Source organism: Dendrobates tinctorius, unplaced genomic scaffold (assembly GCF_039654945.1).
Source record: "Dendrobates tinctorius isolate UK_male_01 unplaced genomic scaffold, ASM3965494v1 ptg000269l, whole genome shotgun sequence".
NCBI classification, from domain to species: domain Eukaryota; kingdom Metazoa; phylum Chordata; class Amphibia; order Anura; family Dendrobatidae; genus Dendrobates; species Dendrobates tinctorius.
Genome location: NW_027361936.1, coordinates 1,670,607 through 1,814,785, shown reverse-complemented (window position 1 = coordinate 1,814,785; position 144,179 = coordinate 1,670,607).

The following is a 144,179-nucleotide window of genomic DNA, read 5'->3' as shown; positions in this document are numbered from 1 at the left end:
CAGGAAAAAGTTTTGTCTTACATTGCTGTCTCAGCCTCCAGCTCTATCGCCTCCTCTTCTTCAGTTGTAAAAAGTAAAAGCACTGAGTCGTCATTGGAGGCTCATGTTCATGAACCACACCTTTCCTTGTGTCCTTCACCCCAACCAAGATTGAAGGATGACGCCATACTACTGATTACTCCATGGAGCTGTTTTCACATACCATGCCTGGATTATCAAGTGAAATGGTGAATTACCCAGGCCAAGATGAATCTGACATGGAGTGCACTGATGCACAGCCGCTGATGGATGATTCTGCTGGTACATTCACTCAGAGCACTACATTGTCCTCGCAGTGTACAGAGCCAGATTCTGACCCTGATGAGACTCAGGTGCCCCTTCCCGCACACTATACCACCATACACGGTGACACAGAGGAAGGTGCACATGACATAGAAGAGGAGGTGATGGATGACCCAGTTGTTGACCCAGATTGGCATCCATTGGGGGAAGAGGGTGCTGCTTCCAATAGCTCAGATGAGGAGCATCCACAGCAGACATCGACATCGCAACAGCTGTTATCTGGCAGGCCCGGAGCACTCCAAAGACAGGTTCCAAACATCAAAAGAGTAGCTGGACAGCTTGTCCAGAGGGTCAAAAGATCACAGCGTGCTAGACCGCAAAATGTCTGCCCAAGTAGGAAGAGTGCAGTGTGGCTCTTTTTTGAACAAAATCCTCATGATCAGGCCAAGGTTATCTGTAAGAAGTGCGCAAAGACCTTTAGCCGAGGGAAAAATCTGAAAAATTTGAATACCAGTTGCATGCTTAGACATTTAACCAGCATGCACTTGCAAGCGTGGACACAGCACCAAACCTCAAGTGCCACATGTGCAACTGATCACAACGAAGGTAGTCAGCAACGCTACATTGTTTCCCCCACTGTAAGCCCACCGGTTAGCATAGCAGCAAATGTTGAGGTGTCGTTGCAAGACCACAGCAGTCAGGGAATCCCACTGTTATATCAACGAAAGACTGATTCTAGGCCATCAGAAAGAACACCAACTCCATCACCATCATCAACCCTCTCTCAGTCCGCCCTGTCCACCGCTACTTCCACCATATGCAGCTCTCAAGTCCAGCTCACCCTCCCAGACACTATGAGTAGGTCAAGAAAGTACTCAGTCTCTCATCCGCGTACACTGGGTTTGAACGCCCACATTGCCAAACTAATCTCGTTTGAGATGATGCCCTTTCGGTTGGTGGAAAGCACAGCTTTCCGCGAACTCATGGCCTATGCAGTACCACGCTATGACCTACCCAGTCGCCACTTCTTCTCTCGCAAAGCCATCCCAGCCCTCCACCATCATGTGAAAGACCGCATTGTCCATGCACTCAAGCAGTCAGTGAGCGGAAAGGTGCACCTCACAACTGATGCATGGTCCAGTCGGCATGGCCAGGGCCGTTACGTGTCCATCACTGCGCACTGGGTTAATGTGGTGGATGCAGGGTCCACAGGGGACAGCGGTGGTGGGACAGTGCTGCCTAGCCCACGGTATAGGAAACAGTTGGCTGTAGGCGTTCGACCCTCCTCCTCCTCCTCCTCCAGAAGCGAAAGCTCGTTTACAGAGCGCAGTCGTACAAGCACTCCATCTGCAGCTGCCACTGTTGCACATGATGTGTCCCCCTATCGAGCAGCTAGTGGAAAGCGTCAGCAGGCTGTGTTGCAGATGATGTGTTTGGGCGACAGACACACCGCCGAGGTGCTGGCCGAGTACTTGAAGCGACAAACTGAGTCATGGCTGGGCAGTGTACATCTTGAGGCAGGCAAGGTAGTTAGTGATAACGGCGGTAATTTTGTGGCAGCCATAGCCCTTTCAAAACTCAGCCACATACCTTGCTTGGCTCACACCTTGAACCTGTTGGTGCAGTGCTTACTCAAAAATTATCCGGAGTTAACAGCCCTGCTCCATAAGGTGCGAAGACTGTGCGCGCACATCCGCCGGTCGCCTGTACACTCCGTTCGTATGCAGAAGCTGCAGCGATTGCTCCACCTTCCCAACCACCGCCTCATTATCGACATTGCAACAAGGTGCAACTCCACCCTGCACATGGTGGAGCGGCTGTGCGAGCAGAGGCAGGCCATAATGCATTTGTGGGAGGATACACGGCCAGGCACTTTGAGAGCAGACATGGAGTTGACAGGTGTGCAGTGGTCGAAGCTGAAAGACCTTTGTAAAGTCCTTCAGTCTTTTGAGGAATGCACACGGCTGGTAAGCGCAGACGACGCCATCCTAAGCATGAGCATCCCACTTATGCGTCTGCTCATGCAAACTTTGACGCACCTTAAGGAGCAGGCGTCTGCAGCCAATGTTGATGAGGAGGAAGAGGAGGAGGGAATCCTTGATGACATTCAGCCATTGTCTGCTCAGGGACCTCTCCTGGACGAGGTGGAGGAAGAAGAGGAGGAGGAGGATGATGATGGGGATGATTACTTAGGGGAGGAGGATGCATCTCGTGGGGCAAGTGAAAATGTTGGCGTGGCAAGGTCTGGTACAGGGTTTGTGCGTGACTGGAGGGATGTGGATTTGCCAGAAAGTGCTCCTCCACCCAGCACTCGCAGTGCATCATTGACACCGGGAACATTGGCCCACATGTCAGATTATGCCTTGCGGATCCTAAAAAGGGACCCCCGCATTGCCAAAATGATGAACGATGACGACTACTGGTTGGCCAGCATCCTGGATCCACGCTATAAAGGCAAATTACAAAACATCATGCCACAGGAGAACCTTGACCTAATATTGGCTAATAAACAAGCAACTCTGGTAAATCGGTTGCTTGAGGCATTCCCAGCACACAGCAGCGGTGATGGTTCTCACACGAGCCGTACGGGCCGGGGGCAGCTTGGCAGAGGTGTTCGTGGTGCACACAGCAGAAGTGGCGTTGGAGACAGGGGTTTCATGACAATGTTGTGGACTGATTTTTCAAATACCGCTCACACAACTGGTAATACTGCATCGATGGAAAGTGACAGGAGACAGCAGTTGTCAACTATGGTTACAAACTACTTTTCCTCCCATATCGATGTTCTCCCACACAGGTCATTCCCCTTTGACTATTGGGCCGCTAAACTGGACACCTGGCCTGAATTGGCCCAATATGCCTTACAGGAGCTCGCTTGCCCAGCTGCAAGTGTGCTATCGGAAAGAGTCTTCAGTGCAGCTGGATCAATCCTGACAGAAAAAAGGACCCGTCTGTCAACCCAAAATATGGATGATCTAACCTTCATTAAAATGAACCACGCATGGGTTTCCAAGGATTTTGTCCCACCTTCCCCTGATGACACATAGGGTGACAGAAAAATGGCTTGCTTTGGTCCACCTCTTCCTGGTACTTCACCTATTTCGCCTTTTGCATCAGCTGAATGTCCAACATCAACATATGCCACTTTCTAAAACTCCCTAATTGTGCTGCCTCCCCCCCCATGGCCGGGGTCACCACCTAGCGCACGACACCTTGCGAGTGCCGTTGCCCTGGACATGTGGGTAGGCCGACTCTTGGGCGTGGGCACTGGCACAGGGTCCCTCATAGTGCAATCAAGTGTCTCTGACGGTGGTGGTGCACACCCGCCGTCAGACACACCGCTGTACTATGAGGGGCCCAGTGCCAGTACCGACGCCCACGAGTGTGCCCCCCTTGCTTGGGCAGGGTCCCAGCATTTGCAATCTTTACCTCTCCCTGCTCCTCCGCTGTGTAATCTGGGCCGTCAAATCCATACTGTGCCTGACACCGTCTGAGCCTGCCTCCTGATGTATAGACATATTTTGAATGTGTACGCTATCCATACATGTTATCCGGGGATACGGTACCCTTTCTAACCTTTGTGCAATCACGTGCAATCCATACTGGGCCTAACACCGTCTGAGCCTGCCTCATGTTGTATAGACATATATTTTGAATGTGTACGCTATCCATACATGTTATCCGGGGATACGGTACCCTTTCTAACCTTTGTGCAATCACGTGCAATCCATACTGGGCCTAACACCGTCTGAGCCTGCCTCCTGAGACATATATTTTGAATGTGTACGCTATCCATACATGTTATCTGGGGATACGGTACCCTTTCTCACCTTTGTGCAATCACGTGTAATCCATACTGGGCGTGAGAACGGCTGGCGAGCTGTTAAGCAAGCTACAGCACCTGTCCAGACAAGTACAGGGATTCCCTAGCGAGGAGACTTATTTGATTGTTTTCAATGTTGGGACAGCAATTTTTGGGGAGCACTATACTCTGGAGAATGATAGATGGGGCCCACCATACACTGGAACATTCCAAAGGTGGACATCAGACACTGGAGCAGCATTTACAGGGCCCATTATACACTAGAGCATTAGAAATGGGGCCCATTATGTTTGGAGCATTATTTGGGCCCATAAGACAGTGGAGCTTCATCCATGGGGACCAACATATACTGTAGCATTATGTGGAGCTCATCATATACTGTTTCAAACATTATATGGGACCAATGATTCTGTATGGAGAAATAGATGGGCCTCGTCATGAGATGTAAAAAGTGAGGTATTTTTCATTGGACTATACCGCTATTTCTCTGCCGTATCGGAGCATGATGAGTTGTGGTATGTGTTAAAGGGGCGCTCTTTCGCCCAGGGCACATGAAAACCTGGAGCCAGCCCTCCCCCCCCACAGTTTGTAGCCAAATAACCCCCATTTTTCAGTGCGTAACTTGTATTATGAAGTTAATTAAGGTTGACAAGCTTAAGAAAGAAGAATTGATGCTTTTGGCATTCAAATGGGCACTGTAGGTGTGTTTCCTGTCCTCCTCTCACTGCCGACTTTTATTCCCCATTGACTTACATTGGGTTTCGTGTTTCATGACGACCCCGACTTTTCCCTATAATCGGACGATCTTGCTCGACCCGACTTTTGGAAAAGTCGGGTTTCACAAAACGAAACGCGACCCTAAAATGCCAAAAGTCGCTCAACTCTAGTCACAAGCGTTCATGTTAATTGGAAAATAATGTGAGGACGGGACTAGTATTAGTGGTTATTAACTGTCCTTTCATGGTATGAAAAATGGTTAGGCATAAACAGGTAAAGTTGGGGATAAGTTTTGCAATGTGCTAGATTTATCATTTCAAATTGAAATTTTCTAGTCAACTAGGGCATGTACATTACAATGTTAATTACAAGAAAACAAGTTACTTACATCTCTGACAGGGGAGTCCAGCTGGATCACAGGGTCTGGTGCCAACATAGAAGTCATTTTTCTGGGTACTTCTTGGCCCCTTGTGAACACCAGAGCATAGAAGTACCACAATTTGGGGACATACACGTCTTCCGTTCCGGCACCAGACTTGCCCGATTTCTCCACCTTGTTGAGTTCTTTCTTATATATAGTGCGGAGGCCCTGAATCCTTTTTTTGACCACTGCCTCATCCACCGCCTCATTGGGATAGTGCTTTTTGGAAAGCTCAACCAGTTTTTGATACGCCTTCTTTTTCATTTTGTTGCTGTAATCTGTCGACTTGATTTTCCACAAGCAAGGCAGGGAGCGGTACAATTCAATGAAGTCACACAAAAATTCTTGCTTATCGGCCATCTGAAAAAAAAAAGGAATCAGTGAGAACGGCCTTATACATGTAACATTTGTTTTATTTAAAGCTACGATTAAATATAATACATAGATGGCCTACAAATGTTAACACAGCTAGGATCCTAAAATGGTGGTGGTGGGTGCGGCAGGAAAAAAAAATGGCTGCCCATCCCAAAGCGGCCCTACAATAGCTTGTTGTTTTAGCATAACCTCAATGGAGAACAGTTATGGTGGGGGTGGGCGCATCAGGAAAATTGAAATGGCCAAACATGGCTATTTAACAGCAGTACAAAAAAGTATAATCGAATTACGATTAAATACAATACATAGATGACCTACAAATGTTAACACAGCTAGGATCCCAAAGTAGCTGTGGTGGGTGCGGTAGGAAAACTAAAATGGCTACTCATGCCAAAGCGGCCCTTAGCTTTTGGTGGCATAACATAAATGGACAATACAGTTATGGCTGGGGTGGGCGCGGCAGGAAATTTGAAATGGCTAAACATGGCTATCTAACAGCATTACAAAAAAGTCTAATCGAATTATGATTAAATACAATACATAGATGACCTACAAATGTTAACGCAGCTAGGATCCCAAAATGGTGGTGTTGGCTGCGGTAGCAAAACTAAAATGGCTACCCATGCCAAAGCGACCCTTAGCTTGTGGTGGCATAACATAAATGGACAATACAGTTATCGCCGGGGTGGGCACGGCAGGAAATTTGAAATGGCCAAACATGGCTATTTAACAGCATTACAAAAAAGTATAATCGAATTACCATTAAATACAATACATAGATGACCTACAAATGTTAACGCAGCTAAGATCCTAAAATGGCGGTGGTGGGCGCGGTAGGAAAACAAAAACAGCTACCCATGCCAAAGCGGCCCTCCATTAGCTTGTGGTAGCATAACCTAAATGGACAATACAGTAATGGCGGGGGTGGGCGCAACAGTAAAAATTAAATGGCTAAACATGCCCTTGTAAAAGCATAAAATGCCTATGCGAAAGCATAAAATAATTGTACAACATAGTTAAAATTACATAGAAATGATAGCTGTCTGATGAATGGAAATGAAATACAGAGCGTGTGATGGCGGCGGGCGCTTCTGGAAAAGTACAATGGCTGCTGTATGTAAAAGCATATCTAAATGTTGAATAAAGTTATGAAAAGTGAAATGCCACAAAGATCATTAAACAACACAAACAATGCCTACCTTGCAAGACAGAGTATAAAAATCCTGAAGGAATAAATCCAAGAAAAACGCAATAGTGGCTCCGACTGGATCGCAGGGGCAGGAAAGCAGAAGGCTCGTAGGACGCAATATGGACTTGTACTGGAACACTGCAGGAATGTCGTATGATATAACCACAGCGCTCGAGAACAATGGATGGGAGCGCTAATACGTCGTCTTTTATGACGCGGTCGCCCAATCACAAAGCGAGAGCTTACCAGTGACCATCAAACTGTGCAGAGGGGTGTGGAAAAGGTAACGCTCAATCACACCTATCGAGGTCTGAATCGTTAACACTACATGCTGTGTGACAAGGTCCCAACGACCGCCGAGGTCGTTATACAGATCGCTGATCGCTGATGCGTCATTTAGGAGATCTGCCTGTTTGGCAGCTAACTAGCAACCATGTAGCGACGCACAAACGATCTTTGCCAGGTCGTGTCATTGTCGTGATCGCTGGTGCGTCGCTTAGTGTGACGGGGCCTTATGAGAGAAAAAAGCTCACAGATGTAACAGACCTTTCTCTCCTGTTCTTTGCGAGGGGATGGCCCCAGAACACAATCCGAAGCGTCAACTTCCACGATGAAAAGATGTGCTGGATTAGGATGAATCAACACAGGTGCAGAAGTGAAATGGGACTTAAGACAATCAAAAGCTTATTGAGCCTGTGTAGACCACAAGAAAGTATTTTCCTTCTTGGTTAGTTGCATAATAGAATGAACAATCTCAGAGAAATTACGAATAAATCATCTATAAAACTTAGCAAGCCTGAAAAAACATTGTACCTCCTTGACATTCTTAGGTGAGTGCCAAACAATAATAGCCTGGATCTTACTTGCCTCCATGTTAAGCCCCTGTGGCAAGATGATATAGGCCAGACATTATATCCCTGTGCGATGGAACTCACATCTCTCAGGCTTAATGTAGAGATGATTATCTTTCAGGCATCTTAAAACAGTCATAACATGCTCTGATGTTCCTGCAATGAATCAGAAAAAATCAAAATATCTTCCAGATAGATTACGACAAAATGATCTAACAGATTTCTAAAAATGTCAGTAGCCAAGTGTTGCAAGGTTTCCGGAGCGTTGCAGAGAACAAAAGGCATCACAAGGTACTTGAAGTGCCAACAACAACATCTAAATGCCGTCTTCCATTCATCGTCAGAGCGGTTCCAAATTAGGTTATAAGCTCCTTGAAGACCCAACTTAGAGAAGATTTTTGTGTGTCGTACTCTTTCCAGCAGTTCAGGAATTAATGGCAAAGTATAATGGTTCCGAATAGTTACCTTGTTGAGCTCCCAATAATCAATACAGGGTCTAAGAGTTCCAGCCTTCTTTTTTTTTAAAAAGATGGGTGCTCCTGCCGGTGATGAGGAAGGGCAAATTAAACTCTTAGCCAGATTCTCATTAATGTATTCCTTTAAAGCCTGCAGCTCCGGAGTTGCTAGTGGGTAGACATTCTTGAATAGAAGTAGTTCAATAGGACAATCATAATGTCTGAGAGGAGGAAGCTGATCTGCCATTATCTTATTACAAATATCAGAAAATTCATTATAAATGGATGGCAACATAGATACCTTAGTGGTACATTCCGTATCCTGAGAACTTGCCTTACTTGTTACTGGTGTGTCCCTTGATGGAAAAGTGGTCTCCAGTTGATGACTGAATTCTGCAACTGCAGCCAGGGAATTCCTAGAATTAAAGGGAAATGAGGTGAAGAAATTAACATAAAGGACCTCACTTCCTGATGATTGGGTTCTATGAAAATGTCCAGAGGTACTGTCTCCTGATCCACCAGTCCTGAATCTAGAGGGGAACCATCCACTGTTTCCATGGTTACTGGGGTGGCTCTCTGTTAAAACTGTATGCCATGTTCTTTGGCAAAGGTTAGATCCATAAAGTTACCTCCCACCCCAGAATCTACCATGGCTGCACAGGAAATCCATTGTCCTGACAACAAGATCTTAATGGGAAGGGAGCAATATGCATCTTTATCTTTCCGCATTTTAGGAGAGACAGTCACTGACAGAGATTGAAAGACAACATTCAAAAAAGAACTGGACCCGAAAACAACAGATTCAGCATCCTGATCCTCATACTCCCCTACGGTGGATAGTACCTTGCGAGGTTGTTTGGGACAGTTAAGAAAATGGTCTAATTGACCACAGTAGAAGCCCAAACTCTCATGACAATGGTGCTTCCTGTGGTGATTACTCTTACACTGCTGTAAAGCATCCACTTGCATGGGAACTGGTTCCATTTCCCATGAGGATTTGCTTGCAGGTTCTTTAGGAGAAAGGGGAGAGTTACTGATACGATTAGAAGTTACAAATTTCTCCTGTCTACGTTCAGTAATACATATGTCAATATGCTTGCAATGTTGTATGAACGCCTCTAACTCTTGAGGAGCATTTGCATGGGCTAACTCATCTTCAACCATACTAGGAAGTCCCCTCCTAAAAATGGGTATTTGAACATAACAGTCCCAAACCGTATCCACCGCTAGTTGTCTAAATTCAGTAGCATATTCAATAACAGTGCGCTTACCCTGCGTAACAATAAGAATGCAGTTTCAGCAATAGTGCGATGATTAGGATCATCAAAGATCATAGACATTGCAGCTAGAAAATCGTCTAAATTATTCAAATGGGGTCACGAGTCTCGATAAGTGGATTTGCCCAGGCGAGAGCTCGTGAGGTAAGTAGCATGATTATACATAGGACTTTGGACCGATCTGTACGAAAGTGGGCAGCATGCACATCAAAATACAAAATACAATGATTAATAAACCCATGAATTTTGTAGCAGTCTCCATTAAATCTAAATGGCGGTAACTTGAGTGTGCTAATTGGCAATGGCTGCATCGGAGGTATAAGCGCCTGTGCTGTTGTTTGATTACTTAAGTCCTGTAGAACCTGTACAAAACAAACCTCATTAGAGTCAATGGGAGTAGAAATTTCCGAATATGTTTGGAACTGATCCTAAGACATACTTTCAGCATGAAGAGTGTTCGAATATAGCTCAAATATGTCAATATCAGATTTGGGCACATAAACTGAACAAATTCGCTCATCTCTAGTCATCAGTTCCCAGTGTGTAGATAGTGAAAGGGGCCCTGCCCTGTCCCTAGAGCAGGGACCCTAGCTATCACTGCTCCCAAAGGTACCTCTAAAGGAGAGGAGGTTTGGACCACCAGACTTATTGTTCTCCTGTTATACCCTAAACTGTCCCCTTCCCCTACCTGGGACAGAAATGCTAGTGTATAAACACGCTAAACAAACAGGGATAACAAAAAGCAACCAACATACAAAATCTCACCAAAAGTAAAGAGGTATATAAGAAATAGCAGGAAAGTACAAACTAAATGGGAATAGGACAATGAGGAAAGCATATACCCAAAAGCAGCATTTAAAAATCTCCAGCAGTAACAATGATTTCCAACTCAGCACTGCAACTCCAAGGAAATAAGAAGTAAAACTTTCACTGGTGAGGAAGAAGAAGTTTTATAGGGAGAGGAAAAGACCAGGTCAGGAACAGCTGTAAAATGAAGCTGAAGGTTTCTAACCTGCATATAAAGGATTTTTAACCTCTTCAGCACCAAAGGAACCAAAATCCATTTAATATGAAACACAAACATACAGGCTAAATGGAAGATCTGCAAATCACAATGCACAGTGATTTACTAACCCCAGATGTCTCAGAAGGACATAACCCACTTGTGACAGTCACTGGGTAAATCTCAGTAGAGTGTAAACTTTTGTGGTCCACAGGGTCCTCTCTCTCCTCTCTTGCCAGCAAATTGTAAACCTTTGCAGTCAGCAAGTTACTCTCAACCTCTCTTTCTGCTATACAGTGTCAGCTCTTATGATCAGCTAGGTCCACTCATTTTCTCATCTGCAGAGTAGAGTGTAATAATGCCTGGTCAACAGAGTTCTCTTTCTTCTGTAGAGCGTAAGATGTTATGGTTAGTGGCATTCTCGCTCTCTCTTTCCTGTAGAGTGTATGTTTTTATGGTCAATAGGGATCCCTCTCTTCTCTCCCCTACTTGTAGTTTTTGACCAATTCCAGTATTGAAATTTTGGGCAAATATATTCGCCACAAATCTAATTTTTGGACAAAATTTGGTGAAATCAGGGAATATAAATTTCAAATGATCTGCTCATCTCTAGTCATAACGTTTATTCACGGGACTAACCCTTTAAATATTTTTTATGTACAGTTGAGAATGCATTATTTTATAAGCAGTCATCACTATATTATTAATTATACTATGTTACCAAGGTTTTGTCCCTCAGACAATTTTGAGTGGTCCTGATAGATTTTTTCATGCAGATTTCAGAAATGACTTCAGATTTTTCCTATCATGTAAGGTTTTTGAGAAATGATACGAAACTTTATAATATTCTGTTATAATTCTAAAAACTCATATATGAACTTTTTCTGAAACAGTATATTCTGAATTTTCCACTGAAATAATATAAATTGCTGACCTACACATATGCAAGCACTTATTATGCGAATTCCGCACAGGCGCAGTGAATCATTCGGCTGACTGTGTATGGAGCATACCACATCTCATGGGCAGGGGAGGAATCAAAAGACAATACTGACATACTTAGAGCATGGCTGAATGGATCATGACCTTCAATGCCATTCGCTGTCCCAATAATATGCAGAGAGTGTAGAGATCATGTAACAGATTGTTACTTCTGCCTTAGATATGTAACAGGATATTCAGCAAAGAACAAGAAATCAATAGAATATTCCAATCTTCCTTCAGCGATAAGTCCAGTGCCACACAATGAAAGTCTTCATGTTCCAAAGCCGTCCAAAGTATGGACAATGGAGGATGACGAAGATGAACTAACAATGTCAGTGGAGAAGGAAACTGCTGCAGACCCAGACTTTGAGCCTTCTACATCTAATCCACATCAGTTTAGTCAAGCTGATCTGAGTAACTTGGTAAGAGATTTGAAATTGTCAAAGAGGCAGCAGAATTATTGGGATCAAGGCTACAAGAACGAAATCTCTTATTACCAGGAACAAGAGATTCTGTTTTTCACAGTCATCTAGAAGATCTTAATCAATTTTTCAACCATGTCGACAGTTTAACCTTTTGCAATGACATCTTGGGGTTGTTTGGTGCTCTTGGATGCGAACATGACTTGAAGGAATGGTGGCTGTTCATTGATTCGTCAGTTTTAAGTCTGAAGGCTGTTTTACTACACAACGGAAATATCTATCCTTCTATACCTATTGGAGATGCCATACATGTGAAAGAAACATATGAGAATATGGAGTTAGTGTTGACCCACATTAATTATAGAAATTATAACTGGAACATATGTGGTGATCTAAAAGTTGTTGCACTTCTTCTTGGACTGCAGCTTGGATATACCAAGTGATGTTTCATTTGTGAGTGGGACAGTCATGCACAAGAAATGCACTATTTCAGAAAGGACTGGCCACTCTGTGAAAACCTGGACAGAAGAATGTTAAACATAATCCTTTCGTTGATCCAACAAAGATATTTCTCCCTCCTTTGCATATTAAACTTGGGCTTATGAATAATTTTGTCAAAGCAATGAACAAAGAATCGGAAGCCTTTTCTTACTTGCGACAGAAATTTCCAAGAATAGGTGGTGCAAATATTAAATAAGGTATTTTTATTGGTCCACAGATAAGAGATATAATGAATGACGGTAGTTTTGATGTTCTTTTTCAAGGTGCTGAACAAGTGGCATGGAGAGCCTTTAAAGATGTGTGTGACGACTCCTGGAGTGGACCCTCTTGGTCGTGGCACCAACCCTCCAAGGACGAGCTGGCCTAGTGAGGACCACCCACTATACAGGGAATGTCAGGAGCAAGCCCCAGGGGATAAGGTACCACGACTGCTGGCACCAGGCGGCTGGCTCACAGGAGACACATGTGAGTGAGTCTGCAGGTAGGTGCAGGGTGCACTCAGGAACAAAGGGTGTGTACACGGGAGTGCGCTGGATACAGGATAGTGCAAGACGGGTACACGAGAGCACGTATGGTGTGCAGCGACTAGTATGTCCGGGGGTGAGCAAAACAGGACGCGTGCAAGGAGCACGTCAGAGTACTAAGTGGGGCAGCAGGTGTGCCAGGAGGTGTAACAGAGTACAGGGACAGTGTGTGCCAGGAGGCACAACTGAGTACAAAGCAGAGAGTGGATTCAGAGCGTGTGCCAAGAGGCACAATAAAGTCCAAGACAGAGTGCAGGTTCAGAGCGAGTACAGAGAGGCACGGCTGAGTATAGGACAGGGCCTGAATACAGTGCACAGCCAGGCAGGGACACACCAGACCATGCCAGGAAGCACAACAGTAATCAGGCACCTCCCATAGGGGAGGTAGCCTGATATAGCACATGACCACTAAAGCTTCTGGGTCATGTCCTCCATTACCATAGAGAGAATGGACCTGGAGACTGAACTGACAAGAGCGTGCAAGCGCATACCCAACATGGAGGAGGTGGGAGCCTGGGTACGAGAAGTGCACGTGCGCACCCGACGGGACCCCTGGAGTGACCGCGGCTCCGGAATAGATGATGTCGGGACCAAAGTCCCGCCTTCAGATGAGCGCGGAGTGACAGTGTGACCTTCAATTTTCTTGACAACAGCAGGGCACTGAACTTTGAACAACTTGTGGACAACATGCTCACAGCATAACATTTGACGAAATGAAATATGTCACTAAAAATGCATTTTCTACATTCTCACTTGGACTTTTTTCCAGCCAATCTTGGTGCCGTTAGCAACGAACATGGTGAAAGATTTCACCAAGACACTGTGCTGATGTAGAAAAGGTACCAGGGAAAGCAGAGTACGTCAATGCTGGCTGATTATTGCTGGAATCTTATTCAAGAAGCATCAGACACAGATTATAAATGAAAGTCATCTGCAAAACACTGTGGTCGGCGCTCATAGCAAGCCTGTAATTCTGCTGCATAGAGGTGATCTGAGCATCATCTCTATGTAGCAGAGGCGATCGCACTATGGCAGCTTCTAGCCGCCTATGGAGGCTATTGAAGCATGGCAAAAGTAAAAAAAAGTGTTTAAAAATATAAAAAAATTTAAAAAACATAAAAGTTCATTCACCCCAATCAAAATAAAACAATAAAAAAATCAAACCTACACATATTTGGTATTTCCTCATTCAGAATTGCCCGATCTCTCAATAAAAAAAGAATTAACCTGATTGCTAAATGGGGTAGCGATAAAAAAATCAAAACACTAGAATTACGTTTTTTTGTCGCCGCGACAATGCATTAATATGCAATAATGGGCAATCAAAAGAATATATTTGCACAAAAGTGGTATCATTAAAAATGTCAGCTCGGCACACAAATAATAAGCCCGCACCCAACTCGAGATCACGAAAAATGGAAACGCTGTGAGTCTCGGAAAATTGCGCAATTTTTTTCTAACAAACTTTTTTTTTCACCACTTAGATAAAAGAGAACCTAGAAATGTTTGGTATCTATGAACTCTTAATAGCCTGGAGAATCATAATGAGAGGTCAGTTTTAATATTTAGTGAACCTAGCAAAAGATGCCAAACAAAAGACAAGTGTGGGATTGCACTTTTTTTGCAATTTCACCGCACTTGGAATTTTTTTCCCGTTTGCAAGTACATGACATGGTAAAACCAATAGTGTTGTTCAAACGTACAACTCGTCCCATAAAAAATAAGCCCTCACACGGCCGTCGTATTGACGGAAAAATAAAAAAGTTATGGCTCTGTAAAGAAGGGGTGCGGAAAACGAAAACTGGAAAAAAAAAGCTCCGGTCATAAAGGGGTTAAAAACCTTACGTGATAGACATTTGGAGCACATGTTCATGTTCAGCATATCAAAATCTAGAAGATACAATAACATTTTCTCAGGAGACAAGAACTTCCCTGAAATTTGTTGCGCAGTGCTATATGAAGTTATCTAGTCCACATAGCATTTTTTTCCTTTTTCTATGTGATTTCCAAATCACATAAGTATTGTTAAAATATAGAATAAAAGAAATCCTACATTGTCCCCCCAAAAAAAAATAAATCATGTGCATGATTACACGGTAACGGGAATCGCTTGGCTAGAACAATTTAAGCTATACAGAAATCTATAAAAATGGGCATATTGTAGATGGCTAGGCAAAATAATACAGTACATTTGCAAGAAAAAAGAAAAAAGGAAAAAAAAACGGAACACAGAAGTCAATATGTCTTGCTGTGAGAAGTGAAAAAAAACCCTGAATCTGGTTTTCTGATTAGTGAAATTAATAAAAAGAAGCATAAAAGTACACAGTATAGAAAGCATACATAATGCAAACTTTTACATTTTATAAAACAATATGCGCACTATGTACAGTTCTTCAGCAAGGCACACGTTGTTCACAGTGAGATGAATCTACTAACCCCTTGTCCTATTCTTTTGGAATGAAATAAATTGCTTATCGTGGTGAGCTCTTTTATGCTCTGTAAAATTAAGAAGGCTGAATAGAATATAAAAAGAGTTATTTTCAAATAGGGAAAGAGAAGCTTATCTAACAATTGATTCTATCTAAATAAGCTATTTTAGAATTGGTATTTGGCCTAGATTTATCAAGGGAAGAAATGAAAAGCCTTCAGTGGAATGGGGAAAAATGGTCCATACTGTAATTCTATAGTCTGTTTAGAAAGATATAACAATGCTATAGTGTTGCTAAGTTATAGAGCTGCCAATCATTAGTAAGTAACTTTTCTGTTAAAGATTGGATTGGGAAGGGTCCGTCTAATCAATGAAAAATCCACCGATCGCCAGAACTATGGTTTTGTCCCCCCCCCAACTTAAATGGAGAGTTATCAAAACATGAGCTTTTTGGGTCCACTCATTGCAGTGCTTTGCCATCTGCCATCTAATAGAAACTAAATATGGCACCATTGTGCATGTGCAACTTCCACTCTATGTAAACTGATAGACAGGACACATGATTTGGTAATTGGTTTGGGACTCAGTGGTCAGATCTGTCCCAAACTATCGGTTATCATCTATCCAGCAGATGGCTGATAATTTCTTATTACCAGAATCCTCCTTTTTAATAAAGTTATACCGAATGAGTGAAAATTACAGGTAAATGAACCAAAATTAAGATTCAATTTGCATAAAAAATTCTAGAATGCATGATTTGCCCCATGTTTACTGATTTAAACACTTTTGCTTAGCTCACTAAAGTAACTGGTGTGAAGGAAAAATTAAGAAGTTTGGTTTGTTTTGCAAAACAATACACCAAAATTTCACCAATTTTTTTTTTTACTAACGATTGTCAAAAAGTAGATCTTAGGCTACTTTCACACTTGTATTAGGAGGCGCAGCACACGACCGCCGTGCAGCTCTGCCCTCTGCCATGCCCCCTCTGGTCAGCTCCTCCTATGGGCGCATGACGCTGCATGTGACCTGCGTACCCTATCATTAGCATTGGGTACGCAGACCATGCGCTGGTATGCTTTCGTCGGTGCATGCGCCCTTTTGACTGTGCACTGAGCGCACCAAAATGCAACACGGTGCGTTTGGCTCATGTCGATGCACCGTCAAAAGGGCGCATGCGCAGGCAAAAGCATACCAGCGCACAGCCTGCGTACCCAGTGCTAACGATAGGGTACACAGGTCGCATGCAGTATCATGCGCCCATAGGAGGATCCGAACGGAGGGGGCGTGGCAGGGGGCGGAGCTGCACGGTGGCCGTGTGCTGCGCCTCCTAACGCAAGTGTGAAAGTAGCCTTACAATTGCAGAAAATTTTGAGCATCTTATAATTGCTCAGAGGTCTAGTGACTTTAGGGATTTTTACACTACCTCCTGCCTGCTCTTCCAACATTTGAAAAGTGGGCAAAGCTATGAATTGGGGCACATCTTATTCAGAGCATCTTTCATTAAGACAGGTATGCAATGTGCCAGTCTTGATTAATCTGTGCCTAAAGCTAGCCATACACATTAGATGGCTGTCTTCTGAATGTTGATTCTGCTGATTGCTTGACTAGCAGCCATTGTTGCCAACCATCCAGAAATTCATGTACAGTCCATAAAAATAGGACACTTTTTTCCATTTCTGTAAATAAAATGTAAGGCGTCCTGATTTTTTGAATCTGAAAAAACTTACAGGGATTATTTTGATTGTAATTATCAGCATTTTACAGTTTCCAGTGAATTAAACAAATGTTAGTGGCAATGGACCTGTTTCCCTTATAATCATAGTGCTTTATCATGGTTAGAAAAAAAATCAAGTTGATCAGCCTGCTGACAGCCATTTAAGCCAACTCTACTAGTGATGAGCGAGTATACTCATTGCTCGGGCTTCCCTGAGCATGCTTCACTGGCCTCCGAGTATTTTAGCGTGCTTGGAGATTTAGTTTCTGTCACCTCAGCTGCATGATTTACAGCTGCTAGCCAGCCTGAATACATGTGAGGATTGCCTGTTTGTTATGGAATTCCCACATGTATTCAGGCTGGCCAGCAGCCATAAATCATGCAGTTGAGGTGACAGAAACTAAATCTCCAAGCACACCAAAATACTCGGAGGACACCCGAGCATGCTCGGGGAAACCTGAGCAACAAGTATACTTGCTCATCACTAAACTACCATACACAGGAGTGTTCATTTGGCCGAGCCATTCCTGTGTTCTCTATGAGAAAGCCATCAATTTATGTGTCAGCCGATGTCTTATCTCAGGGAGAACAATGCGATTGGCAGTCTAACTCGGACATGCTCAATTGACATCTCCCATTAGTGAGCTGGTGCCTTCATTCACATTAGACCATTGGCTGAACCTGTCTATATTGATGGCTTGGTTGACATTAGTCGAATATGTATGAAAGCCTTTAGTCTTTAGAAAGTTTAAAGATGGACCAAGCTTATCAATCAGCATGATAAATTCAGTGTATTTTTACTTTAACTGTCTTGTCCATATGCACCCATACACACGCAATTGCTGTTGGCTTTACAAGATATTTCTTCAGACTACATGATAAACATGACCGTTTAGCTGAGTTTTTATTTGTTTTCAAATGGCAAAGTGGAGAAACCTCCTGCCAGATACCTCCAACAGCAAATGATGTGCCACGAGAATGAAAGATCAGGCATCTAAATTCAAGCTAATTCTCTAACATCATCCATGAGGGAGAATCTGGAGGCCTCCATGCGCATGAATGGGATAGTGCTGACAAAATTGTGAGTTTCTTAAAACAACACATACTACATATATTTTTCGTATTGCATACAATCTTATAGAGCAGTGGTCCCCAACCTTTCTGACCTTGAGAGCCATATTCAGCTTAGAGAGAGGATCATGAGCCACATTCAGCACTCAGAGAGGGTCACGAGCCACATTCAGCTCCCACTCCTTCAAAGTAGTGTCAACCAAAGCCCCCATTACAGGTATAATGATAACCAAAGCTTTTCCACAGAAATCACTCCAAAGCAGTACACTGAGATCCAGGGGTTCCCACAAATCCCCATTCAGTATTCTCCCATCAAGGACTCCCAACACACTGTAACATCCAGATTTGAGCACCTCCTCTAACAGGGAGAACCATCCTCCAGCATACTATACCTAAAGCATCTCTAAACTTCTAAGACCAGTAAATGTGCAACCACATCTGCAATTCTGTGCAGGGCAGTTCACAAAATTCACTATTTTGAGATGTGCTCTTAATACCTGTTTGCTAGACCTGGAGCTAATGTACCAAGCTGGCAGACAGTCGCGAGCCACAATTCATGGGACTGCGAGCCACATGTGACTCCCGAGCTACCGGTTGGGGACTCCTGATATAGAGAATAAAATCAACATAGAAAATGTCCAGCGTATGTCTCTAAGTTCCTAATTTTGTCATATTTATTAAAATGTAATGTCGTTTGCACAGGCACAAGAATAAAAATTCACCAGAGTACCTCTGTGTCTGTTCAAGAACTTGGCAAAGCAGTTGATCCAGACAATTTCCATATGTAGCTTTTCCTATTTGGAAAATTAATGGTGTTTCTTGATTTCAGATCACAGCATGCAGAGAACTGCTGGCAATGAAATCCTTGGCTAGTGTCAGCATCACAAAACACATTAGAAAATTAACCCTATGAACGAAAAGAGCAATTGCACAAATGCGCGAGGACCACAAGCTCTGACAAAGGATCAGCACTCAGGTGTCTTCTACATATGCTTCCTCTATAAAAATAACAACCACCCTTACCCTTCTGTTTCCATGAAGCCTGTAGGTATTTGGATACTGTGGAGAGGGCATGGCCATTCCACTTGGCAGCTAACGGGACCCATATGCTATCATTTTTCTTGCAGTAAAGAGAATTGTTTATAAATCCAAGGCACTTGTCATGTTTTAGCGCGGCTGCTGTTCCTCTGTTCCATCATCTTAAACCCTACAATAAAAAGGAAAACAAGACACTTCATGATAAAAAACTATAATTAAAGCTCTTGTTAATACATTTTAGATTCATGTTTACAAGTAGAAATAAGAGTTTCATTTGTTTTGATAAGGTATACTAGCAGATGTTTATACATGCCTGTTTAAAGAAGACTCATTTTTTTCGCATCCAAACTACTCTCATTATTGAAAATGAACAAGCTCTCCTCTCCAACCAAATTTCATGTGCAAACATGCTTCATCCCATTGTGAAATATTTCATATGCTTTCTTATTATCGTCGCAGGAGAGGCTTAACAACTTTACTAGCTCAGTGATTTAATTCCCATGTACTGTGTGGCATCAAACTAAAGGAACTTGGAAAAAAAAAAGACTTGACAAAACTATCAATAAAGTGCATAGCAATAAAACAACTCTGTTTGGTGGAGTTATTTAATTAAATCTACCATAAATGTAAATTGAGAACTGCTGTTCGTAACTTTGTGTGATATGAATTTCTACCTTAATTTCACTCTTTCGTTTACTCTGTAACTTTATATTTCCTACACATAATTTCATGCATAGAATTGGTGTTTTTTAATAATAGAAAACATATAAAATGAGACTATTTTAAGCAGTATCAAAATGAAAAACTTAAGCAATTTACCTATCCCATCCTATATATCTAGAGTTGAGCGACTTTTGTTTTTTTAGGGTCGAGTTTCGTTTCGTGAAACCCGACTTTTCCAAAAGTCGGGTCGAGCAAGATCGTCCGATTATAGGGAAAAGTCGGGGTCGTCCCGAAACACGAAACCCAATGTAAGTCAATGGGGAATAAAAGTCGGCAGTTAGAGGAGGACAGGAAACACACCTACAGTGCCCATTTGAATGCCAAAAGCATCAATTCTTCTTACTTAAGCTTGTCAACCTTAATTAACTTCATAATACAAGTTACGCACTGAAAAATGGGGGTTATTTGGCTAAAGTTGTGGGGGGGAGGGCTGGCTCCAGGTTTTCATGTGCCCTGAGCGAAAGAGCGCCCCTTTAACACATACCACAACTCATCATGATCCGATACAGCAGACAAATAGCGGTATAGTACAATGAAAAATACCTCACTTTTTACATCTCATGACGAGGCCCATCTATTTCTCTATACAGAATCATTGGTCCCATATAATGTTTGAAACAGTATATGATGAGCTCCACATAATGCTACAGTATATGTTGGTCCCCATGGATGAAGCTCTACTGTCTTATGGGCCCAAATAATGCTCCAAACATAATGGGCCCCATTTCTAATGCTCTAGTGTATAATGGGCCCAGTAAATGCTGCTCCAGTGTCTGATGTCCATCTTTGGAATGTTCCAGTGTATGGTGGGCCCCATCTATCATTCTCCAGAGTATAGTGCTCCCCAAAAATTGCTGTCCCAACATTGAAAACAATCAAATAAGTCTCCTCGCTAGGGAATCCCTGTACTAGTCTAGACTCCTCGTCGTCCCCATCTTCCATCTCACTGCACAGTGTTTCAACTTTGCAAGTGCTGTGATCCTGGGCAAGCAGGGGGGGCCCACTCGTTGGCGACGGCACTGGCACAGGGCCCCTGATAGTACGGTGGTGTGTCTGATGGCGGGTGGGCCGAACCTGCACTTTCATCTGCAGCTTCCTCTTTGTGACCGTGTAAGATGGAACTGTATATGGGAAGGGTAACCTGAGTTTCATCAGGGTCAGATTCAGGCCGGGTAGCGTGCGAGGGGAATGTAGTGGTCTGGGTCAATGTACCAGCAGATTCATCGAGCAGTGGCTGGGCATCAGTGCACTTGTGTCGCCCCCAGGAGTACGGTCGCCACAGTGGCATTACCTACTTCCTAGGGAGTGTGATGTCATGCTTGGGAGCAAAGAAGGATCTCTCTAGCAGGTTAGCTGATTGGGCGGCGTTATTCCCACGAGTCATGACCCTCCAAACAGCGTTCATGAAGGCAAAGTGTTTGTTTTACGTGGGCAGTATGGTTGCAAAGCTGAACCTTAAAGGAATGTCCAGAAGGGCACCACCAGGAGTGGAGCCTACGGTTAAATTCGACTCCACCTTGGCAACCTCAACCATGCCAGCTACAGAACAGATGCACACATTGCAAGCTTAATTCCGTTAACGAACGAGACTCCGTCATGCCCCGCAGTCCGAGTCCGGCTTACTAGAGGGACACGTGAGGCTCTGGCACATGAGATTGGCCAATAACTGGTGTGTCATGCCCTTACATGTCCGTGGCTGCATGTGCGCTACACTGAAAAGGCCAGCGTTTGTCGCTTACAGGTGCAGATAACCCGCTGAACAACGTTAGTGATGGGGATCACTGATTACAATTATTACCCGCGAACAATGATTTCCCAGTAAGTGCAGGTCAACTGCAGTTCTGGAATTAGGCCTAACCGTCATTCCTGAAAAAATGAAAAACTTACGTGTGCAAACCACAGGTGCTGTAGCTTGCTTAACAGCTCGCCAGCCGTTCTCACGCCCAGTATGGATTACACGTGATTGCACAAAGGTGAGAAAGGGTACCGTATCCCCAGATAACATGTATGGATAGCGTACACATTCAAAATATATGTCTATACATCAGGAGGCAGGCTCAGACGGTGTCAGGCCCAGTATGGATTGCACGTGATTGCACAAAGGTTAGAAAGGGTACCGTATCCCCGGATAACATGTATGGATAGCGTACACATTCAAAATATATGTCTATACATCAGGAGGCAGGCTCAGACGGTGTCAGGCCCAGTATGGATTGCACGTGATTGCACAAAGGTTAGAAAGGGTACCGTATCCCTGGATAACATGTATGGATAGCGTACACATTCAAAATATATGTCTCAGGAGGCAAGCTCAGATGGTGTTAGGCCCAGTATGGATTGCACGTGATTGCACAAAGGTTAGAAAGGGTACCGTATTCCCAGATAACATGTATGGATAGCGTACACATTCAAAATATATGTCTATACATCAGGAGACAGGCTCAGACGGTGTTAGGCCCAGTATGGATTGCACGTGATTGCACAAAGGTTAGAAAGGGTACCGTATCCCTGGATAACATGTATGGATAGCGTACACATTCAAAATATATGTCTCAGGAGGCAGGCTCAGACGGTGTCAGGTCCAGTATGGATTGCACGTGATTGCACAAAGGTTAGAAAGGGTACCGTATCCCCGGATAACATGTATGGATAGCGTACACATTCAAAATATATGTCTATACATCAGGAGGCAGGCTCAGACGGTGTCAAGCCCAGTATGGATTGCACGTGATTGCACAAAGGTTAGAAAGGGTACCGTATCCCCAGATAACATGTATTGATAGCGTACACATTCAAAATATATGTCTATACATCAGGAGGCAGGCTCAGATGGTGTCAGGCACAGTATGGATTGCACATGATTGCACAAAGGTTAGAAAGGGTACCGTATCCCTGGATAACATGTATGGATAGCGTACACATTCAAAATATATGTCTCAGGAGGCAGGCTCAGACCGTGTCAGGCACAGTATGGATTGCACGTGATTGCACAAAGGTTAGAAAGGGTACCGTATCCCTGGATAACATGTATGGAGAGCGTACACATTCAAAATATATGTCTCAGGAGGCAGGCTCAGACGGTGTTAGGCCCAGTATGGATTGCACGTGATTGCACAAAGGTTAGAAAGGGTACCATATCCCTGGATAACATGTATGGATAGCGTACACATTCAAAATATATGTCTCAGGAGGCAGGCTCAGACGGTGTTAGGCCCAGTATGGATTGCACGTGATTGCACAAAGGTTAGAAAGGGTACCGTGTCCCTGGATAACATGTATGGATAGCGTACACATTCAAAATATATGTCTCAGGAGGCAGGCTCAGACGGTGTCAGGCCCAGTATGGATTGCACGTGATTGCACAAAGGTTAGAAAGGGTACCGTATCCCCGGATAACATGTATGGATAGCGTACACATTCAAAATATATGTCTATACATCAGGAGGCAGGCTCAGACGGTGTCAGGCCCAGTATGGATTGCACGTGATTGCACAAAGGTTAGAAAGGGTACCGTATCCCTGGATAACATGTATGGATAGCGTACACATTCAAAATATATGTTTCAGGAGGCAGGCTCAGACGGTGTCAGGCCCAGTATGGATTGCACGTGATTGCACAAAGGTTAGAAAGGGTACCGTATCCCCAGATAACATGTATGGATAGCGTACACATTCAAATTATATGTCTATACATCAGGAGGCAGGCTCAGACGGTGTCAGGCACAGTATGGATTGCACATGATTGCACAAAGGTTAGAAAGGGTACCGTATCCCTGGATAACATGTATGGATAGCGTACACATTCAAAATATATGTCTCAGGAGGTAGGCTCAGACGGTGTTAGGCCCAGTATGGATTGCACGTGATTGCACAAAGGTTAGAAAGGGTACCGTATCCCTGGATAACATGTATGGATAGCGTACACATTCAAAATATATGTCTCAGGAGGCAGGCTCAGACGGTGTCAGGCACAGTATGGATTGCACGTGATTGCACAAAGGTTAGAAAGGGTACCGTATCCCTGGATAACATGTATGGATAGCGTACACATTCAAAATATATGTCTCAGGAGGCAGGCTCAGACGGTGTCAGGCCCAGTATGGATTGCACGTGATTGCACAAAGGTTAGAAAGGGTACCGTATCCCCGGATAACATGTATGGATAGCGTACACATTCAAAATATATGTGTATACATCAGGAGGCAGGCTCAGACGGTGTCAGGCCCAGTATGGATTGCACGTGATTGCACAAAGGTTAGAAAGGGTACCGTATCCCCAGATAACATGTATGGATAGCGTACACATTCAAATTATATGTCTATACATCAGGAGGCAGGCTCAGACGGTGTCAGGCACAGTATGGATTGCACATGATTGCACAAAGGTTAGAAAGGGTACCGTATCCCTGGATAACATGTATGGATAGCGTACACATTCAAAATATATGTCTCAGGAGGTAGGCTCAGACGGTGTTAGGCCCAGTATGGATTGCACGTGATTGCACAAAGGTTAGAAAGGGTACCGTATCCCTGGATAACATGTATGGATAGCGTACACATTCAAAATATATGTCTCAGGAGGCAGGCTCAGATGGTGTCAGGCACAGTATGGAGTGCACGTGATTGCACAAAGGTTAGAAAGGGTACCGTATCCCTGGATAACATGTATGGATAGCGTACACATTCAAAATATATGTCTCAGGAGGCAGGCTCAGACGGTGTTAGGCCCAGTATGGATTGCACGTGATTGCACAAAGGTTAGAAAGGGTACCGTATCCCTGGATAACATGTATGGATAGCGTACACATTCAAAATATATGTATCAGGAGGCAGGCTCAGACGGTGTCAGGCCCAGTATGGATTGCACGTGATTGCACAAAGGTTAGAAAGGGTACCGTATCCCCGGATAACATGTATGGATAGCGTACACATTCAAAATATATGTCTATACATCAGGAGGCAGGCTCAGACGGTGTTAGGCCCAGTATGGATTGCACGTGATTGCACAAAGGTTAGAAAGGGTACCGTATCCCTGGATAACATGTATGGATAGCGTACACATTCAAAATATATGTCTCAGGAGGCAAGCTCAGATGGTGTCAGGCCCAGTATGGATTGCACGTGATTGCACAAAGGTTAGAAAGGGTACCGTTTCCCCGGATAACATGTATGGATAGCGTACACATTCAAAATATATGTCTATACATCAGGAGGCAGGCTCAGACGGTGTCAGGCACAGTATGGATTTGACGGCCCAGATTACACAGCGGAGGAGCAGGGAGAGGTAAAGATTGCAAATGCTGGGGCCCTGCCCAAGCAAGGGGGGCCCACTCGTGGGCGTCGGTACTGGCACTGGGCCCCCCATAGTACAGCGGTGTGTCTGACAGCAGGTGTGCACCACCACCGTCAGAGACACTTGATTGCACTATGAGGGACCCTGTGCCAGTGCCCGCGCCCAAGAGTCGGCCTACCCACCTGTCCAGGGCAACGGCACTCGCACGGTGTCGTGCGCTAGGTGGTGTCCCAGGCCATGGGGGGGGAGGCAGCACAGTTAGGGAGTTTTAGAAAGTGGCATATGTTGATGTTGGACATTCAGCTGATGCAAAAGGCGAAATAGGTGAAGTCCCAGGAAGAGGTGGACCAAAGCAAGCCATTTTTCTGTCACCCTATGTGTCATCAGGGGAAGGTGGGACAAAATTCTTGGAAACCCATGCATGGTTCATTTTAATGAAGGTTAGATCATCCACATTTTGGGTTGACAGACGGGTCCTTTTTTCTGTCAGGATTGATCCAGCTGCACTGAAGACTCTTTCCGATAGCACACTTGCAGCTGGGCAAGTGAGCTCCTGTAAGGCATATTGGGCCAATTCAGGCCAGGTGTCCAGTTTAGCGGCCCAATAGTCAAAGGGGAATGACCTGTGTGGGAGAACATCGATATGGGAGGAAAAGTAGTTTGTAACCATAGTTGACAACTGCTGTCTCCTGTCACTTTCCATCGATGCAGTATTACCAGTTGTGTGAGCGGTATTTGAAAAATCAGTCCACAACATTGTCATGAAACCCCTGTCTCCAACGCCACTTCTGCTGTGTGCACCACGAACACCTCTGCCAAGCTGCCCCCGGCCCGTACGGCTCGTGTGAGAACCATCACCACTGCTGTGTGCTGGGAATGCCTCAAGCAACCGATTTACCAGAGTTGCTTGTTTATTAGCCAATATTAGGTCAAGGTTCTCCTGTGGCATGATGTTTTGTAATTTGCCTTTATAGCGTGGATCCAGGATGCTGGCCAACCAGTAGTCGTCATCGTTCATCATTTTGGCAATGCGGGGGTCCCTTTTTAGGATCTGCAAGGCATAATCTGACATGTGGGCCAATGTTCCCGGTGTCAATGATGCACTGCGAGTGCTGGGTGGAGGAGCACTTTCTGGCAAATCCACATCCCTCCAGTCATGCACAAACCCTGTACCAGACCTTGCCACGCCAACATTTTCACTTGCCACGAGATGCATCCTCCTCCCCTAAGTAATCATCCCCATCCTCCTCCTCCTCTTCTTCCTCCACCTCGTCCAGGAGAGGTCCCTGAGCAGACAATTGCTGAATGTCATCAAGGATTCCCTCCTCCTCTACCTCCTCATCAACATTGGCTGCAGACGCCTGCTCCTTAAGGTGCGTCAAAGTTTGCATGAGCAGATGCATAAGTGGGATGCTCATGCTTAGGATGGCGTCGTCTGCGCTTACCAGCCGTGTGCATTCCTCAAAACACTGAAGGACTTTACAGAGGTCTTTCAGCTTCAACCATTGCACACCTGTCAACTCCATGTCTGCTCTCAAAGTGCCTGGCCGTGTATCCTCCCACAAATGCATTATGGCCTGCCTCTTCTCGCTCAGCCGCTCCACCATGGGCAGGGTGGAGTTCCACCTTGTTGCAATGTCGATAATGAGGCGGTGGTTGGGAAGGTGGAGCAATCGCTGCAGCTTCTGCATACGAACGGAGTGTACAGGCGACCGGCGGATGTGCGCGCACAGTCTTCGCACCTTCTGGAGCAGGGCTGTTAACTCCGGATAATTTTTGAGGAAGCACTGCACCACCAGGTTCAAGGTGTGAGCCAAGCAAGGTATGTGGCTGAGTTTTGAAAGGGCTATGGCTGCCACAAAATTACGGCCATTATCACTAACTACCTTGCCTGCCTCAAGATGTACACTGCCCAGCCATGACTCAGTTTGTCGCTTCAAGTACTCTGCCAGCACCTCGGCGGTGTGTCTGTCGCCCAAACACATCATCTGCAACACAGCCTGCTGACGCTTTCCACTAGCTGCTCGATAGGGGGACACATCGTGTGCAACAGTGGCAGCTGCAGATGGAGTGCTCGTACGACTGCGCTCTGTGGACGAGCTTTCGCTTCTGGAGGAGGAGGAGGGTCGAACGCCTACAGCCAACTGTTTCCTATACCGTGGGCTAGGCAGCACTGTCCCACCTCCACTGTCCCCTGTGGACCCTGCATCCACCACATTAACCCAGTGCGCAGTGATGGACACGTAACGGCCCTGGCCATGCCGACTGGACCATGCATCAGTTGTGAGGTGCACCTTTCCGCTCACTGACTGCTTGAGTGCATGGACAATGCGGTCTTTCACATGATGGTGGAGGGCTGGGATGGCTTTGCGAGAGAAGAAGTGGCGACTGGGTAGGTCATAGCGTGGTACTGCATAGGCCATGAGTTCACGGAAAGCTGTGCTTTCCACCAACCGAAAGGGCATCATCTCAAACGAGATTAGTTTGGCAATGTGTGCGTTCAAACCCAGTGTGCGCGGATGAGAGACTGAGTACTTTCTTGACCTACTCATAGTGTCTGGGAGGGTGAGCTGGACTTGAGAGCTGCATATGGTGGAAGTAGCGGTGGACAGGGCGGACTGAGAGAGGGTTGATGATGGTGAAGGAGTTGGTGTTCTTTCTGATGGCCTAGAATCAGTCTTTCGTTGATATAACAGTGGGATTCCCTGACTGCTGTGGCCTTGCAACGACACCTCAACATTTGCTGCTGTGCTAACCGGTGGGCTTACAGTGGGGGAAACAATGTAGCGTTGCTGACTACCTTCGTTGTGATCAGTTGCACATGTGGCACTTGAGGTTTGGTGTTGTGTCCACGCTTGCAAGTGCATGCTGGTTAAATGTCTAAGCATGCAACTGGTATTCAAATTTTTCAGATTTTTCCCTCGGCTAAAGGTCTTTGCGCACTTCTTACAGATAACCTTGGCCTGATCATGAGGATTTTGTTCAAAAAAGTGCCACACTGCACTCTTCCTACTTTGGCAGACATTTTGCGGCCTAGCACGCTGTGATGTTTTGACCCTCTGGACAAGCTGTCCAGCAACTATTTTGATGTTTGGAACCTGTCTTTGGAGTGCTCCGGGCCTGCCAGATAACAGCTGTTGCGATGTCGTTGTCTGCTGTGGATGCTCCTCATCTGAGCTATTGGAAGCAGCACCCTCTTCCCCCAATGGATGCCAATCTGGGTCAACAACTGGGTCATAGAATCATAGAATCATAGAATCGTAGAGTTGGAAGGGACCTCCTGGGCCATCTGGTCCAACCCCCTGCTCAAAGCAGGATTCGCTAAATCATCCCAGTCAGATGTCTGTCCAGCCTCTGTTTGAAGACTTCCATTGAAGGAGAACTCACCACTTCTCGTGGCAGCCTGTTCCACTCATTGATCACTCTAACTGTCAAAAAGTTTTTTCTAATATCTAATCTGTGTCTCTTCCCATTCAGTTTCATCCCATTGCTTCTAGTCTTTCCTTGTGCAAATGAGAATAAAGTTGATCCTTCTACAATGTGACAGCCCTTTAGATATTTGTAGACAGCTATTAAGTCTCCTCTCAGTCTTCTCTTTTGCAAACTAAACATTCCCAAATCCTGCAACCTTTCCTCATAAGACAGGGTTTGCAGACCGGTCACCATTCTGGTCGCTCTTTTCTGAACTTGCTCCAGTTTGTTGATGTCTTTTTTAAAATGTGGTGCCCAAAACTGGACACAATATTCCAGATGAGGTCTGACCAAAGAGGAGTAGAGGGAAATAATGACTTCACGTGATCTAGACTGTATGCTTCTGTTAATACATCCTAGAATTGCATTTGCCTTTTTTGCTGCTGCATCACACTGTTGACTCATATTCAGTCTGTGATCTATTAGTATACCCAAGTCTTTTTCACATGTGCTGTCACTTAGCCCTATTCCTCCCATTCTATATATGCTTTTTTCATTTTTATTGCCCAGATGTAGTACTTTGCATTTCTCCCTGTTAAAAACCATTCTGTTAGTTGCTGCCCACTTCTCCAGTTTATTTAAATCTTTTTGAATCCTCTCTCTCTCTTCTCTAGTATTAGCTATCCCTCCTAGCTTTGTGTCATCAGCAAATTTAATCAGTTTACCCTCAATTCCTTCATCTAAATCGTTGATAAAGATGTTGAACAATACAGGGCCCAGGACAGAGCCCTGTGGTACCCCACTTGAGACATTCTTCCAACTGGATGTGCAGCCATTTACGACCACTCTTTGGGTCCGATCACTAAGCCAGCTATGAATCCACCTAACAGTTGCCTTGTCCATTCCATACTTAGTCATTTTTTCAATAAGGATTGTATGAGAGACTTTGTCAAATGCTTTGCTGAAGTCAAGATATACTATATCTACAGCATTTCCTTGATCCACCCAATCAGTGATACCGTCATAGAAGGAAATTAAGTTAGTCTGACATGACTTATTAGTTAGAAACCCATGCTGACTCTGTTTAATCACTTCATTCTTATCCAGGTATTGACATACATGTTGTTTAATAATTTGTTCAAAGATCTTTCCTGGTATAGAAGTCAGACTCACCGGCCTATAGTTGCCTGGGTCCACCTTCTTCCCCTTTTTGAAGATAGGAACAACATTTGCTCTTCTCCAGTCTTCTGGCACTTCTCCTGTTCTCCAAGAATTTTCAAAGATTATGGAGAGGGGTTCAAAAATTTCTTCTGCTATCTCCTTCAGTACTCTGGGGTGTAATTCATCTGGACCTGGAGACTTGAATTCATTTAGGTTAGCTAAGTGTTTCCTCACTATCTTTCTGTTTATAGATATCCTGGATTCTTCTATTCCCTTAATAGGACAGTGAATAACAGTTGATGTTGCATTTCCTTTCTGAGAGAAAACAGATGCAAAATAGGAATTTAAAAGTTCAGCCTTCTCAACATCCTGTCTTACCATTTCATCATTTTCATCCTGTAAAAATCCTATAGCATCTTTGACTTTTCTTTTACTTTTGACATATCCCCAAAATCCTTTATTATTGCTTTTGACATCTCTTGCAAGCCTCAGTTCATTTTCAGCTTTAGGTAATCTGATTTGTGCACTGCAGGTTCTGCAGACAGCATTATATTCTTCTTTAGATATGCCTCCCTCTTTCCATTTTATAAACATTTTTTTCTTCCTTTTTAGCATGTGCTTAAGTTCTGTGTTCATCCATCCTGGTTTCCTTAAATGCTTCATATTCTTCCCTCTTTTCGGAATTGTTAACAACTGTGCTTTGAGAATTTCATTTTTCAAGATTTCCCATCCTTCCTGGACATTTTTGTCTTTAAGGATATCCAGCCATTGGATCCCTCCAATTCTCTTTCTGAATCCCTTAAAATCTGCCTTTCTGAAATCTAACCTTGACGTCTGAGTCTTCACAGGTCTTCCACCTCTAGTAATCCAAAATTCTAAAATAGCATGGTCGCTACCTCCTAGGGTCCCAGCCACTTTTACCTCCTCAACCATTTCCTCCCTGTTTATAAGGATTAGATCCAAGGTAGCAGTTCCCCTTGTTTTCTCCCTTACCTTTTGGAAGATAAAGTTGTCAGCAAGAGAGGATAAGAATTTCCTTGACCTGTTAGTTTTGCCTGAGAGAGATTCCCAACAAATGTCTGGATAGTTATAATCTCCCATGACAACTATGTCATATTTTTTGGAGAACTTGGCCATCTGATGCATAAAGAGTTCATCTATATCTTCGGCTTGCACAGGCGGCCTGTGCAAGCCGAAGCGGGTCATCCATCACCTCCTCTTCTATGTCATGTGCACCTTCCTCTGTGTCACCATGTATGGTGGTATAGTGTGCGGGAAGGGGCACCTGAGTCTCATCAGGGTCAGAATCTGGCTCTGTACACTGCGAGGACAATGTAGTGCTCTGAGTGAATGTACCAGCAGAATCATCCATCAGCGGCTGTGCATCAGTGCACTCCATGTCAGATTCATCTTGGCCTGGGTAATTCACCATTTCACTTGATAATCCAGGCATGGTATGTGAAAACAGCTCCATGGAGTAATCAGTAGTATGGCCTGCGTCATCCTTCAATCTTGGTTGGGGTGAAGGACACAAGGAAAGGTGTGGTTCATGAACATGAGCCTCCAATGACGACTCAGTGCTTTTACTTTTTACAACTGAAGAAGAGGAGGCGATAGAGCTGGAGGCTGAGTCAGCAATGTAAGACAAAACTTTTTCCTGATGCTCTGGCTTTAAAAGCGGTTTGCCAACTCCTAGAAAACTAAGCGTTCAAGGCCTTATGTAGCCAGACGATGACGCAGGCTCAACACCTCCTGCATTCGGTCCTATTTTGCTCTTGCCACTACCATCAGATCCACCACCAACACCATCATTACCAGCTGCCAACCCCCGCCCAATTCCACGGCCTCTTCCACCAGCCTTCCTCATTTTTGGTAGAAATGTAGACAAAATCCAACAAACTATATAGTAATGTAAAACAAGGTACAAGGTGTCTATAGGACAGGGGAGATTTTGAATTTCTGCAGACACTTGTGGACACTGGACACTTTTGGATTGTGTGAGGCCCACTGATATCTGAGCGCTATGTGACAGGCTCGATGGCACAGCTGTGACCAAAGTGACTAGAGGATAAGGGAGATTTTGAATCTCTGCACACACTTTTGGACACTGGACACTTTTGGATTGTGTGAGGCCCAATGAATATCTGAGCGCTATGTGACAGGCTCGATGGCACAGCTGTGACCAAAGTGACTACAGGATAAGGGAGATTTTGAATCTCTGCACACACTTTTGGACACTGGACAATTTTGGATTGTGTGAGGCCCAATGAATATCTGAGCGCTATGTGACAGGCTCGATGGCACAGCTGTGACCAAAGTGACTAGAGGATAAGGGAGATTTTGAATCTCTGCACACACTTTTGGACACTGGACACTTTTGGATTGTGTGAGGCCCAATGAATATCTGAGCGCTATGTGACAGGCTCGATGGCACAGCTGTGACCAAAGTGACTAGAGGATAAGGGAGATTTTGAATCTCTGCACACACTTTTGGACACTGGACACTTTTGGATTGTGTGAGGCCCACTGATATCTGAGCGCTATGTCACAGGCTCGATGGCACAGCTGTGACAAAAGTGACTAGAGGATAAGGGAGATTGGATTGCTTTTAAAAAAAGCAGTTTGCGGAGCAGTGGGTAAACAGCAATGCAGGAATGTCAGGAAGCCTTAGAAGGCAGCCCAACAGCCAACACCACTGATACACCACTATATAGCCTCCCCTTGCACTGCACACACAGTGACTGGTGTGTTGTGCAGGCCAAATCGATAGCAGCAGAAGCAGTTTTTTTGTCTTCTTCCCTGCCTAACGCTCTCCCTACAGAATCAGCAACCTCTCCCTATACTGAGATCGGCAGAAGTAAGATGGCGGTCGGCGTGCACGCCCTTTTATACCCCCTGTGACGCCCACCAAAGCAAGCCAATCACTTGCATGCCCTTCTGAAAGATGGTGGTGACCCCTGCCTATGTCATCACGTTGCCCACAGTGTCCGTGGATCCTGATTGGCTGAAAAAGAGCGCAAAACAAACTTTTGAAACGCGACTTTGGCGCGTAAGTCGCCGACCTCGTGGCCGACCTCATCCTAGGGTCGGGTTTCGTTTCATGAAACCCGACTTTGCCAAAAGTCGGCGACTTTTGAATTTTTTCGACCCGTTTCGCTCAACTCTATATATATCAAATGCATCACTAATCTATATAATAATTGACTCGGTAAATGGAAAAACATAACATTTTGGCATAGGTTGACAACGGCATACCTTTTCTTACTAAAAGAGTTGTGAATTACACCTTTTAATACAATTAAATCATGAAAAAATATACATGCCTTACAATGGCATAGAAAACATAAAAGTTTGAAGAACAATTACATTTCTTAGTAAATTTAAGTTTTCTCTAAAAACAATTAATTAATTTTCAAAAAAAGTATATGATGTAAATACATTTATGCCCACAAAACCAAAAGTATTCTTAGGCTATGTGCACACTTGAGGAATTGCCACGGAAATTTCCGCAGCAATTCCGCAACTCCCTGCCTCGGGAAATTCGCAGGAAATCCGCATGTGGAATTCCAGCAAAAACTAGCGTTTTGCAAGCGTAATTAGCTTGCAGATTGCTAGTATTTTCCAAGCGATCTGTAGCATCGCTTGGAAGACTGATTGACAGGTTGGTCACACTCATCAAACATAGTGTTTGACAAGTGTGACCAACTTTTTACTATTGAGGCTGCCTATGCAGCATCAGTAGTAAAAAGATATAATGTTAAAAATAATTTTTAAAAACGCCTGAAGGTGAGAATATCATGATTTTTCACTTTAACTCTCTTTTTAACAGGGATATGGTACCCAGGGCCTGGAGAAGAGTCTCCTCTCCTCCAGACCATGGGTACCATCCACACATTTTTACTTTGCGCATGTTGGGAATAGCCACATGTGGAAAGTAAGCCGAACAATGCATTCCTATGTGTGCGGAATCCCCGACATTCCGCAAAAAGAATGAGCTTGCTGCGTATTTTTCCGCGATGTGATTCCACAGCGAAAAAATGCGCAGCATTAGCACAGCATGTGCGGAATGCCATTGAATTCAATGGGCTTTCCGCAGTGTTTTCGCGGCGAATAAACACGGCAAAAATGCATAAAATCCACGGCAACTCTGCATGTGTACACATAGCCTTTGAGTGATACCTTTTATTCTAAGACTTACTTTTGTCTTTTGGGGCATAAAAGTATACTTGTATTTACCGTATTTTTTGGACCATAAGATGCACCCCAAATTTTGGGGTGTAAAACAGCAGAAAAAAGATTTTAATGAGATGGGGGTCCGAATTTATAGTATCTTACCTGAGGGCCGGTGGTGGTACATCAGGGTCACAGGAGGCATGGTCCCTTCCTCAGGAAACCAGCAGCGGCAGAAGTGGAGCAATGCTGCAGTCCTGGGGTGCGATGCTGCTGGTCTAGTTTAGGCGGTGAAGCAGAGCACTGGAGCACGGTCCCTTCCTCAGGATGCCGGTGGCAGGAATGTGTCCACGCTGCTGTACGGTGTCCATGCTGCTCTCCGGTGTCCATGGCGAGCGCAATACTAACCAATGAAGTCTGCTTGCTTTTTGCTTTTGGATTCCAGCCTTTATTCTGGTTTTAGTCAATAAATATATTCAATAAACAAGCATAATACATGAGAGCTTAAATGAAATAAGATGGAGCAAAATATTGGTGCAGTGCAGTGACTTAGTACTGTGATATTTTTAATTATTTGTGATGTGTTAATAGTCAAGGTAAGGTTTACTATATAATGGTATGTACCACATTAATTGTCAAGTTAATACTTGCTCCATCAATTAAACTGTCAAATATTACTGCCATACATTTACCAAAAAATAGTGCAAGATCTAGTCCACAAAATAGCACCATATACAATTTATAAAATAATAGTATCAGTGTCATACACAGCTACATTCTTAATGATCTCTCACATTCTAAATACAAAATAATCATAATTAGAGTTCGCTCACATCTGCATAGAAAAACGTAGAGTGCAATGTGATAAAAAATCATATTGAACTTGCACCAATGCTAATCAATGAGGCAGTGTCATCTGAGTATTTGAGTTTCTTCTCAGCTGAAATCTGGCTGACGAAGAAATCAGAGAAATGCAACTCAATGGGTGCAAGATAAAAAATGGACGGTACATGGACCATGCATATGCTGTCCGATTTTTTTCTCTTGCATACATTTCAAAGGAACCAAGAAATGTCATGAGCCAAGTATAGTAAATTCACAGCCAGAACCTGCCGAGTCACGTAGAGGGGAGCGGGACTCTGAGACTATGATGAGTGGTATAGTTACTGATGTCACCACTCATCACTGATGCAGGGTCTCGTGGAGTGCAGCAGGACCAAGAGTGGCTGCTACAATTGCCTATGGAGCTTTGTTCTCTGAATGAGGCTCCAGAGCATTTGGACTTTGAATTCGGGGATCATCGTGGGAACGCCATGGACTACGTCAGACCTGTTTGGAAACTTTTTGCTTTCTAATAAATTTTATGTTTTTAGGTATCCATTTATGAACTACAGCAGATTCGGTGGAATACGGCAAATTCCCAGGACTACCACGGACCTGCATAGGTTTTTTTTAAATAAATTGGTGAAGCAGGGAAAGTGTGGGGGAGTGTTTTTTCAAATAAACTATTTATTCCGTGTGAGTGTTTTTATTTTTGATTACTGGGTTAGTAATGGGGGTTTCTGATAGACACCTATCCACTAACCCCAGGGCCTAATGCCAGCTGTGATTTTTTTTTTTACAAATCACAGCTATCATCAACCCCAACTATTATTACCCCAATTGCCACCCCACCAAGGCAATCAGGAATAGCAGGGAAAAGCTCCAGAATTAGCACATCTCATGTGGCCTGCCACTTTCAGGGAGGCTGCAGGCTGGTATTTTCAGGCTGGGAAGGGACCCAAAACCATGGATCTTCCCAGCTTCATAATATCAACCCACAACTGTCTGCTTTACCTTTGCTGGTTAACAAACATAGGGAAGACCAAACACACCATTTTTTAAATGACTTATTTATTTATTTATTTATTAAGTTAAACAAGCCTAAACACCCTGTATTGAATGGCAGTAAAGGGTGCAAGTTTATTATATATATGGGACTTGTGAAGTTATATATCTGTAGGACATCTATCTATCTATCTATCTATCTAGCTAGCTAGCTAGCTAGCTATTATTTATCTATTGAATAAGATTGCTTGTTAGGTTTGTAAACTTTATTTAAGTTACATAGAATATTAAATTATGTAAAAGGTCATGTAAAAAAGGCATTGCATATGGATTGCATAAGCTTGTCCTATGGATGTCATACGGATGCTAGGTAAGAAAAAAATCACACACTCGCATAGCACTCGTATGACATGTGGTATGACATAAGCCTGACACTCGAAAAGCTTTTCTGGCTGAGAATTTGAGTGATTTTTTATAGGCACATGTGGGTGAACCCTAAAGCCCCGATCACACACAGCGATCTCATTATGTCAACATAATGTGATCCAATTCTCTCGGCTGCAAGGATCAGAGCACACTGTAAGGAGAAGATGAAAAAAAAATCTCCATCCTCTCTATTTTGTGAGTCATCAGAAATTTCACTGCACTCAGACTTGAATGGGGGAGTAGCATCCAAATCTAAAGTGAAATCGCAGCATGCTGTTATTTTTTCATTGACAGACTCTGTCAGTAGAGAAAATCATGTCAGCGCTGCCCCACTGAATAACATTGGTCCGAGTGCTATACGATAAAAAATGAGATAGCACTTGTCTAACGTATACACCGAGGTGAGCGAGACCTTAGCTAGTATTTTGCTAGTGTGTATATGTGAAATGTTGAACACACATCTTTGTATTTGTCAGAATATGTTAGAACAGTTGTGCATTAGGAACTGTGAATATTAACATACATAAGATTCTGCATTACTTGTAATTTTTTTTTTATTTAAATGGTAGCCATTATTGCATTTTCTAATACAAATCAAGAGTGCAAGTGAAGTTAGGAAACTTTGTAATATTATTTAACTCATAATATTAGTCTGCGCTTGGAACATTCATAAAGAAGAGGGAAATCTAAATTAGGTGGTTATAGGAAAAAAAAAAACCTCTTATAAGTGCTCTTTATGTAGCTGGATAATAGCAAGAAAATAGCAATTCGAAATAGACAATTGTAAGACCTCAGAAGAAATGCTTAAGGGAAAAAAAAATATATATATATATATATATATATATATATATATATATATAGATGCTGGTGGCGATCTTAGTTCCAACCTGAACAATCATTAAAAACTAAAAAGGCAGGAGTGAGGGTAAAAACCTGAAATCACTGAACAGGTTATATACTGCAGGATACTTCTCCCTGATAGCAGCTTAAAAAAAAAAAAAAACAAGGTCAAAGTCAAATTGGTCCCCGCCGCAACCACCAGCAAGTGAAACCGACGTGGTCATGTGCTGATTCACATCACGAAGGTCCTATATACCTGGAGCAGCTCACAGATGCCAGGAGCACGAGAGGCTGCTCACGTCTACTCCACAGCTGAAGGTACACTGACAGGAGACTGCCACCGGCCGGAGCAGCCCCTGTAACTCGCCTATACCCCTGTGTACAAACCCCCCCCCCTTTTTTTCCAAGCGCTGGAGCAAAAAGCGTTGTTTTAACCTGCACCGCTTACTGGAGTGAGGACTTCGCATCGCATTATCTTTACAGGTACCGCTCTCTGACTTGTGCATTTACTATTGCGGCTACTCTGCACAGCCATTCACAGGCTGCAATTTTTTTTTAAGCTGCTATCAGGGAGAACTATTGTAGAGGTGCGGGCCGAGCTGGGGGGGTGGTCCCTCTTTATACCGCGCAGAGATGTAACAGAGACACGATGGAGGCAAATCTCGTGTACAACAGGTCCAAGCTTTATTCTCTGGCCGCCCACTTGATGGCCTCCGCAGTACACCGCACTTCAATGCAATACACTTTACTTCGCTTTACTTGTCGGCCCTCCGTTTCCAGAGCCGCTTCCCGCACACCGTACTTCACACTGGGGACGTGTATGTATACACCGTCCCCTCTTCACTCGTTGACACTCCTGTCAGGTCCGTCACTGTGGCCGCCCTAGGCCTGTAACCAACAGTACTCTTACTGAACAGTAGTCTCTTTCAGTACGGTATGCTTTGCCTCGTCACCTCGTCTATTCTGCGGTACTTTCCTGTCAGGACCACCCCCCTGACGTTCTCTCTCCTCAGTCCCCCTGGTTTAGTTTTCCTCAGAGTGCACAGACTGTCGTAGTCCTCCTGTCACTTGGGCTCCCCCTGGGGACTGGAACTTTCTGGAACCCTCCCTCAGTATTTATATCTCTCCCAGTCCCCTGTCACTGTAACTCCGCCCCCCATGTCCAACGGTTTCTAAAGCCCTAAGGTGATGTCAAGTCCTTTGCTCACACTCCACCCTGCCATCTAATGGTCAACCCAAGGTACTGCACGTCCACTACACTTTCCTAGCTGTTTCCCCACTGTAATAACTGACACCTGTCTAAACTGTGCAAACCTATCTTTCTCTATTCTGACACGTCCGTCCGGTCACCTTCCCTACAGTATCCTGCAGTATATAACCTGTTCAGTGATTTCAGGTTTTTACCCTCACTCATGCCTTTTTAGTTTTTAATGATTGTTCAGGTTGGAACTAAGATAGCCACCAGCATCTATATATATATATATATTTTTTTTTTTTTCCCTTAAGCACTTCTTTGTGGTCTTACAATTGTCTATTTCTAATTGCTATTTTCTCGCTATTATCCAGCTACATAAAGAGCACTTAGGGTAGTTTCACATTCGCGTTTACAGCTGCAGCGTCGGGCTGCGCACGGCCGCCGCTAAACCCCGCCCCCTGCCGCACCTCCGCCGGTAGCTCCGCCTACGGGCGCATGATGCTGCATGCGTCCCCTATCTTTAGCACTGGGGATGCAGGCCGAGCGCAGGTATGCGTTTGGCGGCGCATGCGTCCTTTTGACACTGCGCCGACCGCACCAAATTGCTACAGGTTGCGTTTGGTGCTGGTTGGTGCACCGTCAAAAGGACGCATGCGCCGCCAAACACATACCTGCGCTCAGCCTGCGTCCCCAGTGCTAAAGATAGGGGACGCAGGACGCATGCAGCGTCATGCGCCCGTAGGCAGAGCTACCGGCGGAGGCGCGGCAGGGGGTGGGGCTTAGCAGTGGCCGTGCGCAGCCCGACGCTGCGGCTGTAAGTGCTAATGTGAAACTAGCCTTATAAGAGGGTTTTTTTTCCTATAACCACCTAATTTAGATTTCCCTCTTCTTTATGAGTGTTCCAAGCGCACACTAATATTATGAGTTATTTTACCTTATTTCTTTGACACCCTTGTGACAGGTGTCTTAGTATTTGCTGCTGGAATTACACTCATACACAAGCGCCACTGAATCTCCATTTGTAATATTATTTATTAAAGAAAAATGCCTCTTTCCTTATTTATCAGACTGCTCTTTTCTGAATTTATTGCTCAAGTCTGTTATTCTGAAGTCGGGTTTTCAGTTCACTGAGGAAGCAGATTACAGTTGCTGCCTCTATAAATCCATGGAAAGCTGAGGTGTTTAGGAGGTAGGAGTCAGACACAAATGCTGCCACTTACAAGGAGAATTCTGCTCAAAAATGCATATATTAGTAAAAAATAAGTTTACATCTAGTGTATAGACATGCATGATATCTTAACCAGGAAAGTCACTAATTATGGGCCAGTTCTTTAAGATTAGTGTTGTACTTGACAATCTTAACAGCATGACCGGAGGTATTTTCGGTTTTGCATTTTCGTATTTTGCTCCCCTTCAGAGCCATAACTTTTTTATTTTTCCATCAATATGGCCATGTGAGGGCTTATTTTTTGCTGGACATCTAGTTTATTATGTGATATCAGTGGATGGGCAGCGCTAACTACGCATGACCAAGAAACAAGATTACAGCGCAGGCGCCGGGTAAATAACTGAACGGTGAGGAGGCAGCACCCAAAAGATTAAAGGAAATGACTGATGGCTGAGAGGCGTCTGTGTCCGGGGGGGGGGGAAAGACCTGCCCCCCGGACAAACTAGAGTTATGAATGACAAATTATAAAAATGGTTCTTTTTAGCGGTGGAAGGGACCCCAACTAAAAGAGTCACCTTGACAGAATGCAGCATTAGTGCTGCACAAGGGTGACAGGTTCCCTTTAACGTACTTTGCGGACTTTCTTAATGGTGTGCGCTTGTATAAGCCGCATCAGGAATGCTATTCCAGTCAGGGACCAGAGTAACATTTCTTGTAGGCGTTACAGCACCGAATTTTTGATGAATTTGATGGGCACCCATTGTTATGCCCTATTCTGACCATACTTCTCCCACTGGGCAGATGTGGTAGGGGCTGGAGTCACCACTTTGTTGGTTCTACTCCATAAATCTTAAAGCCTTGGTTTGTGCTCAGAAGCTGACAGGACAGTCTTTGACAGCTTTGACTGTTTAGTAACACAGAAATAAAATATTAAATATTATTATATGATTATCCAATGTAAATAATCTGCACAGTAAACATAAAGTTACACATGTATGTATAGTATGAATAGCAACCAAGTAATTCTACATTTCCCCTGATGTGGCTTCTGCAATGGAAATTTATATCTGGCAGGTAGTCCCGGCAGTTTTCCTGGAAAGCCAGGCTGGAGGCGATCAGCTTATTGCGGTGGCAGCTCTTATATGAGAGTTGTCTGTGAACAGCAAATCCCTTTATTGCAGAGACAGATCATTATTTGATAACAAAAAGCATGCATTTTAATACAACAATATATTTGATTTAGATAATGTAACCTTATGCAAAAACTGCAGACGACCTGATAAGTATATTTTTGCATAGTGTTGATCAAACACATTTGTCCCGGATATATTTTGAATATTATACATACAGTGGGGAAAAAAAGTATTTAGTCAGTCAGCAATAGTGCACGTTCCACCACTTAAAAAGATGAGAGGCGTCTGTAATTTACATCATAGGTAGACCTCAACTATGGGAGACAAACTGAGAAAAAAAAATCCAGAAAATCACATTGTCTGTTTTTTTTTTCATTTTATTTGCATATTATGGTGGAAAATAAGTATTTAGTCAGAAACAAAATTTCATCTCAATACTTTGTGATATATCCTTTGTTGGCAATGACAGAGGTCAAACGTTTTCTGTAAGTCTTCACAAGGTTGCCACACACTGTTGTTGGTATGTTGGCCCATTCCTCCATGCAGATCTCCTCTAGAGCAGTGATGTTTTTGGCTTTTCGCTTGGCAACACGGACTTTCAACTCCCTCCAAAGGTTTTCTATAGGGTTGAGATCTGGAGACTGGCTAGGCCACTCCAGGACCTTGAAATGCTTCTTATGAAGCCACTCCTTCGTTGCCCTGGCGGTGTGCTTTGGATCATTGTCATGTTGAAAGACCCAGCCACGTTTCATCTTCAATGCCCTTGCTGATGGAAGGAGGTTTGCACTCAAAATCTCACGATACATGGCCCCATTCATTCTTTCATGTACCCGGATCAGTCATCCTGGCCCCTTTGCAGAGAAACAGCCCCAAAGCATGATGTTTCCACCACCATGCTTTACAGTAGGTATGGTGTTTGATGGATGCAACTCAGTATTCTTTTTCCTCCAAACACGACAAGTTGTGTTTCTACCAAACAGTTCCAGTTTGGTTTCATCAGACCATAGGACATTCTCCCAAAACTCCTCTGGATCATCCAAATGCTCTCTAGCAAACTTCAGACGGGCCCGGACATGTACAGGCTTAAGCAGTGGGACACGTCTGGCACTGCAGGATCTGAGTCCATGGTGGCGTAGTGTGTTACTTATGGTAGGCCTTGTTACATTGGTCCCAGCTCTCTGCAGTTCATTCACTAGGTCCCCCCGCGTGGTTCTGGGATTTTTGCTCACCGTTCTTGTGATCATTCTGACCCCACGGGGTGGGATTTTGCGTGGAGCACCAGATCGAGGGAGATTATCAGTGGTCTTGTATGTCTTCCATTTTCTAATTATTGATCCCACAGTTGATTTCTTCACTCCAAGCTGGTTGGCTATTGCAGATTCAGTCTTCCCAGCCTGGTGCAGGGCTACAATTTTGTTTCTGGTGTCCTTTGACAGCTCTTTCGTCTTCACCATAGTGGAGTTTGGAGTCAGACTGTTTGAGGGTGTGTACAGGTGTCTTTTTATACTGATAACAAGTTTAAACAGGTGCCATTACTACAGGTAATGAGTGAAGGAAAGAGGAGACTCTTAAAGAAGAAGTTACAGGTCTGTGAGAGCCAGAAATCTTGATTGCTTGTTTCTGACCAAATACTTATTTTCCACCATAATATGCAAATAAAATGAAAAAAAAAACACACAATGTGATTTTCTGGATTTTTTTTTCTCAGTTTGTCTCCCATAGTTGAGGTCTACCTATGATGTAAATTACAGACTCCTCTCATCTTTTTAAGTGGTGGAACTTGCACTATTGCTGACTGACTAAATACTTTTTTTCCCCACTGTATGACATCAATAAACTGTGAATCTTGCACATTTATCTGAATTTAAAACCTACTTCATATTATTTTAGGGTTGAAATCTAATTATGGCAATAAATGAGTGAAAGACTTAAATATTCACTGCATTTAAGCCCAAATATATAACCATGGGCGTGCTATGGAACATCAAACCAAACCTTTTTTTCTTTTTGCTTTTCCATCAAATTCATTTGCTTACACTTTAAGGCATTCCTAAGAACAATACATACAAGTCTATATGGGTCGCCCTCCCAGGGCCGTGGGGTACTCGGTGTCGGCGAGATGTATTACAGCAGCGGTGACCCGGTCCATGGCCCTGGGCGCCCAATTAACGGGAAGATTGAATGGTGGACTGTAGTTAATTGAATAGTTCGTGATGCCACCTGTGGTGTTCGGCAAGTGAGATGTTAAGCCGACGCTGCATCGGGATGCTCTGGGGCTGGTGGTGTGTTGCAGCCAAGATGGTGAAGCTCCCCACAGGTGAAGCTGTAGCCCCAGGGCAGTGTAGATGTAGGGTTAAAGGGGAGGCACAAGCGGTGTAGTAGCGGGTACCCAGATGTAGCAGTGCTGGTTGTGTTGGTGCAAGAATCAATGGAGGACACCATGGCTTGTAGTTCCAAAGCTTTACTCACAGTCTGTAGTACACACAGGTGCCTGCCTTCATACTGTGTCCTCCGGTTCAGAGGCTCAATCAACCTCCAGGTCAGATGGAATGCTCCCTTACAACGCTCCGCCAACATGTACCTTTCTGAACATCTCCTCTTATAGCGCCTTTAAGTGTGAAGTACTCCCAGTACTGAGTTACACTGGAGTACCTCCTGACAGATGTTCCCAAGAACTCTACTTGTATGGAAGACAGCTGTAGCCTGCTTCGGGGACTCCTTACTCCTGAGTCCTGGCTCACTATCCAAGTTGCTGTTGTGCCCCCAAGTCTTAGATGGGAGTAGTGCATTTACAGCCCACTACTCCATCGGTGTCTGCTGCAAGACCATTAGCATCCATACAACCTCGGGCACCGGGCCCTGGCCTTGCACTTAGAACTTCTAGGCAGGGTTCTCCTCTAACCCATGTCCTCTGTTCCCTTTTACTCCTTCATTCCGTAATAATCTCTCCTTCTCATGGAAGATCAGGTTTCAGTTCATTGTCTTTCTCCTTCTTTCCTTTCCCGTGCCAGCAGACCCAGGTCACTGAGGTCTGCTGCAGCACCCCTTCCTCCATCCCTCTCCCAGGGATCTTCTTTCCTCACTCCTCTCTGAGTGACTCTCTGACTCCCTCTCCTCACTGACTAACTGACTGTCTAAACCTTCCCGCTCTTTTATGTATTCTAACTCCACCCGCCTCCCAGCACATTTCGTGTTCCAAGCAGGGAGCCACCAAAGGTGCTCTGCTACACTCCAAGCAGGGAGCTGCAATGTGGCTTTGCTGAACTACTGTGCTGTGTGGGATGCAGATGTTGGAGCGTGGTCAGGAGCCAACTTACCTGGATGGTGAGGCACCACACCTCAGGAGGAGGTGCAGTACCTCTGTGGTGACCGAGCCTCAGGGGTGCCACATATACATACATACATACATATACATATATACACACAGGCTTATGTATACACATTGTGGTACAGTAAAAGGTGTTTTACTGGATGGGGGATACATTTCTCCCAGCAGATGGGTTATGGGCTATGTAATGGAGGTTGGTATTTGGCACATGGAGAGTGTATGTGCATGTTACAGGAGCTTGGCTGGACTTTGCCTGAACTTGTACACGGGATTCCCGTGTTGCAGGACTATAGCAGCAAGACTCTCAACAACCCTGGGAATGGCACCTGGCGGATGCCGCAGGACCAGGCAGCCACTAAGTTAAGAATGTCCCGTGCAAGGGGTGAGTCTGGGACCATTGCTTCTCCAAGCTGGAGTACATTTATGTTTTTCCCTTATTTTCTGTTAACCTGCTGTTTATAAAGTGACATTAAACCACTGAAATTAGACTTTGAGCCTGTGTGTTGCCTCGTTACTGCAGTCCTGCCATTACCTACCAGAGCGAATCCCTACAATTGGTGGACTGAATGCGGGCAAGCACAGTGAGGCCAGGCTGTTTTTGCTTATTTTTGATCTGTACCCCAGCCTATGTCCTGGGTGAAACAAGTGGCACAGACCCAGGCGGGGAACTTTCCAAAAATGGAGGCCACGGTCAAAACGCTCATAGAGGCCATGCGACAGCAGCAGGAGGCTACACAGCAGCAGCAGGCTGGCCATGGTCAAAACACTCATAGAAGCCATGCGACAGCAGCAGCAGGCTACACAGCAGCAGCAGGCTATGCAGCAGCAGCAGGAGGCCATGCAGCAGCAGCAGCAGGAGGCCATGTGACAGCAGGCTATGCAGCAGCAGGCTATGCAGCAGCAGCAGGAAACCAATCAGCTGTTCATACAGCATATCACGACAGCACAGACAATAGGAACTAGCCGGGGAATCCATGATGTCCGGAAAACGGTTCGTACAGCGGTTCCCAAAATGGTGAAGTCGGACGATGTGGAGGCGTACCTGGAGATGTTCGAAGGAGTCGCTGAGAGAGAGAAGCTACCCCGGGACCAGTGGGCAGAAATCATCGCTCCGTTTCTAGCCCCAGTACCTTTGAAAGCATGTCAGGACCTACCCATGGAGCAAAGGGCTGACTACACTGTCGTCAAGGGTGAGATACTGGCATGTCTTGGGGTAAATGTGTTAATTCGGGCCCAGCGGGTACACCAGTGGGAGTTTACCCCCTCCAAGCCGGCTCGGTCCCAGTTTTAGAACCTGTTGCACCTGTTACGAAAATGGTTGCAGCCTGAGGTGTTGTCCCCCATGGCCATGCTGGACCACATAGTGACTGATAAGTTTTGGAGGTCTTTGCCCCACTCCCTTCAGACATGGGTCGGACAGTCATCCCCTACTAATACCATGCAGATGATAGGCCTCATAGAGAGGAATGGGCAAAGAGCTACAAGGAGGGACTCCCTGGAAGGTAACAGGAAGGTTCCCTAAGTCTCCACCCCTGGTTTGGTGAGCGGAGCCCAAGAAGGCCGCTCAGGACTTATCTGGGGAAGTAAGGAGCCCCATAATCTGCTGGCGGTGCCAGGAACCAGGGCATATGAGAGCTGATTGCCCCCACCTAGCTGAGCCCATGGACACCAACTTTGGGTACCACCAGTCTCACTATGCCAAACCAATGTGTGCAATGTGCACCCCGAAAGGTCCCAATATGGAACATTTGTGCCAGGTTGAAGTGGAGGGCACCCCGGCTGTGGCCCTATTGGACTCAGAGAGTCTTGTAACCCTGGTACGAGCCAACTGGATACAAACCAGTGAGTTTACGGGTCGGAAAATTGGGGTGTTGTGTATACATGGGGACTCAAAAGACTATCCCACCGCACTTGGGGTGATCAGCACACCAGCGGGGAGGCGGTGCCACGAGGTGGGGGTTGTGACTAATTTGCATTATGAGGTGATAATTGGAAGAGACTTTCCTTTATTTTCTATGCTGTGGCCATCTGTTGTCTCACCCACGGAGCAACTGCCAGCACCAGAGGCAACCAGGTTACATTCTCCAGAAGTAGGGCATGAACCTGGTGGCCTGGATGAAGATGTGCTGGCGGTTGGGGTAACCTTCCCTTCGGTGGACGAGGGGATGAATTCTCTCATAGAAGTATTGGCTGGAGAGGTGGAAGACTTGCCGCCGGGACCCGAGTTGTCAGACTTGAATGTGTCAGTTGACAATTTTTGTACAGCGCAACTTCGAGACCCTACTTTGACCCGGGCAAGAGAAAATGTTTTGTTTGTCAATGGGGAACCCCAACAACCTGGGGCAGCTACAGTACTGCCACGCTTTCAGCTACACCAAGATTTGTTGTACCGAGTGGAGAAAATACATGGGGAACTGGTAGAACAGTTACTCATATCTCAGACATATCGTAGGCTGGTAATGGACTTCACGCATGCGCATATTCTTGGTGGGCATTTGGGCCAAAAGAAAACCCTAGACCGGATTCTGCAGCGGTTCTACTGGCTAGGAGTCCATGAAGAAGTTAAACAGTACTGTAATTCCTGTGCAGTGTGTCAAGTAACCAGTCCCCAGGCTCACTTTCGGAGTCCTTTGGTGCCTTTGCCAATTATAGAGGTACCCTACTAGAGAGTGGCAATGGATCTGGGGGGGTCTCTCAATAAGTCAGCAAGGGGACACCAACACATCCTGGTAGTTCTAGATTATGCTACCCGATATCCTGAGGCCATTCCTCTGTGGCACACATCAGCTAAGCTTATAGCAAAGGAACTCATGGGTATGTTTTCACGGGTGGGAATTCCTCAAGAGATTTTAACAGACCAGGGAATCCCCTTTATGTCAAAAATTATGAAGCAACTCTACCGTTTGCTAAATGTTAAGCAGTTGCGCACAACGGTCTATCATCCCCAAACAGACGGTCTGGTAGAAAGGTTCAATACAGCGCTGAAAAGCATGTTAAAAAAGGCAGTTTCCAAAGATGGGAAGGACTGGGATCTCTTATTGCCATATTTATTGTTTGCAGTGTGGGAGGTGCCTCAGGCATCTACGGGGTTCTTGCCCTTTGATCTATTGTATGGCAGACATACACAAGGCTTACTCGATATAGCCAAAGAGGCCTGGGAGAACCAACCTACCCCCCACAAAAGTGTGATAGAACATGTTGCAAAAATGCAAGAAAGAATGGAGACAGTCCTACCCTTAGTCCGGGAACATATGGAGGCAGCACAACAGTCACAGTGTCGGGTCTATAACCGGGAGGCTCAGGTAAGAACCTTTAGCCCTGGGGATCGGGTGTTGGTACTTGTGCCTACTGTAGATAGCAAATTCCTTGCAAGGTGGCAGGGACCCTACGAGATTATGGAAAAGGTGGGGCCAGTAGACTGCAAGGTACACCAGCCAGGACAGAGAAAGCCAGAACAGGTTTACCATGTTAATTTGCTTAAACCATGGAAAGATAGAGAAAACCTTGATGGGGATAGTCCGCTGCCTGCGTTTCAGATGGAGAAGGCTCCATTACCTCAGGGCGAGGCAGGAGAAGCCCAACCCACAGTCAAAATTGCAGATATTTTGTCTCCTAGACAGGTTCAGGAGGTCCGGGAGTTCATTAGCTGAAATACAGATGTTTTTTCTCTCTAAGATTCTGTAACGATTTTAGAAAGCTTAAAGACATTTCAAAGTTACCCCATGCCCCAGGTTGATGAGTTGATAGAGCGATTTGGGCAGGCACATTATTTTACAACTCTGGTCTTCACAAAAGATCACAAAAGATTATTGGCAGGTACTCTTAACAGAAGCGGCGAAGGAAAAAACGGCTTTTGTAACACCTGAGGGGCTGTTCCAGTACAAGGTGTTACCCTTTGGGTTACATGGCACACCAGCAACGTTCCATCGATTAATGGATATTGCTCTCTGTCCCCATCGCCGCTATGCCTCAGCCTATCTAGACGATATTTTTGTGTACAGCACCGACTGGGAAAGTCACATAGCAAAAGTACAGGCAGTGATAGACTCTCTGCGACAAGCAGGGCTAACTGCCAACCCAAAGAAGTGTTCCATAGGTTTGGAAGAAGCTCGGTACTTGGGTTACGTCATTGGGAAAAGGAGTTCTCAAGCCTCAAGTAAACAAAGTGGAGGCAATTCAGAACTGGCCCCGTCCCCTCACAACAAAACAGGTAAAAGCCTTTTTAGGTTTGGTGGGATATTACAGGCGGTTCATTCACAACTTTGCAACCCTGTCCGCGCCTTTAACAGACTGCTTAAAAGGAAGGAAATCTGTGATGGTCCACTGGAATGATCAGATAGAGGGGCCTTTACAAAGTTAAAAGAGGTACTGTGTGGTACACCAGTCCTGATCACTCCAAATTTCAAAACAGAGTTCGTTGTGCCGACTGATGCCTCTGAGATAGGGCTCGGTGCTGTGCTGTCTCAGGAGATTAACGGGGAAGAGTATCCCATTAGTTTCCTTAGCCGGAAGCTTACCCCAGCTGAAACCAGGTACAGTATTGTGGAGAGAGAGTGCCTGGCCATCAAGTGGGCAATGGAGTCATTGCGCTACTTTTTGCTGGGGAGAACATTTCAGTTGGTGACAGATCATTCCCCTCTTACGTGGATGAGTCAAGCTAAGGAGAGGAATGCCTGAGTCACCAGGTGGTTCCTGTCACTGCAAAATTTCAAATTTTCAGTAGAACGTCGGGCAGGCAGACTACAGGGGAATGCAGATGCCCTGTCCAGGGTTCACTGTATGTCATGTGTCCACCCCTCTAGGGTTGAACATAGAAGGGAGGTATGTGGTCCAGCAAAAGGTGTTTTGCTGGATGGGAGATACATTTCTTCCAGCAGATTAATGTTTGGCCGGGTTTTTCCCTAAAGACAGGACCTGCGATGATGTCATGGTCATGTGATCAGCCCATGTGATGTCACCTCACCGGTGGGAGGGGTTATGGGCTATGTAATGGAGGTTGGTATTTAGCAAATGGAGAGTGTGTGTGGATGTTACAGGAACTTGGCTGGACTTAGCCTGAACTTGTACACACAATCCCCGTACTGCAGGACTATAGCAGCAAGACTCTCAACAACCCTGGGAAGGGCACCTGGCGGATGCCACAGGACTGGGCAGCCGCTCAGTTAAGCCCATCCCATGCAAGGGGTGAGTCTGGGACCAGTGGTTCTCCAAGCTGGAGTACATTTATGGTTTTTCCTTATTTTCTGTTAACCTGCTGTTTGCAAAGTGACATTAAACCACTGAAATTAGACTTTGAGCCTGAGTGTTGCCTTGTTACTGCATCCCTGCCATTACCTACCAGAGCGAATCCCTACAATATGCATATGCATATATGCATGCATATATATATACACATATATATATATATAAATGAATGTATGTATGTGTGTATCACCAACCAATCACGAAGCATCATTCATTTCACAAGAGCTGGTTAAAAGAAGCTGAGCTATGATTGGTTGCTATGACCGACAGTTTTCCAACTTGATAACACCACAGCAGACACTGACATGGTGGGAGAAATCTAGCATTCCCGGGAACATAAGCTCCAAGCCATTGTCTGCCCCCCTGAAAGGAACAGAGAGCACATGACAGAAATGAATCCCCCCTCCTGTGCCTATATCCCCATCACACATCCTCCATCCTGTAGGCACATCTTCCCTCTTAAAGGGATCATTGGTACGGAAGTCAGAACAAATCCATCCGGCGCTTTGATTTTGACCCCAAGCCTCTCTTAAAGGGATCCCCAGTATGGAAGTTAGCACAGTTCCACTCAGCTCTGTGGTTCTGACCCCAGGGTCTCTTAAAGGGATCATTGGTATGGAATTTAGGGCAAATCCACTCAGCTCTGTGGTACTGACCCCAGGCCCTTCTTAAAGGGATCTTCGGAATGGAAGTCAGGGCAATTGCCTTCAAATGCTCTGGTACTGACCCCAGGCTCTCTTAAATGGATCTCCTGTTTGGAAGTCAGGGCAAATCCCTCAGTGCTCTGATTCTGACCCCAGAGTTCTATTAAAGGGATCATTGGTATGCAAGTCAGGGCAAATCCACGCAGTGCTCTGGTTCTGATCCCAGGCTCTCTTAAAGGGATCCTTGGTACGGAAGTGAGGGAAAATCCACTCTGCGCTTTGGTACTGACCCCAGGCCTCTCTTAAAGGGATTTCCGGTATGGAATTTAGGGTATATCCCTCAGTGCTTTGATTCTCACCCCAGGCTTCTATTAAAGGGATCATTGGTATGGAAGTCAAGGCAAATCCACTCAGCGCTCTGGTTCTGACACCAGGCCTCTCTTAAAGGGATCCCCAGTATGGAAGTTAAGACCGTTCCACTCAGCGCTCTGGTTCTGACTCCAGGCTGATGGGATGATGTGGGATATTGGGAGTAGTAGTCCAGTGGCTCTGGCTGACGGGATGATGTGGGATACTATGGGTAGTAGTCCAGTAGCTCTGGCTGATGGGATGATGTGGGATATTAGTGGTAGTAGTCCAGTGGCTCTGGCTGACGGGACAATGTGGGATATTATGGGTAGTAGTCCATAGCTCTGGCTGACGGGATGATGTGGGATATTAGTGGTAGTTGTCCCGTGGCTCTGGCTGATGGGATGATGTGGGATACTATGGGTAGTAGTCCGGTAGCGCTGGCTGATGGGATGATGTGGGATATTAGTGGTAGTAGTCCAGTGGCTCTGGCTGACGGGACAATGTGGGATATTATTGGTAGTTGTCCAGTGGCTCTGGCTGATGGGATGATGTGGGATATTAGGGGTAGTAGTCCGGTAGCTCTGGCTGATGGGATGATGTGGGATATTATAGTGAATGTGGCTATGTGGAATGGGCGGGGCTCTACACTCAGCTTTATATATATAGATATAGTCATTATAATTTGTTATAACTAACCGTAGTTAGTTACTATGCCCTGGCAGCGCCGGGCTCTTCAGCTAATATATATATACACACACACCTATATATATGTATATATATATACATATATATACACTCACAATGCTTCCTCTTTGAAAAAAGACCTACAGAGAAATATTACTATGTTCATATAGTACAGTAGATGTCACCGTCTCTAGATAAAAACTACATTACGTGAAATTAATGGGTGATGCAAAAGACATGCATGAATCATCATTTTAGCAGAGAAAGGCTGGTACAATGGAAAAGGAAATCTCAGTGGTAACTACGTCTTCAAAGGTCTTCTATTTACTTGACTATACAGCATACTAACACATGTAAGATGAAAATATATGAAAAGACGCTGCTGTGATCGAATGAATGAGACCATATGAGCTATATTGGAGCCGTATGCATTCCATTTAGCTGATATCAAACACAGTTTAATGAAAGTTAAATAGATTCCGAGGAGTGCATGAGCTGGAACAGATTAGATTCCACTGAGGGGTCTGTCAGCATATTGTTGCTCACGTGTATTGCCTTTCCTGAGCTGCCACAATTTCAGCACTCCATTAGCAATACACAAAAGACTTATGCAGATATCAGGCATAGAGGTATACTACCATGCTGGAAAAAATGTGAATACACAATATTTAATACAATGCATTAATCTGTAAACTGGTAGCTTCAAAATTTGCATTATACCACTAATATTTATGTAAACGGTACCACTGTTTTAGATGGGTATTAAATGGTCAGAAGACCGATATTTTACAGTGAAATCGTAGAATTTTTTTCTTTCCTACATTGCGTTTCAGCTGAGTTTGTGATTCCATATTTTCAATTTTGATTGAAGTTCATTAGGGTTGAGACATTTCTCTTGTATTTAATCATGGTGACGTTAGATCTAATGCACTCAGTAAGGTGTAATATGGAGAAAAATGAATTCTGTGTGCCATGTTATATAGCTGCTATACTGTATATCAGACATGTCCTCTCTTATAAATATTGTGTATTACAGCAGGCCGCATTATTTTGATTCATGAGGATTTTTTTTCTGTTTGATTCTAGATTGTGTCACTGTTATACACTCATGCAGAAATTCAGAATGGACCCCAAATCACAATTCCAAGGGATATGTATTGTAGTTTCATACAACTCTCAACTGAGCCATATTATGGCTGCAAGCAAGATGCCTTAGGCCTGTTTCACACTTCCGTTTTTGACCATCAGTCAAAATCCGCCGTTTTTCAAAAAAATTCTTTTTGGCGGATCCGGGTTTTTTTCCCCATTGAGATGCATTACCGGTGGATCTTGACGGATGGCCATCCGTTGGATCCATTTTTTTGCGGATCTGTCAAATTTTTTGCGTCCGCCGACATGCCCAGACGGACCATGGAACGTTTTTTTTTCCTGCAGGATCCGCATTTTAGAGTGCGCATGCCTGGAGGCAGGAAGTCAGCCAGAAATTTGACCCGGAAATAATTTCTGGCAGACGGAAAAAATTCTCTCTCTCTCCTCCCCCCTCCCCGGGCCACGGTTCCTTTAAAATTCTTCATTCGTCGGATCCGTCAAAAAAACGGTCCGGTGGCATCCATTCACATCAGTTTAGCAACGTATTCGCTTTCCGCCATATTGGCGGATTTTGACTGACACAAAAAACTGAAGTGTGAAACAGGCCTTAAAGTGAATGTGTTTAGATTTACATTTTTGATCATTTTATTTCAATTTTAGATATCATTAAAAATATTAAAAAAAGGTTGCAATTTTCACACTAACCGCTAGCCCTTAGAGTAGACTCATACGACCTGTGTTTTTATTTTTACAGGAGACTTTTCAGCATTTTCATTATCATCGCAGGCAGTCTTACAATAAAAGATAACACTTCCATATACAGTAGATAACACATAGTCAAGCAATCAGAATAGGCGATGTATCGGGCTCATGTAGACATCAGTACCAAATTGGTACAAGTTTGGTCAGTGTTTTGAATCAGGGTCATCACAGTTTCATCAGTGTCAGTTTTTACCATCAAAATTAGTTTTTTACCATCAGTTTTTCTGAGATGAAAAAACATTTCACAAAATTCTAATATCAAACAGTCTGTGAAAAATGAACATCACATGGATGGCGTCTGAGTGCTGTTTAATTTTGGCACAAATGCATCGACTTGCATTGATAAGTTTGATCCAAGACTCAAATTGAAATCGGACATATTTTCATGATTTTATGTGGACCACTTTGGCTGCAAAAAGACATGGACAGCTCCACAGACTATATTATGTTTTTATCTCCGGTTTTGTCTGTTTGGTGGCCAGTGTGAACATGCGCATTCACGCTGAGTGCACACCAACTTTTATTACAGTTCATCTGTCACGGAGTAACTCGACCCAACGGATGGTCAGTTGTTGTGAATTCGCTTTCTGACCTATCTCTGGTTACTACTGAAGGTAGTGGAGCTGGTCAAATTGACAGAGGGGTTGCGAGTTCTCTTTCTGAGCTCCCTCTGGTGGTTACTGAAGGTAATGGAGCTGATCTGATTAACAGAGGCTTGCCACCTGATAATGAGGATGACGATTGGAGATCTGGGGTTTTAGACTGGGATTTAAGACAGCCGACTCCCTCTATCCCTGCTGGTGATTTTCTTCCTGCTTCCTGAGGTCTTAGTTTCCAGCTCAGTCCCTTCATGTTCAGCTAACTGTTCATTTGCTATTCTGTTTACATTTGATCTGGTTTTGTCTATTTCAGTTTTGCGTGGGTCAGCCAGCTCCGGCTGGGGCTGTGCTGAATCACCATCCATATGTTACTGTTTGTCCCAATTTGTTTTTGTCCCTTATTAAATTGGCCTCTTTTTGCTCTGCTTTCAGAATACACCAGAGTGCTGATATATTGAGTGAAGTCGTGCGACTTCAGTATTTTTTGCATCAGACGTGTTGGACCTTTTTGCAGGGTTTTTTTGCGTGATTGCAGACAGTGTCTTTCCTTTCCTGTCCCGTCTAGTCAGTGTGGGCCCCATCGTTTGCTCAGTCTATTTTCCTACCTGCGTTTGTGTTTTCATCTTGTCTCACCGACAATATATGTTTGGGGGCTATCTATTCCTTTGGGATCTGCTCTGGGGCAGTTTAGATTTCCCCTTTCTTGCCTTAGGCTTAATTAGCTCTCCGGCTGTGCTGAGACGTCTAGGATCATTGTAGGCATGCTCCACGGCTACTGCTAGTTGTGTGGATGGATCAGGGGTCTGCAATCCGCTTAGTTACCAACCTCTCTGGTTTTCTGTGGCTTAGCTTGGGTTTGCTCTCCTCCTTGGTGTCCCATTCATAACAGTCAGTCAGCTAATGGCACAACACACAATGGGGATGGAATAGGGGAGAGGAAGGCCCTGTCAATAGGGAATGAAGGATGGTCACCACCTGAGCTCCAACCTGAGCCTGTCCCTGCACTCACCTAACGCCCTATGCGGGACATTCACCCTGCTGTCAGGATACCTCATCCATCACTGCCACCTAAACTGCCCTGGCTAGTGCAGTGGCCAGCATAGGATGCTAGCCTAGCCACTACAGATAATAACACACAGGGGATAGTGACAAACAAGTAAGGGACGGGGAGAAAACTACTTAGCTTATTAACACCGCTGCTAAGCTCCACACTGCCGAAAACAACAGCAACTGAATTCCCAAAACCAGATGTGGCTGACACCAGAGAGCTGCTCCTGCTAGGCTGGTCTCCAGAAAGGAATTGTATCACCTACAGTCAACTGATGCATCAGGTGACCTTTTAAAGGATGGTGGGAGTGGTCACCACTTGTATCTGCTGACCCAGCATCACTGAAGTAACACCAGACTGCCAGCAGGGAAAAATTGACATTAACCCCCAATGGTCCAGAAGGAAATAAGTTTTAAACTGAGTGGAACCAGAGCTGCCACAAATCCAAAAATGGATCGTGACATCATCTTTTTAGGTCTTGTTTCAATTTTTTTGCATTTTGAGTAAATAAAAGTGTGATCTCCCTTTTCTTTGAGGTGGACAGTAATGATGAGCGAGTATACTCGTTAATTGAGATTTCCTGAGCATGCTCGGATGAGCTCCGAGTATTTGGATGTGCTCGAAGATTTAGTTTCTGTCGCCGTAGCTGCATGATTTGCGGCTTCTAGACAACCTGAATACATGTGAGGATTTACGAACAAACAGGCAATCCTCACAATCTTCTAATCAGATGTGGAGATGTGGTTCGACTATGAGACAAATGAGCAGCTTATCCTGTAGTGATAATCTCCTTCTGATAAAACACTGTGGTGAAGCAGCAAAACACATCATCGTAAATGACACATCAATGGAACTTGGCTTTCGACCTTTACATCATGGTGCTCTCAGACTACATAGTAAACACCTGGTGACACATTCCCTCTAAGATGTTCATTATTTATTAAATAAATTAAACAAATATGTTATGTTTTAACATTTTTATTGGTGCTGGAGCCCAGTCCTCAAGGTCCTTCTCATGCAATTTGCATGCTTTCAGCCACATTCCAACTACTCTTGTCTGGACTTGCTCAGTACTCTTGCATTGAGCAAGGCCACCCATGTCTAGCTGGCACCTGAACATGACAGCTAATTTGATGTCAGTAATGTTGTCGCTCATCATTCCGGCATCTGTGAACTGCAGTAACCTTACTGATTCAACGCTCTTCACAACAGCCATGTTCTCGAGGAGCGCAGCCTGAGAACCAGCATTGGCTGCTGCTCCTATCTACGGAGCTTCATTCTTTGAATGGGGATCCATACATTGAACAAAGGAGATGGGAATCATCATGGGACCTCCATTTTTTGAATTACGGTGAACTGATGTTGATTTTCTTTAATAAATGGGAAAAGAGGGGACTTGTTAGGGAATTGTATAATAAATCGTACAAGCTCTACTGTATATCCACTTGCAAGCACACCTGATGAAGGATGGCACAGTAGCTAATGATATAATTTTCAAACTTTTTTCCTATTAACTTTTTCTTCAGATAAATTGAACCCAATTCAATATAAAACATGTAAAAAGAAAAAATGAAACACTCACTTACCTCATCTTTCACCAGTCCGGCCCTTCCGCTGCTCGCCCCCACTTTTCGATTCTCAGAGCTAACTCTTTTTTCAGTCTGTGATATCATGATACACATTCTGAGGCCTTATTGTGACTAGAAGCCATGACCTGGGAACACAAATAAAAAAAGCATGCCACACAAAAAGGATCAACTAAAATTAATTATATTATTTAGTGTTATTGATACAAGTCAAACAATACGAACAAAAACAATTAATCCCTTTTGGTTCGCAAATACGCAGCCTTGTAGTGTTATCGTTGTGGTTTATTACGATTGTTTGTTTTTTTAAAAGGCCAAATGGCACAATGTATAAGTCCAATCAGGCCTCAATTGAGCTGAATTCCACCTTACCTAATCATAAAATAAAAAAGTACCTATAAAGAAGGTATGAATACATCCAGAAATAAAAAAAAAAATATATATATATATATATACTGTATATATATTAAAATTATACAAAGCACTTACGTATACTGCCAATAGAAAAGCTTAGTAAAAGGTGAAATTTTCTGTAAACCAAATCGGCGCGAGGAAAAGCCAAACCTAGATGATAGCAAAAGTGCATAAAGTGCTGTTAATGTGCAGCAAATGCAGAGCATGAAATATATACTGCAACAATAACCAATAAATATTACAATAAAGATAGATGTATTGATGGACTTCATCAACTTTCATCAAATTCATGTGCGCAAGGGCATTATTATATACTGTACAATCTCGCCTATTTAATTTAAAACCTGCGCAATCAGTTTCCCTCTTGAAATGTATACTGGCCCTCATGTTCTAGTGCATATGCCTTGATGTCTCCCCCATTTGCATGTTTGGGCGTGTTATTTCATGTTTTTATTTTTTATGCACATGCGACACATCTACTTGCTGATGCAGGCGCACTAATGACCATTTATACTGATTTGCACATGCGTACGGTTGTCACATTTTTGCGGATTTGTGCATGCGAATTGTTATTGCATGTTTATTGCATGTGGTCCACGTTCTAGCGCATGAGCTGCTCGGACCTGTCTTTGCATACATTTAATCTTTTTATGCTTTACACTCTGTAAATCAGTTAAAGGTTTTGTCATGCTCATTGATTTGATCCCTTGAGTTTGTGTTCTGTGGCTTTCATGGCCACAGGAGACACACTTCTTTTCTCTTGCTGTTTTTGGGTTCTGCTATTCTGGCTGCAGTCTGTCTAGTTTAACACAGGTGTTTACATTTCTCTGCTTTTCACCTGTTAGGTGCAGCTTTATATTATGTCCTCCTGCTGGCGTTTCCTGCAGCTGAAAGTTTCATTGTGAAGTTCTGACATTCTGTTTATGTTTGGAGCCGGTCTGTGAGATTCCTGCTAAGGATTTTTACTTTGCTTTTTCTTTACTATATTTGCACCTATCTTCTGTTTATCATTAGAAAGTAGGCAGTATTTTTGTTAAAAGTATTTGCTTTATTGCTTTGTTTGGTATTTCATTATTTTCTTTACTCATTCTGGGATCTTTCCTTTGTTCAGCACTTTTCTCTCCTTGTAGATAAGTCACACTCTGCTCTGTCCTCTGGTTCTTTAGGAGTAACGGGAAGCAACTTGTGGGCCTTTTAGGCAGTTTGGGCTAGAGTTACCACCTCCTAGTCTGTGGTTAGGCTTATCTCTGCACCCGCAGGCTCCAGTTGGGACTGTGGGCTCAAGATATCTAGTCTGTACAGGAGCCAGCAGGGTCAGTTTCAATTTTTATTGTACAGTGGGGAAAAAAGGATTTAGTCAGCCACCAATTGTCCAAGTTCTCCCACTTAAAAAGAGGAGAGAGGCCTATAATTGACATTATAGGTAGATCACAACTATGAGAGTCAAAATTAGAAAACAAATCCAGAAAATCACATTGTCTGATTTGGCAACATTTATTTTGCAAATTAGGGTGGAAAATACGTATTTGGTCATTAACAAAAGATCATCTCAATATTTTGCTATATATCCTTTGTTGGCAATGACAAAGGTCAAACGTTTTCTGTAAGTCTTCACAAGGTTGGCACACACTGCTGGTGGTATGTTGATTGTTCACCCATTCCTCCATGCATATCTCCTCTAAAGCAGTGATGTTTTGGGCCTGTCGCTGGGCAAAACAGACATTCAAATCCCTCCAAAGGTTTTCTATGGGCTTGAGATCTGTAAACTGGCTAGGCCACTCGAGGACCTTCATATGCTTCTTGTGAAGCCACTCCTTCATTGCCCTGGTGGTGTGCTTGGGATCATTATCATGCTGAAAGACCCATCCACGTTTCATCTTCAATGCCCTTTCTGATGGAAGGAGGTTTGCACTCAATCTCATGATACATTGCCCTATTCATTCTTTCATGTACATGGATCAGTCGTCCTGGTCCTCTTGCAGAGAAACAGCCCCAAATCATAATGTTGCCACCCCCATGCTTCACAGTAGGTATGATGTTCTTTGGATGCAACTCAGTATTCTGTCTCCTCCAAACATGACACGTTTTGTTTCTACCAAACAGTTCTACTTTGGCTGCATCAGACCATATGACAATCTCCCAATAATCTTCTGGATAATCCAAATACTCTCTAGCATGTACTGGCTTAAGCAGGGGGACACGTCTGGCACTGGAGGATCTGAGTTCATGGTGGCGTACTGTGTTACTGATGGTAGTCTTTGTTACTATGGTCGCAGGTCATTCAATAGGTCCCCCCGTGAGGTTCTGGAATTTTTGCTCACCGTTCTTGTGATCATTTTGACCCCACAGTGTGAGATCTTGCATGGAGCCCCAGATCGAGGGAGATTATCAGTGCAAGGAGTTTGTATGTTCTCCCCGTGTTTACGTGGGTTTCCTCCTGGCACTCTGGTTTTCTCCCACACTCCAAAGACATACTGATAGGGAATTTAGATTGTGAGACCCATCGGGGACAGCGGTGATAATGTGTGCAAAACTGTAAAGCGCTGCGGAATATGTTAGCGCTATATAAAAATAAAGATTATTATTATAAAGATTATTATTATTGTCTTGTATGTCTTCCATTTTCTTATTATTGCTCCCAGAGTTGATTTCATCCCACCAAATGTTAGGTGCCGGGATTCTTCCACTGTACAGGATGGATCCCAAGCCTTATCTTCTCCTGTGTTCTTCCATTCAGTCTCGACCGCAGTAGATGCTGCTCAGCAAAGATGTCTGTCTCAGCATCGTGCTCAGACTCGGGCTGTTCGGATTGTTACCGCTGCCTCTCCAGGTTCAGCAATGGTAACTAACAATAGACAGCAGCGAGCAGTCATTCATGAGACTAAGTCCAGGATTCGCTCTACTGAGCATGCTCGTGAGATGGCGACCTCTCATTGGTGGTTGGTTGTAGGCTGCTCAGATCCTGTGCCAGCTCCGGATTGGCCAGCTCGTGTGCAAGGTCCTGTCTGATTGGCACAGTCTATAAAAGGAACTTTGGCTCACCCCTCAGAGCTGTGTGTGTGTGTAGGTGGGACAGTTACCATCCTGTATGCACATGTGCCGCTAATAGCACCACGAGTGCGTTCCTAGACAGGCATTGTAGGGTGCAAACTCCCGCTTGAACTTAGCGTCTGCACCAGGCATCCTCAGGTGCAGTGCTCAAAAGTCACCGTGTGTCAGCGCAGGTTCAATCACTAGCAAAGTGGGGGGGAGAGTTATAGGGACCCCAACTAGCATCAATTCCGCTATGCTCCTGTGACGTCTAACAGGGCATAGCTTAGAGTGCTCTCAGTTTTTGTACTGCTCTGTGGAGTAACAGAGTCAGGCATGTTTCACTCTGTTCACACCGAGTGACGTTTAACTTGGTGTGTTTCCGGTGCTTGCTCACAGCTACGCTCCGCCTTTGTCATCTAGCTGTGGTTTTTCCATCACCACACGGTGGACCCCAGGTTGCGATCGCATCTTCTCATAATTTACATTTAGAGCGATCCGCAAACCCTAACACCAAGCTGCTTGCCTATTGCAAATTCAATCTTCTCAGCTTGGTGAAGGGCAACAATTTTGTTTCTGGTGTCCTTTGACAGCTCTTTGGTCTTCACCATAGTGGAGTTTGGAGTGTGACTGTTTGAGGTTGTGGACAGGTTTCTTTTATACTGATAAGGGGAGGGACAGGGTCCGGGGGGCCGTCGGAAGGTGAGTATATCACTATTTTTTATTTTAACAGAGACTCTAGAATACCCGATGCGATAGAATCGGGCCACCAACTAGTTTCATATAACTTTTTAAACCTTTTATTACCAGGAAGACCTAACATTGACAGTGCAGGTATTAGACATACAGGTATTAGATTTTATAGAATATTGCTCATCATTTACCTCCTGAGAGATATTTTAATGATGAAGTACCAAATAATGCTTGGGCTAATTACCAGATATAGAAAAAACAAACTATTTGAGACAATTTTGCCCAAAAGGCTAAGGCATTTATTTATACACATAACCAATTTGAAGGATAATTTCAGTAAAAAAATATTCTGGAACTGAAAAATTACACTTTGTCAAAATGCATTTTAGAACTCTCTTCCCCTGGACAGATATTACTGTGATAGCTGCCAAACTGATTTGTGCATTGTTGATGAAGACTGGGTTGCTGCAGGTACCCATGTCTAGTACAGACTACTATGTTCCTTTGTGAACAGCCCTAGAGCCATGAATTCTATGTGATCTTTGTAAAGGCTAACATCTGTCTGCTGTCATTTCAGTAGGATTAATGACAGGCACAAGGAAAAAGAAGAGCAAGATTTTTTTCGTGTCTTTAGAAACAGTGACCAAATTGATAAGGGTCAATACTAAGGAATCATTTATGATTTTTTTCTTACGTTCAGCTTCCTTTGGATAGCGCTGCGCTTCTGCATTCTAAGCCATATGAGGTTTACATTTTACTTGATTTCTCCAACAGAGCACCTGCCTTACAAGTACAGAAATAAACGTTATGACAGGTGTAAGAGCGCAATCCTAATGTTATTGGGCAGTACAAGATAAAGCTATCCAAAATGATTAGTTTTTATTTTGAATAATGGCAAGAAAAGTTAACTGATACAGACATGTAGCTATTTTTGCGTGAAGCTCTCTGTATTGGGCTTTTTTGTAGAATATGATGATTTTTTTCAAAAGATGAAAGTTGTGCAAGTAGCTCAGAGCTTCAGATCACACAAGTAATATAATCAGATTACTATTTTCTTAATTAAAAATTACATAAGTAGATTTTGGGTAACAATCCAAGTGAAGCCTTTATTATTGTACCCAGTTATCTCATCAATGTCCATGATCTTGCAGCCAATTCTAAATACCTGTATCGTATCTTTCACCTTTCCATGGGCAGATTCATGAAAGCCACTCCTTTTAATGGGCAGTGTGGTATTCACTTTTTCACCTCTTTACTGGTACCTTGTCATTGCTGCAGAAAACCACTGATTGCTTCCACAAAGTAGCTGTTGGCTGATGTTGAGGGTTAGAGATATCAGCAAACCAAGTCAGATCTAGATAATCTTTGACAATCAAGAAATTGAAGGAAATTTGTCAGGGGTAAACCAGAATCAAGTCTAGTGGGTCAGGCAGAATCATGGAACAGACCTTGATAGCATATTTTCTAAAACATTTTTTTACTTTTACAGAATTTAATAGTGACCTTAGGGAACTTGAAGCTGCGGTTGTCTAATTGCTTGTGCTAAACATGACAGTGCATCAGCTACTGCTTAAACAGTGAAAACCCCCCGGATATGCCTAAAAAGTGTAACCCCTCCATAAACGAGCTCATTTTAGAAACTACATTCCGCAAGGAACTTTTCTAGAGGTCTGGTGGGCATCTTGAACCCACAGTTGCTTAACAAAACTTTATAATGTTGAGCTGTGTTAATAAAAAAAATACATTTTACCCTCAAAAATATTGCTATAGCCCCAAAATTTTCCTTTTCATAAGGGTAACGGGAGAAATTGGACCCAAATATATGTTATACGATTTCTCCTGAGTATGCCGATGCCCTACATGTGGTAGAAAATTACCATTTGGGCACACAGCAAGGCTCAGAAGGGAAAGAGAGCCAATTGAATTCTGGAGCACAATTTTGGCTGGAATAGATTGTGCCATGAGTTCATCGAGAGATGTAGTGAGCATTTATCTCTCAGGTTATTTGCAGAATTGTATAATATTGGGCTGAGTCAATAGAAAATTAACATTTTTTTCCATTAAAATGTAGCTTTAGCCCTAAGGTTTTAATTTTCAAAAGGGATAATATGAGAAAATCAACCATACAATTTGATACACAATTTCTCCTGAGTAGGTCAATACCCCTTATGTGGATGCTGTTTATTTTCGTTTTATTACAGGAAACAAGAGTTACCGTGTAATTAGACATTAGGTGAGTATAAATTTGTTTGTTATTTTTGAAATAAAAAAGTAAAAGTGTTTTATTTTATTTCAAATAAAAGATTTTATTCTGGCTTTCTTTTTATTTACCATACAACCATGGGATTAGCCATGGATAGTTGTCTAATAGACGCCTCTCCATTAGTAATCCATGGCCTTGATGTCACCTGACAATACAAAGGTGACATCAACCCCACAAATATGAACCCCACTTACACTACTACCAGGGCTGCCACTAGGAATTTCGGGGCCCCATACTGGCAATTTTTCGGGGCCCCCTTGAGACTCCACCCAGGCTCCACCCCAGCCCCGCCTCCACCCCTCGAACTCTCCACAGTCCCACTGCCCTCTCTTGGAAAAACTCTTCTTCTCACCAATCACACATTAACAGTTCCAATCACCAGATCACACATATAGCCAGCAGCTTTTGTTTTGGCCAAAAGATTTTTTAAGCCGCCACCATAACACGGTAGACACTTTTGGACGAGCTCTACTCTACTGTAACCTATTAAATATTTTTTAAAACATGCAATACAATTTAGGTATATTTTTATTTATTTTTACATTTTTAAAATGACCAATAATATCACATACAAGGCACAAATACCACCGCACCATGACCAGACCACATATTACCACCACGGTGATCGAATAATATCACATACAAGGAACAAATACCACCGCACCATGACCAGACCACATATTACCACCACAAATTGACCAAATAGCACATACAAGGGACAAATACCGCAACACCATGTCCAGACCACATATTACCACCACAGTGATGGAATAATACCACATGCAAGGAACAAATACCGCTACACCATGTCCAGACCACATATTACCACCACAAAGTGACCAAATAATAGCGCATACAAGGGACAAATACAGCAACACCATGTCCAAACCACATATTACCACCACATAATGAATGAATACTACAATACTGATCAGTAATAAAAAAAACACAATACTATCACCATAAGTGCCATTATACACAGGCAGGATATCTCTACTCAGTATGCAGTGTGTGCGCACAGGTAATACAGTGATCAATGACATTATACACAGGAGCTCTGTATATAATGTACAGGTAATACAGTGATCACTGGTTTCATTATACACAGGAGCTCTGTATATAGTGCCAGTGTACAGGTAATACAGTGATCACTGGTGACATTATGCACAGGACCTTTGTATATAGTATACAGTGTATAGGTAACACACTTACTCACCAGTGACGTCTCTAGGTGAAGTCCTTCATCTTTGCTTTTCATCTTTCATCCAGAACAGACCGCCATCACGTCTTCCAGCCAGGGCTCATCTCTGCAGGAAATAACACAGTTATCTAGAGCACCGCTTGCAGAACAAATTACTTATTTTTTCCCAACTTCTACATTACACCACATGAAGAAAAAAAGGTGACATAGTGGTCCTGTTACTGTGCAGAGGGACGCCTCCCCATTTAAAACAGTATACGCAAAAAATAAAATAAATACATCACTGCAGTAAAAATATCCCTTAATTAGCCCCTATGGTAATATCCCCCATCCCAGCCCCATGCGTCTCATTCCTGGCTTCAGCCATATATTCTCCCATCCCACCCTCATGAGTATCCATTCTTCCCCATATGATCTCCCCATCCTGCCTCATCTGTCTCCATTGTATCTGACAAAAAGGATAGGAAAACAGCTAAGCTGCAGGTGGAGACAGTCAACATGCTGCGTTCAGCATAATCTGTGCTGCCTAAAAGGAGAGGACTACGGCTGGACTGCAGGTGGAGACAGTCAACATGCTGGTTCTGGTCAGCACAGTCTATGCTGACTAAAAGGATAGGACTACGGGCTGAGCTGCAGGTGAAGACAGTCAACATGCTGGTACTGGTCAGCACAGTCTATGCTGACTAAAAGGATAGGACTACTGGCTGAGCTGCAGGTGGAGACAGTCAACATGCTGATACTGGTCAGCACAGTCTATGCTGACTAAAAGGATAGGACTACAGGCTGAGCTACAGGTGGAGACAGTCAACATGCTGGCTCACCCCATCAGCCCCCTGGCTCACTCCATTATCAGCTGGGCCTCCTATCTCCCCCCATCATCAACCGGACCCTTATGTCCCCCACGAACAGCCGGGCCCCTGGCTCCCCCACAAGACCCCCACGAACAGCTGGGCCCCTTGGTCCCCCATGAACAGCCGGGCCCCTGGGTCCCCACAGAACCTCCATGAATAGCCGGGCCCCTGGGTCCTCCACGAACAGCCGGGCCCCTGGGTCCCCCACGAACAGCCAGGCCCCTGGGTCCCCCATGAACAGCTGGGCCCCTGGGTCTCCAACGAACAGCTGGGCCCCTGGCTCCCCACAGGACCCACACCAACAGCCAGGCCCCTGGGTCCCCCACCAACAGCTGGACCCCTGGATTCCCCACCAACAGCTGGGCCCCTGGGTCCCCCACCAACAGCCGGGCCCCTGGGTCCCCACAGGACCCCCATGAACAGTCGGGCCCCTGGGTCCCCACAGGACCCCCACGAACAGCCTTGCCCCTGGGTCCCCCACAAACAGCCAGGCCCCTGGCTCCCCACAGGACCCCCACAAACAGCCGGGCCTCTGGGTCCCCCATGAACAGCCGGGCCCCTGGGTCCCCCACCAACAGCCAGGCCCCTCGGTCCCACACCAACAGCCGGGTCCCTGGGTCCCCCACCAACAGCTTGGCCCCTGTGTCCTCACAGGAACCCCATGAACAGCCAGGCCCTGGGTCCTCCACAGGACCCCCATGATCATGCCAGCTGGGCCCCTGGCTCCCCACAGGACCCCCCATCCCCACAGCCAGGCCCCTGGCTCCCTGACCCCCATGATCAGACCAGACGACAACCGGGCCCCGGGCCCCCAGATTCCCCATGATCAGCCGCCAGGCCCCCCGACAGACAGAGACATAAAAAGAATACTCACCTTACCTGCTCGCTCACCGAGCGCAGCCTCGCCGTCCACCGCACCGTCAGACCGACTCCACGTGCACACCGCTCTCCTTCTTGCTCAGGAATGAGGAAGTGAAGAGCAGCGTGTGATGTCACGTGAGCCCGGGGGCCGTGCTGGACCATGGTGCACTGGGGGGGAGGGAGAGAGGAGGAGGAGCCAGGTGCTATGCCGATGTCCTTCCCTGACAGTGAAGAAGAAGCCAGGGCAGGCTGAGGGGGGTGTGGGCGTTCCTGGGACGCTTAACAAATTGTAGGGGGGCCCGGCCGGCTGGGACCCGAGCGGCGAGCGCAGACCGGGCTGCCAGCGTCGCGCCCAGCGTGCTCAGGCGCCGCCGGGCCTGGGCGGGCCCCCCTAATGACAGGGCCCCATACAACTATAATGCCTGTCATGCCCTAATGGCGGCCCTGACTACTACAGGACAACTGGGAAGATTCAGGCAAAGCGCCAAAATTGGCACATCCAATAGATGCTCCGTTTCTGGGAGTCTGCGGGTTGCTACTTTTAGGCTGAGGGGGCCATTATTCATGGCCCCTTGCCAGCCTGAGAAAACTATCCCAAAGCTGTCTGCTTTAACTTGGCTGGTTGTCAAAAATGTGGGATACCAGATACCTTTTTTAATTATTTATTTAAATAATTTAAAAAATGCGGTGTGCGGACCCCTCTATTCTTGTTAACCAGCCTTGCTGAAGGTTGGAGCCCCCAGATGTGGGTTTTGTCTGGCTGGTTACCAAAAATACAGGGAAACTTACTCCAGTTTTTTTTTAATTGTTTATTTACAGTGCATGCACCGGCTGATGAATATTCCCACCAGCGCCTCCTGCTATCACTGTTATTAGCGGCAGTAGTAGTCGGTTGATGGGAGCAGCAGTGCCATCAGCTGACACCAGTGACTGGAGGTAAACTTAATACCTCCGATCATAGCTGCTGTGTCATGTTGTCTTTTGATTTTACCGCCGAACAGAAGCAGTGTTTGCACATGACAGTGTGGCAAACACTGGATGTTTGGGCCTCCATTCAAGTGAATGGGGTCCGAGTTCAGGACTGTGTACTATTCTGTTACCCAAACCTGAACTTTTTGTAACTGTTCAGCCAAATCCGCCGGACCCGAGCATCCAGGTGTCCGCCCATCTCTAGCCACGACCAATTGGACGGGCCCCTGTGGTGATAAAACAGCAACCCCCCATAAGTGACCCCATTTTACAAATAAAAACCTCTCCATGAATTCATTTAAGAGTATCTCTGTACTCGGATGTGCTTGGTACTTAGTGAGCAATGTGTGGTGCTCTATGTAAAACTCGAATCCCCTCTCTGCATTTTTGGCACCCCATTACACTGCCAATAAGCATGCAGAGATTGACTATGAGTAAGGCTATGTGCACACGTAGCGGAACTCTCGCGGAAGTTACTGCGAGAATTCCGAAATTCCATTCCGCGGGAAAATCGCATTTTAAATTCCCGCGATTTTCCCGTGGAAAAACTAGTGATTTGCAAGTGTAATTATCTTGCAGAATGCTAGCATTTTCCAAGCAATCTGTAGCATCGCTTGGAGAACTGAATGACAGGTTTGTCACACTCATCAAACATAATGTTTGACTAGTGTGCCCAACTTTTTACTACTGAGGCTGCCTATGCAGCGTCAGTAGTAAAAGATAAAATGTAAAAAATAATAAAAAAAATAAAAAATATTGTTATTCTCACCTTCCGTCCCAGTAATCCTTTGCGTGAATGACCGCGAGACGTCGCACTCCGGCGCCGTCATCGCGAATGACGGTGAGATGTCGCGCTCCCGCAAGATCTCGACGTCATCGCGGACATTCTCGCAAAAGATTACTGGGATCGGGAGCGTGGAAAGAGGCGGGAAGACTGCGAGGGATGCCGGAAGGTGAGAATAACAATATTTTTTATTTTAATTCTATTTTTTACAGGGATATGGTACCCAGAGCCTGGAGGACAGTCTCCTCTCCTCCGCAAATGTTCTGCTTACTTTTCGCATGGTGTGCACAGCCACATGCGGGAAGTAAGCGGAACAATGCAATCATAAGGGTGCGGGATCGCTGCTATTCTGCTAAATTAATGAGCATGCTGCATTTTTTACCGCAAAGCGATTCCACCGCGGAAAAAAACACAGCATTAGCACAGCATTGTGGAATCCCATAGGATTGCATTGGATGCTAAATTTTTGCGGCAAAATCGCGCATTTAAAACCGGCGTGTAAAAACCATGACGTGCGAACTCAGCCTCACAATAATGCTAGAGCCATCTTAGTGGTGGAATTAATGTGATTGGCTAGTTGTCTGACATCATCAGGGATTAAAAAAGGACAGGCGCTGCCCGGCTCGGCACACTGACACCATCGCACAGCTCTGTGACTCTTCATATTGGGGGGAGAGAGTGCTTGTTAAGGCCTATGTGCAGAGTATAATGAATCAGAAGCCTGTAGTGTTGGTATTGGTGTCAAAGCTGAGCCCTCCTAAGGGCTAATCATTTGCAGCACATACAATCTGCTTTCAGCCTAGGGAGGGAAATGGAGTCACTGGAGCAGGGAGAGTGATAGAACCCAGTCTCCAGACAGGGATTTGGCCTGTGCAGTCCGGTGGAAAATATATATCTGCATTTTTTGTGGGAGCTGAGAAAATTGAATAGATTTTGATCCATCAAGTATTACATGCTTTGATGTCCTTTTATTTGTTATATAATACACTCAGAATTTATTCAAACATTTTCCTGGGCTACATTTCTCAGCCATACACTTTTACATGTTTCATAGTGTGCAGTAAATTTCTGTCATCTCTAAAACTGTGAAAAATCTTTTAAAAATTTTGTAGGCTTTCATTTAACAGCCATCCAGTGTTATGCGGTCTGTGAAAATTTCTGTGATCTCTAAAAGTGAACAAAAGCTCTTACAAAATTTATAGGCTTTCATTTCTCAGTCATACAGTGTTACATGGTCTGTGAACAATTTTGTGATCGCTAAAACTGAGAAAAAGCATTGAAGCATTTTTCTGGATTGAAGTTAATTGTCATCCATACACTTTTGCATTCTTTCCATTTCTTTACGGTGGAGTAAACTCCCAAAAACCGCTTTGATTTGTGCAAGTGACCAATTTTTTTCTTTTATTAAAAATAAACTTGGTTTCAAGAGACCTAGCAATTACAAAACATGTAAGGCATGTGTTAAGAGATGGAGAAATGGAAGTGCTGATAATTATGCTCACAGATGCTGAGGACGTGGGGCAGGTGTTACTACACCTGCTGTTGTAGCACAAGAAACATGTCCAGCCACGACACATACTGTTGGTACCTGTCCCACTTTGCAGGGATGAATGATGCATCACTTCTGCATCCAGAGCACAGCAAACAGGTGGTCAGTTGGATAGCAGATAATACTTCAACCAGGTTTCACAGCACCACACAATCTTCCACAAGGTCCAGTTTCACCAGCCTAAAGTCAGAATTGCTTAATCCTCACCTTGATCCTTATTCCTCTCACCATGTTGAGTCCCAGGAGACCAGTGACCCCACACTATGACACTCAGAAGAGATCTTTACAACATAATTTCTTGATTGTGGACTACCAACCTTCATGCTCCAAGAGAGACAGGAGGACATGCTGTTTAGTGATGCACAAAATTTGGGGAGGAGACACGGCCACAAGAACATGACAGTGGGGAGCAGAAAGTTTGGGATAAGGAGAAAGATAATGCTGTGACACAGTTACCCTTAAGTGTTGTTGTTGGTCACAAAGTCAGGAGTACCAGGATGCGGTGGTGGATGATGAAGCTACCATGCTGAGCAAGGCCAGCAATGCTGAGGGGGAGAGATCGGCAGCACCGAAACAAACAGGAAGAGGCAATGGGGTAACCAGATTGAGAAGGCAGGTAACTGTTCCGCAGAGCAACGATACTCCTGAATTTCTTAGTAAAAGAGTCAGGTGTTCCCCAGTCTGGGACTTTTTTAAAGACAGTTCTGAGACAAACATAATGGCCATTTGCAACCTGTACCATGCAAAGGGCCTGACCACTAAGAATCTAGCCACCACCAGCATAATCAGGCACATGTCATCTAAGCACCAGACTCGTTGGGCCAATTGCCTGGGTCCACGATTGGTGCCGTTTGGTGACACCACTGCCTCTTCTCCTTTGCTATGTGCGCCCCAATCCCCTGTCCAAAACACTGGTGCAGATGCTATCTGCCCTGCACCTCACCTATATTTGCAAATTCTGACTTACTATAATCAGGTACTTGAAAATCCTTGTCCCAGCCCAGCGTTCAGCTGTCTGTATACCAGGCCTCGGAACAAAAGAGAAAGCTCCCAACCACCCACTCACATGCCCATATGCTAAGCAGGCACATTTCCAGGCTGCTTGCCATGAAAATGTTGGCTTTTACACTGGTAGACACGGAGAATTTCTGCTGACTGATGGAGACTGCCGTCCCTTGGTACTCAGTACCCAGCAGGCTCTTTTTCTCCTGGCATCTCATTCTCACCTTGTACTAGCCCATGTCCAGGAACATCACCCGTGCCCTTACCAATGCACTTACTAGCATTTTTCACTCGACGACCGACACACAGACAAGTGCTTGTGGCCAGGGATGCTACATTTCCCTAATGGAACACTGGGTGAACATTGTGGAGGCTGGTACTAAGTCACACCCTGGCAGAGTACATGTGCTTCCGATGATGAGGATTGCTGGCCCTACTTCTATCAGGGTTTCCTCCACCTCCTACAGCAGCTTCTGCACCTCTCCTGCTCCTCCTCATCCTCCATCTCCAATGTGCTATCTCAGAGCATGACGTCCAAATCAGCCAGAAGCTGGAAGCTCTGCAGCACTTCCTCAGCGAAGTGGCAACAAGCTTTGCTGAAGCTAATTTGTCTAGGAGACAAAACGCACACCGTGGCAGAGTTACTTAAAGGAATGACAGACGAAGGCAGATCTGTGGTTCTTGTCGCTGAACCTTTCAAACAGACATGGTTATGTGTCATAATGGTCATAATCTGGTGGCAGCTATGAAGCTTGGCAAGCTAAAACACGCACCATGCTTGGCATATATGCTCAACTCGATATTTCAGCGGTTTCTGAAAACATACCCAGATTTGCTAGAGCTTCTGGTCAAGGTATGCCATGTCAGCACCCATTTCCACAAGTTGGCTACAGCTGCCACTGCTCTGGCACTCCTGCAGCAGCACATGCAAGTACCAGCTCACTAACTGGTGTGACATCACCACACACTGGAACTCCTTACTGCACATGCTGGCAAGGTTTTGTGAGCAGAAGAAGCCAATGGTTGACTACCAGCTCAAATACGCCCATTGGTATTCTGATCATTCTCCACACATAATAACTGAAGAGTGGGCATGGATGTGTGACTTTTTTGTTTTACAACACTTTGAGGACTCTACAAAGATGGTCAGCGGCAATGATGCCATAGTCAGTACAATTATCCCACTTCTGTGCCTACTTAAACAGTCGCTGCTCACAATTAAACATGAAGACTTTCCATGCGGACCAGGTGGGAATGGAGGAAGACATAACACAGAGAGTTTGTGGCCAGACCAGCCTCATCTCATCTGCTCAGCACAGACTGGGTAAAAATTAGGAGGTGGACGCTGAGGAGGAGGAGGAAAAGGAGGAACAGGAACTGGTGGGTAACAGATGCTTGTACCCACACAACTTTCATCCCTTCTATCCTACATGTATGGGCTGAGGATCGGAATGAGTAGGAAGAGAGGGAGCAGGAGATGGAGAGTCATCATCATGGTGGAAACAGGGAAGTGTTGGCTGTATGGAGCTTGGCACATTTGGCCGACTTTATCTACCGCTACCTTCCCCGTGACCCTCACGTTACATTTATCTAGGCCAAAAAAGAGTATTGATTGTTCCCTCTGCTAGACCCACAATACAAGAAGAACTTTGTATCTCTTGTTCCTGAGGTGGAGAGTTCTTCTAAAATAGTGCTACGTCAGAAGGCCATTATTGAAAATATAAACAAAAAAAAACAATTGTAATCCTCTTATGCAGATAAATAGAGATCCCTTCAACACTAGATACTGTAAACTAATAGTGATATAGAAGGAGCAATAAGATCAGAAATAGTAAAATATAGCAATTTTATTAGATATATCAAATTAAAACATGTATTACATATAATTATTAAAGTGCGAAACAGATTAGAGAAGTAAGGGCAGGGGTACTATATGACCTGTCACTCATGGAACATGCAAACAGTGACAGAACAATAAAACATCAGACCACTGCATCAAATGAGAATGGATGCTAGAAGAGGACTATGAATGTGTATGGCAGCATAAAAATGCACAGCCAATATAGTTACCAGTCAATTGCAGTCAGGCACATTCACAGATATACACAAGCTTACAATGGTTATAATACTTGTATAGTTGTCCATAGTATTTATTTGTAGTGCAGGTATAAACTTAATAATTTAAACAGGCACATTTGAGTCAGAGTCACTGTAAAGTAAACAGTGAATTACCTGTAGCCATGATGTAAAGAAGATGGATGGTCTGTGAGAGCACCTCGACGGGCGTTTCACTGCCTCTGCTGTTTTTTCAGGACCTTCCTGTGTCCCTCTGTATAAATATGTGACTCTTCATATATTATGTTATACTATGCCTGATGAAGAGACCTGAGTAGTCTCCAAAACTTGCTATTTGTTACCATCTTTTCAGTTAACCATTAAAAGGTATCCACCTATGAGGAGTCTCAAATTTTAATATTTTTTGATCTACTGTATTGAGCTCCCTAATAGTGATGAGCACAAGTGTTTGTTACTCGAGTTTACCTTGGGTGCTAAAGGATTGCGGGATTGTCTGACAAACACGGGCATGCTTTGTGGCTGTCTAACGGCCATGAAACATGCTGCCACGGGGCCTCGAACACTCGACCAACCACGATTCTCGGTGCATACCCGAGCACCCTAGGCAAACTCGAGTAACGAACATTTGCGCTCATCACTATTTCTTAAGCATATGCTTGTATCATTCTTTTATATCAATTAAACATATGAAAGTAGTTAATCTGTTAAATATTAAAAAAAGGATTTAGAATATTGCATTAAAGACATTATTGTATCAGTTGAACATTAGAAAAGACTTGTTAGTTGTTCTTTTTAGTGTGTGGCTTATAGCTACTAAAGTGACTGCCTTACATCCTTCATATGAACTTGGTGTAATCCTCATTGACCTAGCAAGCTGTTTTTCTCTTGACGACAAGCAGGGATCACGTCCCATAATGACTGCTGCAAGATTGGCTTGTTATACGAAGGGCTAAGGTGGGATTTTCTTTAATGACAATGAAAGCATCTCATAAAAACGGACTCTTCAGTTTTACAGTACTTTGCTTTGCCTTTTTTAGTAACTAAATCAGTCCTTCAAAAATTATACAGGTTCAGTTTCAATATTCTGTGCAGTCTTGTCATCCTAACTTGTAGGTGATTTTGAGGGCATTTTGTTAACATTATAATTGGTCATTTGAATTCTGGTGACAGTGGTTTAATTGCCTGCAGGTTACAGGAGTTTCTGAACAGGTAAATGTTCTTTGACATATGCCACATATTCATATTCTAACCCATTTTCACGCTGATAGAAATGAGACTCAAAATATATTAGCAGAAGAAGAGTGAAGGAGCTGATTTTGTGAAGGCAAGGAACAAATAAATAAATATAAAGACGAGCGTGAGACTTTTTTACAACGTAAGATGTGGAAAATATACGGTACTCAAAAATATACTCAGTTTACCAGTCACCTCTCTCTAGAACCTTAGCACCCTGTTTGTTTTCAAGGTATCTTTTTATCGCACCTGCAAGTGTCAAAATTCACAGTGCTCTCACACTAGGCCTGGACTTCCAACTCTGAGGAGGACAAAGTGAGTCCTGCGCGAGTGTGTGAAAGTTCACAATGTGTGCATTTACATGTGCAAAACCATCACCAACCTATTGTGAGAGGCCCTAGCAGTGAAGGACTTTGGTGCCAAAGGCCCACCAGTAACCAACACCAGTGCCCCACTTAACAATAGGCTGGGTAGATTGTCAAATGAATAAGATGCTGCCTTTGTCTGTACATAGTGATTCATGTATATTGTGCCAAGTACAGCTCATATAAGAAGGTGGTGGCCCACTCTTGCAGAGGGGCCAATCGGAGAATTTTCCTGTTCTTCCGTGGGCCAGTCAAAGCCTGGGCACTGGGATTTCAATGCTTGCGTAAGCAATCAAAAGATGCAATTAAGATGCAGAGGTAGGATAGATTAGCGGTAAGGTGAATGTGCACATTTTTTAATTGCCTAACTTTTTGATGGGCTTTTGTTTTAAAGAAATATGGCGGTCAGCAGCCACTACAATGCTGAATCCATTTGGCAGAAAATTACAAAAATTCCGCATTTTGGATAATGTAAATGTTTATATTCAAGTAGAATTCAATTCCATTTGAATGTATTTGATCATCTCAGTTCTTCACTGAATATCACATGCAGCTGTTACCTCTAGAGATGAGTGAATATTTCAATGTTCGGTTCGGATTACGTTAGCCGAATATGCAATATTCGCCAATTAATTTGTTGAATATTCGCCAAACATTACCGAATGCCATTCACCTCATAAACAAACGCATGCACAACACCTTATAATGGCCCCAAATGCTGCCAAAACACATCAAATGAAGGACAGACACCAGGAAAGTGGCCTCAATTCACCCACAGTACAGATTTTAGCATGGCATTTTAGCATGGCACTGCAGCAATCAGCCAGGCATGAGGTATCGGGGTCTGGGACAGCATTTACAATGTCACAGAGTGACTGACCAGCAGGGCCGGACTGGGACAAAAAAAACAGCCCTGCCACACAAATCCCACCAGCCCTCAAACTATAACACTCATCAGCCCCGATCAGTGAATTTTTGCTATACTTTGTCGTCCCCTCATCACTCTATTAAAGGAGTTATTTAAAGAGCACCATGTGAATGGCACCACAGTACATATGATTGACCACAGCTCCATTTACATGGTGCTCTTCAAAGCTACGTTTCCTAGGATCATGGGGGTCCCAGCGGTCAGATCCACAACAAACATAAAGTCATCCCCTATCAAAAAGATAGGGGAGAACTTCCGAATTTGGATAACCTTCCATACAGTATTATGGGCACTACATAGTCCTCCATACAGTATTATGGGCATCACATAGTCCTCCATACAGTACTATGTGCACAACTTAGTCCTCCATATAGTATTATTGGTACCACATAGTCCTCTTTACAGTATTATGGGCACCATATAGTCCTCTATAGAGTATTATAGGCACCATATAGTCCTCCATACAGTATTATGGGCCTCACATAGTCCTCCATATAGTATTATAGGCACCTCATAGACCTCCATACAGTAATATGGGCACCATATAGTCCTCCATAGAGTATTATGGGCACCACATAGTCCTCCAAAGATTATTATGGGCACCACATAGTCCTTCATAGTATTATGGGCACAACATAGTCCTACATACAGTATTATGGGCATCACATAGTCCTCCATACAGTATTATGGGCAACACATAATGCTCCATACAGTATAATGGCCCCATATATTGCTCCATACAGTACAATGGACCCCACATATTCCTCCATACGGTACAATGAGCCCATATAATGCTCTATACACTATTATTGGCCCCATACATTACTGCATACAGTTTTAAGGGCCCCATATAATGGTCCATACAGTATAATGGGCCCTCAAACTGTATATTACTTCAAACAGTGTAATGGGCCCCATATAATACTTTATACAGTAAAATGGGCCCCATATATTACTTCCTACAGTATAATGGGCCCCATATAATACTTCTCCTTGTCCCCACTGCTCTGGTCTCCTCATTGTATTCTGATCCTCTGCACTGCTTGGAACATATGATTCGCTGTAGTGATGTCATTGCACCCTCTACACTAAGACGTCACAGAGCTCAGACGCAGAGGGGGAATGATGAGAGTGGGAGCAGATGGCTCCCTCACTCATCATTGTTTTCAACTGTGTCGGCGCTGGCATCGGAACCCCACTACTTACGAGCCCCATAGCATGCCAAGTCCCCGACGGCACTTGCCCGCTTTTGTCGGGTGGTGATGTCAGCCTTGATATGTGTCATAATTGAGCACCACCAAATATTAAGCAGTGGGTGAAATGCTTTTAGGACACACACCCTTAAATCAAAGGCATTTAGAAAAAGAAAATAATCAGCACACCGATTAAATGATTAAATAAGAGAAAAGTGGAGGACTCTTTATAAGCTCATGTGGAAATATTTCAATTCCATAGCAGAGAAATGATCTGTTATATATCCAAAACTTTTTCACATGGGCTAATAAAGAGTCAGCCACTTTGCACAATTCATCGGAGTGCTTTTTATTTTCATAGATACACACACTTAGAGCAGATACTTATATTTACACCATGTATACAGGACAGGAGGAGTATGCACAATAAACACAGCTCTACATTATATACTGTGGTAAGGAATATAGAGTGGAGCTGTGTATATACTATATAGTGTAGAGATGGGCCAGTGTCTACATGTATAGTGTGGATTCCACACTATATACTATATACACAGCAACATATTATATGAACAGCTCTACACTATATACACACAACGTTGTGGATTCTGCTGCGGATCCGCAGCGTTTCTGGCCCTGCGGGTCCGCAGCAGTTTCTGCTGCGTTGTACAGTACCATTCTTTCCAATGGTAAAACCAAAAACGCTGTGCACATGCTGCGGATTTTTCTGCTCTGATTTGCTGCGGGTTAGAATCCGTAGCATGTCAATTCTTTGTGCGGATTCCACTGCGGTTTCACACCTTCACCATTGTGAGGTGTGAAACCGCAAGACTAAACCGCAGGTATTTTTATCTGCGGATTTTTCAAAATCTGCATGGAAAAATCCACAGCACTTCCAACTACATGTGCACATAGCCTTATACTATATTATGCTACATACTGCTGAATATATATCACATTGAGACTACTGTATATACATATGTATATACGGGTGCTGGTGCTGATGTATATATGGGTGCTGGGGCAGATGTATATACGGGGGCAGATGTGTATACGGGTGCTGGGGCTGATGTACATAAGGGTGCTGGGGCTGATGTATATACGGGTGCTGAGGCAGATGTATATACAGGTGCTGGGGATGATGTATATACGGGTGCTGGGGCTGATGTATATACGGGTGCTGGGGCTGATGTATATACAAGTGCTGGGGCTGATGTATATACAGGTGCTGGGGCTGATGTATATACAGGTGCTGGGGCTGGTGTATATACTGATGCTGGGGCTGATGTATATACGGGTGCTAGGGCTGATGTATATACAGGTGCTGGGGCTGATGTATATACAGGTGCTGGGGCTGATGTATATATGGTGCGGGGGGCTGATGTATATACGGGTGCAAGGGCTGGTGTATATATGGGTGCTGGGGCTGATGTATATACGGGTGCTGGGGCTGATGTATATACAAGTGCTGGGGCTGATGTATATACAGGTGCTGGGGCTGGTGTATATATCGGTGCTGACTAGAGGCTGATCAGTGATGTATATACATACAGCCCATATATTCATCAGCCTCAAGTCAGCACCTGTATATACATCACCCCCGCCAGCACCTGTATATATACATCAGCCCCAGCACCTGTGTATTATACAGGTGCTGATGTATATACTGGTGCTGAGGCTTACGTATATACTGTTGCTGAGGCTTATGTATAGATAGGTGCTGACTCGAGGCTGATTTATATATAGTGTACAGAGTATATACATCAGCCATTTGGGGCACAGTGGCTGGTACTGAGGAAAAGAAAGAAAGAACAGAGAGAGAGAATGAAAAAAAAGAAAGATTAGAGAGAGAAAGAAGGAAAGAACAGAGAGAGAAAGAAACAGCGAGATAAAGAAATATTCTATAAAGATACTATAGCAGCCCGGCTCCCATTGTAGTCCCCACCTGAGCCTCCCGGTGCAGGACATATCATGATCCACTCACATGGCTGGCATCCCCGATTCCAAGGCAATCCCGCTGTCCACGCTGTCGGAGGAGGACACAGTGATCTGAAGCATTCCCTGAAGTGCCTCCATGGTTCCGTCACAATCTCCTCCCGAAATTACCTAATTTCTGGTCAGCTTCAAGCACGTCACTTCCGGTAGAACATCACGTGCGAGTTTTAAAGTGCTCCTTGGGGCTTCGCTGTGTACTCCTGTGTCCACGGGAAAAGTAAGCTCCCAGCTGGGGCAGTTTCTCTCTCTCAAAATCGGGACTGTCCCATTGGATACGGGACAGTTGGGAGGTATGAATGCTCCCCACCATACACCTCCTACACGCATGGTCTGCACGCCTCATACACACACACGGTTCAGCTTTGTATGCCTTGTACACACACGGCTTCGCTCCGTACACCTCACGGACACATAGCTCCACTCAGTACACACATGGCTCCACTCTGTAAAACTCCTACACATGCTACTCTGCTCCGTACGCCTTGTACACACGCAGCCACGCTCTTTACACCTTGTACACACATGGCTCCACTCCGTAAACCTTGTACACATGCAGCTTTGCTCCATACACCTCGTACACATGCGGCTCCACTCCATACACACGCAGCTCCACTCTGCTCCATACACCCCGCACACACGCGGCTTAATTCCGTACACACCTGGATCTGCTCTGCTCCGTTAACACAAGGCTCAGATCCGTACACTTTGTACACACAGGGCTCCATTCCATACACCTCGTACACACACGGCTCCGCTCCGTAGACCTTGTACATACCTCCGATCCAAACACCTCCGGCTCCACTCATGCACCTCATACACACACGACTCCGCTCTGTAGACCTTGTACACACCTCCGGTCCGTACACCTCGTACACCTCCGGCTCCGCTCTGTACACCTAATACACACGCGGCTCCGCTCCGTACACCCCGTACACACACGGCCTGCTTCACTCCCTACACTTCATACACATCTGGCTCCGCTCCATACACCCCGTGCACACCCGGCTCTGCTCCACTCCGCACATCTCGTACACACACAGTTCTGCTCTGTGCACCTCGTATACACACGGCTCCATTCCGTACACCTCATACACATCCGGCTTTGCTCCTTACACCTCGTACACACACGGCTCGGCTCCGTACACTTCGTACACACACGGCTCCGCTCCGTCCACCTCATACACGCTCTGCTCCGTACACCTCGTACACATGCGGCTCTGAACCGTACATCTCGTACACACATGGCTCCGCTATGTACATCCTGTACACATGGCTTTGCTCCGTACAACTCGTACACACGGCTCCGCTCTGTACACCTCGTACACATGCGGCTCCGCTCCGTACACCTCGTACACAAACGACTCCGCTCCGTACACCTCGTACACACATGGCTTCACTATGTACATCTCGTACTCACATGGCTCCGCTCCGTACAACTCGTACACACGGCTCCGCTCCGTACACCTCATACACACACGGCTCCACTCCGTACACCTCGTACACACACGGCTCCGCTCCATACACCTCATACACACACGTTTCCGCTCCGTACACCTCGTACACACGCGGCTCCACACCGTACACCTCGTACACACATGGCTCTACTATGTACATCTCGTACACACATGGCTCCGCTTCGTACACCTCGTACACACATGGCTCCTCTCCGTACACCTCATACACATGTGGCTCCACTCTGTAAACCTCGTACACACATGGCTCCACTCCGTACACCTAGTACACACACGGCTCCACTCCGTACACCTAGTACACACACGGCTCCGCTCCGTACACCTGGTACACACGGCTCCACTCCGTACACCTCGTACACGCATGGCTCCATTCCATACATCTCGTACACACCTGGCTCTGCTCCGTACACCTCGTACACACACGGCTCCGCTACATACACCTAATACACATACCCAGCTCTGCTACATCCACCATGAAAACCCCTTCTGACCCCACACAAACTTCCCTCATCCAGTACCATGACAACCAGCACAGAAGATTCATGCAGACACCAAGAGGCAGGGATGTGCACACAGGACCTGTGATAAGGTCACAGGAGGGGAGGAGTCAGGGGTCACATGATGAGGGGTCTGGACAGAGGAACCTGGTCATGGGACTCCCTGACTCCTCCCCTCCTGTGACCGCACGACAGGTCTTGTTCGCAGAGAAGAGAGCAGCCAAGTGACGCTGTGAGTGGCTGCGGAGGGGGGGTTTCTGGAGGGTGAGGATGGGGTGCGTGGTGGCTTATCTCCAAGCTATAACCGCCGTGCCCACAGAGGGCCGGCGGCATGAAGAACAGCCAGGCCAGTGGCCGCATCAGCTGGCAAGAGGCCAGATGAGCGGGCGCTGCCAGCCCGCGGCCCACATGACAGCGGCCCAGCGGGAAAATGCCCAGTTGGACACATTATCAAGCCGGGCCTGCTGACCAGTGTGACACGACTCAATGATTGGGAGGTCACCAAATGGCACAACACATCAGGGAACATCAGGGAAACTATAACAACTGTGGGCCCTGTCAATAGGGAATGGGGGAATAGACATCTCCTGCACACTCACCTGAGGATGTGCCCTGACCTCACTATCATCCCTATATGGGTTCTTTCACCCTGTCACCGAGCAGGATACCTAATCCCTCATTTGCCCTGCTCTAATCCCTAAGCAGAGAACTGGCAGATGGGAGCAATGGTCCCACCGGTGCACTAAAAAAGCACACAGCGGGAAGTGACAGACACCAAAGGGACAATATAACAAAAATACAACACTTAGCTTTCTGCTGCACCACTGTAAAGCTCCACACCACAGATATCAACAGCAACAGGACTTTTAACACCAAATGTGGCAGGCACCAGAGAGCTGTTTCTGCTAGGCTGGTCTCCAGAAGTGACCTGCATCACCAACAGTCAGCTGATGCATCAGGTGACCTTTTAAAGGATATGGGAGTGGTCACCAGCCACATAAGCTGAACCAGCCGCAATGCAATTACACCAGAAGGTCAACACTGACATTAACCCCGATGGCCTGGCAGGAAAAAAGTTTTAATCTGAGAACCAGATCTGCCACAGATCCAAAAATGGATCGTGACACACAGATTTCAATTGAATGTCAAAGTAAGATGAGGTGCGTGAAGGATCGGTGTAGGGCCCCTTTGCTAGGAGCCCTGATACCATATGCAACACCTTTACATGCATTCATGCTGAGCCACATTCAGGTGGCACAAATATCAGTTTTGTAGACTACAATTGTCAGAAAAATTTAAGGATAGTAACACGGGTATTTGAGTCCAAAGAAGTGGAGGACTGACTGTCTCGGAGGCCTACTGCTACAGGCAACACGCATGAAGGAGACCCAACCAGGAGTGTTCACATTTCCAAAAATTATTGGCAGACATCATCAAAGTGTCATCAATTTCACCACAGTAGAAATAGTATAATAGAGAATGAAAGGTTTCCACTACACCCAATGCAGCAGATGGACACCCAACAAGGAGTGTACACTAGAGATGAGCGACTTTGCCTTTTTTCGGGTCGAGTCGGGTTTCATGAAACCCGACTTTCTTAAAAGTCGGGTCGAACGAAATCGACCAATTATCGTGAAAAATTGAAAGGTCGACTGAAACACGAAACCCAATGCAAGTCAATGTTGAAGCAAAGTCGGCAGGGAGTGGAGGACATTAAACACACCTACAGTGCCCATTTGAATGGCAAAAACAACAATTTTTATTATTGAAGCTTGTCAACCTTAATTTACTTCATAATAATAGTTATGCACTGAAAACTGGGGGTTATTTGGCTAACGTTGTGGAGGGGTAGGGCTGGCTCCAGGTTTTCATGTGCCCTGGGCCAAAGAGCGCCCCTTTAACACACACCACAACTCATGATGCTCCGCTACAGTAGAGAAATAGCGATATAGTACAATGAAAAATACTTCACTTTTTACATCTCATGACTGATATCCATTTTAAATTCTCCAATAGCTCCAAAAACGGACAGTATATTACTCCATACAATATTATGGGCACTGCATAGTGCGCTATACAGAGTAAATGCTGCTCCAGTGTCTGATGTCCACCTTTGGAATGCTCCAGTGTATGGTGGGCCCCATATATCATTCTCCAGAGTATAGTGCTCCCCAAAAATTGCTGTCCCAACATTGAAAACAATTAAATAAGTCTCCTCGCTAGGGAATCCCTGCACTAGTCTGGACTCCTCGTCGTCCCAATCTTCCATCTCACTGCACTTGGCTGCTTAGGCAGAGGGCGTACAGACGTGATGTCATGGCGCTCTCTGATCAGAATATCACTGTCAGGACATGCGGAAGACGTCATGGCGGTGGAGCAGGGAGAGGTAAGTATTTCACCTTTGCAAGTGCTGTGATCCGGAGCAAGCAGGGGGGGCCCACTCGTTGGCGACGGCACTGGCACAGGGCCCCTCATAGTACGGAGGTGTGTGGCCGTGTGTCTGACGGCGGGTGGGCTGGCCCACCCCACCCACCCATGAACCGGCAGAGACACTTTTGCGTACTATGAGGGGACCTGTGCCAGTGCCATCGTCCATGAGTATGCCCCCCACCTGCTCAAGGAACCTGCACTTTCATCTGCACCTTCCTCTTTGTCACCTTGTAAGGTGGTATAGTATGCGGGAAGGGGAACCTGAGTTTCCTCAGGGTCACATTCTGGCTGTGTAGAGTGTGAGGGGAATGTAGTGGTCTGGGTCAATGTACCAGCAGAATCATCTAGCAGTGGCTGGGCATCAGAGCACTTGTGGCGTCCCCAGGAGTATGGTCGCCACAGTGGCATGACCTTCCTCCTAGGGAGTGTGATGTCATGCTTGGGAGCAACGAAGGATCTCTCTAGCAGTTCAACCCACACACAACACATTTCCCACTCCAGGCCAGCAGGGAGATGTCTGAACCTGACTGCTGAGGAGCTGCTCTATGTGGTCGGGAGGAGGTATGTTAGGGCACTCTGTGCAGGGAAGGGGAAGGGTGTGGACGTGAGAAGGGGAGCTGGAGGATGAGCAGAGTTAAGGCTCACTCCTAGCTGGAGCGCATGGTCCGGATTCCGGACTCCGAGTTTGTAGGGACACTGACGTTCCTGCAGCCGAAACCAGAGGAAGCTGCAGTTGTAAATGCTCTGTACCCAACTAAGGCTTGGAGGCCCCAGCATCGTCGTGTGGGAGCCAGAAGGAAAAGGCTACAGCTACCTGCCACACGAGAAAGTTCCAAAAGAGAGTCAACAGGGGGAACCTCATTGAACTCAGCACTGCGAATACCTCAGATAAGCACTAGAACAGAGGCCACACTACCTATCTGCATAGAGAGAATTCCAAATTGGCTTCCAGGCTGACCAACTTCTTCTCCATCTGTACTCTGGGTCCTGGACGGCACTTACCAAGTACAGGTAAAGGAACTGCATGACTGTGTCTGTCATCTTTCTCCTGCGCCTGGTGCACGGCTCTGCTACATCCTGCACTGCACACCATCTACCAACTGTTTCATCTGCCCTGCGACTACAGCCCTACCTGTGCAGGGCTTCTACATCTTAGCTGCACCACAACATCTGTCCCAGAGAAGCGACACTGCAGCGCTGGTCAATCTAATCAGAAACCACAGGTGGCGTCATGTATCATTCACCTATAAACGTAATTCACCCCTTTGCATGGACGCCCAGGGCCACGGAACGGGTCACCACCACCGTGACACATCCTTGTGAGACACCGGCCCGGTACCGATTAACCCCACTGCCCTGGCTGGCCACCCACACTCCATGTCTGATTCATCTTGGACTTGGGAATTCACGATTTGACTTGATAACCCAGGCATGGTATGATAGAAAGAGCTACATGGACTTATGTGAAGTGTGGCCTGCTGCATCATTCACTTTTGGTGGGGGTGAAGGACACAAGGAAAGGGGTTCTTCCTGACCAGGAGCCAGCACTTGATGACTCAGTGCTTGCATTTTTTGAAACTTCAGAAGAGGAGGGCATATTTGCTGAAGTCTGTTTCGGCAATGTAAGCCAAAATCAGTTCCTCATGCTCCGCCTTTAAAAGCGGTTAAGCTACTCCCAGAAAAGGTAGTCTTCCAGGCGTTCCGGAGCCAGATCATGACGCAGGCTCAACACCTCCTGCCTTAGCTGCTATTGTGCTTTTGCCACTACCAGCAGATGCACCACCACCATCAGCACCAGATTCCCCCCCCCCACACCCACATCCGCGGCCTCTTCCACTAAACTTCAAACTTTTGCAGAAAATAGATCCAAAATAACATCAGATATATGGCACTGTATCAGAAGCGTACAGCTCTATTCAGTCAAAGGATAATTGTCAATCTCCCTATATATTCCATCAGTCACAGAGAGACGCTCACAGGCTCAGGATGGATTAGACAAGAATATAAAAATTAGACAAAGTGTACAGTATCATCAGATAGCAGGTATATATAGTATAGTTTAAACATTCTAAATCTCCGTAGATATTTGAGGAGGCACACACAGACACTCTCAGGCTCAGTATTGGATTAAAACACAATCTAAAAAGCCGTAAAACGGTAATGGATCTCAAGAGTACAGCTGTACACAGTGTAGGTGTCATTGTTGTCAATTTCAGTATTTATTTCCACAGTCAGAAAATAGCTCTCACTTGGTCAGTTTGGATTAGACCAGAATATAACAAGCAGTAAATGGGTAATGTATCCCAAGCGTAGAGCTGTATACAGTGTTGGGGTAATTTTTAAATGTACATCTAAATTGCAGGAGTAACCCATAGACACTCACACGCCCAGGATGGATCACACCACAATATAACAAGAAGATCCGCAAGAAATAATCACACATGTGGGACAATGTTCCAGGTATCGATGATACACTTAGAGTGTTGGTTGGAGGAGGACTTCCTGGCAGAAAGGGTACAGTATCACCAGATACCAGGTATATATAGCATAGTTTAAACATTAACAATGTACTTCGATATATCAGGAGTAGTGTTGAGCCACCCCGCTAGTGTTTTGGTTCATCGCACAGGAGGCAAGTTCGTCGAATGTTCGTCGAACGTTCGAAGAACACCGTCGAACCCCATTCAAAACAATGGCAGGCAAACACAAACACATACAAACATATAGAAAACAATTACAAAACACCTTTAAAGGTGTCCCAAAGCAGACAAAATGCTCAGAAGACAAAAATAACATATGGAAAAGGGCAACTACATTTAGAAAAGAGGTGGAGGAGTAAAAGGAGGAGGTGGAGGAGACACAGATAAAGGCTTGCCATGCCCTTATAAAGTCAAGAAAGGCTGGAATAAAAATGTAAAATACAAACCAAAAAAAAAAAAAATTCTGAAATCGAACACGATCATATACCGTCGGACTGCCCACCAATAAATTATGGCAACTGCCAATGGGGCGGCGTTATTCCCATGAACCTCCAAACTGCGTCCATGAAGGCAAAGTGTTTGGTTTCCGGGGGCTGTATGATTGCAAAGCTGAACCTTAAAGGAATGTCCAAAAGGGCACCACCAGGAGTGGAGCCTGTGGCTTAATTGGACTCCACCCGGGAAACCACAACCATACAAGCTACTGAAAAGCTGGACAGATTGCAAGCTTTGTCGTTTCTGTATGTGGTGTGGTATGTCCGTTTGTAGTTGTGCTAGCGATTTCTCAGCTTTATTCCGTTAACGACTGAGACTCCAGCATGCCCCCGCGGTACGCATCAAGCTTACTAGAGGGATACACGAGGCTCTGGCACGCGGGATCGATCAATAACATATATCATGCCCTTACATGTCCGGGGCTGCTTGCGCGCTACACTGAAAGGACCAGATTTTGTCGCTTACAGGTGCTGATAACCCGCTGAACACCGTTAGTGATGGGGATCTGGGATTCCAATTATTCCCCGCAAACGATGATTTCCCAGTAAGTGCAGGTCAACCGCAATTACGGAATTAGGCCTAACCGGCATTCCTGACAAAATAAAAAAATTATGTGTCCAAACCACAGGTGCTGTAGCTTGCTTAATAGCTTGGCAGCCGTTCTCAGGCCCAGTATGGATTCGACAACATTGTAGAAAGTTGATACAGGGTACAGTTTCACCGGATAACATGTATATATGTAGCATAGTTTACACATTAAAAACCTATGTCTATAGATCAGGAGGCAGGCTCAGACGGTCTCAGGCCCAGTATGGATTAGACATGATTGGACAAAGGTGAGAAAGGGTAACGTATCACCGGATTACAGGTATGTATAGCATAGTTTACACATTAAAAACCTATGTCTATAGATCAGGAGGCAGGCTCAGACGGTCTCAGGCCCAGTATGGATTAGACGTGATTGGACAAAGGTGAGAAATGGTATATTATCACTATATAGCAGGTATATATAGCATAGTTTAAACATTTAAAATCTCCGTGTTCTCAGTATGGATTAGACAACAATCTAAAAAATAGAAAAAAGGAAATGTTTTTGAAGTGTACACCAGTATACACTTTTGGAGGTATTTTTAAATCTTCATATATATTTCTGTCTCAGTAAGACAGTCCAGCCTCTCCGACATAGGAAATGAGATGCATACAATTACTGACATAAAGTCTAGTGATTGCAGAAATCTACGAATTAACAATCACGGGAAAAACTTCTGTCACAATTCTCAGAGGCGATGCTGACCCTCAATTAATTTGTGTGTGGAGACAGCGAAAACATAACTTTGCAACATCAGCGTTACTCATCTCCATCAAATTTTAATCACAGGGAGAGATGTAAACATGTTGCTCACTGCCTATCACGATCTGTCACGTAACTTTGGAGTGCAAAAGACAGAAGCCACAGGCCGTTGACAATTCTATGGGATTGGCATGAGAGGGCACTGTTATGAATGAGTCACCGTATGAGGCAAAAACAGAAATACTAGCTAAGTCCAGAAAACCATAGAAGTTGGCAGCTATCGGATTGCAGACCCCTGAACCTAAAAACAACAACTAGCAGTAGCCGTGGGGGGTTCCTACGGTGCCCTAGACCCCTCGATCACAGCCGGAGAACTACATAGCCTAAAGACAGAAAGGGAAATCTAAACTGCCCCAGAGCAGACCCCAAAGCAATAGGCAGCCCCCAACATATAATGACGGTGAAGCAAGATGAAAAAACACTCACAAAGATAGAAAGTTAGGCTGAGCAAATGATGGGGCCCAAGCTAACTAAGTAGGACATAATAGAAAAGCTGCTATCTGCAATCCGCCAAAACCCTCTCAAAAACAAGAGCCAACAGACTGATAGGGATAAAAGCCCTGAAGACGCTAGGCTTCAAAAAGACTATATCAGTACTCAGGTATTATCTGAAGACAGAGCAAAAAGGAATTCAGCTCACCCAGCAGGGAAAGGCAGAAATCCAGAAAAACAAGGCAAAACAAAACCAAAACACAAATGCAAAAAGTAGAGCAGAAAACTTAGCTTTTGAGGAGCAGGAATCAGACTGGTCTCCAAGAATCCCTCAGAGTAATCACCCGCATGGCAGAAGGGCGTCGGCTGCCTTATATCCAGTCAGCAATCCCAGTCACCCAGTCATCATCATTCTGCTCAGGTGCTTTGTAATCAGCCTCACTACCTTCCTTCACCAGAAGAGGGAGTTTATCAGACCTCAATGGTGAAGGGGAAAATGAACTCACAACAGGTCACATTTAAAAATGTGCGCTGGAATGTCACGCATCAATGAGTAGGAAAACTGTGAAAGCTGATGATAAACCACCACTGCATGTTATTCTGAGTCAAGGTCCATAAGAAATGGAAGCCATTGATCATCTGAAGCTAGAGCCCGGCCAGAGGGACAGGGCATAGCTACGTCTTAACCATCATCTATCAGTTCAACAAATTTGTAGTGGCAGTCCCAGTGAAGGATTTGACAGCCCAGACTACACAGCGGAGGAGCAGGGAGAGGTAAACATTGCAAATGCTGTGGCCCTGCCCAAGAAAGGGGGGCACACTCGTGGGTGTCGGTAATGGCACTGGGCCCCTCATAGTACGGTGGTGTGTCTGACGGCAGGTGTGCACCCCCACCGTCAGAGACACTTGATTGCACTATGAGGGACCCTGTGCCAATGCCCGCGCCCAAGAGTCGGCCCACCTACCTGTCCAGGGCAACGGCACTCACACGGTTGGGTGCACTAGGTGGTGACCCTGGCCATGGGGGGGAGGCAGCCCAGTTCGGGAGGTTTACAAAATGGCATATGTTGGTGTTGGACATTCAGCTGTTGCAAAAGGCGAAATTGGGCAAGTCCGAGGAAGAGGAGGACCAAAGCAAGTCATTTTTCTGGCAACCTAGGTGTCATCAGGGGAAGGTGGGACAAAATCCTTGGAAACCCATGCATGGTTCATTTTAATGAAGGTTAGATCATCCACATTTTGGATTGACACACGGGTCCTTTTTTCTGTCAGGATTGATCCAGCTGCACTGAAGACTCATTCTGATAGCACACTTGCAGCTGGGCAAACGAACTCCTGTAAGGCATATTGTGCCAATTCAGGCCAGGTGTCCAGTTTAGTGGCCCAACAGTAAATGGGAATGACCTGTGCGGGAGAACATCAATATGGGACGAGAAGTAGTTTGTAACCATTGTTGACAACTGCTGTCTCCAGTCACTTTCAATTGTTGCAGTATTACCAGTGATGTGAGCGGGTCTTCAAAAATCAGTCCACAACATGGTCATGAAACCCCTGCTCCAAAGCCACTTCTGATGTGTGCACCACAAACACCTCTTCCAAGCTGCCCCTTGCCCCTACGGCTCGTGTGAGAACCATCACCGCTGCTGTGTGCTGGGAATGCCTCAACCAACCGGTTTGCCAGAGTTGCTTGTTTGTTAGCCAATATTAGGTCAAGGTTCTCCTGTGGCATTATGTTTTGGAATTTGCCTTTATAGCGTGGATCCAGGATGCTGGCCAACCAGTAGTCGTCATCGTTCATCATTTTGGCAATGCGGGGGTCCCTTTTTAGGATCTTCAAGGCATAATCTGACATGTGGGCCAATGTTCCCGGTGTCAATGTTGCACTGCGAGTGCTGGGTGGAGGAGCACTTTCTGGCAAATCCACATCCCTCCAGTCATGCACAAACCCTGTACCAGACCTTGCTACGCCAACATTTTCTCTTGCCCCATGAGAAGCATTGTCCTCCCCTAAATAATCATCCCCATCATCATCATCCTCCACCTCCTCCTCTTCCTCTTCTTCCTCCACCTCGTCCAGGAGAGGTCCCGGAGCAGACAATGGCTGACTGTCATCAAGGCTTCCCTCCTCCTCATGTACCTCGGCTGCAGACACCTGCTCCTTAATGTGCGTCAAAGTCTGCATGAGCAGACGCATAACTGGGATGCTCATGCTTATGATGGCATCGTCTGCGCTTACCAGCCATGTGCATTGCTCAAAACACTGAAGGACTTTACAGAGGTCTTTCAGCTTCAACCACTGCACACCTGTCAACTCCATGTCTGCCCTCAAAGTGCCTGGCCGTGTATCCTCCCACAAATGCATTATGGCCTGCCTCTGTTCGCACAGTCACTCAACCATGTGCAGGGTGGAGTTCCACCTTGTTGCAACGTCGATAATTAGGCGGTGCTTGGGAAGGTGGAGCAACCGCTGCAGCTTCTGCATACGACTGGAGTGTACCGGTGACCGGCGGATGTGTGAGCACAGTCTTCGAACCTTATGGAGCAGGCCTGTTAACTCCGGATAATTATTGAGGAAGCACTGCACCACCTGGTTCAAGGTGCGAGCCAAGCAAGGTATGAGTCTGAGTTTTGAAAGGGCTATGGCTGCCACAAAATTACGGCCGTTATCACTAACTACCTTGCCTGCCTCAAGATGTAGTCTGCCCAGCCATGACTCAGTTTGTCGCTGAAAATAGTCGGCCAGTACCTCCGCGGTGTGTCTGTTGTCTCCCAAACACATCATCTGCAACACAGCCTGCTGACGTTTTCCACTAGCTGATTGATAGGGGGACACCTCGTGTGCAACATTGGCAGCTGTGGATGGAGTGCTCGTGCGACTGTGCTCTATGGATGAGCTTTCGCTTCTGGAGGAGGAGGGTCGAACGCCTACAGCCAACTGTTTCCTATATCATGGGCTAGGCAGCACTGTCCCACCACATCTGTCCCCTGTGGACCCTGCATCCACCACATTAACCCAGTGCGCAGTGATGGACACGTAACGGCCCTGGCAATGCCTACTGGACCATGCATCAGTTGTGAGGTGCACCTTTCCACTCACTGATTGCTTGAGTGCATGGACAATGCTGTCTTTCACATGAAGGTGGAGGGCTGGGATGGCTTTGCGAGAAAAGAAGTGGCGACTGGGTAGGTCATAGCGTGGTACTGCGTAGGCCATGAGTTCGCGGAAAGCTGCGATTTCAACCAACCGGTAGGGCATCATCTCTAACGAGATTAGTTTGGCAATGTGGGCGTTCAAACCCAGTGTACGCAGATGAGAGGATGAGTACTTTCTTGTCCTACTCAGAGTCTCTGGTAAGGTGAGCTGGACTTGAGAGCTGCATATGGTGGAACTAGCGGTGGACATGGCGGACTGAGAGAGGGTTGATGATGGTGATTTAGTTGGTGTTCTTTCTGATGGCCTAGATTCAGTCTTTCGTTGATATAACATTGTGATTCCCTGACTGCTTTGGCCTTGCGACGACACCTCAACATTTGCTGCTGGTGGTGTGCTAACCGGTGGGCTTACAGTGGGGAAATAATGTAACGTTGCTGACTACCTTCTTTGGGAGCAGTTGCATATGTGGTACGTGAGGTTTGGTAGTCCGTCCACGCTTGCAAGTGCATGGTGGTTAAATGTCTAAGCATGCAACTGGTATTCAAATTTCTCAGATTTTTCCCTCGGCTAAAGGTCTTTCGCACTTCTTACAAATAACCTTTGCCTGATCATTAGGATTTTGTTCAAAAAAGTGCCACACTGCACTCTTCCTACTATGGAAGACATTTTGAGGCCTTGCTGTGACGTCTGCCTGCGGTCTGGACTGCAGCCAGACAGCACCCCGAGAAACACTGAGACCCTTTACCCCTATACAGGGATCTGGATTTATAGCAGAGCCCAGGAGGCGCTGTCTGAATAGGAGCAATGACCAGAGCAGGACGGTCGCCAGAAAGGTGTTCCAATACAGGACACAGAGGCAATGATATCCGAGACTAAACCAGTCAGGCAGAAATGGTATAAAAACAGTAGACAGTAGCAGAGTCAGATTCCAGGTCGAAGCCAGAGTCATAAACCAGGAGGGCAGCAGAGGTACAGAATCGTTAGGCAAAAGCAGAGTCAGAATCCAGGCCAAAGTAAGAGTCATAAACCAGGAGGGCAGCAGAGGTACAAAGTCGTTAGGCAGAAGCAGAGTCAGAATCCAGGCCGAAGTCAGTGTCATAAACCAGGAGAGTCGCAGAGGTACAGAATCGTTAGGCAGAAGCAAAGTCAGAAGTCCAGGCAAAAGTCAGAGTCAGTAAAACAGCAATTCACACAGTAACACGCAGGGGAACCAAGAATATATCCGGCGGCCTGCAAGAGCAGTCCCAAGGTATTTAAGGGATCAGGTCATCCCTTACAGGCCCGTGGCCTGATGATGTCATCCGGACCGCCCCCAGGACCAGGCTGGATGGTAATGCACCAGCCCCTTCATGACTGACCGAGGAGCGAAGCCTGCGTCCAGCGGACGCCTGCGCAGGAGCCTCATGACTATCGCCGCCACCACTCGACGTTGAAGCACAACGCCTCCCAGAGACCAAGGCCGAGACTGCAGGCCACGGGTCAGACGGTGATAGGACAGTCCGGCGCCTCCTAGTGGTCGAGGCCGGAACAGCAGGCCCTGAGTCTGATGGTGATGTGATAGTCCGGCGCCTCCTACTGGCCGAGGCCGGGACAGCAGGCCCCGAGTCTGGCGGTGATGTGATAGTCCGGCGCCTCCTACTGGCCGAGGCCGGAACAGCAGGCCCTGAGTCTGGCGGTGCCGTGACACTTGCACGCTGTGCTATTTTGACCGTCTGGCCAAGCTGTCCTGCAACTCTTTTGGTTTTTGTAACCCATTTTAGGACTGCTCCGGACCTGCCAGATAATAGCTGTTGCGATGTCGATGCCTGCTGCGGATGCTCCTCCTCCTCTTCTGAGCTGAGCTATTGGCAGCGGCACCCTCTTCCCCCAATGGATGCCAATCTGGGTCAACAACTGGGTCATCCATCACCTCCTCTTCAATGTCATGTGCACCTTGCTCTGTGTCACCGTGTATGATGGTATAGTATGTGGGAAGGGGCACCTGAGTTTCATCAGGGTCAGATTCTGGCTCAGTACACTGCGAGGACAATGTAGTGCTCTGAGTGAATGTACCAGCAGATAAATCTAGCAGTAACTGTGCATCACTGCACTCCATGTCAGATTCATCTTGGACTGGGGAATTCATGATTTGACTTGATAACCTAGACATGGTATGAGAAAAGAGCTCCATAGAGAAATCTGTAGTGTGGCCTGCCGCATCCATCACTTTTGATAGGGGTGAAGGACACAAGGAAAGGTGTTGTTCCTGACCAGGAGTCTCCACTGACGACGCAGTGCTTTTATTTTTTGAAACTTCAGAAAAGGAGGTGATAGAGATGAGTCAGCAATGTAAGCCAAAACTTGTTCCTGAAGCTCCGGCTTTTAAAGCGGTTTACCTACTACCAGAAAAGGGAGCCTTCGAGGCCTTGTAGAGCCAAACAATGACGCCGGCTCACCACCTCCTGCCTTAGGTGTTATTGTGCTTTTGCCACAACCAGCAGAAGCACCATCACCAACACCACAATCAGGACCAGCTGGCAACCCCCGCCCACTTCCACGGCCTCCTCCACCATACTTCTTCATTTTTTTTAAAAAGGTACCCAAAATAATAACAGCTATATGGTACTGTAAAACAAGGTAAAGGGTCTATAGAGTATTGGTGAGAATTTGAATCTCACTTTAGATTGAAGGACGCTGAACTATTGTCTCAGGCCCAGTGTAGATTACACGGCAATGTGACAGGCAGAAATTGGCTGGTGTATGAGAAGGCAAGAGCTGTATAGAGTATTGGTGAGAATTTGAATCTCAATGTAGATTGGTGGACGCTGAACTATTGTCTCAGGCCCAGTATAGATAACACGGCAATGTGACAGGCAGAAATTGGCTGGTGTATGAGAAGGCAAAGGCTGTATAGAGTATTGGTGAGAATTTTAATCTCAATGTAGATTGGAGGACGCTGAACTATTGTCTAAGGCCCAGTATAGATTATACCGCAATGTGACAGGCAGAAATTGGCTGGTGTATGAGAAGGCAAAAGCTGTATAGAGTATTGGTCAGAATTTGAATCTCAATGTAGATTGGAGGACACTGAAATGAGAAACAAGTGCAGATAAGGGCCTACCAGGTCTGAACAGAGACATCTCAGGTTAAACCTCCACACACTGCCAGACCAGCAAACACAGATGAAGGGCGATGCAGGCTCAGACAGAGGTGCACAAATTAAATAATGCATGGGGCAGGACCCCCCACATGAGATTGCCTTGGCGCGGCGGGGTGGCTCAATTTATTGATCAATATTTTGCCAAATGTCTCATATTGAATACAGTTAGATGTTAATATGTGCATTGCACTTCATGTTATGCGTTCTGACCACCGGCAGCTCTGGCGTCTCTCTTTTTATATTTGCATATTGCGTCGTGGCTGACCACCACTGTTGCCGTGCGCGCTGGGTTATGTTCGCCATTTTTGCTGTGTTCATTGTGATGGATCTAGGCTGCTGTGCACACACACAGCAGCCCCGCCCTGCCCCAGGCATTATTTAATTTGTGCACCTGTGACTGAGCCTGCATTGCCCTTCTTCTGTGTTTGCTGGTCGGGCAGTGCGTGGAGGTTTAACCTGAGATGTCTCTGTTCAGACCTGGTTGGCCCTTATCTGCATTTGTTTCATCTGGCTGCACGGGAGCGATTCAGACATGTTTCAGGTACATTTGTAATAGATATGGTCTTGCTTTTAAAATATTCAGGAGGCCGTAAAGGCACAGTGAATAATAAAAATGTAGAGTAGGACCCCCCACATGAGATTGCCTTGGCACGGCGGGGTGGCTCAATGTATTGATCAATATTTTGCCAAATGTCTCATTTTGATTACAGTTAGATGTTAATATGTGCAGTGCACTTCATGTTATGCGTTCTGACCACCGGCAGTGCTGGCTTCTCTCTTTTTATATTTACACCGCAATGTGACAGGCAGATATTGCCTAGTGTATGACTAACTACAAGGTGTATATAGAATTGGGCAGAATTGGAATCTCCCTAGAGTGTAGGTCTGTAAGAACAGACAAACTCCTCGGCTTTTTCTTACAGAGTCACATACAAATAGCATCAATTTGGCCGTGATAACAGCCGGTACACAGTACTGTGTGAGGAGCGTACACCACTGTACGGTGTGTGAAAAAATGAACGCTCAGTAACTCACCAGGACAAAACAATAAAATTTGGATTGCTTTGAAAAAAGTAGTTTGCTAAGCAGTGTGAAAACAGCAATGCAGCTATCAAGGAGCCTTAAAAGGCAGCCTAATAACCAACAGAGCTGATGCACCGAAATATAGCCTCCCCTTGCAGTACACAGTAACTGGTGTGTTGTACAGGCAAAATCGCTAGCAGCAGAAGTAGTTTTTGGTATCTTCTTCCCTGCCTAACGCTCTCCCTACAGAATCAGCAGCAGCAGCAGCTCTCCCTATTCTGAGATCAGCATAAGTAACATGGCGGTCGGCATGCACGCCCTTTTATACCCCCTGTGACGCCACACAAAGCAAGCCAATCACATGCATGCCCTTCACAAACATGGTGGTAACCGCTGCCTATGTCATCACGTTGTCCACAGTGTCCGTTCTTCCTGACTGGCTGAAAAAGGGCGCAAAAGCATCTTTTGAAATGCGACTTTGGCGCGATGGTCGCCGACCTCGTGGCCGACCTCACGCTAAGGTCGGGTTTCGTTTCATGAAACCCGACTTCGGCAAAAGTCGTCGACTTTTGAATTTTTTCGACCCGTTTCGCTCAACTCTAGTGTACACATTTAAAGAAATCAGGGCTTTACACCATTGAAGTGGCATCAATTTCACCACACTAAAAATAGTATAATAGGGACCGACAGGTCTTCGACTCACACTCAATACAGCAGATGAACACCCAACCAGGAGTGTTCAGATTTCCAAAAATTATTGCCAGACACCACCAAAGTGTCATCAATTTCACCACAGTAGAAATAGTATAATAGGGACCAAATGTCTTCCACTACACCCAATCTAGCAGATGGACATCCTGCAAGGAGTTTTCACATTTAAAGAAATAAGGGCCTTACACCACAGAAGTGGCATCAATTTCACCACAGTAGAAATAGTATAATAGGGACAAGCAGTCCTTTAACTACACCCAATACAGCAGATGAACACCCAACCAAGAGTGTTCACATTTCCAAAAATTATTAGCAGACACCACCAAAGTGGCAACAATTGCACCACAATAGAAATAGTATAATAGGGACCAAAAGGTTTTCCGCTACATTCAATCCAGCAGATAGACATCCTGCAAGGAGTGTTCATATTTAAAGAAATGAGGGCCTTGCACCACAGAAGTGGCATCAATTTCACCACAGTAGAAATAGTATAATAGGGACCGACAGTGCTTCCACTACACCCAATCCCGGAGTGTTCACATTTCCAAAAATTATTGGCAGACACCACAGAAGTGGCATCAATTTCACCATAGTAGAAATAGTATAATGAGGACTGACAGTTCTTCCACTAAACCCAATCCAGCAGATGGACACCCAACAAGGAGTGCTCACATTTAAAGAAATGAGGGCTCTACACCACAGAAGTGGCATCAATTTCATCACAGTAGAAATAGTGTAATAGGGACCGACAGTTCTTCCACTACACCAAATCCAGGAGTGTTCACATTTCCAAAAATTATTGGCAGACACCGCAGAAGAGGCATCAATTTCACCACAGAAGATATAGTATAATTGGGACCAACAGGTCTTCCCCTACACCCAGTCCAGCAGATGGACACCCTACAAGGAGTGTTCACATTTAAAGAAGTAAGTGCCTTACACCACAGAATTTGCATCAATTTCACCACATTAGAAATAGGGACCGACAGTTCTTCCACTACACCCAATCCAGCAGAAGGACACACAACCAGGAGTGTTCACATTTTAAATGATGAGGGCCTGACACCAACAAAGTGAAATAACTGTCACGAGTATAGAAATAGTATTATTGGGACCAATGCTTCTTCCACTACAGCTAACTCAGCAGATGTAGACCAACCATAACTGTTCACATTTCCAAAAAATTTGTGTTAACATCAGCAGCAGTAGCCACCGCAGCCACAAAAGCCACACTAAAGAAAACCCAGAGTGCAATTACGTGACATTAATGCATCACACACTTACACAGGAAAAGCCACTTTAGGGTGTGCTTATATAAATTACTTCAAAGGATTTGTTTTACTCCCTCATTTCATTATACAATGGGTAGAATGGATAAGCTTGAATCCACAAAAAGGGCAGGCTAGTCATTGGAACAGTGTTGCACATCTTTTTGGAGTGCACGGTACTCAAGATTCCTGTTAAGAATTGTATAAATTCATGGAGACCTACCTGAGGACTCAAAGAATTATACCTACAAGATGGGCTCGTTTGGCTTTGAAGTTGAGTTACCTGTAAGTATGATCACACCATGTACAAAATGTTTTATTATGTCAAACATATTGTACTACTAAATAGGATACAGCCAAAAAGACCCCATAAAGAGGAGTGGATATGAGAAGAGAACGGTATACAGTACTTGTTATGCACAGTAGGAAGACACCCAATATATTTAGCATTTTGGATGATCGATTTAGGTTGTATGAATATCTTTCTTGTATCTATGAGATGCGTACCTTGAGATTCCCTGTGTGGATATATATGTTGATATGTGTTTACTACAACTGGGAATGTAATTATAACTGTAAACCTGTCCCAAAGAGTAATACCCCACTTTTTTTTCTATCCTTTTATACTCTATTTAATCCATTAGCTGCCCCCTTTTGGCATGTTTAATAAAACTATTTTAGGCACATAATGTGTGTGCAATGTATCATCCCACTTAAATGGTAAGCTATGTACACAGACATGGCTTCAAATTGTGCATGCTTTTATTGTATTAACATACTTGCATATGTACAGGTTATTCTTCATGATTTGCACAAACTGTTTAATTCTTGATGTGTACATCTGGGATTTTGTTGTTTCTTGTAAAACATTCGCAATAATAAATTTCTTTTATTTAAAAAAAACATATATCAAAGTCTGAGATGATTGTGTCTATACTCCACATGTCATTTTTACAGATTGTGCCTACAAAAGATAACTCAAATAATCGAGTAGCAAGACATTGGGATTCGAGAAAAGTCTGATCCCAGCTCATCAAGCTATACTCGTAAGGCTACTTTCACACTTGCTTTTTTTTGCAGCGCGTTTTTCCCGCAAAAAAACGCATGGGAAAAACACATACAAATGCATACAAATGCTGCGTTTTTTTTCAAGCATTTTTATGCGCATGCATGAAAAAAACGCAGCGTTTCTATGCGTTTGTATGCATTTTTAGTGCGTTTTTACCACGTTTGCGCTTTTTTCCAACATTAGTTGGCTCCTCACACTAACCCAAACCATGACTTTACTAACCCTAACCCTTAACCAAACCATACCCTAACCCTTAACCAAACCATACTAACCCTAACCCTTAACCAAACCCTACTAACCCTAACCCAAACCCTAACCCTAAACCCTAACTAACCCTAAACCCTAACCCTTAACCAAACCATACTAACCCTAACCCTAACCCTTAACCAAACCATACCCTAACCCTAACCCTTAACCAAACCATACTAACCCTAACTCTAACCCTAATCCTTAACCAAACCCTACTAACCCTAACCCTAAACCCTAACTAACCCTAATCCCTAACCCTTAACCAAACCATACTAACCCTAACCCTAACCCTGACCCTAACCCTTAACCAAACCATACTAACCCTAACCCTAACCAAACATTACTAACCCTAACCCAAACCCTAACCCCTAACTAACTCTAAACCCTAACCCTTAACCAAACCATACTAACCCTAACCCAAACCTTAAGCCTAACCCTAAACCCCCTTAACTAACCCTAACTCTAACCCAAACCCCTAATTTCCATTGTCTAACCAATGGTCAACAAAAAAACGCATGCGCAAAAAAACGCATACATGAGCATGCCAATGCGCACATATGCGCACCCATAGACATATAATGAGTGTCTTGCTGTAAAAAAGCGCATTGCGCGCGCATGCGTTTTTTGAGGCAAGTCGGACACCCAAAAAATGCAACAGGATGCATTTTGTGTGCCCGAGCGCACACCACAAAAAAACGCATGCACGTAAAAACGCATACAAATGCATGTGTATGCGCACATAAGCGCATCCCATGCAAAATATAGGAAAAAACGCATGCGTTTTTTAGCGCTAAAATACAGCGCAAAAAAAAACAAGTGTGAAACCAGCCTAAGTAGTATAAAAAACAAAAGTGATCTAGAATAAATAAGGAGGGCGGTCCGTTTTAAAGTAGATCACCAGCTTTGCTGACAGTGCGAGAGAAATCCAATATCTCTTTCTATGTGAACACAGTATTTCACACACCACAATCTCTATTTTGTTATATTGTTTGACTTCTTACATCTTAACTTTTACTGATAATCTGATTTACTTGTCTTTATTCTTACTTCTGCTATTAAACAACATAGCCTTTCCGCTAATTTAGCTTTCTGAGACAATCAACCAAAGCATTATGCCAATGGGGAAACAAACCAATAGACTATATCCAAAAATACATTACAGGGAAGTTTCTTGACATTACCAATAAATAACATGTATTTTGATATAAAAAAGATATAACTAATGTATTTAGATCTAACACTAAAAATTATGATTAGTTTATCTTATATGTGTTATGATTGGCTTGTATACTTTGTCTTGTTAAAATCTTATTGGTTATTTTCTATTGCCTACTCTTATTATAATAAAGAGTGCCCCGCAGGTTTGGCCACGAGAGCGAGACTTCAACATATACACTGTGTATTTCTACACCAACAACTGCAAGAGCTGACACTCAAAGTGTGCTCCAACAACAGATAGTGTATTTTACATATGTAGCACAAATGTATAAAAGCAAAAGTCCTTTTGTGGGTCCAAAAATATAAATAAACTTTAATAAAATTTGGCAAAAGACATAGTATTGCATTATGGTTACAGGGAACCTGTTATGTGAAAAAATGCTATTGTCCTGCAGATATGGGGTTCATCTGTGAGTTAATATTAACCAACAGGCCAGACCACATATCAAATATAAGGATTGAGGGTCACTTGGGTAATAGTGATCACAAAATAATAAATTTTTATGGATCCTTTAATAAGATGTGTAGTAGAGGGGTTACAAGGACACTAAACTTCAGGAAGGCAAATTTCCAACGGATGAGAGATGATCTTGGTGCAATTAACTGGGACGATATCCTGAGACATAAAAATACACAAAGAAAATGGGAGACGTTTATTAGCATCCTGAATAGGACCTGTGCACAATATATACTGTATGGGAATAAACATGTGAGAAATAGGAGGAAACCACTATGGCTAAATAGAGCTGTAAGGGGTACAATAAGAGATAAAAATAAAGCATTTAGAGAACCCCTTAGCGACAGAGCCAGTTTGCAGCTTAATGACCAGGCCAATTTTTACAATTCTGACCACTGTCCCTTTATGAGGTTATAACTCTGGAACGCTTTAATGGATCCTGCTGATTCTGAGATTGTTTTTTCGTGACATATTGTACTTCATGTTAGTGGTAAAATTTCTTCGATAAGTCTTGTGTTTATTTATGAAAAAAACAGAAATATGGCAAAAAATTTTAAAATTTTGCAATTTTAAAACTTTAAATTTTTATGCCCTTAAATCAGAGAGATGTGTCACATAAATTTCTTAATAAATAACATTTCCCACATGTCTACTTTACATCAGCACAATTTTGGATGCAAAATTTTTTTTTGTTAGGAAGTTATAAGGGTTAAAAGTTGACCAGCGATTTCTCATTTTTACAACAAAATTTACAAAGCCATTTTTTTTAGGGACCACATCATATTTAAAGTCATTTTGAGGGGTGTACATGACAGAAAATACCCAAAAGTGGCACCATTCTAAAAACTAGACCCATCAAGGTGCTCAAAACCACATTCAAGAAGTTTATTAACCCTTTAAGTGCTTCACAGGAACGAAAGCAATGTGGATGGAAAAAATTAACATTTAACTTTTTTTTGGAAAAAAATTACTTTAGAACCAATTTTTTTTATTTTCACAAGTGTTAAAAGAGAAAATCAACCACAAAATTTGTTGTACAATTTCTCCTGAATACGCCGATACCCCATATGTGGGGGTAAACCCCTTTTTCAGCACACGGCAGAGCTCGCAAGGGATGGAGCACCGTTTGACTTTTTCAACGCAGAATTGGCTGGAATTAAGATCGGATGCCATGTTGCGTTCGGAGAGCCCTTAATGTGCCTAAACAGTGGAAAACTCCAACAAGTGACCCCATTTTGGAAACTAGACCCATTAAGGAACTTATCTAGATGTGTGGTGAGCACTTTGAACCTTCAAGTGCTTCACAGAAGTTTATAACGTAGAGCCGTGAAAATAAGAAATCCATTTTTTTTCCACAAAAATGATCTTTTCGCCCCCAAATTTTTATTTTTACAAGGGTAACAGGAGAAATCATACCCCCACAGTTATTATGCGATTTGTCCTGAGTACGCTGATACCCCATATGTGGGGAGGAACCACTGTTTGGGTGCATGGGAGAGCTTGGAAGGGAAGGAGTGCCATTTTGGAATGCAGACTTTGATGGAATGGTCTGCGGGCATCATGTTGCATTTGCAGAGCCCCTGATGGGCCTAAACAGTGGAAACCCCCAACAAGTGACTCCATTTTGGAAACTAGACCCATGAAGGAGCTTATCTAGATGTGTGGTGAGCACTTTGAACCTTCAAGTGCTTCACAGAAGTTTATAACGTAGAGCCGTGAAAATAAGAAATCCATTTTTTTTTCCACAAAAATGATCTTTTCACCCCCAAATTTTTATTTTTACAAGGGTAACAGGAGAAATCATACCCCCACAGTTATTATGCGATTTGTCTTGAGTACGCTGATACCCCATATGTGGGGAGGAACCACTGTTTGGGTGCATGGGAGAGCTTGGAAGGGAAGGAGTGCCATTTTGGAATGCAGACTTTGATGGAATGGTCTGCGGGCATCATGTTGCGTTTGCAGAGCCCCTGATGGGCCTAAACAGTGGAAACTCCCAACAAGTGACTCCATTTTGGAAACTAGACCCATGAAGGAGCTTATCTAGATGTGTGGTGAGCACTTTGAACCTTCAAGTGCTTCACAGAAGTTTATAACGTAGAGCCGTGAAAATAAGAAATCCATTTTTTTTTCCACAAAAATGATCTTTTCACCCCCAAATTTTTATTTTTACAAGGGTAACAGGAGAAATCATACCCCCACAGTTATTATGCGATTTGTCCTGAGTACGCTGATACCCCATATGTGGGGAGGAACCACTGTTTGGGCGCATGGGAGAGCTCGGAAGGGAAGGAGTGCCATTTTGGAATGCAGACTTTGATGGAATGGTCTGCGGGCATCATGTTGCGTTTGCAGAGCCCCTGATGGGCCTAAACAGTGGAAACTCCCAACAAGTGACTCCATTTTGGAAACTAGACCCATGAAGGAACTTATCTAGATGTGTGGTGAGCACTTTGAACCTTCAAGTGCTTCACAGAAGTTTATAACGTAGAGCCGTGAAAATAAGAAATCCATTTTTTTTCCACAAAAATGATCTTTTCGCGCCCAAATTTTTATTTTTACAAGGGTAACAGGAGAAATCATACCCCCACAGTTATTATGCGATTTGTCCTGAGTACACTGATACCCCATATGTGGGGGGGAACCACTGTTTGGGCGCATGGGAGAGCTCGGAAGGGAAGGAGTGCCATTTTGGAATGCAGACTTTGATGGAATGGTCTGCGGGCATCATGTTGCGTTTGCAGAGCCCCTGATGGGCCTAAACAGTGGAAACCCCCCACAAGTGACCCCATTTTGGAAATTAGACCCCCTAAGGAACTTATCTAGATGTGTGGTGAGCACTTTGAACCCCCAAGCGCGTCACAGAAGTTTATAAACGCAGAGCCGTGAAAATAAAAAGTCTTTTTTATTTCCACAAAAGTGATTTTTTAGACCCCAATTTTTAGACCCCCAAAGTTGGTAAATAGTGGAAACCCCTCAATTCTTGCTCCAATCCTAACCCCAACACACCCCTAACCCTAATCCCAACCCTAATCCTAGTTCGCCCTAACCCTAGCCCAACCCTAGCCCAACCCTAGCCCTAACCCTAGCCCAACCCTAACCCTTAACCCTAGCCCAACCCTAACCCTTAACCCTAGCCCAACCCTAACCCTAGCCCAACCCTAACCCTTAACCCTAGCCCAACCCTAACCCTAGCCCTAACCCGAGCCTAGCCCTAACCCTAGCCTAACCCTAGCCTAACCCTAACCCTAGCCTAACCCTAACCCTAGCCTAACCCTAACCCTAGCCTAACCCTAACCCTAGTCTAACCCTAGCCTAACCCTAGCCTAACCCTAGCCTAACCCTAACCCTATCCTAACCCTAACCCTAACCCTAGCCTAACCCTAACCCTAGCCTAACCCTAACCCTAACCCTAACCCTAGCCTAACCCTAACCCTAACCCTAGCCTAACCCTAACCCTAACCCTTATGGAAAACTGAAAAAAAAAATATTTTTTTTATTTCATTATGTGTGCCTATATAAGGGGGTGATAAACGGGGGGGTTATGTACTATTTTTATTATTTTGATCACTATGATCGTTTATCATAGTGATCAAAATAATGAATGGAATCTGCCAGCCGGAGCCAGCAGATTCCCGGCGGGCGCACTGCGCATGCGCCCGCCATTTTCAAGATGGCGGCGCCCATCGGATGACGCCGGCGGGCGCGGGACCACTGGGAGGGGACGGAGGACAAGGGAGAGGTACCTGGAGGGGACCGGGGGGATCGGGGACCCTATTTCTCTATCCTCTGATGTGCGATCACATCAGAGGAAAGAGAAATTAAATGTAAAATCGCGGCTTTTTTTTTTTTGCGGTCGCCGTTATAGGGTTAATAACGGCGATCGCAAAAGCGGGGGTCGGTAAAAACCGACCGATTCATGTTCTCTGGGGTCTCGGCTACCCCTGGCAGTCGAGACCCCGGAGAAAATCTGACACTGGGGGGCGCTATTCACTTAAATCACAGCGCCGTGAATTAACGGCGCTGTGGTTTAAGTACCCTTAATTACCGCCGTTAAAAGGCGTATCGGCGGTCGTTAAGGGGTTAAAGCAAGTAGGTAGTGATGAGGCATTACCTAAATACAGAAAATTAAATAAATTCTGTAAAAAGCAAATCAAAACAGCAAAGATTGAGACAGAGAGACTTATTGTCAGAGAAAGTAAAAATAATCCCAAAATATTCTTTAACTACATAAATAATAAAAAAATAAAATATGATAGTGTTGGCCCCCTTAAAAATAGTCTGGGTGAAATGGTGGATGAGGATGAGGAAAAAGCCAATATGCTGAATGACTTTTTTCAACAGTATTTACACAAGAAAATCCCATGACAGACAACACGATAAATGAGAAAAAAATTCTCCATTAAATATCACATGTTTAACCCAGCAAGAAGTATGGCAACATCTAAAAATCACTAAAGTTGACAAATCCCCGCGCCCGGATGGGATACACCCCCGAGTACTGCAGGAATTAAGTACAGTCATAGATAGACCATTATTTTTATTCTTTAAAGATTCCATAATAACAGGGTCTGTACCACAGGACAGGCGTATAGCAAATGTGGTGCCAATATTCAAAAAGGGGACAAAAACTGAACTTGGAAATTATAGGCCTGTGAGCTTAACCTCTACTGTGGGTAAAATCGTGGAGGGATTTCTAAGAGATGCTATACTGCAGTATCTGAAGGAGAATAACCTCATGACCCAGTATCAACATGGGTTTATGAGGGACCATTCCTGTTAGACTAATCTGATAACCTTTTATGAAGAGGTAAGTTCCAGACTGGACCAAGGAAATGCAGTGGACATAGTGTATATGGACTTTTCCAAAGCTTTTGATACGGTGCTACACAAAAGGTTGACACATAAAATCAGAACAATAGGGATAGGGGAAAATATGTGTAAGTGGGTTAAGAGCTGGCTCACGGATAGGAAGCAAAGGGTGGTTATTAATGGAGGACGCTCGGACTGGGTCACGGTTAGCAGTGGAGTACCACAGGGGTCAATATTGGGCCCGCTTCTTTTTAACATATTTATTAATGACCTTGTAGGGGGCATACAGAGTAGAATTTCAATATGTGCAGATGACACTAAACTCTGCAGGGTAATCAATACAGAGGAGGACAATTTTATATTACAGGAGGATTTATGTAAGCTAGAAGCTTGGGCTGAAAAATGGCAAATGAGCTTTAATGGGGATAAATGTAAGGTCATGCACTTGGGTAGAATGAATAAGATGTATAATTATGTGCTTAATTGTAAAACACTGGGCAAAACTTTCACTGAAAAAGACCTGGGTGTATGGGTGGACGACAAACTCACATTTAGTGGCCAGTGTCAGGCAGCTGCTGCAAAGGCAAATAAAATAATGGGATGCATTAAAAGAGGCATAGATCCTCATGAGGAGAACATAATTTTACCTCTATACAAGTCACTAGTGCGACCACACTTAGAATACTGTGTACAGTTCTGGTCTCCTGTGTATAAGAAAGACATAGCTGAACTGGAATGGGTGCAGAGAAGAGCGACCAAGGTTATTAGAGTACTGGGGGTCTGCAATACCAAGACAGGCTATTACACTTGGGGTTATTTAGTTTGTAAAAACTTAGGCTTAGGGGTGATCTTATTACAATGCATAAATATATGCGGGGACAGTACAAAGACCTTTCTAATGATCTTTTTAGGCTTAGACCTGTGATGGGGACAAGGGGGCATCCTCTACGTCTGGAGGAAAGAAGGTTTAAGCATAATCACAGATGCAGATTCTTTACTGTAAGAGCAGTGAGACTATGGAACTCTCTGCCATATGATGTTGTAATGAGTGATTCCCTACTAAAATTTAAGAAGAACCTGGATGCCTTTCTTGAAAAGTATAATGTTACAGGGTATATATACTAGATTTCTTGATAGTTCATTGATCCAAGGAACTAGTCTAATTGCCATATGAGAAGTTGGGAAGGAATTTCTTTCCCCAATGTGGAGTTTAGTGTTTGCCACATGTTTTTTTTTTTGCCTTTCTCTGGATCAACATGTTAGGCTATGGGTTGAACTAAATGGACTTAGCATAGTATTTAAGGTTGCAGGGAGACTTAAATAGTGTCCTGACACTGTGCACTGACTTACAACCAACCCTAATGATGAACTGCTGTCAATTAGTTCCAGGGATGCAGTAATACAGTAGCTGCCACTGTCTATACACACCCCTGACTGACATCCAAATGCAAGCAGGAGGTATAAACTTAATTTCCTCCTGACATTGGGGCTTTAAGTGCTGGCATTGGGCAGGGTCAGAACGCTATTAACCTGCAGATTAACCCCATATCTTCTGGTTACTACCATTTTTTCACGTGACTGGTTCCCTTTGACCCTATCACCCCTAAAGCCAGTTTTCCCAGTCATGACCAGGCCAAATTTGACAATTCTGACCAGTGTCACATTATGAGGTAATATCTCTGGAATGCTTCAATGGATCACAGTAATTTTTAGACTTTTCTCGAGACATATTGTACTTCATGATAGCGGAAAAATTTGTTCAATATGACTTCCACAAGATATTTCTGAAAACATCAGAAATTTGGCCAAAATTTTGCAATTTGCAAACTTTAATTGTTATGCCCTTAAATCAGAGAATTATGTCACACAAAATAATAAATAACATTTACCATATGTCTCTGCCTTTGCATCTTTTTTAAACATTTTTTTGTTAGGAAGATAGAAGGGTTAAAGTTGATCAGCAATTTCTTATTTTTACAACAAAATTTACAAAACCATTTTTTAGGGACCACATTATATTGAACAAATCAATTGTAGGACAAGAATTGGTTTTATTTATTTTTTTACACTGTTCCTCGTGCAGTATAAGTGATTAGACGACTTTATTCTTTGGATCGGTGCGATTACAGCAATACCAGATTTTTTATGTTTGGTTGCTGTCACACTCTAAAAGACGCTTTTTTTTGCAAAAACTTGGCATCTCCATATTTTGAGAATTATAATTTTTCCATATTTCGTCTGACAGAGTCATGTGAGGGCATGGCTTTTGTGGGGTGAGTTGTCGCTTTTATTGGTAACATTTTCGGTCACATGACCTTTTTGATCGCATTTCATTCTGATTTTTGGGAGGCAGAATGAACAAAAGCAGGAATTCAGGAATCATTTATTATTTTGTTTTTAAGACAGCTTTATTCTTGGGGTCAGTTCCATTACAGTGATACCACGTTTATTTAGTCTTTTTTATGTCTTGGCACTTTTCCACAATAGAAAATATTTTATACAAAAATGAATTATTTTTGCATTGCTATATTATGAGAGCTATAACTTTTTTTTTTTCCGCTGATTATGCTGTTTTGCAACTTGTTTTTTGCAGGACAAAATGATGTTTTCAACTGCAACATTTTTGTTTGCATTCAACTTTTTTATCTCGTTTTGCTCTACTTTTTGTTCAGCATAGAAAAAGCATAGCTTTTGGCCTCATTTTTTGCTTTTCTTTTCAGTGTTCAGTGAAGGGGTTAACTAGAATATCATCAAAAAGTTAATTTATTTAAGTTCTTCAATGCAAAAAGTGAAACTCATATATTATATAGAGTCATTACAGAGTGATCTATTTCAAGTGTTTATTTCTGTTAATGTCGATGATTATGGCTTACAGCCAATGAAATACCAAAAGTCATTATCTCAGTAAATTAGAATACTTTTTTAACACCAGCTTGAAAAATTATTTTCACAGCATTTATGGGTTAAACTGCCTTGAGCTGTGTGGGCACTACTGACATTAAAGATGCTTTCTGAGAAACAATAAGCATCAATTTTTCACAGGATTGGTGATAGGCATATGTTTTTTGGGTGCCAGATTTCTAGGACCCTCATGGCTCATGAGAACAGGAGCCCCAAAGTCCACTGTTTTAATTGAGCAGCATGTATGACTAGGGCTCAATTAACTATGTATAGGATTGGTGGTCTGTCTCACATGATTACTTCATTCCCATTCAGACAGGGGACATTGGGCTCCTCCCTTTTCTGGATAGACCATCATTTATGATATGTCCTGTAGAAAAGTCATAAATGTTCTTTATAGGACAACCCCTTAAACAAAATCATATTATTTGCAGTACACTATATCTGCTTCTCTACAATTTCAGTATTATCCACACTCATCAATATGCATTGTCTACCATTTGCCATTACATAGACAACCTATTGATTTTTATATTTTTTATACAAGAATGTGCTATTTTATTTTTCCAGTTTTTGCGCTTGTTCTGCTTTCATACACGTTGACACGGTGTGCAATCTAGCATACAGCATAAACCACCTTCTATCTTCCAAAATAAGCAGACCGTTCTGTGTAGTCTAACTTGTTTATTGGTGAAGAGTATAGAACATGCAGGAAAACTATAAAGAATACAAACGACATGGGTAAGTATTGGGCAGATGATCACACAGCTAACACAATTACAGGAAAGTATACAGTGTGATGCAAACTTTACATGGAATACACAGGTGTATAATTACATTTACTGAGCACTGGCGGTTAACAACATCTCTGTACAACACTGCATTGGAAGAAAAGATATTAATGTTACCAGATATGCTTTACCAGGATAGCGAACTCAAGTAGGGGAGTTACAGGAGAACAAATAAACATTGTGTGTCCTATGAAATACACAGAAGAAAATGGCATCTTCCTCATCCCAGAATACATTGCTTCAGTCTCACAATGCAACACTCTGTAAAGACACAGGCGGTAAATGCTATTAGAGACACAGCTATAAATTCAGCCACCACTAGATGGTGCTATACCTAAACCAGCACATAATATAAACATATTTGCCCTATATTCAGAGGGCAGAACAGCGCTGCTGAGTAAATAATCACCTGTTGCATGGTTCATCCAAAAATTACGATTGATAATTCATAGTACAACAATGAAACAATTTGTAATCAACTTATTTTGGGTTTTTTCAATAAAAATAAACCGCAGAAAGCAGAGAAGAAAAGCTGTCTTCAAGACTATAGAAATTCAACTTTTGTTTTCCTTTTTTAACTAAGATTGGGCTTCGAGATTAAATTTAATAAAAGGTATTTTAAATTCTAATTAATGTAATAATTTTTGAAAATATACCTTTCCAAATCGCCTAGAATAAGGCGTAAAGACTATAATAATTAAAATATTCATTAAATAATGGATTTACCGAATAGTTTATGGTCAATCATAATCTTATTTGCTACGTGATTGCTAGTTCCTAAATGTCAGTTTGATTTATGATGTATGATTTGAAAAGATTTGCATTTTAGGTGCCATGATATTTTTCTGGCTGTTTCTTGCTTTGTCGATGATATTCCAGCTCTTTAACATACAGCTATTGCCTTGACCTAGATTTGTATGGAAATAAGGATGCTGATGTCTGTAGTCTTTGGACAAGACATGGACAGTTTGTGATTGCATGGTTTAAGTGCCTATAAAATATGACCCTTGTTTCGAAAAGGAAATCTGCTGACGAATCATCTTTTTCATACTTTAGGCAGATTTTGAATAAATGCACCTAAGATTATAATGTTTTCTCCTGAGACAAAGGCATCTGTAGTCTGAGAACTTTTATTACTATTCAAGGAATAATAAATTGGCTTCATGGAAACTTCTCGGCAAATAGAGATATAATTTACTTTTGTTGCTTATGTAAACAAGAATCTTTTGATGTGCATTTATGAACATAAACATGACAAGTGAGAAAGAGAAATGTATGTTCATTTTTTCTTACCGTTCCTTTTCTTAATTAAAAATTTAATGTATATAAAGGTAAGCATATGCAGAAAAGAAATATTCCAAGAAAAGCTCTTTGTTTACAAGCATGCAGTCTACACTAAGTAGCAGAGATACACTTAAAACAAAATGAGTAAATGGCATTTTTTCAGTAAGTGCAATTTTTGGACTTATTTTTCTTATATATGAATGGAGACATATGAATGGAGATGAGAAAATACACTTGAGTGGAATTGAATTGTATTCAAATTTTACAAAAATCCGCATTTGCCAAAATAAATCAATACCGTCTTTGAAGACAATGAAGTCTACGAGACAAGGGTGAGAGGGAAAAAGAAGTGGGGCACAGATCTAAGTGCAGAGTTTTAATTATGTCAGATAGAAATAAAAAATTCTTCTCACCTTTTTGGTGTCTTGTTGCTCAGCGTATAATCCTGCATTTGGGTACTGGAGTAAACGTCTGTATTTTACCTGATGAAGGCTAATTTTATGTATAGCCGAAACGAGGTGCGTTTTTATGTCTAATAATAAACTGGATAATCCTTGAAATATTGGGAGTAATTAATAAATCAGCGGGAAGCGCTCCTTGACAAACTGGAAATCCTTTTCTGCATTTGCCAAAATACGGATTTTGAAATTCAGAAAAATGACGACCACTGATTACCATTTTTCTGAACCATATTATCCCATCCAAAAGTTAAAAAAAAATAAAAGTGTAAACCATGATCTCCCACACAAATGCGCAGAACCCTCTCGAGTATCATGACACCCAGAAGTCCCAGCAAAGTGTGGAAGGTGGAAGGTTCCAACGATAGCGGCAGAGGAAGCAGAAGATGTTGCGAGGATCGGACAGGTTACAGTGAGTGGAGGGGCTGGAGAGGTCAGTGGTGAGGTGAATAAAATGTTTTTTTTAATTTTTTTTACATATTTGGCTTATTGTGGTTTGGGGACTGGAGCGACCCCAGAGCATAAAAAGAAACAATGAATTTGTGGAGAATAACTTCTTAACTCATCGAGGTTCCTGGGGAAAAAATCATGAACAGGCGAATTTGAATTTTTCCTGATCCACTCAACTCTATGAGACCACTCAACTCTATGAGACTTCTGGTAATTTTATAAATACTGTAAATATTGCACTTATATGTACAGAATATACAATGGATAAAGAAGTTTACATTTCTGTGTTAAAATGCCAAGTTTTTATTATGTAAAAAATCAAACCAATTATTTCAGATCTTTTTCTACCCTTAGTATCACCCAAATCCATTGAAAAACAAACTGAAACCATTTTGAGGGGAAACAAATATAGCAAAACTAAAATAATATGGCTGCTTAAGTGTGAATGGAGTGCCCCGCGGGGCCTGGGGGTACTCGGTACCGGGCCCGTCGACTTCAATGGGGGATGGTGTCACAACGGCGGCGAACCGGTCCAAGGCCCAGAGGCGTCCAGTAATAAAATAGGGGAAAGTTGTGTGGTATTTATGTGGCAAAAATAAAGATGAAGTTTATAGATGGTTAAATATGTGACGCCACCTGTGGTATTCTGATCAGAGGTGACCAGCGCTGCGGTTTTGTTCCCCTGAGACTGAGGTGAAAACAGCTCTCCACAGGTAGAGCAATAGTCCCAGGGCAAAGATGTTAAAATTAATAGTAAAAATGGCTGTGAACATTGGGGTGCAGAGAAATGAGAGAAAGACGCAGAGAGGTACAGTTTCCTTACCTTTTACTGGTAATTGCTTGCAATCCAGAGTACCACATACAGGTGACGGAATGAGTCTGGCCCACCTGGAGGCATTCAGGGGATCCACCTTGCCAGATGGGGGTTTAGGACTTTCCTTCTGCGCTTTGTGTGTGGGTCTCTGCTGTTTATAACTATGCTATGACCCTCAATTGCGTGATGATTTCACTAACCTGTACGGCTGTCAGCATGAGCCTATTCCATGGGTACCATCCTTTTCACCGTCGGCCCCGGGCTCCTTATCCGCTGCGTGCCCTCAGGTGTTCAATGTCGCACAGGAATTTACAATTCCCTGTACTTTCAGATTTGGCAATCAGAACATACAGCTCCTGACCACCAAAGACTCTAACGTCCCTTTTCTCCCTATTAGCGCTTTGCTCTGGGGTCTGCTATCTGCAGTTTAGCTTCCCAGAGCATCTCCATCTCGACTCATGTCCTTTCCCTCGTCACAGATCAGCTGCCTGTCTTGAACTCCTCTCTGATCAGCTCCCTGCCTTCAACTGACTGGATCTTCCAGAAAGATCTTTTTACCTCATGTTTAACTGTTGTCATTTCTCCTCACAGCTCACAACTGATCTCGTTTCCATGACAGCCCCCTCAGCTGACTTCTAGCTGACTCACCAACCCCCTCTGCTGGCCAGAAGTTATAAGGCATCTCCCTTTTCTGACCTGCAGCAGGAAATTGTGATTTAATCTATTACCTGGCATGGGGTCCCTTTCTGCCTCCAAGCATGACTTCACCTCATAGAGGGAGGCGATGTCACTGTGACAACAGGACTCTGGGGTGTCACATGAACACCCGCTTATAATTTGGGATGTGATTACTCAATCACATTTACACTCGTGTTAAATAGCAGCCAGTTCAGAGCTTCCATTTTTTTACAAGTAAATCTTATACACTTATATAAAGTTTAGCTGTAGTAGTAGAATTTTCCTGACAATTCTTAATTGCATTTTACAGCAAAAGCCATGGTTCAGAAACAGATTACAACACAGAAAAAGAATCTCATTGTTGAAAGTTGTCAGCCAGGAGAAGGTGCAACATTTTTCAAAGACATTAGATTTACAGTGGGATACTATGAAGACGGTAATAAAGAAGTAGTCTAAAGTGGTTATTCAGGTTTTGTGTATGGGCCTAAAAACTAGCAGGCAGGTAGTTGCTATATATCTGCCTGTTTTTCCCTGGGATGATCTCTGTCAGCGCAGCTGCCAATTAACCTGCTTCATTTCACCTCTTGTCAACAGAGCATGTCTTTCTCTTTCACTCTGATATTTGCTGACTGTGCATCATTCTGATTGACAGCTGGCTCTTAGCAGCTAGGCTAGGAGACGGCTGTCAATCAGCATGACATCACTAGAGTAGCCCTGTCAGCAGAACACAAAGGAAGAGAAGATGCTGCTCTGTCGATGTGACATCATGAGAAACCGGAATTGCTGGCAAGAGCAATCCATGGCCACTCTGAGTCAGCAGACATCAGTGTCGGACTAGGCAGGTATCTAGTTATTATGTGCCTGTTAGGTATTAGTTCCATACACAAAAATAATAAAGGTCACCAATAACATTAAGTTTAGTACAACCATGACATTATCTAGAACTGAATCTCCTTCAAACTGTCATGATCTCAGTGCGGGTTTGACTCGCACACGTGGGATTAATGTCTGGAACCAGTGCTGATGACTGGCATTTCTGGGGTTAAAGGTTGTGATCCCGGTGCAGGCTTACCTGCACACCTGGGGCTATGATTGTGGCCTCTCCCTGGTTCTGGGAGAGGCTTCTTATATCCTCAGGACACTCCCATCCCTGTCAGTTATACTCTTGCCCTTGGCATAGTGTGGTGATCCCTGAGTGTGTTTTTGCTGTGTTCTGGTTGCTTGATAATCTGTGTATGACTCGGTCTGTACTCTGGATATTGCCTTGGATTCTGCTTCGTACCTTCTATGTCTGTTTGGTTTTGACTGCTGCTTGGCCCTGACTATCCGCTCTGTTTCATCCTTGGTACGTTACAGCTATCTCTGTGTATGAACCACGTTTTGCCTGACTCTGAGTATTTCTGTATAGTGTCTTTCTATCTCACTAACCAGGATGCTAAGCCCCGCCCCTTGCAGTCACATGACCGTAGGTCCCGTGTCTGCTTGCTAAACTTCAGCATCCACAGGTCCTGTGCATCAGTATTTTCTGGCTGTACCTGACCCCGGTACCCCTACAGTGCGGGTGAGTCCCTGCTCAGCGGAGGCTGCATGCCGGTACTGACAGGATCCTGACACTCAGGACATGCGCACTGGCTCAGTGAGCAAGTACAGTGCGGTGTTCCTGACACAAACATTGATGAAAAGACAAAAAGAAAATAAGTTAATAAGTTTGGAGGCTACCAAAAGGCCTACAGAATCATTAAAGAAGCTTCAGAAATTTCTGGCAAGAAATGGTTGTGTACTGAATGTGACAATAATCTTCTGGATTCTTCATTTGTCTAGCCTGTGTGGTAGAGGTATATTTTTGATGCGCACTCTGTCCGAAGGGTGAGGTGCTGGTGTAATGGACTGAACAGCCCCAAATGGTAAAGAGTCAATGGTTCACTGCACACTCATAAGATACATGATGCAATTAAATTTATTACAATTCAATCAAGAAATTAATCTTACAGATGAGTAAAAATGAGTAGAAGTCATGCAAATGGTAACAAAGGTTGTAAGGGCGACAACAGTTACATCAGACGTTTCGACCCTCCCGGGTCTTACTCATTGAGTCGCTGGGCCTGAAGAGTAATCAGTATAAGGCAAGATGAGGACTGTTTTTTTGTGATTCAGAAATGAAATACCTTGATAAGGTGTCAGCCAGGTATGCTGGTATCCTGGTGGTCTAGGCGGAGGTAGCGGCGCTTCCGCATCTTGCTAGAATTGGTGTCTAATGCCAGACACAGCAACTCAATGAGTAAGACCCGGGAGGGTTGCCCTTGCAACCTTTGTTACCATTTGCATGACTACTACTCATTTTCGCACATCTGTATGATTAATTTCTTGATTGGATTGTAAAAAATTAATTTTATTTGCATTATTTATCTTATGAGTGTGCGGTGAACTCTTTAGCCTGTGTGGCAGGGTGGCAAGAGGTAAGAGAAATTCATCACACACTCTTTATTTCATAAGTGCAAAAAAGTTTATTTGTGGGAGCGGGTGGAGACAAAATTACAGCACTAGATTTTAGCAACAAAGTTTAGACATTTAAACCCCATAAGGGTCTTTTTCAGAAAGTTGTTTTGGGTGGATGGAGCAAAAGAAGAGAAACTTTCTCAATGATGGGACATTGCACAAGGCACATGTGGTGCTATGTTGCTGGTGGTTGATTCAGTGCTCCCGCTCCTATCTGTCTGTATGGCTGGTAGGGCGGCAAGATGAAAGGCTTTTCTTACAGAGAAAAACATTCAAGACTAGTCATGTTCTTTCCAAAAACTACATCATATCTGCCAAAAGCATATGGGAAAACCTGTTCTGATCTTATGCAGCGAAAGATGAAATTTTTGGCTATAATTCAAAATGGAAAAAACCAACAATGTGTATTAACAAAAGAACACCATTAACAGTGAAGCATGGGGCTACATTTTCCTTTGGGGCAGTTGGAACTAGGGCTTTAGTCACAGTGGAGGAAATATGAACAGTTTCAAATATCAGTCAATTTTACATCAAAACTTTTAGCCCTTTTCTAAAAAGCTGAAGATGAAGAGGAATTTCACCTTACAGCATGACAGTGCCCCTAAGCATGACTCTAGATCCACAATAGAACCGCTTCACCAGAGGACAAAAGTTTTGGAATTGTCCAGCTGGAGCCCAAACTTGAATCAATTTGGAGATCTGTGAGTTGACCTAAAGGGGGCGCTGTTCACAGCAGATTCCATTGCAATATAAAAGATTTTGAGTTCTATTACAAGGAAGTGAAGGTGGAGATTGACAATTCTAGATGTGCCTTACTGATGATCCTTCTTGGTATGTACTGTTTTACGTATAGAATATTAATGTGTAAAATTATCAAATTCATTAAAAATATCTGTGGAAACATATTTGAGAGGACCCTAAAATTAAATAATTTTACTGAAATTGCAACAGTTAGCCATGTATGGGTTAAAAAACAATATATGATATGCAGTATGTATCTACCTGTTCTTTAAATTTATTACATGTGCAGGCTCAGGATCAGAGTTGTGCAATAATGCCAATACAAAGGGTGAGCACCAGCCGGTGATACAACAACAAAGAGGACAGAACATTTTGCAGTGTACTGAAACACTTGCAAGCTGTAGAGAGGATAAACAGAAAAAAAAAAGAATTGTAAAAAGGTAGAAAAATATGAAAGCGACACAACGCTCCACAAATATAAATACTCTGCACAGTTTTGTATTTTATGTACTTCATTACAAATGTCATTAGCATTAGCAAACAGTTTTCTTTTTTTTTCATACTCATAAGACTTTTTTTTTACCCAAAGGGGAAAAAAAAAAAAAAAAAAATATATATATATATATATATATATATGTGTGTGTGTGTGTGTATATATATACAAAAGAAATCATGCTTTTGTACACCTTTTGGGAATTTCTTCTTTTTTTCTGTAAAAGTATACATTGTGGTCATTTAACCTTCTCATGCAATGCACTATGATAGATGTCACCAGGGAGAGTGCATTCCTGGGGGATTGTGATACACTAAAAAAAAAAAAAAAGAGTATAAAGTGGTCTTGATAGAAAGAAATGTGAATAAATTCTAGCACGGCTATTTTGAACTCATGCAAAATATAAAATATTGCACTTTCATAGATTATGGAAACATTTCAGTGTAACATCGCTATTTTGAATTGACAAGTTTTATTCCATGCTCTTTCTCTGTATTAAAAATAAAATTAACAACAGCAAAAAGGAAAGAAACGCAAATGTGACATTTCGGGGTTTTTTTTTCCTGGACATTTTTGTGTAAACCAGATGGTCAATTAAGAGAACTAAACAATGACATTATTTTTTTTTAAGCTTTTTTCTTTTCTAATAGTTAAACAAATGAGAGTCTATGCTGCCATGCTGCTGAGTACCATCTTGACTGTCTAATTACAAAGAACAGCATCTTGATAGTTACAATTACAGCTGTAACGCTGATGCTTGTAGTTAAGCTGTGTATATTAAGACAACATGCTTATCAGAATGTTAAAAAGTACCACATTTAACTTTGTGCCAAACTTGAATTGTGGGTTAAACAAAACCACTTTGAAGATAAAATACTGCTTAGAAATAATATTTATATTACACACCACGTAATTCAGGGACAACAAATCCAAGTGTCTCATTGAGAGTAAATTCATTTGAAATTGGGCATTAGAGTGCACCAAAAAGTAAAAGGACATAATACGATATTAGTAGCTTGTTTGGCATTGCATAGGGTCTGTGCTGTTCCTTAATGAGGACTCATATGTAGAGATGAATCCGAATGGTAAAAGTGTAAGATAGAGAGGGAGGAACCAAAGATTGGGTCCCATTGACTTCTATGGGGTTTGGGTTCAAGTTTGGGTAAAGTTCTAGTACCCGAACCGAACTTTGGACTAAAGTATTGTCATACCCGATGAACCCGAACATCCACTGGTCCGCTCATCCCTACTCATGTACAGTCGCACATCATGTATTGGTGGCTGCATGTATGATGATATCTAACATCAGAGCAATCCTTTTTTTTTGTTTTACCATGTTCACTAAATGCTAAAACTGACCTACTATTATGATTCGCCAGCTGATTACGAGTTTGCAGATACCAAACATGTATAGGTTATTTTTTATTTAAGTGATAAAAAAATTAAAAGTTTGTTAAAAAAGGAAATTAAAAAGGCTCGGTTTTCCAAGACCTGCAACGTCTCCATGTTTCAGGATCTGGGGCTGGTTGAAGGCTTATTTCTTGTGTACCAAGCTGACATTTTTATGGACACCTTTTGGGGTAGATGCAATCTTTAGATTTCCTGTTACTGCATTTTATTGCAATGTTGCATCAACCCCAAAAAAGCGTAATTCTGGCATGTTTAATTTTTTCTTATTACGCCGTTTAACAATCAAATTAATTCATTCTATATTTTGATAGATTGAGCGTCTCTGAATGAAGCGATACGAAATATGTATATTTTTATTATTTTCATTCTTTTCTTTTGAATGGGAAATACTGGGGGTTACTTGAACTTTATATATATATATTTTTTTATATATATATTTTTTAAAACTTTTTTGCACTTTTTACTTTCTTCATTAGTCTCCTTCATAGACTTGAAGCTGTGATCTTCTGATCGCTTGTGCTACACATAGAAGGGCCTCAGCCCTGTGGTGTGTAGCAGTATTGATCATTTGGCATGAACTCCAGCCACTAGTTGGTGCTCATAACAAATCAGCAATGACAACCACAGGGGTCTCCTGCAGACCTCGGGTTGTCACGCCAACTTATCGGCACCCCGCGTTCATCAGGGGTGCCGATGAGCAGAAGTAGTGACGCACTTCCAGCGTGATTATGTTAGGAGATTGTGGATCATGATTGGACCCACAGCTGTTAGGAGCACATGACAGCTGATTAAATCAGCTGTCATGTGCCAGAAAAGATGCGGACTCAGTGCTGGAGCCTGCATCAAAAAGGGAAAGGGGGAGACACGACATATGATGTACAAAGGAGTTATGCTCTAAAATCTGAAGATATTCCAGAGCATAATAAAAGACTTTCAAATTTCCGAGAATAACTTCTCGGTGAATTGAATTTCACAGGAAAATCAGAGCAAACAAGCAAATTCAAATTTCGCCTGATCGCTTCATCTCTAAAACGAACTAACTAAATTTTTTTCATTTTTTAACCTTTTGATTGACCCTTTAGAATTCAGCAAAAAAAAATCTACCTTTCATTTATGACATCTGATTGGTTCCTATTGACGACAACTTTTGTCCCACAAATTTATATTTAAATTAGAAGAGTATTATTTTTCTAAAATGTATTACTATAACAGAATTTTTATCGTTTTTTGTTTTTGAGATTTTTCGGTGGCAATTCATTTCAGTTCAGTGTTCAGATATATACAATATCATACGTAGCTTACACACTCAGCATTTCTGAGCCCTACCTCTTCAGAGGTTAATCATGAAGATAGCAGCAATAAACAGGTGCTAGTTATCACTGATACTGCCCACCATCTGTCAGTTATTGAGGAAATTAATTATATTGTGAATTCCAGTAGGGAATTAGTGATAATGTTACCTTCGTGGACTCTGAAGGTTTCCATCTGCAAACATTATCCACAGAAAGTCTCAGACCACAGGATACTTGGCAAAGGGTTCGATCCTTCTCATTTATTCCTGGACTTTAACAGTATGTCCATTTAGTAACTAATTCGTCATATAAAGAGCATATCTATGTGAAAAGTTTCAGGGAAAAAAATCTAAATAAATTGATACTAATTGTATTTTTATTCTTACTTTATGGTCATAATCAGATCCATTAAAGAACCCTACCACTTGGATAATAAAGTAATGATGTCTCAACTTTTATGATCCATCATCCATAACATACACTAATATTAACAACATTGATATTTCGGTAGCTTTTTTGTGTTTGTTTATGTTGTTCATATATTTTTTCTGGAATTTCTATCAAAGTTTAACAAAAAAACTCACATATAAACATCAAAGGAGAGAGGAAGCTCTATGTTGCATTTTATTCCAATTAGTATTGAATATGTTGGTTTTGTGCTGGATGAGATGGTTAGAAGAATGTTTTTGATTATGCCTTCCTATAGTACATTCATAACTATAATAGTCAGAGACTTTTTATATTTATACTAATATACTAATATGAGGATTTTATTTCTAAGATATAGTTTTTTAGGCACCATTTTTCCATACATTTAAGCAGAAATTTAATTTATATGACTTTTTTCACAGACTAAATGCAAGAAAATAAAGCAATTTCACCAAGAATTTTTGTCTTTTCTTATTTAATGTTTTTTTAGTTACTCTAAAACAAATGTATTGCAGTGTTGCAGTGTTTACTTAGCTTCCTAGCCAGTTTCTGAAAAAACTGACTTTTATTCTTATCTTTTGTTTTCTATCTATAATATACATGCTTGTGTGGATATACTGTACATATTGATTAGCACTCTAGTCTTGCAGCACTGGGGCCGGATCCCACCAAGGACAACATTTGCAAGAAATTTGTGTGTTCTCTTTTGTGGGTGTACAATTCCTCAAGGTACTTCAGTTTCCTCCAACCTTCCAAAAACATATTGATTGGGAATTTAGATTTTGAGCCCCAATGGTGTGTGAGGCAGAAACGGTAGTCATATCTGAGGGTCATTACTTTTTCCCAAGGATGTGTATGGAAACATACTGAACCCACTGGAGAGCATTGTAATCAAGCCATAGCTATGGTTGCCATGCAAAATATAAGCGTGCACTGGGTCGTTATTTGACTAAGTCAGATTTAGGAAAAACAGACATGAGTAGTGTTGACTTGAGTGATACCTTCCGATATCGGGAAATATCGGATGTGATTGGATCGGACCGATACCCCGAAAATATCGGATATCGCCGATTCCGATACCGGAAACCAATGCAAGTCAATGGGACACAAATATCGGAATGAAAATAAACCCTTACTTTCCTTGTAGGTTAATTCTACATGAAGGAAAACAACTAAGAATAATGTAGAATGTATTGGGGGAGGTGGAGGAGACATTAAAGGCATAGAGGTTTAGCCAATCAAATGGAATAGCAGGAATTGATTTTTTTAAGACGTTTGGAGTTACAAAGATATTGACTACATTAAGCTTTTTTATATTTTGTCAGATATTTATGTTTCACTACTTACATGCTCTTCACCTTCTTTCTTACTTCTCCCACACTTTCTCCATCATCCTCAGCAGCAGCATCTTCTTCATCAACTTCTTCTTCACCTTATTCATCTTCTTCTTCTTCACCTTCTTCCTATTATTCTTTTTTTTTTTACATTCTTCATATTCTTCTTATTCAACTATTATTCTTCTTCATATTCTACTTCTTCATCTTCTTCATATTCTTCTACTTCATCATATTCTTATTTGTGACAGGCATTCCTTTAGTTGTTAGCTATAAAAGTTTGAAGTTTACACCTTCGGTTCTGCCTGTCACAAAAGATTTACAACAGGATTTGTCCACGTTCAGTTTTGCCTGCAGCAGCAGGTATTTTCCAGGGGCACCACGAGGAGGAACGGACTCACCCCCATACACTGCTTAGTCTTCTTCTGCTTATAATTTAGATATCTTTTGCTCTGATTTTTAGTCTTATGCTTAATGTTCTTCTGCTTTTTGTTCTGCAGCTTCTTGTTCTTCTGCTCCTTGGTCTTCTGTCTCTTGTTCTTCTGTATCTTGGTGGTTGTCTTCTTGTTCTTTGCCCTCTTGGTGATCTTCTTCAGGGTCATCTTCTTGGTCTTCTTCGGGGTGGCCTTCAGAGTCGTCGTCTTCGGGGTCGTCGTCTTCTTCGGGGTGGTCTTCAGGATCGTCGTCTCCTGGGTCGTCATTTTCCGGGTCATCGTCTTCTTCGGGGTGGACTTCAGGGTCGTCGTCTTTAGGGTCGTCAGGGAGATCCAGAGTGATTACCAAAAGCCATTTCAAAAAGCTTGAACTTGGAAATGTAGCAGAAGGTACAAGAAGGCTGAGGAACTGCTGAGAACCAGCTGACGGTACTGGAACATGGATGGGTAGCCGAAGGTACAAGAGCCAATGGAACTACCGAGGACCAGCTGATGGTACTGGAACCCGGTTACTAAGCAGGAGGTACCAGTGCCAGAAAGCACTACCAAGGACCAGCAGACATTGGTGGAACTTGGATACCGAGAAGGAGGCACCTAAGCTAAAGGCTCTGCCTGGAACCAGCTGATGTTACTGGAACTCAGGGGGACATATTCAAGATTGACTTCCATGGAACCAGCTAATGGTACTGGAGCTCAGATTGGCAGCAGAAGGTACACATGAAAAAAAAGTTGCAAGGCTGCGAGCCGGCCGGAGTTACCGAAACCCACAGTCCTACAGGGGGAGCTTGTCCTATTGGCACTACAGAACCAGCCTTCATTGCCAGATCCTGGAGCCCACATAGGAAGCTCCTAAACTGCAGGCACCATAGAGTCGGCTAACCCGACCGCAACACGACAGGACAACGTATTGGAGGCAAAGAGACATTGACACTACCCGGAAACAGCTGGCGTGCTGGAACCAGGCTGGGCAGAAGGGAGTACCCATGCCAAAGACACTTCTGAGCAGCAACTGGCGGTGTTAGAGCCCAGGGATTACAGTAGAAACAGAGTGTAGCCAGAGGCATAATTGGAGCAAGTTTAATATCTGTAGTAGTGTGAGTGTGGTCGGAGCAGGAGAAATTGCCGGACACACAGCAGGGGATCAGCTGACGTTACTGAACCCCAATAACACAGGAGCAAGTGTTGACTGTGCAGACGGCACTTCTGAGCAGCAACTGGCGGCGTTGGAGACCAAGGATTACAGTTCAGGTGGTAGAAACATGAACACAACAGGAGACCTGTATACTGTTGCCAACCAATTATTTAATCTGGAAGAGGACTGGCAAATTCCTGCAAGATCCAGGCCTTGTTCATTGTCAGAAAAGTAAGCCGGTCAACGTTATCGGAGGATAGTCGCATGCGATGGTCTGTAAGTACACCACCTGCGGCACTAAAGATGCGTTCCAATAATACACTAGCAGCAGGGCAGGCCAGCACCTCCAATGAATACTGGCTAAGCTCTGGCCATGTATCCAACTTAGAGACCCAAAACTTGAAGGGGGGAAGAGCCGTATGGGAGAACACTGAGAGGGCAAGACATGTAGTCTGTCACCATCTGACAGAAACGTTGCCTCCTGCTGACTGGAGCCATCTGTAATGGTGTAGACATTTGTGGCGGGAAAACAAAACTTTGCCACATTTGGGCCATACTGGTCTTGCCTTGTGCTGAGGTGCTGCTTTTGCTCCCTCTTCGTGCAGAGCTTCCTCCACTGCCTCGACGCACTGAGCTGCTTTGTAAAGCACTAGCAGCACTGCTCTCGGGTGGAATGCAGAGCATGATGGAATGCACCAGTGTGTCTTGGTACTCCTGCATTTTATGCTCCGGGTTCAACGGTGTTATGAGGCTTTGTAAGTTGTCCCGGTAGCGAGGATCTAGGAGGGTGTACACCCAATAATCAGCCTTGTTAAGAAAGGGGGCAATGCGGCGGTCGTTTCTCAGGCACTGCAGCATGAAATCAACCATGTGCTGCAGACTGCCAACTGGCCGAGAAACGCTGTCCCCTGCTTGAGCCGTCATCTCTGCCTGCTCTGCATCACCCCACCCTCGCTCTACATACTGACTACTAGAGCATTGTGTACCTCACTCCTCTGGACAGATGTCTTCCTCCTCCATTGACTCCTCCTCATCCTCCTCACAAAATGTCCCCTGCCTAGGCCTTTGTGAGGAACCACGTTGCGCAGACTGTCCAGAAGCAGATGGCATTTGTGACTCCTCATCCTCCACCTCTTCCACAACCTCCTCCCTTAGTGCTTGCATTGTTTTTTCAAGCAGGCAGATAAGGGGGATAGTCATGCTGACTATTGCATCATCTGCACTCGCCATCCACGTGGAATCATCGAAGGCATGCAAGACATGGCAGATGTCCTTCATAGAGGCCCACTCAGTGGTGGTGAAGTGTGAACGGCGCGCAGTGCGACTTGTTTGCGCCTGATGCAGCTGGTACTCCATTACTGCTGCCTACTGCTCACACAACCTCTCCAACATATGTAACGCTGAATTCCACCTGGTGGGTAGGTCACATATGATGCGATGTTCCGGAAGGCGGAATCGGCGCTGCACAGCTGCAATGCGCGATCTTGCCATGCTGGAACGCCACAAGTGAGCACACTCTATGCGGATCTTGTGCAGCAGTGCATCAAGATCCGGATAGTCCCTCAAAAAACTCTGCACGACCAAGTTGAGCACATGTGCCAGACATGGGATGTGAGTGAGGTTGCCTAGGCCCAGAGCTGCCACCAGATTTCGGCCATTGTCACACACTACCATGCCTGGCTGGAGATTCGCTGGCACAAACCACACGTCGCTCTCCTGCTTGATGGCATTCCAGAGCTCCTGCGCTGTGTGGCTTCGATTCCCCAAAGAAATTAATTTCAATACGGCCTGTTGACGTTCGGCCACGGCTGTGCTCATATCGATAGTAACAAGTAAGCGTTCACGGGTCCATGTGGAAGTAGACTGTGATGGCTCCTACAGCGCTGATTCAGAGGAACTGGAGTATGAGGAGGAGTCAATGTGTACAGACTGGATTCCTGCAAACCTTGGAGTTGGCAGAAAACAAACAGCGCCACTCTCAAGATCTGTACCAGGCTCCACAACATTTACCCAATGGGCAGTGAGGGAAAGATATCGTCCCTATCCATGGTTACTGGTCTATGGATCGGTGGTCAGGTGGACCTTGATAACTGACGGCGTTTAGTAGCGCATGTTTAATTTTTCCCTTCTCATGCTTTTGCAGGGCAGGGACGGCTTGCCTGCTGAAATAAAAGCGGCTGGGCACGTTGTATTGTGGGACTGCCAATGCCATGAAGTTATGGAAGGTGTCAGTCTCGACCAGCCTGAATGAGAGCATTTCAAGGGACAGTAGTTTAGCAATGCCAGCATTCAGAGCCTGTGCTTGGGGGTGGTTTGCCGAGTATGTGTGCCTTTTCTCCCATGCCTGTGCTACCGACGGCTGTAGCCTGGCCTGGGAGTGTGAGGATGACAGGGAACGTGGTGAAGTGGGTGGAATGACACTGTGTCTCTGTACAAGAGTACCATAGGTTATTCCACGGCAATCCTGTTAGGAAGCCGAACCAGCTGTGTGTGAGCTGGAGGAAGAGGCTACAATACTAGCTGAAGAGGTGGTAGATGGCGCTGTAGGTTGGCCTAGGTCTTCAGTGTGACGTTGTAACTCCACCACGTGCTTAGTCCGCACATGTTTCCACATATTTGTGGTATTGAGGTTGCTGACACTTTTCTGTCATGAACTCATTTTCTGCTTCACCAGTTGAGAGTTCCCCTTCCGTTCTCCCTCTGGTGGTGACAGGAGGTAGTGCAGTTGGTTTAAGTGGTAGTGATCTGCCACCTGATGAGGAAGATAACGATTGGATCTCTGAAGTATCAGACTGGATATAAGACAGACGATGCCCTATCCAGGTGCTGGTGATTCAGTCTGCTTCTCAGGTCCTCGTCTTCAGCTCTCTTCCAGTCTTCTCAAGTTAAGATTGTTTTTTGCTAATGTTCACACTTGCGCTTGTTGGTCAATTCAGTTTGCTGTGTAATCAGCCCGCCCCTGCTGGAGCTATGCTGAAATTCCACTCCTATTAATCAGTATTTGCCAATCTGCTTTTTGTCCCTTATTAGATTGGCCTCTTTTTTGCTCTGTCTCAGAATATTTCAGAGTGCTGATATAGGATTAGAAGTCTAGTGACTTCAGGGTTAATTTAGCTATCAGAAGTGTTGGACAGTATTTTTGTAGGTTGTTTTTGGCAGATTGCAGACAGTGTCTTTCCTTTTCTGTCCTTTTTAGTTAGCCGGGCCCTATCATTTGCTCAGCCTATTTTCCTGCCTTTGTTTGTATTTTCATCTTGTTTCACCGTCAATACATGTGGGAGGCTGTCTTTCCTTCGGGGTCTGCTCTGGGGCAGTTAGTTTTCCTCTTTTCCTGCTTTAGGCTTATGTAGTTCTCCGGTTGTGACGAGGCGTCTAGGACCAACGTAGGAATGCTCCACGACTGCTGCTAGTTGTGCGGTTAAGATCAGGGATCTGCAATCTGCATAGTTACCAACTTCTCTGGTTTTCTGAGACTTAGCTTGTTGTCTTGTTTTTCCTCCTCGGTTTCCCATTCATAACACTTTTCCCTTTCTGATTACACAGCTTGCATTTGACAAAGCAAATGTCATCTGCAACTGTGTCAAAAAAGGACCAGGCACTGCAAGTCTTGGGAGCGCCCGTTTTGGAAGAGGCATGGTCCTAATGGGTGCCGAAGTGGAGGCTACAGGCAACCGAGTCTGCCCCCTCCCTCTCCCTCCTGTTTTGGTCATTTGGGGAATCTCTTCCTCAGAGCTGCTCCCACCACCTTCCTGTACCTCATGCCATGATGGGTCAAGGACCTCATCATCTACACTACCCTCTTCAAACGACTGCTTCTCCTGGCTAGTCTCGACAGCACAGTACACACCAGAAAGTGGCACCTGAGTCTCATCATCAGATGCATACTGAGTTGTGCTGACCATAGGCACTGGCCCACCCGCCTCTTCAGATTCAGAGAGACAAAGCTGTTGCGCAACACTGCATACTACATCTTCTTCAAATTCTTGAATGCTGCTTGGCTGGCCCCCTCTTTCCAAGCCAACAGATTCAGAGAACAGAAGTGGAGATGGCTCCTGTCCAGGGCTCTCTGACTGCCTGGGCAATTTGGCAGATGGTGAAGAGACAGATGGGTGCTCTTCAGTGCTCTGGACCTGAGAGGATCTGGAACTAATTGAAGTCAATGCGTTAGCTGCCATCCATCCGACAACGGCTTCAATTTGTTCGTCCCGCAGCAGTGGGGTACTGCGAGCTCCTACAAAGCTGCACATAAAGGACTGTTCCCTGGGAAAACTGGGGGATGCTGAGTCACTGGTGCCCGCAGCAGGCACAGAATCCCCATGTCCTCTCCCTGCAGAAACTCCACGACCACGTGCCTTATTCCCTGCCTTCTTCATCTTGGTAGACTGATAAAGATAGGCAGAAAAGTACTAAGGGCTTAGTGAGATTATTTCTGAACAGCTGCTAACAGGTATAAGAAACACTAATTTTATAAAGTGTGGACTAGACTTTAATATGCGCTAATGTGGCCTATACAACTGTAAAGTGGAGTGTTTGGTGAACTTTATTAACTTTTTTTTTTTCACAAAAAGACACTGGATGTGCCCAAAGATGTAAAACCGATAGTATCACAAACTTTTTGTAGCTATTACAATGCAGGAAGGTAACCTACAATGCAATAGATGAGGCTCCAAAAAATAGGCTAATACTAATCTGGCTGGGGCTGCAGGGCACAAGCCAGCAGAAAGGCTCCTCTATCTACTCCTATATAGTGTTTGCAAATATTCTAGCTGGATACAGATGGAACCACACTAATAGGAGAAATCTGGAAAAATGAGCAGCACTAGCGCAAAAAAGGACAATGTATGAGGCACTGACGCACGCTGAGTGGACTACAACCGGAGGTGGCTGGCTGCAGAACACACTACAGCGTGAGCTGCACTTACACACAGAGACCTCGCAGACAGCCGTGAACAGCGCTGCAAGGCAAAAGAAAGCTACAGCGGTTAATAAAGTAGCCTGGGTAAAGCACAATATAGCAAATCGCTAGGTCACACTGTCCCTCAGAACAGCAGCGTCATATCCCTAACTGAATTCACAGCAGAGTGAACCCAAAATGGCGGCAGCGGCTTTTATAGTGCATCATGACATCATTTCAGCAGCCAATCACAGCCATGCCAGTAGTTACATGCCTAACATGCTCTAACTGGATGTGCCTACACTTCTTAGGATCCTCATTGGCTGAATAAAATCAAACTGGCTCATTGCATTATGGGAACTTCCGATTCCGGTATTCGATATACTAAAAGTATCGGAACTCAGTATCGGAATTCCGATACCGCGAATATCGGCTGATACCTGATATTGCAGTATCGGAGTGCTCAACACTAGACATGAGATTTTATTTTTTAGACAGATCTGTAGGAAGGTAGTGGGACGGATCTCTTCCTCCAGGTCTTGCAATTGACCCATGGTCATGATTCACATTTAATCCTGTAGCTAAGGGTTGGGTGACTAAACTGGTAATTTCATCTGCAGCGGAGCTGGAGGTTCTGTGTATGCTTGCCTGTGTGAGATTGAATACAAACCAGAGCCAGAGAATTGGTTAGAGCCGCTACCTTACCCAGGTTTCTTACGGTGGTGCAGGAGCCCATGGCAACGTACTGTATATGAACATTCCCGGCTGCGATCCGTGTGATGGATGAAGGTTGGGAACTTTAATTTGTAAAGTTTGGAAAATAAAGACGTTATTTTTCAACTTATCTGAGTCACTGCATGGCTACCAAACTGGCATGAAAGCTGCTGCTTTACAGGGCACAAAGATGATAAGTCTGTACAGCGCTCTCTGTTCTAGAACTGCATACCCAATTCTCCCTACAAGAACTAACTGTTTACATTTGATGCTGGCATCCCAGCCTGTATAATGATTGTGACAGTCAAATTACATTCCTCAGTGATATACTGTAATAGGTCAATTATTAGCTGCAGATATACCGGTTGGGACTTCTGCATTCAATATAAACAGTATACCTGTGGAGAGAATTGGGGATGCAGTGCTGAAACAGAAAGGAGTGAAACGCTAAGTATGTCTTATGCACGTATTTTAGCAGTATTGCTAACTGTGGACCTCTGTTTTTGTAACTTGCAAAACCCCTTTCACTGTGTTGGGATTGGCTTTAACTCCAATCCGAGCAGATACAGCTGTAGCAATTTGTGTATTACATTGTTATGAGGTTAAAGTTTTATACAAGTACCAACCAAACTGATAACAATGCATGAAACCAGAGATTGAATAATAATGAAAGAAAGAATTCTTGTAACAGCCACTAGTATATCAGTCCCTGAACTTCCACAGCACAGTGTTTAATTAAAGGCGTTGAATCCTTTCAAAAATTCTTCCCTTCCCTTGCAGCAGTATGTTATAAAATGATAAACCACTCATTTCTCACCATCCCCGGTTGCAAAGCTCTGATACCAGTGTCACATATTTGCAGTGCCAATGCCAAATCAACAGAACATAAGACAATTAGTAAGCTTAGCGGCTCTTCCTGTTTAATATTCCCACTAGAGCCGCTGAGTTCATTGATTTACTGCTGCACTGTGGATGTGCTGCAGTCAACATTGGACACCAAAAGTAGCGCTAGAGACTCAGCGATGGACCTAGAGATGGTGACAAAAGAGCAGTTTGTTATTTTATAGTTTTCTATTTTATAACAAACTGTACCCAGGGTTGAAGCATTTCTGAAAAATCCCTTTAAGTGCTTCTTGATGTCAAATGTTTGGACACGAGTGTTCATGCAATGGTTTTCCTTGTTTTTATTAGAATGTGCACATTGCAAATTTAAGCAGAAGGCAGCAAAATCAAATTAGTACTCATATGAAAAAACAAGGAGTAAAGAAACGTGTAAAACAAACAAGAGTATGTGTTAAAACTTAAATTCTTCAAACTACCCTCCCCCATTTTCTCTGATAGCAGCTTTACACACCTTTGGCATTCTTTCAAACTGCTTCATCTGGTACTAGTAACCTGTGTAATTTTTTTTAAAAAAGTGTTTGCTCCCTTCCTTATTTCCTATTCTTTTGCATGTTTGTCACAGTTAAATGTTTCAGATCACCAAACGAATTTAAATGTTGGACAAAGATAACACAATTAAACACAAAATGTAATTTTTAAATTAAGGTCATTATCATTAAAGGAAAAAGAAATCCAAACCTACAGGGCCCTGTATGAAAAAGTGATTACCCCCATTCCTTAAAACATAAATTAACTGTGGTTTATCACAACTTTGGGGAGCTGAGCTCAAGTGCCTGAGCCATACACAGGCCATTATTAAGGCCCCATCTGTTCTCAATCAAGAAATTGCTTAAATAGGACCTGCCTGACAAAGTGAAGGAGACCAAAAGGTCATCAAAAGATAGACATCATGGCCTAATCCAAAGAAATTCTAGAACAAATGAGAAAGAAATTGAGATCTATTTGTCTGAAAGTAATAAAATCATTTCTCAAGCTTTGGGACTCCAGATAGCAAAAGTTAGAGCCCTTATCAACAAATGGTGAAAACATGGAACAAGTGTGAACCTTCCCAGGAGTGGTTGGCCGACCAAAATTGCCACAAGAGCACAGCAATGACTTATAAAAGACCCCACAACAACATCAAAAGAACTGCAGGCCTTACTTGCATCAGTTAAGGTCAGTTCATAACTCCACCATAAGAAAGAGACTGGGCAAAAATGGCCTACATGGAAGAGTTCCAAGCTGAAAACCATTGCTGAGCAATAAGAACATAAAGGCTTGTTTTACTTTTGCCTGAAAACAACTTGATGATCCCCAAGATTTTGGGAGAATACTTTGTGGACTGACTAGATGACTAGACAAAAGTTTAACTTTTTGGAAGGTGTATGTCCCATTACATTTGGCATAGAAGTAACATTAACATTTCAGAAAAGGAACACTGTTATGAATGGGTCACCGAGGAGAAAAAGGTAAAAAAAGCTAAGTCACAGAAAACCAGAGATGTTGGGAACTATGCAGATTGCAGATCCCTGATCTTACCACACAACTAGCAGTAGCCGTGGAGCGTGCCTACGATGTTCCTAGATGCCTCGTCACGGCCGGAGGGCTAAATAAGCCTAAAGCAAGAAAAGGGAAGGCTAACTGCCCCAGAGCAGACTCCAAAGGAATAGATAGCCCCCACACATGTATTGACGGTGAAACAAGATGAAGGCACAAATACAGGCAGGAAAATAGGCTGAGCAAATGATGGGGCCCAAGCTAACTAGACAGGAAAGGAAAGGAGAGACACTGTCTGCAACCTGCTAAAAACCCTACAAAAATCATGTCCAACACTTCTGATAGCAAAATTAACCCTGAAGTCGCTAGACTTCTCCCACTATATCAGCACTCTGAAATATTCTGAGACAGAGCAAAAAGAGACCTAACTAGTAAGGGACAAAAAGACAATTGGCAAAATACTGATAAATAAGAGTGGAAATTCAGCACAGCCCCCAGCAGGGTCAGGCTGACCACACCAAAAAACTGAATAGACCAACAAAATCAAGTGTGAACATTAGCAGAAAAACTTAGCTTTAGATGACTGGAACATGAAAACCAAGAGCTGACAAGCCAGAAGGAATCACCAGCAACTGAATAGGGCGTCGGATGTCTTAAATCCAATCTGAGACTCCTGAGATCCAATCGTCATCCTCATTCTCAGGTGGCAGATCTCCACCGATCAAATCAGCCTCTCTACCTCCTGTTACCACCAGAGGGAGTCTGGAAGGAGAACTCACAACTGGTGAACCAGAGAATGAACTCACAACAGAACACCATACCAACACTAATAAATGATGATGGTAGTTGACAGTCTGGGGTTTTGCAGCATGAGGACCTGGAAGACATGCTGTCATGATTCAGCTGTTGGGTGACCCAGGACCAGGGCTCCGTCCCTGTCCCTACCTCCAGGGGGTGCCCTAGCTCACCCTATTCCCAAGGAAGATGAAGATGCCACCACCCTTGCCTTATCTGGTGAGTTAGCCCTCCATCTGTTCTCTTCCCCTCAATCCATTCTCTTCCCCCTCCAAGGGAAGAGGGGAGCTACTGTGAACCCCAGTACACCAACCTGACGAACAAGGCAACACAAACAAGGGTAAACTGAAAATATCAATCATACAAATATTCACTCAGATATAACAGAGGAATGCACAGGGGAGTGAGGACAGGATAAAAACCAAAGTAAGAGGAGGGAAGGGAATTACCACACTTACAAACCACACAACAGTCTCAGATAACTCCTCCAAAACTTATATAAACACCTCTCCTCCAAACCATGCAACAAAAGCTAGCTCTGATAAGGGTTATAATCAGGACCCAGATTATAAAAGGGATGGGAGTGGCTAACTGAGCTCAGCTGAGAGCTCATACTCCCAGAGTTTCCAACATGACCGATTAACTCCTGTTCTGCCAAAAGAAATAAACACCATTTAAAAAGAAGTGCTTCTTTTCAACACAGGAGTAGGAGCAATTAGATGCTGTGGTCATCTGGCTCCTCTCTGTTGCGGTAACTCCGTGACACATGCTGTGGCAAATGGAACCATGAATTCTGCTGTCTACAAAAAAATCCTGAAGGAGAATTTGCAGCCATTTCTTTGTGACCTCAAGCTGAAGCGCTCTCGGGTTGTTCAGCAGGACAAAGATCCAAACCGCACCAGCTTGTCCACCTCTGAATGAGTTAAGAAAAACAAAATTAATACTTTGGAGCATCCTAGTCAAAGTCCTGACCCTAATCCGATTGAGATGCTAGGATGCTATGGCATGACTTTAAAAAGTTGGTTTATGCTCGTAAACCCTCCAATGTTGCTGAATTACAACAATTCTGCAAAAATGAGTAGGCCCAAATTCCTCCAGAGCGTTGTAAAAGACTCATTGTCAATTATCGCAAACCCTTGAATGCAGTTGTGGCTGATTCAGGTGACCCAACCAGTTATTAGGTTTAGGGGCCAATCACTTTTTCACACAGGGCCCTGTAGGTTTGAATTTCTTTTTCCTTTAATAATAAAGCCCTTAATTTAAAAACTGCATTTTGTGTTTACTTGTGTTATCTTTGTCTAATATTTAAATACTGTATATTTGGTGATCTGAAACATTTAAGTGTGATAAATATACAAGAGAATAGGAAATCAAGATGATGGCAAGCACTTTTTCACACAATTGTTTCTGCTTTGTATTTCACATGCTATTTTACTCCTTGTTTCCACAGAGGTTACTTTGTGGGTTTGCAGATTTCAACTTGAATCTACAATGTGCACATCCCAATAAGAACAAGGAAAACCATTTCAGAAACAAGGTGTGTCCAAACTTTTGACCATTACTGTATGTGTATCACCTGTCTCCTCTAAAATACTGTAAATGACAACTGGTTTGGAAGCAGGTAATCTACAATTCATGTGGTACCCATAAGAAACCCCCTGTGCAAATACTGATCTATATGAAGCTTCCCATGATACCTTACTAGACATGCCAGTGAATGCATAGTCCGCAAACTAAACAGTAGGCTCCACAGTACCAACACCTGCCCCCAAAAAATCTAAAAGTGAAAAAATAATAATGATTGTATGAAGTTTATTTCAAGTAAAGCTATGTCAGCTGGCTTCCTATAACATTACTTCTATAGTAATAAGGCAGACAGAGAATTATAATTTAGCTGAGTTTGAAGTGATCATCACAGTAAATGGGCAATTCTGTGGATGCTATTTTTGTTAAGAAAAATTAATATACCGAAAATAATATGCAAATTGCCTCTTCAGAGAAAAAGAGGACTTGAACTCTATAGCGCCACCTGTGGGTAGTAGCGATCCTACAAGTCACAATCAACCCTTTAACGATTCTTGTAATATGACTTAGGATAAATCAGAATCTTTTATCCTAAGTCATATTATTACAAGACTCGTTGAAGGGTTGATTGTGACTTGTAGGATCGCTAGTACCAACAGGTGGCGCTAGAGAGTTTATTTATTGAGGCTAAAAGCATATTAAGATCAAGCTTTCCCAACATGTAATGATCATACAATAACTAAGGTGGAGTACTCCAAACATTATATCCAAAACAAAAGAAAAAAGAGTAACAAGAAAACCACAAAATAATAAATAAATATATAATTATTATTGAATAATCACATAAAATCAAACTTGACATAATACAAATACATATAAGGGAAAAAGAGGAGACATGAAGGTAGGCAAAGGAGAGACTGTAGTGGACACTCCCCCTTTGATAAAGCAAGCACACAAAACGCGCGTCAGGGGACGCGGGGAAGGCTGTCTTTGGTCCGGACTTACTATGGGTTAGTAGGCATTCTCTCCTATGACTTTACATTATGGTGGAATATGCAGTAGGTATGCTTTATAACCATCCACAGCATCTGCCCGTCTATGTTATTTCTGTGCACACTTACTGTGATTATTACTTTCCCTGCTTGTCCAAATCTTATTCTAACCTACAGTCTCTCCCTTGCCTACCTTCAAGTCTCCTTACATGTATTTGCATTATGTCAAGTTTTATTTTATGTGATTGTTCAATAAAAGTTATCTATTTATTATTTGGTGGTTTTCTTGCTACTCTTTTTTTCTTTTTGTTTTAGAATATTTAGGTTGTCCAAATGTTCTCTAGCCCTGCATTACCAACAAGGGTATAGCTTTAAACACCAAACAAGAAGTAGTCAAGACAAAACTTGATTTGTACTTTGATTCACGCGATTGACTCAGTAGTGGCCATGGCAGCAAAATGGTCAGCCCAATGGACGCTTCCCTTTGTTATACCATTTTTCTGCCAGCGACAAAACTACAGGATACAATGGCTTGTCATGGCAGCCTGAAAGCCTTATGAATTCTTCCAGGTCTGCCATCTTGGTTTTACTATTCAAGTTCCCTAGAAAGGTCTAAAGAAATGTTGAATTTATTGTTTAAAAATGAATTCATAGCTTCATTGATGGAAATTAAGAAAAGTAAAAAGTTGTGTCTCAGAACATAGCAAAATTTCATTTTGGAAACCTTAAAAAAAACTATATCAAATTATAATAAAACACCTATTAAGTGTTCATAAACTTACAAACTACAATTTCTGATAAAGTACTGGTCAATCTAACCAAAACATTCCTTATTTGCATGTTATTTTGAGCATGCGATGCAATGACAATAAGAATATCTATATATTTATTGCTTAATACTTTGTTCATACCAATATGAATACAAAAACAATGTTCTGTTTCAGCACCTTCTTCACTGGGCACAAAACATTTCAGGCAGAATATATGGTATCAGTCCATTTATTGTACATGACAGCCTAATAAAATGAATGTATTTTAATGAAAACACTATCTGAATATCACATCTTGCAGTATAACAATATGAATGAATCATCCTAACTGGGAGAAACATTTAACACTTTGACTATTTAAACAATTTAATACATATTTGCAATTCCAGAGATAAGAGATCAGAGAAGAAAATGCTTTTCTTCCTCATTGTTTAGAACTGCTGGCATGGAGCCAGTTTCTGGCTTTCTGTTTCTGAGATAAACATTTGCAGGAATCCTTTAGATTTATTTTATTATTATAGAACTTTTGGGGGTTTATTCCTCGTCTCATCTTGATAACAGGTGCGGCAAGAAAACTCAGAACTCTCATCATGGGTGCAAGGTAGAATTTACAAAAAAGCTTCTTTTTTAATTAAAAATAATACTCAGTTTTAAGAAGATAATGCCCACAAACAGGATTAACATAGTCTTGCTTATATTTTCCTTTTCATTTGGATATATTTATTTTTTATTTATTTTTTATTTTATTTTATGTTTAATTTTTATTTTGTATTTGAAAACATACATCACAAAACTACCATCATTGAAGAAATCTGTGTTCAGTTTTTTTTATAATGATTAGTTGTGGTTCTGGCAAAAAAATGCTGCTGCCTTTTAAAATATTAGAAAAGAATACAAATAGAAGTGCTATACAATTGCATCAAAAGTGCATTGTGCGAATGCAACCTAAAAATATCATTATATGCTATAAGTATTTAAAAAAAAAAGCTAAGCGGTGAAGCCATTGACTGTGATGATTCCAGCTTCAATTATTTCAAACGCTGAACATGAAAATCTACTAAGCTACTGAACTACTATATCTACTGTTCTACAAATTGGCTTCAGAATGGATGGATTCTGTGCTATGAGGTTTCATTTGGCAATAGCTGCAGACAGATATACCAAAAGTTATAGCAGGAATAAAAGGAAAATGAAGTAACTTTAAAAAAAAGTAAAGATTATATAGAAACGAGGGAGTAAAAGAAAGTTTAAGAGGTCAGTACCTGGACAGTTCCACAAAACTGGATGGAACTTGGTCTTAAAAGGTAGTGTGGTAAGGTCCCATCTATTTCATTACCAGTGATAGCGTGCATTATGTAAAAAAAATCTTACTCCAATTTCAGACCGGAGTAAGATTTTTGTCATGGTGCATATAGGTACATAACATTTGTAAGATGCAATGGATTCATTAAGTCTCATGTGCCTTTAAATGAATCAGTCACCTCTGACTCCGCCATGCCTCTTCATTAAAGGGAATCTGTCAGTAGGATTAACCTTCCTATGCCGTCTGTATGGGCATGTAGTTCATAGAAAGCTGACTAAAATGACACCTTGATATCTGCGATTTGATGTCTTGTTCCAGAAAAATTCTCCTTTTTCTTATATGTAAATGAGCTGTTCAGAGCTATGGGCAGGACACTGAACTGATCTGCATGAGAATCTGCCCTCACAGTTAATTTTAAATAGAAGGGCGAGTTACCAGTGTGATGTGTAATGGCCTCTCTCAGCTCTCCTGATCTCACTGTAGAGATGTGATTATATCTCACAATCTTTAGGCTCCTTTCAGTGCTTCAGTTTCCATCTCACAGGCAGAGTTGTAATATTGTTGCAAAAAATGTGTTTGCAAAATGACAAAGTTCAGTTCTACTGTTCTGCGTTAGTTACTTGTCTCACACAGGTAAAGCCCCCTTCTATTTTAAATGAGCTTTGGGGGATGATTCTCATAAAGATTAGTGTCTAGACCAAAATGTTTTATAATACTATATATAAACCTGGAACAGCTACACATAAGAAAAACACAGACATCTCTGGAAAAATCATAGGATTACAGATATCAAAGTATCATTATATTTAGCCTCCTATCACCTACACGCTCATATAGATGCTTAGGAGGGTTGATTGTACTGATAGATTCCCTTTAATACTGGTGTTAACAAGCCAGTCCTAATGAATTGGGGCCTTAATGTTTAAAATCACACATTGCACTTGCAATGAACTCCTGAGCCCTCACAATAGGTGCTTGCCTGCAACCAAAATGTTAGAATTTTACTCTTTACAAATGTATTTATTTCTATATATCATGAAAAACAGAACTTTGACTTATAAAAATGCATATTCATGATTTATCACAGGACTTAGGACTTAAGTACTGTCATGGCCAAAAGTTTAGAGAATGACACAAATATTAATTTTTACAAAGTCTACTGCTTCATTTTTTCTAATGGCAAATTGCATATAGTCCAGAATGTTATAAAGAGTGATCAACTTAACAGCAATTACTTGCAAAGTCAATATTTGCCTAGAAAATGAACTTTATCCCCCAAAACACATTTCAACATCATTGCAGCCCTGCCTTAAAAGGACCAGCTAACATCGTTTCAGTGATTGCTCCATTAACACAGGTGTGGGTGTTGATGAGGACAGGGCTGGAGATCAATCTGTCATGATTAAGTAAGAATGACACCACTGGACACTTTAAAAGGAGGCTGGTGCTTGGCATCATTGTTTCTCTTCTGTTAACCATGGTTATCTCTAAAGAAACACATGCAGTCATCATTGCACTGCACAAAAATGGCCTAACAGGGAAGAGTATAGCAGCTAGAAAGATTGCACCTCAGTCAACAATCTATCGCATCATCAAGAACTTCAAGGAGAGAGGTTCCCTTGTTGCCAAAAAGGCTCCAGGGCGCCCAAGAAAGACCAGCAAGTGCCAGGACCGTCTCTTAAAAGTGTTTCAGCTGTGGGATCGGGCTACAAGCAGTGCAGAGTTTGCTCAGGAATGGCATCAGGCAGGTGTGAGTGCATCTGCACGCACTGTGAGGTGGAGACTCTTGGAGCAAGGCCTGGTCTCAAGGAGGGCAGCAAAGAAGCCACTTCTCTCCAGAAAAAACATCATGGACAGACTGATATTCTGCAAGAGGTACAGGGAGTGGACTGCTGAGGACTGGGGTAAAGTCGTTTTCTCTGATGAATCCCCTTTTCGATTGTTTGGGACATCTGGAAAACGGCTTATTCGGAGAAGACCAGGTGAGCGCTACCACCAGTCTTGTCTCATGCCAACTGTCAAGCATCCTGAAACCATTCATGTGTGGGGTTGCTTCTCAGCCAAGGGAATGGGCTCTCTCTCTCAGTCTTGCCTAAAAACACAGCCATGAATAAAGAATGGTACCAGAATGTCCTCCAAGAGCAACTTCTCCCAACCGTCCAAGAGCAGTTTGGCGATCAACAATGCCTTTTTCAACATGATGGAGCACCTTGCCATAAAGCAAAGGTGATAACTAAATGGCTCTGGGAACAAAGTATAGAGATTTTGGGACCATGGCCTGGAAACTCCCCAGATCTTAATCCCATTGAGAACTTGTGGTTAATCATCAAGAGACGGGTGGACAAACAAAAACCTTCAAATTCAGACAAAATAAAAACATTGATTTTGCAAGAATGGACTGCTATCAGTCAGGATTTGATCCAGAAGTTGATTGAGAGCATGCCAGGGGGAATTGCTGAGGTCCTGAAGAAGAAGGGTCAACACTGCAAATATTGACTTGCTGCATTAACTCATTCTAACTGTCAATATAACCTTTTGTTACTCATAATATGATTGCAATTATATTTCTGTATGTGACAAAAACATCTGACAAACACACATAAAAACCAGAGGCCAGCAGATCATGTGAAAATATATTTGTGTCATTCTCTAAACTTTTGGCCATGACTGTACATTAACAAAAGAAAATAGTGTGTAAAGATGGACAGTCATGTTTTAGAAGTCCTCAGAACTTTACAGGACATATAGAAATATTGCTGCTTATTATGTAAAATATTCTTAACAAAGCCACTGGGATAACCATGTCCACACAAAATGGTTTTCTATTTGATTGTAAGGGTTAACTTTTCAAGGAAACCTGGAAGCTTTTAATAGGTCTTCCACGCACTGATTTATCGTAAGCTACTATGGCTTGCAGCAGTGGCGTAACTACAAAGTTATGGGCCCGGTGCGAACTTTCAAATGGGCCCCCCATGCGAAAATACACGCACATCTCTGCTCCATACACCTTGTACACGCGTGGCTCCGCTCCGCACACCTCGCACACACGTGGCTCCGCTCTGCACACCTCGTACATGCACATCTCCACTCCATACACCTCGTACACATGTGGCTCCGCTCCGCACACCTCGTATACACACATTTCCACTCCATAACCTCGTACATGCGTGGCTCTGCTCCGCACACCTCGTACAAGCACATCTCCATTCCGCACACTTCGTACACACGCAGCTGGGCTCCGTACACCTCGTACACAGGTGTCTCCACTCCGTACATGCACGGCTCCGCTCCGTACACTTTGTTAACACACGGCTCCTCTCTGTATACTTAGTACACAAACGGCTCCTCTCAGTACACCTCGCACACACGCGGTTCCGCTTCTTACACATACAGCTCCGCTCACCTCGTACACACATGGCTGCGCTCCATACACTTCGTACACACACCACTCCATACACTTCGTACACACACAGCTCTGTTCTGCACACCTTGTACACACATGGCTCCACTCCATACACCTTGTACACACACGTCTCCGCTCAATACACCTTGTACACACATGGCTCCACTCCGTACACCTTGTATACACACGGCTCTGCTACATCCACACTGTAAACCCCTCCTCACCCCACACATAAACTTACCCTCATGCAGCACCATGACAACCAGCACAGCAGAGTCCTGCTTACACTGAGGCTCCTGATCATGTTACCCCTGACCTCCCCTCCTGTGACCTCATCACAGGTCCTGTGCGCAGAGAACAGCCATTGTGTCAGGCCAATTGCAGCCTGGCAGCCAATCAAAGCATGGAGCTGCACAGCCAATGAGCGGCTGCAGCTCCCAGAAGCTGCCACTCCCCTGACACGCCCCCTACTTAGCTCACCTTCAAAGTGCAAACTAAACTCTCTGGGTCCCGTCGCACCTGCGACCGCTGCGACAGCGATAGTTACGCCCCTGGCTTGCAGATCCAAGATGTACCCTGGCCTACTCTGTTGGACACCTACACAGGGATCTGGACTTAAAAGAGGGACATCTGGGATGTATCCTTGAAGTAGCTGCTGGACAGTGGAGCAAGCAGGCAGAGGAAGCTTGAGTAGCTAGAGAGGGCACGTACAAGACAAAATCAAGAAGCAGAGATTTTCAGGAGGATAGCTGAGATCAAAACGAGGAGGACTGAGTCAGAAGCAATATTGTCAGGAAAAGAGAGGATAATGTCAGTAGCAGATATCAAATTAGCTTAGCCTGGATTACATTGAGGAGAAACACAGGGTCAGTAAACAATTATCAATGTATGATGGGAGTTTAAGTAAGGTGTGGTGCTGTGATATTCGACACAGCAAGGAAATCATTGATATTGCTGAGTTGCTGGACAGCACACAGATCCGTTTTGCCTGACTGGGCGACCTCACAGTTGCCAGCCACAACAGTATCTCTGGCTGGATAGTGCTTGTGTCACTGAGAGTTATTGCCCACAACATCTACTCCATTACTAAAGCTGTCTACAGCGTGAGTGCGATGGTGTTTCACGATAGAAGCAGACATTGCTGGAGCAAGTCCAGGTAGGGATGCGAGATTGATAAACATTAAAATAAATGCTTTATAAAATGTACCATTTTATATTGACGTTCTATTTAGCTATTAATAATATTTTTGAATCACCAGTAACATCAAAAAGGCTAAAATCCTATTATATAATCCTATAGACAGTAATTAAATAGTCCTTTATTGTGTTTTTTTCTAACATTTGCAAAAAATAATTTCACCAATGAATAATTGAAAATGCTCTTCAATTCCAATAATATTCTATTGATTTATGTTATATATCAAAAGACCTACCATAGTAGTGTCTCTGCTCCTTTCATTAAATGGGTATAATGTTATAATGGTGTTTTCATTACTTTAGTTAATATATAAAGCTAATATTGCATGCAAAATAGATGAATGTTTTTATGTGGATGTGTTTGTTCGATCTCTTCAGACGTACTTTGTTTTAATGGAACACATGCTGATTTCTTGACATCAGCCAAGAATCTGGTAATTTCTTATTAAAACCATTAGTAATGTTTTAATCTGTTAGCTTGTTTTTTATGCCATACTAATATATAAAAATGCAAATTAATACATGAAGTTACAGATGATATAATGTGTAATGCAAACTAACTACACAGCAGCATAAATATTTTTTTATCTGAAATAGGTGTTTGTAATATGTTTGTTACCATATTACTATTATTCCCTAGAACTAATATAAAATCTATTACAGTTCTCAATGTACATTTGCCTAACTAGGAGACCACAGAAAAGACATTGAGTAAGAAGAAAGTTGACATGCTTTCCCACAATTATAAGATTACACTTTAAAATTTTTAAGGTTAAATGGTGGATAGTTGATGGATAGTTCTGCTAAAAGTTTACTTGAGTCTCAATCCCAAGACGCAGCTGTGTGTCTCAATAGGCCTTTAATAAGTTTAGGGAAATTACATAATTGATCCTCTCCGTGCAACATGCAAAGCCCAACGTGGATCACAGCACAGGAAGACCCAGAGGAAGAAAGCGCAGACAGGATACCAAACTTTGCACTATAACTTATCAGAGAAAATGGCTTCTTTCGACTTCTGGATTGGTCATTCATTCTCAAAATTCTGAATGCACAGGTAAAACATATATTTGATTAAACAGATTTGTACATTACTGAAATAGGAGGTGACACGTGCTGCTAATGAGATTATATGTGGTCGTGAGACAGAAGGAAGGAGTAGCTCAGCTGATAGCTCACCCCCACTCTGGTCTAAAAAGAATCTCATCTCCTATGTAAAGAAGTATCATTTCTCCTTGCTTGCGGAGATTGACATGCTAAGCATGCTGAAATGAGGAGACTTAAAGCTGCAATGCTCGTCTTTGAAATATGCAAATTGACTCTTCAGAGAGGAAGAGGTCTAGAACTCTAGTGCCACCTACTGGAAGTAGCAATCCTAAAAGTCAATGTTGACCCCTGTCAAACCAGAATCTTATTTTGTAGACACTGTGTTTTGGGGTACTGAGCCTCATTATTGCAAAGTGTGAGACCTGATTTGGCTGTGTGAGAATGTCAAATGGCACTCTTTACATTCCAAGCCCTGTCGTGCATCCAAACAGTTGTTTTCTTCCACATATTGGGTATCTGCGTACTCAGGAGTAATTGCACAACAAATTATATGGAGCAATTTCTCCTTTTACCCTTATGAGAATGCAAAATTGGGAGCTGAAAAAGATTTATCAGGGAAAAATGTGATTCTTTTTATTTTCATGGCTCTCTGTTAAAAACCCTTGTGAAGCACCTATGGGTTCAAGGTGCTCAATTCATATCTAGATAAGTTCCCTAAGGGGTTTAATTTCCAAAATGGTGAAAAAGTGAAATAGCGCTCCTTCCCTTCCGAGCCCTGCTGTGTGCCCAAACAGTAATGTATATAGAAGTGACCAATATTCTATTAACAGGCATATGCGGTAACCATAACAAATCAACCACCATTGCATATAAATTTCCACTCCATAGATAATGTGAGCAAAAGGAGAAAGAAAGGAGTAATGGATTCAGTAATAATTAGAAAAGTACAAAATTTATTAGTTTAAACATGCACAGTTGATTAACAAGTGAAACTCAAAATTACTCAAAATTACATAATATCAGACGCAAACAGGGCAGACCTGGACAAGGACTGTGCCGTGACAACCATGCTCACAAAGTATCAGCATTCAGCACAAAAAATAATACATGCAGGGTTAATCATGACCATACACAAAATTCTTACTAATCAAACGAGACATGATACTCTGCATAGATAAGCTGCTGCATAATAATAGAGATAAGCAAAAAAGAATCTGTAAACATGGCCAATATGACCCCAAAGTTGGAATATACAGATATAGAGTAAAGGCAAATTGCTTACCAAAGAGCTTGGAAGCCCAGGACCAGGCAGGCAACCCCCGATGCACGTTTTGCGCCTACTGCGAGCGCTTTCTCAAGGGAATTGTAAAAATTTGCCTGGTCAGGAAGATGAAAACAGGCTTCGGGGCGAAGGGGTTAAGTACCTCATAATAATAACCATGCAATTCATTTTAAGGCTGGGGTCACAATAGCGTTGAGTCTCTCATGCGAGAGAATCAGCTTAATTATGCTAATGACACACTGATTGCACTCTGCTCTGAGTTTGAGCTGAGTGTCATTCTAGTGTGATCCGATACAGTTGGATAAGATAATCGCAGCACCGGTGGGGAGAAGATGGAGTACTGAATTGCTTTGAGTGTGCAGATATTGGACTGTGTTAGGATGACATCTGAGTGCAGTCCGATGTTTTACACGCACCCATAAACTTGAATGGACGCGTGTAGAGTTCAGCGAAACAGGTCGGTCAGATTCAAAAATTGCCAACTTTCACCAAAGTCGGGTTTCACCGATTGAAACCCGACCCTAGCGTGAGGTCGGCCATGAAGTCGCCGATCAGCGTGCTAAAGTCGCGTTTCAAATAATGCTTTCAGCGCCTTTTCTGACCCAATGATGGAGGATGCACACTGTGGGCAACGCGATGACATGCGCATCGGCCAGCACCATCTAAGAGAATGGCATTGAAGTGATTGGCTTGCTTTGTGTGGCGTCACAGTGGGTATAAAAGGCTGTGAACGCCGACTGCCATCTTACTTCTGCCGATCTTACCATAGGGAGAGGTGCTGCTGCTGATTCTGAACAGGGAGAGCGTTAGGCAGGGAAGAAGAAAAAAAACTGCTTCTGCTGATAGCCCATTTCACTGTACAGTTAGTGTGCAGTGAAAGGGGAGGATTTTTGTTGTGTGCAGCAGCACTGGTGGTGATTAGGCTGCCTTTTAAGGCTACCTGCCAGCTGCATTGCTGTGTGCACACTGCTGTTCAAACTGCTTTTTTCAAAGCACTCCAAATTTTATTATTTTGTCCAGGTGAGTTACTGAGCGTTCATTTTTTCACACACGTCTAGTGGTGTACGCTCCTCACACACTACTGTGTATCGGCTGGTATCACGGACAAATAGAAGCTATCTGGGTGTGACACTGGAAGAAAAAGCCGAGGAGTTTGTCCGTTTTTCCAGACCTACACCTTAGAGTCGTGTCAATTTTTCAAACAGTTTCGTATATCTGCTGTTTGATAACGGTCAAAACTAGACAGAGACAGTGTGTGTCAGTCCGTATACAAATACATGGAGCTTGACAATTTTACATAGACACACCACACAGCGGTGTACGCTCCTCACACACTACCATGTACCGCCTTCTAGCACAGACAAATAGAAGCTACCTGTGTGTGACTCTGGAAAAAAACGAGGAGTTTTTCCGTTTTTAAAGACCTACACCTTAGAGTCGTGTCCGTTTTTCAAACAGCTTCGTATATCTGCTGTTTGATTATGGTCTAAACTAGACAGAGACAGCGTGTGTCAGTCCGTATACAAATATACGGAGCTTGACAATTTTACATACACACACCGTACAGCGGTGTACACTCCTCACACACTACCGTGTACCGCCTTTTAGCACGGACAAATAGAAGCTACCTGTGTGTGACTCTGGAAAAAAAACGAGGAGTTTTTCCGTATTTAAAGACCTACACCTTAGAGTCGTGTCCGTTTTTCAAACAGTTTTGTATATCTGCTGTTTGATAACGGTCAAAACTCGACAGAGACAGCGTGTGTCAGTCCATAAACAAATACACAGAGCTTGACAATTTTCCTTGCATACATCGTATAGAGCTGTCAGATTCTCCAACTGTATTGTATATCTGCCATTCGCATTACAGTCACTTTTATACCTAGTCGGCGTGTGTATTTGACACTCCGTAAATACATATACGGAGATTGTTAGTTTCACAAAAATCGTATACAGCTGTACACTTCTGATACAGTTCCGTATATCTCCTTGTTGGATTACGGTCCAATACATACTGTGAGAGCGTCTGTGACTAACATAATATATACCTTGATTTAATTTGTTTAATACACCTTACACAGCTGGATGCTCCTCATATAGTACCATCTCTCTGCTGGTATTTCTGGTACATTTTCCCAGACATGCTGGTACTGATGGTGGTGGTGCATCAGCTGGTTCTGCAAAAGCACAATAGCAGCTAAGGCAGGAGGTGTTGAGCCTGCGTCATCCTCTGGCCCAAAAAGGCCTGTAAGGTTGCCTTTTCTTGGAGTAGGAAAACTGCGTTTAAAGCCAGAGCATCAGGAACAGGTTTTGGCGTACATTGCTGAAACAGCCACCAGCTCTATTGCCTCCTCTTCTGAACGGTCGAAACCTGCAAGCACGGAGTCGTCAGTGCAGGGTTCTGGTCATAATAAACCCCTTTCCTTGTGGCCTTCACCCCCACCAAAAGTTAAGGATGTGGCAGCCCACACTTCAGATTACTCTATTCACATACCATGCCTGGGTTATCCAGTCAAATCCTGAATTCCCCAGTCCAAGATGAATCTTACATGGAGTGCACTGATGCACAGCCACTGCTAGATGATTCTGCTGGTACATTGACCCACAGCACTACATTGCCCTCACAGTCTATTCAGCCAGAATCTGACCCTGATGAAACCCAGGTGCCCCTTCCCGCATACAATACCATCTTACATGGTGACACAGAGGAAGGTAAAGAGGAAGATGCAGATGACTTTGAAGAGGAGGTGATGGATGACCCAGCTCTGGACCCGGATTGGCATCCATTGGGAGAGGAGGGTGGCGCTGGCAATAGTTCAGATAAGGAGAAGTATCCGCAGCAGGCATTAACATTGCAGCAGCAGTTATCTAGCAGGCCCGTAGCAGTCTTAAAACATGGAACAAAAACTAAAAGAGTTGCAGGACAGCTTGACCAGACGGTCAACTTAGCACAGCGTGCAAGGTCAGAAAATGTTTACCATAGTAAGAAGAGTGCAGTGTGGCACTTCTTTGTCCAAAATCCTACTGATGAGGCAAAGGTTACCTGTAAGAATTGTGGAAGGACCTTTAGCCGAGGTAAACAACTCAGAAATTTGAATACCAGTTGCATGCTTAGACATTTAATCAACATGCACTTGCAAGCGTGGACGGACTACAAAACCTCAGGTAGCACATGTGCACCTGCTCTGAGTGAAGGTAGCCAACAATGCTCCATTGTTCCCCCCACTGTAAGACCACCACCACCATTAAGCACACCACCAGTACTAAATGTGGAGGTGTCGTCGCAAGGCCAAAGTACTCAGGGAATCACAATGGTTTCGCAACAC